Below are 105,652 nucleotides of genomic sequence, written 5' to 3'. Positions count from 1 at the left end.
TTACGTAACGCAATTTTTGGAGATTATTGACCCCCTCCCCCCTCCCTCCATTTATCTCGCCGTAACGTTTTTCAGTACCCTAGTACAGTACTGTACTCAAGTATAGTAAAACGTTTCGTGACCCACCTTGTGTCTCTTTAGTTACTATTATGTGGTGTAAGTCGAAAATAATATTAACAATAACGCGTCATTCAATCCCCGCCCCGCATCGTAACGTTTTACATAAGGACCCCCCTCCCTCCCAAAACGCGTTACGTAATACTTGAATACTCCCTAAGACACCCATGGTTTCTACGTTATTTTTTGAAATCTTTCAAAATCGTAAATGAATATTTGCGTCTTTTAAGTCTTTTAAATATGTCCAGCGCCAGTGAAGTTGGCCCTTTTTTTAATTTTAAAATAATATCACTGTTATAGTACACTGGACAGACACTGAAAAGACAATATACAACCAATCACAGCTAAGAAGAACCGCAAGAATTGTGCCAGCGGCTACTAACACTTACCATTTTATTTCGTATGAGTATACGATGTCGACGAAAATAAACAAAATTTTAATAAGAAAAATAATTTATTCAATAACTAAGTATAAAAATTATTACATCACATATTTTTTCATTTAGGGTTTTTGTGAATAGACGGTGATTTACTAGACTAGCTTAAACATTTGTAATAGTATACATATCTTAAAGATTTTTGTGAGAGAAGAAATCGGGAAAGAGAAGTTGAAAGATAGCGACTGTATTGTCTCGGCACGTAACTTGGCAAGATTTTGCGTAGTATACCTTTATGAAACTGATATTTAATAACTGTTTTAATAATAAAAAACTAGATAATTACGTATTTTATCGAAATCTAATCTTATTTTGGGAAGAAAATTAAAGTTTACTAACGTAATGTCAACTGTCAAACATGGCGGCCATAGATGAGTACAATATAACATAGTCTATAGAAATTGCGCCAAAGAATATTTTGAATTTTGACTTATGACCAAAGATTTGTAATAAAAATTTAAAAAATACTTATTAAATATAAAGATTAGTTATCGTAAATTAAATACAGAAGAGGCTAATGCGCTGAATCTTGCCAACTTATTTTCCGGGAAGCATATTGATGGAACTGAAAGTCTAACACATCAAGTCAAAATTTGTATTTGAACCTTATTAACTTGTTAAATAAGTTAGGACTTTAAATATATAACTATGTGACTACAGATAATATTTAATATCTAATCGAAAATCAAGTAAGCGCCATCTCGTTTTAGTTTACGTCATTTTCAGTTCCATTCTATGTTAAAAATCTATAGTTGATAATTGAATACAGACAAAATATTTAAAATGTTTCATTTCAAATTTTCTATAATTGATAGATTTATGTATCTATTAAGATTTTTTTTCTAGAACGAGAAATCTCTCTATAAATACTACATATAAACCAAATTGAAATATTATCAAATATTTTAGATAAATCGATATATATTTAAACATTTCTGTGCAACCCAGAAACAGAAAATTAATAGAATATATTTTATATAAATAATTTGTTTACGATAAATACAGCACCAAAATTTTGAGTATTGTTCACCAATATTGCACATACGTCATTTTTATACTATGACCAGTATTACCACAGATAAAAAATATCTCATTATGCAGAAGAAATCACAGATTACATAATCTTAATACTAAAGAGAAAATGCTTTCATTATATACAAATTGTGATTTTGTGCTACGACTTCTGAAGCCTCTAATGTGAAAAAATCATCTACCCAAAAACCAATGGGGCATGGGGCACACTTTACGAGTCCGTTTCATTAATAATTTTGAGCCTATATCCGAAATCTGAAATCTGCTGGTAATCGAACCCAGGACTAAATCCACTAAGTGAAGGCAACTCCACCTACGGCCTCATTCAAATCACAGTTCAATCATTTTAACCTTGAAGACTGTCAAAAGTGTCAAAAAATTGACAGCTCTAGAAACTACTTTCAAGTTAATTTTCTTAATTGTGATGTCATAAACACACAAAAAGTATTAACGCATAAGTTTACGTCTGTCAGGCAATATAGAACATATCTCATTCAATTTTAAGCCATAAGCCAACTACCTATACGTGATTCCATATCGCGTGGCCACTTGTGGTGTATGCGTACTCGCCACAGCCAACAATAATGGCACATCATTAACATCAATGTTGAGTGATCTGGTGAGCGTACTGATGTCACAAAAGTCGGTCGACATCAGCATATCTGCGAGGGTTTTGGACAAAACACAGAATTCCCGAAGTTTGCTCTCAAGGAATAGGAGACACTGGAAAAAAAATTAGACATAATTGTACGGAGAGAATAAAGATATTTCACACTATATTTTTTAATTTCATACGTTTAAAGTATATTTTGTATAATATATTATTGTATGTATAAAATTATACAAGAACATATTACATCACAAATTTTACACACATACATAATTATATTAGAACATAAGCAAGCTAGCAAGGGAAAAAAATAAATAATCAACCACAAAATAAAATAAAATAGGAACTTAAACCTCATTAAGAGCACAATAAACAAAGTTACTGTAAGTGTGAAGATTGTTGTATATCAATATTATAATTAAGTTGTAACAGCGATATTAATCTGTCACATGTAACAAAAGATTATATCAATATTAATTAATTAAATACTATTAATATTAAATAAAATACTATGCTATGCTTATGATACTGAAGAGGCCCAGACTATACTCGCAGGGCGTATCTACCACGATTTAGGTTGAATAATATATTTAGCCATTCAATTGAATTTGTTTCTTTTTTCAATCTTTACGATTCCGAAAATATTGTAAATTCTTAATTAAAATGTTAATATTATTTCTAATGACAAAAATATTTTTTTTCCTTTCAGAAAATACAGTATAATTGTGTGTATAGATAACATGTAAATAGTCATATACTAATACTACTAATTTTTGTAACTAAAATTTGTCTTTTTTTAATTACCTGATGTGCGGGTACCCTCGCCAAGCGCATTGCGGGTAACGCATCCAACATACCGCCCACCAGTGGTGATAAACCCCCGCAGCCACAATCCCTACCTAATATACGCACTTCCCTGAAAAAAAAATAATAATGAGAGGCTACCTCAAAGGTCAGATTGCCTAGTGCCTTCAGCTTGCGACATTCATCACTGAGGTCGTAAGTTTAAACCCCGGCTGTGCAGCAATGTACTTTCCATGTGCGCAATTAACATTCGCTCGTACGTGAAGAATAACATCGTGACGAAACCGGCATGCCTTTAAGACTCAAAAATTTACATAACCCGTTCATGAAGAAATTCTTATCTGTAGTATACCGAAGCACACTAGTGGGAGTCAGTCGACTACCTACCGCCGCAGCGTGCGGACGTTACTTGAGTTCGGGGATCGTACCGCTTATAAAGTGAACCTATTGGTGGTGTTTCTGAGTATTTTACAAGTGGCGACGACGGAAAATGTAAGTTTTGAAAGACATAAGGAAACATGGTATGTAAGGAAGGAACGCGTGTGAAAGAGAAATGTAAGTTTGTTTTTATATAATGTTGGACCGTGACTGTTTTATCAGTCTTTTATATTGTCAACAAACGAAAAGGTTTCATAAAATAAGTACCGGCCAACCTGCCAAACGAAATAATGCGCGTTAGTAACAATGAGTCACGAGTTTGCACCTGTGTGCTGCGCTTGTTGTTTTTATTATATTGTTCATAATTATATTGTTCACAATTTGATAATCGCTTTTATTATATTATAAAAGGAAATAAAACAAACAAGCGCTGCTACAAGAAGGTGTTGACTAAGTGTCATAAAATACCAAATATCTTAGGTACATATTTGGGCCTGATTTTGTATTTCTCATACACGTTCTAGTTACAGTTACAATGGTTGGTTGGTCAGTTTGAGAGACCAATGTTTTGCTATCACGGCCAATATGATAGGTCTTGACGATTAGTAGATAGCAATAGTTAGATCAATATGAAAGATCGATGTTTTGAGAGGTCAATTTGAGAGACCCATGTTTTGCTATCACGGCCAATATGATAGGTCTTGACGATTAGTAGATAGCAATGGTTGGATCAATATGAAAGATAGTGGTTTTGTAAGGTCAATATGATAGGCCAAAACGTTCTTAAAGTCAATAAGATAGACTAAGAGAATGGTGTTAAGGTCAATATGATAGGCCAAAACGTTCTTAAAGTCAATAAGATAGACTAAGAGAATGGTGTTAAGGTCAATATGATAGGCCAAAACGTTCTTAAAGTCAATAAGATAGACTAAGATAATGTTGTTAAGGTCAATATGACAGACCAAAATGTTCTTAAAGTCAATAAGATAGACTAAGATAATGTTGTTAAGGTCAATATGACAGGCCAAAACGTTCTTAAAGTCAATAAGATAGACTAAGATAATGTTGTTAAGGTCAATATGACAGACCAAAACGTTATTTAAGTCAATAAGATAGACTAATTCTGAGTACATGCTTTAAAGTCAATTTGATAGACTACTTTTATTAGTAAGGTTTATTAGATTAGACCGTATTTGGTTTAGTGACAATAATCATTGATATTGAGATCAGATTATTGTGCAAAGTATGCATGATGAATATTTCGTAAATAAATAAGATATATTTATACGGGTATAAACCTGTAGGTGATTAGTTAACGTGTCGTAATGATACAGTGATGTGTTCTGACAAGAACAGATCAGAATAGATACGGTCGTGTGTTCTGAAAAGAACAGTTCATCATTGTCGTAAGACACGGTAATATGTCCTGAAAAGGACAGTTGTTAAACGTTTTCGTAAGATACGATAATATTGTTCTGAAAAGAACAGTTTATTAGCGTTATCGTAAGACGATATCGAAGTGTTCTGAGAAGAACAAGTTCGTACGTTTCGATGGCTACGCGCAGAAAAGGGTAAACTTTTTGCCGCGCCGCGTTTTATCGCCTGCCCTGGTACCTGCGCAACCAATCAACCCTCCGCATTTTGACACCACATGTTACTACTAGTAATCACTCCGATATGGCTCAGATAACACCAGCGTTTCCAGGCCTTGATCATTTCGAGTGCGAAGGCAACCAAGTCTCAGTAGGAATCCGTTGGGAAAAATGGAGAAGAGCACTAGACATATAATTTTTGGTCGCTAATATTGATTCAAGCATTAAAAAGCGAGCTTCTTTATTATACGTTGGTGGGCTTGCATTGCAAGAGGTGTATTACAACTTGCCTGGAGCTCATGTCGATGAGATCGATGGCGCTGACGTTTATGAAATTGCTATACAAAAATCAAATGAATATTTTTCAACAAAACAAAGCAGATACTACGAACGATATTATTAGACTAATGAAACAAGAGAAAGGGGAGAGGTTTGAAGCTTTCCTTTTACAGTTGCGAACTCAAGCTGGTACCTAAATGCCAGTTTACAGCTAAAGATGAACAGTTAATAGACCAAATCGTAGAAAAGGCCCGAAGCTCAGAATTAAGGAAGAAAATCCTGACAGGTGGAGATTCGATAACACTTCAACAAGTAATTACAATTGCTATTACGCTTAAGACGGTTAACAAACAGTTTGATTCGTTTGATAAGCAAGGATCAAGTAAAACTTTTGATACGAAAATTCAGAAATTAACCGGGTAGATGCAAGGAAATTACGTGCGGTTCGAAACTCAGCGAAAACATGTTTTCGTTGCGGCAACAGCAAACATTTATCATTTGATAATAATTGGCCAGACAGAGATAAAAAAAAAATGTTTAAAATGTGGAGTCGTTGGTCATTTTAGGGATTATTGTAAGACCAAGGTACAAAAACGGAAAATACATACACGAAATGACGAATACAATGGAACAAAGACACTGAAAATAAATACAGGAACACACTAAGTTACCGATGAAGTGGATCTATGTATCCCATATAGATAATGACACAACTATCAATAATTGTAAAATGGGTGGAGAAATTGTTGTCCGGTTGTGAAGGGACAGCCAATTGTACTGACGACATTGTAGTACATGGATCTGATGAGTTGCAATACGATAAACGGCTTGAAAATGTGTTACAAATACTGAAAGATAATTAATGTTCTTCTTAACCACGACAAATGCAAGATGCGACAAACAAAATTGCGATACGACACACAAAATTGAATTTCTGGGACATCTACTAACTGAAAAAGGAATAAAGCCATTGGACAAATACATTAAAGTAATCCAGGCTTCAAAAAAGCCCTCCAACATTGAAGAGATACAGAGTTTTCTTGGACTCGTTAAATACGTCGGTAAATGGATACCCAATTCAGAAACACTTACATAACCCCTTCGGCAAATAATAAGACTTAGATTGAGCAGATCTACTAACAATAAAAATACTGGACAGACGTTCATTCGAAGACTCTTCATTTGAGACCCTCAAGATACGACTGTCAAACTTAAAAACACTTGGCTACTACAACCCGGTGGATAGAACGCAAATAATAGCAGATGCGTCTCCAGTTGGTCTTGGTGCGGTGCTCGTACAAATTGATCGTCACGGACCTCGGATAATTGGGTTCGGCAATAAAAGTATTACTGATTGCGAGAAGAGATACTGTCAAACGGAGAAAGAAGCCTGGCTCTGGTATGGGCAGTAGAACATTTTAAGATTTATCTACTGGGCAAAGAGGTTGAGCTCATAAGTGACCACAAGCCTTTGGAAACTATCTACGGTAACAGATCCAAGCCTGGTGCACGCATTGAACGATGGGTTCTGCGGCTGCAGGCTTACATGTATAAAGTAGTCTACCGGTCAGCGAAAGAGCACATCGCATACCCTATTTCACGCCTTTGCCACTCTGCCTACCCAGTTCCATTCGACAATGAAAACTACATAAATGCAATTGTAGAATACAGCAGACCGATAGCAGTTCCACTTGTTGAAATTTAAACAGCCAGTGCAACAGACAGGGAAATAATAGCATTAAGAAGTGGTGTTTTGAAGATAAGTGGAATGAGTGCTATAAGGTAATAGAGCCCTCAGAGGGAATAAACTTATTATTCTTAAACAACGTCGTGATCGAGTTCTCACCAAGGACATCCTGGCTTTGTTGCCATGAAAGGTCGTCTAAGAACAAAGGTTTGTTGGCCTAAAATTGATAGGGATGCTGAAAGTCGTGTTAAAACCTGTAAAGGTTGTACGCTGGTTTCATCACCTAAACCTCATCCAACTAAAAGACAAGACCTTCCAAGTGAGCCTTGTCTTGATGTGGCGGTATACTTTTTGGGACCATTACCATCAAACGATTACCTACTTATACTAGTAGACTACTACAGTAGGTATAAGGAGATTAAAATTATTAAGAACATTACTGCCACAGAAACCATTATAAATCTCAAGGAATTATTTTCTCGATTGGGATATCCTGCAACCCTAACTTCCGATAGTGGCAATCAATTTACAAGTCACAATTTCAAAGCGTTTTGTAAGGAGTGCGCGATTGTAATTTACAATACAATACCCTATTGGCCACAGGTTAATAAAAAAGGTAGGTGAAAAGGATTGGAAAGAGGACCTTCTAGAAAACCTTGTAATGTACAACAGCACCCCTCATACAGTAACAGGAAAAACCCCGGCTGAACTCTTCTTTTGTAGACAGTTTCGAGATAAAATTCAGACATGGAACATAAAAGCATATATTCAGATTTTATAGACAGAGATAGGGAGAATAAAGAAAAAGGAAAGGAATATGCTGATAGGAAGAGAAAAGCGGCGAATAGTCATTTGGGAATTGGGGAAAATCTAGACGTCAAAATATGATGAGAGGAAATAAATTGGCTCCTAATTGTGGTCCAGAGTCTCACACGGTAACAGATGTAACGGTGGAGACATTAGGGTAAGAAATGATTCAACGGGGAAAGAATACCGCAGAAATGTTGTCCACCTTAAGAGGGTTGAAAATGGTGAGTGGCAAATCATTAACCACCACGCAGACGACGGGGTAAATGGTAACGAAAATGAAGATTAATGACTTATCATCCTAAAATGTAAAAGAAACAAAATTAAAGTTAATCTTCGAATCATTTGATAAGTTTTTATTAATTTAAATAAGGAAGGGATGTAGTATACCGAAGCACACTAGTGGGAGTCAGTCGACTACCTACCGCCGCAGCGTGCGGACGTTACTTGAGTTCGGGGATCGTACCGCTTATAAAGTGAACCTATTGGTGGTGTTTCTGAGTATTTTACATTATCCAAGAAGGCGGATTACCTACTTGACTATTAAAAAAGTGAAACATACTCGTAAACACAAATCTAAGTCAAAGGGTTTTTCTTACATTTGTCAATTTTTTAAATGTAATAGGGCAACGGACAGAACGCTCATCTGATATTAGTAATACCGCCACCCATAGACACTCACATTGCCAGAAGGTTCGCAAGTGCGTTGCCGGCAAAAACAAAAACGATAAATGCGTCTCACATCACAAAGATGGTTTATTATTGGAATGAGCAGAAGGTACTTATCTATAGAAATGTTTAGGGCTGCTTAAACAATACAAAACACAAAAATATATATACTTTTAAACAACTACTCTTCAAGTTTCATCTTACAGGATTATGAAAGAGGCTTAGCAATGAGGCTCTCTATACTTAAACTAATAACATACCAATTGTTAGTATCACCGACGATGGCCACCGCTTGCATTGGTGAGTCTAAAGTCTTATTCAGGTACAAAGTCAGGTCTAGGTCCCTCCGCAATTCAGCTTCCCAGACTTTGGGATTCGCTAGAGTCCCTGCAAAATCAAAAGTAATAAATGCTTTACATTTGATTTTTACTTTATTGCTTGGGAACAAGAAGGCAGACATTCCTGTGTCTCCTTTGTTATTTTAACCTAGTTGACAGCTTTCATTCCACCAAACAAAGACAGGTAATTCTCTAAAATGATCGAGTCATAGACTATTTGGGTTAATGCAATAAGTGGGGGCGTGTCAAAATTGGAAAATCAAAGTACTTGACTTACAACCATTGGCAGGTCTTAAAACAAAAATAAATTTCATCACAATCAAAAATATGTCTATAATATCGTTACTAGATATCGACATTCGTTATGTATTACTATTAAGGAACGTGATTTACAGTACTTAAAATATCAATATTTCAAAGCTAAGGCTTTCAAAATATTACAGGAAAATTATTTAGACAAATAACCTTATCTAAATAAACTAAATAACATTATCTATAAATTATATAATTCTACAGACTACAATTGAAAAATGATTTAACTCTTACTAATTGCAAGTATTACATAAATTACAAATGCAAATAAGTACTGAAGGTTTGCGTATGCCTTGCCAAACAATATATGATTTTGACACGATAAATATGACAGGGAAGGAAAATTACTGAAGATGCGCAAATGTATGCCAACGCTGTTAACAGCTGTATTATAATTTAGAAATATTTCTTAATTCAAAAGTATCAATTACATTCATAATTAAAGTACGCGAACAGTTTTTAATTAATATATTCAAGGGATTCCATTTATATTTGATTTATCCTTAGCGATAGGCTTTTTCACCAATAGGCTCCATGGGCGTGCGTGGGAAAACGAGAGGAAACCGGCGTGTCTCAAGCCAAAAAGTTAAAAAATACCTACTTGCCTATTAAAAATAATCTTGAAACAAATATAATAATCTCAGATCAGACCAATAGACCAGTGCAGATAGCCTTTAAAATAAATAAAAAGTGAAAAAAATTACAGTAGGATGAAACCCATTAGAAAAGCAGGGGAATATGATCAAAATGAAAGGAAAAATAAATTACGGTCGATCTGAGGTCGGGAAGGGGTCGGGGGGGGAGTTTTAAGGGTAAAAAACGGTTTATCTCGATTTCCGGCAAAACTAAAAGTCCTATCGAAGAAAGTTAAATGGCAAAGTTGTAGGTAATAAAAAGACCTAAAACTTTTGTATTCACACATTTTTCACATAACCTCAAAATTTATGTGAAAAATTCAAAAAACCAAATTTTTGGTTTTTAATTTTTATCTTTAACAAAAATATTTTTTTTTTAACGAAATTTGGTCAAAACTTACCTTTCTATGTCCCAAATACACTGTAATTTATTTGATTAAAAATATTTATTTGTTCACCTTATTTTGAATTAATATCGAAAAAACACCCTAATTTTCAATCGAAAATTCTGACGTCAAAATTTCAGCTTTTTTCAAAAAGTTGGTGTGCTTTCAGTTTGTTGAAATCTCTACTTTCCTATGGTAAAAATATATATATATATTACCATAGTAAATCTTCTCAGAAAATGCAAAAAATCGTATGCAGTAACGCCCAGACCCGTCATCCCCTTCCCTACTTCTCTATGAATCTTCTTTAAATTATAATCAGATGCCTATTTATTACTATTTTAAGATAACTTATATATACCTGAGTGACCTAAAAAAAAAATTTAGCCTTTAGATGGGCTAAAATTTTCGTATTTCATAGAGAAGTAAGGAAGGAGATGACAGGTCTGGGCGTTACTGCATACGATTTTTTGCGTTTTCTGAGAAGATTTACTATGAAAATATATTTATATTTTTTTACCATAGGAAAGTAGAGATTTCAACGAACTGAAAGGACACCAACTTTTTGAAAAAAGCTGAAATTTTGACGTCAGAATTTTCGATTGAAAATTAGGGTGTTTTTTCGATATTAATTCAAAATAAGGTGAACAAATAAATATTTTTAATCAAATAAATTACAGTGTATTTGGGACATAGAAAGGTAAGTTTTGACCAAATTTCGTTAAAAAAAAAATATTTTTGTTAAAGATAAAAATTAAAAACCAAAAACTTGGTTTTTTGAATTTTTCACATAAATTTTGAGGTTATGTGAAAAATGTGTAAATACAAAAGTTTTAGATCTTTTTATTACCTACAACTTTGCCATTTAACTTTCTTCGATAGGACTTTTAGTTTTGCCGGAAATCGAGATAAACCGTTTTTTACCCTTAAAACTCCCCCCCCGACCCCTTCCCGACCTCAGATCGACCGTAATTTATTTTTCCTTTCATTTTGATCATATTCCCCTGCTTTTCTAATGGGTTTCATCCTACTGTAATTTTTTTAGGTTTCAAAAATTATCGGCACTGGTCTACAAAGGTAGGGCCACTAATCATTCAAATAATCAAAAACAGCATACAGAAATGAAATTTTGAAACACAACTCACCTTGTAAAACTAAATCAGGTACATAATGATCTGTGACTCCACCTAGAAGGGAGACATCGAAGCCAGTGTTCAGTTTATTCACTAAATTTATGGCAGGAAGTGGGAACTCTATCACTTGTCTCACATCCACTTTCTCTTTCTTTGCACGTGAAACCTTCGTTGCCGACATCACTCTGGGCTGCAGTTTGCTTTGCGAAGATTCCTTTGTGTTTGGCAATGTTGTTAAGGCCACGTTTTCAAGACTACTTGTTTCTATCTGTGCATCTTTGTTTTTCTTTACGTTTATAATGACAGTGTTTTCTTTTCTTTTCCGAACAAATGTTTTCGGGGAAATCTCTCGCTGACTCTCCTGTGTGACCGTTTCCTTCGCGTATTGGGGCTCCTGTCGGGGCATATCGTTCATGTACTCCATTTCAGAAGCGTTAGTGGGTGTCTGCAGTAGAGATTCCATCATCTGGCACTTGTAGCAAGTCTCACATCTCTCTTCCTGTATAGGCGGGATTATAGTGGGGTCGAACTGGAAATTGTCCAACTTCAAATTTCCCGGCTTGCCTATATAATGTCTATCTAAAATCTCCAAGTTCTTGCTCTTCATGTAGTTGGTCACTATTTGAGGATACTTATCGAATTCAAACTTAAAACCGGAATGTTTAATGGGTTTGGAATGTTCAAGTGTTAGGCTGCAGCACTTGGATGAACTGTCTTCTGGCTTCTTCTCGCAACTCTTATCACAATTCGGTTTTTCTGGAAGGTCTACGTCGACTGGTTCGTTGTGCACTTTGGACGATCTCTTCACACTCTTCCCGTCAACCGATTTATTCTTCAAGCCTACTAATTTTTCATCGTCTCCTAGAACAAAAACTACTTTCTTCTCGAGTTCACTTTCCTCTGTTAACGAAGACTTTTGACTGGAATCTGTCGACCCTCCCAAAGAGATCATGATAGATGGATTTCTTCGAATCTGACCCGCCTCACTCTTGGAACTGGTTTCTGGGTTAGAGAGCTTGTGACTTAAATTAGTGAGTGTTGTAGATTTTTTAAGACCATCTGCCACACCCAACCGATTATCGCTTGGCGTATTTACTGCTAAGTTTTCATCATTATCATTCACACAACGCACTTTACTAGAAACCTCGGTTTCAAAAGTCCGAGAGTCAACTAACGTAACTTTACAACTTTGCGCACAGTCTTGATATAGAAAATCGTTCCGTTTCACATCACCGCACCTCAAGAAATAGGTAAGAACACTTAAGAGTCTGTTGATAAATGGTGTATTTGTAGAACCAGCCACAATAGTCCTTGCAGTTCGAGGGGGAAAGCCAATGCTTCCACAGAGGTCTCCTAATTGTGCCCATAACGCATTATACGGTCTTTTGGGATCCCCTTTGGGAAGTTTTGTGGGATCGACAGCATCGTAAGGGCTCACTGTAGTCACCCAACCGAGATGATGTGTCAGCACGTGCGTTAGTAAGGTGCTAATGAAACTGAAAAAAAATCATCATTTTATTGCTCTCTCCGATTCTCATAGTTCATTTATTTATTAAGGCAATAGGTCTGGAACTAAATTTCCGTCGAAATAATAATAATCATATTATAAACGCGAAAGTTTGACAGAATTAGACACATTCGAAAATTCTGATATGTTTCATATTACCAATTATTCAAAACCTGATTAATGTATTTTAATCATGACATTATAAAAATAATTCCATGCATTATCGCGAAGCATCAGCTGATGGTCATAATATACCTGTTATATAAACCTTATCTTAACGTAATACAAATCATTCAATGGCTCTCGTCATGCTCATTGATGCGTCGATATCATTATCATTTTATTGGCACAATCCTCAAAACAGGAAGTACACTGTATTTACTTGATTTTAAAGTACGTACGTTATCATTTAAGACTTGGCCTTTTGGCCTTAAACAAGTCAGTATTAATTTAAAATTTTGGCAAATTTAACATGGTTTATTTTATAATAATTTTGTCTATTCAGATGCAAAATATTACTATCCTAGAAAATGTTAACTGTTACGTATATCTATATAAATAAATAAATCCTTTATTTGCCAAGATAGTGGTACAAAATAAAAAAAAATCGAACACCAAGAAAAGTCCGCACAATCAGCCATATATAAATAGGCATGCAAATGTCATAATAAGAAGTCAAGTCATTTATGAGTAATTGTTAAACTTATGTTCTAAATATTCGGTCACGCTATAAAAGCACCTTGACTTTAAAAACCTAATCACCTTCCCCTTGAAAACATTACATGGCAGCGATCTATAATTTCTAGGATGGTGATTAAATATTCTTACAGCCATGGCGTAACAATTTTTGGAATAAAGCGCGGTGCAACATGCAGGCACCCGCAGCCGTGTTGGATCCCTCGGTATATACAAGCAAGTTTCTTTATATGTTTTAAATAATTTTGGCTCTCGTCAATCTAAATATGTTATGTATTTATGTGGTTAAAAAACTTAAGATAATGATTTGGTCAAAGCACCAGGTCATTGTTTGACGTCTATGGCCTATAAGACAAAGGAACCACAAACTAAAGACTATGATTAGCCTCATTTAAAAAACACTCCTTATTACTGCCCAAGTAGGTACAATTTCATTAACACAGTATTCGTACATTGATTGCACAACAGAATCGTCAACGCAGCTCGATCACGTGAACGTACATGTACGCAAATATATCAACTAAAAATAAAAATAGCATAAATTCGTGTACTATAAGAATCAAATTAAGTTTATGTTAATATTTAATATATGTACACGACCTCCGACAGAGTGAAACTCGCCTCAGAATTCTTTCACTTGTCTCTCATCTTCGCTACTATTTTCTAATTTTTCCCCGCTATCTCTTTTATTACATCTTCCCAGGTTTCTGTTTCTGGTCAGCGTCCGTGTATTTTTACACGCTTTATATTAGCTTCACCTGTATGTATGTATGTAACCGACTCCTTCGGACTCGATTTTGACCCACTTTTAACGGACAGATATAATTCAAACTTTGCGCACCTGTCAAAGATCGATGACAATGCAATAATCCGAAAAAAAAATGAAAAAAATAAAAAGAATTTAACTAAAAAATAAAAAATATTTTTAAAAAACTAGAACACATGGCACGATAGACGAAAAATATGGTTACAGAGCGCCCCACGCTTTTTCACAATAATACCAGTTTTTTTGGTTCATTACCATTTTCAGCCTAAATTAGGAATTATTTTTCACTTTTTAGTTCTATGTGCTTTAAAAGCGTGTGTTCTAGTTTTTTTTAAACTGTTATTTATTTAAATATATATACTCGTGACTTGGGCTTCAGTGTGCGCCTTTCATTCCTGAGTTCGTAGGTTCGATCCCCGGCTGTGAACCAATGCACTTTCTGTCTATGTGACTATTTAAGATTCCCTCGAACGGTGAAGGAAAACATCGTGAGGAAACCGGCTTGCCTTAGGCTAAAAAGTCGACGGCGTGCGTCAGGAACAGGAGGAACATTTGTCGTTGTACGTTCACGTGATCGAAGTGCGTTGGCGATTCGGAAACTAAAAATACTGCACCAAATATAAATAATCATTCATTCACACGTCCCTGTAATTATCGAACCGGCCAAAGAGAAAAGTTTTTCTTTTTACTGATCGCTCATTAATCGTAAACGCGTATTGGCTGACGCCCAATGCTACTAAAACTAAGACTGTCAAAAATTAATGGCTCGAGATTAAAACTGCGTAAACACGGTGAAGCTTTACTTATTTTTTGACAGATGATATTACGAGTTGCTAAAAAAATCGTAAAATTGTTGAAATAGTATTAAATTATTGAAAAAAGTGTTTCACTATACACTGAAATCTATTTGTTCTTGGGTGACACGAATTGCCTGCCGATCTGTTTTTTTTTATTTGTTTGTATTGCCATTGTCAGGTCCATTTTCTGTGAATGAATCATAAAATATATATACCTATTTTTATTGTGCACTTCGGAAATTATAATTTGGTGAACTCTAATATATTATTTACTAGATGACCCGGAATTCGTATCACATATATATATTTGTGTCAAACGATAATTTTTTTTTAATAACAGACCAAATACAGCGGACCTCAACAGCTATGAAACTTTTAGCTAAGGAACAGTTTCTATTGGAAAATTAAATTGTTATTTATTACTATTAAAGGAGGTTTGTATTGTTCTTTTAACTGTTTTCCGTAACCCGATAGGACGGTAGAACAAACAAAGGAGTGATAATACATACAATACATAGTGTCAAAAAATATCTAAAGCATTAACATTTATTATATTGTATTTGGACAAGGCGTTAACACGAAGGCGATAAAAGTTGTAAACAAACTTGTATGACGATCAATATCAAATGTATTCACTTCTGTGTCAATTTTATGTATTTTATCTAAAGGTGATATCAGACGGTTCATTTTTTGTTCATTTTCACCTTTCATTCGGTACATTTCACTCGAAATGAAATGTCTGAACAAAAAATGAAACACGAGTGCCGAATGAATTCATTAGTGAACCGATCCAACAGTGTTGGATATTGGCATCCGGTATCTTTCATTCCCACTCCGAATGAACGAGGAATGAACGGTCTGAACACTGAGAGAACGTTCATTCGGATTCGGCCATTTTGTTTCGAGTCCTGTAGCCGACGGACATCACGTTGTCGACGAAGTTATAACTTTTTTTTAACTTTTCTTCAAATTTACTTTCATCCATTCGAAGATGATTACAATATGAATCAGGATCTTCAACGGCTAGTTCTCTCAACAATGTATTGAAAGCTCCTAATAAATTTCTTCTTTCAATCCATGGGTGCGACACCCACCACCGTCGACGTTTTCTTTGCTTTTTTTTTGTCAACTCTTTGATTAAATGATCACAAATTAAACTAATTCCAAGACGTACGACTTCATTCGATGACATATTTAAAAGAAAGAACAATGAATGTTCATTTCTGTATCATTTCGTCTAAGCCGTGTGAACATAGAATGAAAAAAAAAATGAAGCATTCGAGTGAATCACCTTAAGTGATTTTGAGTACAACAGTACAAGTAAAGGTAAGTGTTGACAATGAGGAAATGTTATTCTGGACTCCACATGTCGTAATGTCATATTTATCGTAATTAAAAAAAAATACGGTTATAAATTTCGTTATCGTTTTTTAACTTCCACAAACATTTATCTAACTAGGCCGGCAACGCATGGCGAGCCCTCTGGCATTGCGAGAGTCCATGGGCGGTGGTGTCACTTAACATCAAGTGAGCCTCCTGCCCGTTTTCCTCCTATTCTATAAAAAAAATCTCAAAGTACCAATTCTTAAAAGGCCGGCAACGTACTGGTGAGCCTATACAAAACCTAGCAATATTAACTATAGCTTTTTATTAATCAAAAGGATCTGTAAGATTAATTACTTTCAGTATATTATCTGGTTTTGATGAGAATAACATTAGGTAGGTTCCAGGTTAGGTATCCTGGTTATAGACTCTTCCATGAAACCCGAAAGAGTTTATATAAACACATGTTTTGTATGATTTTACACAAAACTTGACGTGTCAAACTATACATAATCTCAAACAATTCAAATCTATATATATTAAAGATTGAAAAGCAATAAAATATCGGATAAGTTATCGAATAACAATAAATTAATTAATTAATTTTACGAATGCAAAAACCATATGGTGCCATCTGTTGACAAAACTACGCATCATTTTACGTCGAATTCGTGTCAGTTCAAGAAATTCCGATCTTGAGGTGAATGAGGAGATGCATAACCATGCTTTGATCCTGATCAAAAGATGTTGGATATCAGAAAGTGCTTAACATGCAGTATCGCCATATTGACACCAGAGAGAAGATGCCTAATGTGTAAAACTGCCATTCTTCTTTCGCAATGGCAAGCAATAAAACATTTCTGTGTTTGCAAAAGAGTTGTATTAATGTAATACTTAACATTAATGAAATCCTAAAATAAGTTAAATTAAAGTAACAACGATATTATAAGGTTGTAGGGCGGAACGAAGTTAGCCAGGTTAGCTAGTCTGATATAAATTCGACAGGATTTTCCCTTATTTATCAATAGGATGTTATATTATTTTATTTACACCAATTCCAATAATAAATTTAATACTTTTTAGTTTTTTTTAAGTGCGTTTTTGAGACCTTTCGTACGGTGAAGGAAAATATCACGAGGAAACCGGCATTGCCTATTAGAAAAATGTCCACAAAATACATAAATCTGAGAACCAAGGGTAGTAGCACTACTGAGTCTTTTAATTTTATTAGGCAAGCATTTCTTTGCATTTACGATAAACAAAAGTTCAACTTTGACCGTTAGGTACTGGACCAATCATGTGATTCAAAGATTATAGAACGACGTCACCGTTTAACGACAACATGAGCTATTTTTATCACCTGCGCACGATACATTTTTAGAATATACAAAGTGATCTTTTCCTGGCATGAAGCAGTTAGTTGCATAACTTATTTGCTACTTTCTTTCAATTGGTCATACTTTTGGCAGGCGTTATATTTTTGGCTGTGAACACAATCTATTTTGTATGAACAATTTACTTCAAAATTACTTTACTTTTACTTATTAAAATAATTACCACACAATAAAACAATAAAGATATGCAAACAACAAATAACAAGGTATGAAAAAAAACACAACAAAAATACACTATGTATGTACATATGCCTTAAATACAAATTTAGATAAGATATTAAAATAAAAATGATTTGTCAATCCATAATCTTTACAACAACGACAAATTCAAACAAAGAAAAAAGTATTAATTATGCAGACAAAAATGTTTATACAGACACAAATATCCCCGATACCCATCATATCTATTGTCTTAATTCCCAAAAGTATTTAGGTCTAAGACTCTCGTAATATATTATTATCATTAGTGTTAGTTTAAATTCTTTAAAAATAAATGTTTAAGAAAATTTATAATCATTCTATTTAAAAGCTTTAAACTTTACGACTCGTTTTATGATATCATAAATCGTGTCACGTACAAGCAGACTTCTCACGTGAGTTTAGATAAAAAAGAACAGTTCTCTTATAGATACTAGACAATTTAATACGTAATTTGATAACGCCACATTTTTTTTGAGGTTGTTTATAGAATAATAATTATACCCAGACAATCTTCTTCGTGTAGTGAGTGTAAAAATGTATAAATGTAATCACGCGTTATATGTTTTAATTAAGAATGAATGATTGAAAGAATGGTGTTTAATTGAATTATTACTTGCCTTTTCTAGAGCGATCGAAATATATCAGATCTCCAACGAAAGGCGATAATTGAAGGCAATCATAGATTGTGATATCTATCTGTCTGTCGATTTATCAATTAAAAACATACAAAATGTTCATCAACAAAAATTATAATTCGTTACAGTCTGAGTCCGTACTAGGATAACCTGGCACCAATGAATCCTTATCAAAGACCAGCACAACATAGCTTGCTTAATCGAAATTGGATATATGAAAAATTTTGTTATCCGTTAAAAAAGTGTTCTTCTATGTCTAAAAGTTATATCAATACTATGTATAGACAAGTTTAATCCTATACTATTCCAAGGATTTAATGGTAGCATTACATAATACTTCATTAGCGTGTAGTTCCTACAGTAATTGCTATGCCTATTCTGTTTATTTTTATTATTATTAAATGTTATCTTAGGAAAGACGATGACGATAGGAGCCACCGACATTTTGAAAAAAAAACGATTCTAAAGTATTAAAAAAAATTATTTGCAGTTTTTCTCGTACATTCAAATGAATTGAAAGCAGTAAATGTAAGTTTCGAAGCATAGTTTTTTGTGACGCGCAGAAAGGTATAATATAAACGATATTTTCATAGATTCACTTAACAAATACTTACAAATTAGTGTTTTTCGTGTCTCCCAAGGCGATCACCGAACAGAGATCTGAAATTATGCTCTCAGCGATTTTATTCGACTGTCTCGGGTCACTTGTAACAAGATTTGACCATAGTGGCTGCAATCGTACACCATACATTAGATCCGACAACCTGAAAAGACATTGAAACCTATTAATGAAAAAGTCCATAAGTTTTGAAGTCTTCAATGTATTAAAACTAATAGATACATGGACTGATTTTTGAAACACCAATGTACAAAGTATCATTTGTAATTGGTCATCATTGGTTTCTGAAGTTCTTCTGTATATAAATCAATATCTCGTATCTAAATTAACCAAGGGATTAGTTTACTATACAGTTCGTTAATCCAAAACCGTCAGTTGCCGTCCATAATGATGGGTAAAATTACAGGTCAACGCAATGATAGGCGCAAAATGTCTTGGCTGGACATCCGTGAGTGGACGAGGATCAACTCAATGGAACAACAGATTGGCAATGACAGGAGAAATTTGGGAGATTGACTGTCGGCAGTAATTGGAGAGTCACCGGAAGAAGAGTCCCGTTAATACAAACAAATGTCTGTTTAACAGTTTTAACACTTATACTCTTAAAGAATTAAGTAATTCAATTTTCCACTCTTTCGCTCACAATCCAAATTGTCTAGACTAGAACTTGGAAATGTCTCCACCAAATGGTGTCAAAAGCCGTAAATTATTAAAGACAACGTCCTTTAAAGAATCGATGAATACTCAATCGTAATTAATCTGTTTAAAAAATCAATACATTTTTTCTTGTTAATCTTAGCTTATCACGGGTTGCTTGGACCGCTTTTAAGCCCGTTGCACACAGCTTATAGATTTTATCAATTGCTTTCCAGTGTGTAAATTGAAGTTGTATACAAATGAATGAATCTGTGTGATACCTTATATACTTCGTCATTTCACGTAACATGGCAAGTTGCCGGTTTCGTATCGCTTTATAATCATACGACAGGAAGTCATACGTGTGTAGGCTGATTCTGGATTGAATTGGATTTATTTCTTTGACTAGACTATTGCGCAATTGTTCTATGGAACATTAGATAACAGAATACTATTTTAAGCGTCGAGTTATATGTAATATATTCTGTTTTTTTTTAAATCAAAAGAATTATTGAATTGGCTAAGCAAGTAATTTTTAAATTAATTTTTTGGCCCTATATATTCCATCTCAATAATTGATAATAGCTGGCGTTATAGATTACGTAATGTATGTTATAATAATTAATAATCAAACATTTTTTAAGAATAAAATGGAATTGTTTTCTTTTGGGGAATTTAAAGATATAAATATATATGAATAGTATTTTTGGTAATATATAAAATATAATAAATTTAGGCCTGAATTAGAAAGATCTACCAGTGTTTGTAATAACTTCTCCGAAACGGCTTAACTTAACGTATTCCTTTTGTGTATGTTCGGTAGTTCTGAGGATAAGCAGAAACTATATTTAAACCAATAGATGAAATTTTTTTTTTTAATTTTATGATTTGGCACTAAATTCTACCCCTTTCCACCCCATCCCCTATTTTCATATAGCAATATTATAACTGTATATAGCAAAACAACGGTTGGGTAGTTTGTTAATATCTTACCATCTTGCTGCATCTTCAGTAGCCTTACACAATGTCGAAACGAATTTGTTCCCAGAGCCAGCTCTTAAAGTAGCCAGCCGCAGTCGGCACACCAAGGATTGAAGCTGGTTTGAATGCTCCACACACCGTCGGATTACGTCCCTTAAAGAAAAATGACATTTATTATACACACAGAACACCACCTGAATAGGTGTATAATAATTATTTTAAGGCCGGAAACCCACTGGCGAGCCCTCTGGCAATGTGAGTGTCTATGGGCGGCGGGCGGGTACTTAATATCGGGTGAGACTTTTTTCTGTCCGTTCGTCCCCTATTCATTATTTTAATACTTATTATATTAAAAATACAATGCTGCGTTTTTGTGTCGCACTGATCCAAAATATTGGGAGTTCTACAATTACATACAAATAGATCGGTATGGATTTTTGAAGTGCCATCTGAAGGTGGTATCTTGTTGTGCATTTTTTAAACACATGCAGTGTTGTAACATAAGTGTAGCGCAACAATAAATCTCTGTCCAAGACAGATTACTGCCTACAATTTTTATTTGTGGGCTAGAATAGACGTGCTGATGTCCGCACGAACATAATCCACACAATACGAAAAAAAGTAAAAACAAATCAAAGAAATTTAGGTTGAGAACCACTCGCATAGCTACGCTAAGTGTATTATAATAATACGTCAAACTTAAACTGTCCAAAAACAAAATATTCATACATAGCCATTTAAATTTATTGTCAACCCTCAAAGTACCCAAGAAGAACTGATAAGAAACTTTCCGTCTCTATTAATCGCAAACTACATATTATATTTTGCAGGATTAAGGTGGAATCACTATATCTTTTTTATATTGTTGGGTAATCAATTTACAGATCGTCACTTTTAAAGTTGTCCCGGCGTAGGAGGTGCTTGTAAACATTCAGTATATATGACAGTGTTCGATTATCTAGTTGATAAAAGGGCCTGGGACTAGTGCTAGACAGGCTACTTCCAATTAATTTGCGATATTTGTTTTAAATAAGTGTTGTTTGATGATTTGCTGTTTTAAAAGAGTACCGAGAGTTTTTTACGCCGGCTTTTTCTCTCGGCCTACACCCTCTGTCTTCTTTGCCGATGAGTAGGGATGCCTTCAAATTTAATGACGTGGAATAAGTGATACATGTATCTTATGTTCCATACTAAACATATTTTATTTTATTTTTATTTTATTTTTACGCTAAAGTCACTTGTGTTTTCATCACAAGAGATAATAATACGAGTAATATTACTTAATATAGGGTTTTTATCAGAAATAAAACTGTTCGTTACAATGAAATACGTATACGGAGTGAATTTAGTTTCCGCACGTACATGTGTTCCGTATACGTGATAAAAATATCAACATTTTTAAAATTGCATATGACACTTGTAACGCATCTCAACCTCGTGACAAATCACTTAGCAACGTCACAATCAGACGTACTATTAATAAATTCACAAATTCTTTTTTCACACGATTATTTATTGTAAACAGCGCTTGACTCACAGTCACATGTCTTGTGACGTCTTTAGTACATACCTACTCATTCATAAATATATTTCTCGACACGCTCGCGAGGAATTTTATTGTATGGCTGGAGATTATTTATATCAAAATCATTTATTCATATAGGTAACACAATGTAGTGTACATTGAATATGAGCGTCAAAAAAGAAATATATATTAAATGCTTCTAATTTTACATTTACTGCCAGTTGTCAAATCAAGGGCGTAGAACGGAAGAGAAGAACTCTCCGCCACTCTTTATAATCGCCAAGTTTTTTGTTTTACACAATGTTTGTACGGAGCTGCAACTATTACACCATGTTTCACATGACATCTTAAGCAATAAATAATAATAAAATAAATTAAAAACAAAGATTTGTCCTCTATCAGCAGGAGGCATTGTGAAATAGGAGCACTAGAAAGATTAGTTATATCGATTATATATTTTTCGAGAACGACTCATATTAAAAGAGTTTTAAAGCCTTTTGATGGCTTTAAAACGCTTTTAATTATTTAATAATTATACTTATGTATAATAAATAAATAAAATAATCAATTATTATATTATAAGGGCTAGGTCCGTATTACAAAAATGTATTGAATGTCCACATACGGGAGTCACGGTTCGCTAGGTCTCGACATTGAATAACCCTAAGACGTGCCAGACATGATATTTCTTTCGAGTACCGACAAAGAAAGAAAAATTGGTGCAAAGCCAGATTTCAACGCACAAATTCCGACTACACGCACGCATAACCACTGATACGGCTCTTAATTAATTTACTATTTCATATTTAAAATTATTAAGAAGCGGATGTTTTGTACCTAGAATTTTGTATTTTAAAGAAAAAATATTTTATTGTTTGATACTTGCGTATATACAGGGTGGCCAAAAAGTCGTGGATCAAACGCAAATAGGGGATAGATGAGGTCATTAGCGGCAAAAAATTGTTCTACGGGAGGTCTCTAAGGTCAACCCTTGCAGAGTTATGATTTATTTTGGTTTTTATATAAAGATTGACTTTTTTCACTAATTCTTATTGAAATTCGAAAAAATCTACATCCTGTATCTTTTTCATAATATCCACTAGATTGGTACTGATGAGTTCTTGCATTTGACATACTATTTATAGTTGTTTATTGAGTGTATTGAAGATAATATTAGGTTATACGATGTAACATTTTTTCAAATCATAACTTTTTGTTTAATTCGGACCCCACTGTGAAAAAAAATTACTCTACCGATAAGTGACCCTGTATTACAAGTTTTGGCGCATTTAATATGGATTCTGAAAAGGTAATACACATGGCCATGAGTCGCTCTAATATCTGTCTAGGACGAAAAAACAACAACTATTCGGACTTATGATAGATTATTTACCTACCTGTGACCAGTACTGTGTGAATCAGACTAGATTCAAAAAATTGGACAGATGGCTGGAGGGTTACGTAGGAATTTGATTAGACGGTGCAGATTAAGTATTATGGTCAGAGTCAGGAATTTTGAGCATATTTTATTGTAAAATATTTTGTTTCCTACAAACAAGCATTGAGAAATAATTGTTTTAATACAATTATTATTTCACAATCGTTGTTTGTAATTCTTCCTAGAAAGATATTAGAGCGACTCATGGCCACGTGTAATACATTTTCAGAATTCCTATTAAATGCGCCAAAACTTGTAATGTAGGGTCACTTTTCGGTGAAGTAATTTTTTTTCACAGTGGGGTCCGAATTAAACAAAAAGTTATGATTTGAAAAAATGTTACATCGTATAACCTAATATTATCTTCAATACACTCAATAAACAACTATAAATAGTATGTCAAATGCAAGAACTCATCAGTACCAATCTAGTGGATATTATGAGAAAGATACAGGATGTAGATATTTTCGAATTTTAAGAAGAATTAGTAAAAAAAAGTCAATTTTCATATAAATACCAAAATAAATCATAACTCTGCAGGGGTTGACCTTAGAGACCTCCCTTAGAACAATTTTTTGCCGCTGATGACCTTACCTATCCCCTATTTGCGTTTGATCTACGACTTTTTGGCCACCCTGTATATATTTTTATTAAATAATAATCCAGCAGCGCCAACCCTATATGGGTCATGGCCGCAGCCTGCATCCGTTTGGTCAACCAATTTAATTCATAGACGAGTATGTGATCATTCTTCTCTCCGTCGTCGAGTATTAGATGCGCACATATACAGAAAGTCCATTGGTGCACAGCCGGGGATCGAAGCTGTGTCCTCAAAGAAGAAAGCCACACGTTGAAGCCACTAGGCTATCATCTAAGTATATGATGAAGACAATACTTTCGTTTCTAGATATTTTTTTGTTTTATTAAATATGAAATATAAAATTCACTTCTATGGATGAACCATTCTACATACTATAGTTGTGTTGTGTCAAGCCAAAACTCTTTTATTAATTTAAACCATTGAGATAGCAGCCAACCCTGACCTACCCCAAAAACGACGTACAATAATCATTTAATGCAATTTAATTAAGCAATTAGCTACAAAACAAATAAATAATAATATATTTTATTATCATTGTATTAATGTTATAATCGTGTTGACGACTAGCCATGTTGTTTATACCAAATAATTTCTCAGAAAATTATAAATTAATTAAATTAAATTTTTATCGTAATAGTTATTTGCCAGTTCTTCTCTTCCGTTCTACACCCTTGATTTGAGAACTGGCAGTAAATGTAAAGTTAGAAGCATTTAATGTATATAATTTCTTTTTTGACGTTCATAAGTCTACATTGCGTTATCTATATAAATGATTTTTGACTTTTATCTAATTTTCAAGTTTGTAACTGGGAAACTACAGGCTCTTGAAATACAGTTTCCACTACAGGAGGCATATACTCTTTGGTTGCCAATAATTATTCAATTGCACTCACAGCAGATTATACACGACACAGGTGTTCAACGAGCCGGCTAAGCTCTATCAAAAGCTCTTAAAAGCTTTTTTAAAAAAAATTATGAATTATAAATTATATATACGAATATTGACGAGTTCTAGACAAATCTGTATGCAATATTTAAAACAAAATATTGTAATTTTTTATTGACTTAACAAAAATTAATATTATATTTATGTAAATTGTTGAAATAGATCTCGATATTGAAACACTTCTCAATACATCAGGAGTCTGAGTTTTTGGCAAAAAAAAATATTATTATTGAAAAAAAAAACAACTATTTAACAACCACTTCCGAGACAGACATTATGACCGTTACGTAATATACCGCACTTCAATATTAGCCCGTTCCATCTCTTCGGCAGATCTGTTCTTGACGCCCTTGGATAATAAGACATCTATTTATTTATATATATATATACTAGCTACCCCCGCGAACTTCGTTTCTCCTTAATGTGATTTTACTTAGCCTACCTTTTAGTACCTACCAATGGAACATTTTGTTAAGCTATCCCGGAGACATTTTTTTACATGTTGTATCATAAAGAAATAAAAAAATATTCAAAAATATATTAAAATTCGGGGTGGACACCCCTTATCACTTAGGGGTTTGAAAGATATATAGTAGCCGATTCTCAGACTTACTGAATATGCGTAAAAAATTCATAAGAATCGGTCGGCCGTTTCCGAGTAGTATAGGAACGAACATTGTGACACGAGCATTTCATACATATAGAGATTACTCACACATCAGCACTCTCAGATACTGTGATCAGCAACGCGAGGCCCAGTTTCCGTCTTCTTGATGGCGGACACGAAGCGAGGCTCTCATTCGTACCACTTGAACTATTACTGTATACCTGTAAAAATATTAAACTTGACTTGACTGGTCTGGAGAGGTATTGGTGTGCTACGTTAGAATAATATCATCATAATTATTTTTATTTTTTATAAGGTAGGTATGTAATAGTGACTATGTAGTAGTGAAGGCCTCATTTAGTAAGAATTATATATTTAAACTAACTGACTCAAACTACGTAAAACGTTTGTTTTGCCACGTATATTATATTATTTCTAGGACACATTTTTGTAGTTCAATAATAAAAAATAGGGGTTGTATGTATTTTTTATATATGATAAAAAAATAAAAACAAAAAAAAATGTCTAAAAAAAAAAAAAACATTTGGTGTGGACATCCTTTATCACTTAGGGGTTTGAAAGATACATAGTAGCCGATTATCAGAGTTACTGAATATGCATAAAAAATCATAAGAATCGAGCTGTTTCGGAGGAGTATGGGAACTAACATTGTGACACGAGAATTTTATATATATGACTTAATGTCCTATAACCCCTAGTTGGGGCAGAGGGCGTCCACAGTGAGTCTCCATCGCGTTCTGTCTTGAGCCTCGTATTTTACCTCACTCCAAGTCTTTCCGGCTCTCTTTGCCTCGTCTGCGACTGTACGGCGCCAGGTTTGCTTGGGACGGCCACGTTTCCGCTTTCCTTGCGGGTTCCAATCAAGCGCCTGCTTGGGAATATGATTGGGATCCCTTCGGAGTGTATGGCCTATCCAATTCCACTTGCGTCGTTTGATCTGCTGGCTGATCGGGGTTTCTCGGCAGCGCTCCCAAAGTTGCTCGTTAGAGATTTTTTCAGGCCAGTAGATGCCCAGAATACGGCGAAGACAGCGGTTGACGAAGACTTGGAGTCGGTGCGAGATGTCTTTGGTGACCTTCCACGTTTCACACCCATAGAGCAGCACAGACTTGACGTTGGATCCGAATATTTTAAACTTGATTCGACGCGTCAACATCCGTGACTGCCATACAGGCCGAAGTTGTGCAAAGGTTGCTCGGGCCTTGGCAATGCGTGAAGTGATGTCCTCTTCTGTACCTCCAGTTTCAGACACGACGCTTCCGAGGTAAACAAACTTTTGAACGCTTTCTACGTCCTCTACACCCATCCGCAATGGGGTGCGGTTCTCAACTCCAACACGAATTTTATATATATAGAGATTGTAAATTATACAATCCTATTCGTTTTTATTGAGAATAGAATATATTTGTATACAACTGCTATGCTCTATCTGCATCTTCAAGCATATATCATGGGGAAGAAGAACTCCTCGGCTAAATTACACCATCGGACGTCAAGACTGAATGCAAAATTCCACCCCTTCCACCTTGACGTCTAACGTTCCACGACAGAGTCCAAGATACGACTAGCCGCGCATCGCCACTTTATGGAACCAAGACTTAAGGACCTACCTTCAAGGGAAGAGTGTACCTAAAAGGCCGGCAATGCCCTTGCAAACCTCCTGGTTTTGCGGGTGTCCATGGGCAACTAGGCCCGCTATTCCATAAAAAAATGTTTATATGAGGCTAACTATTTCTTTATTACAATTTACGAGCATCAACAAAAAACGTATATGAAACCTCTTTTCATTTAAGTCCTGCATTAGGTGATTAATACTAAAATATTTTTAGATATATTATATTATTAGTTAACACAAAAGATTAGAACATGTAGGTACATTACACTTTTAAAATTTACTGAGGGTAGGTTAGTAACACGTCCGTTCCGCACGAAGTCTCGAAATAAGAGTGAGTCAACGCCGGTATTGCTTCGCGTTATATAGGTTTCTGCTACAAGATGGCGTTAGTCCGCTAACAATATGCTATAAGAGAGCAGTCTTGGACAAAAGACTTTCTGGCTATGTGTGCATTTAACACTCGCTCGTACGGTGAAAGAAAACATCGTGAGGAAACCGGCTTGCCTGTGTATAATTAACGTCAATATTTATCATTCATTCACGAAGAGATTTTGATTCCGACCGCGATAACTTATCTAATAGCTTATTATTTTCTTAGTCGGTTGTAATCAAAATAATGACTAGTGTATCAACTTTGATTTATACAAAATGTATTCATGTATAGTCGCAGCCAACTAACTTAATTAGCCGTTTAATTAACAGCCTAGCCTTTTAACTAAACGGCGCCGTTTAACTAGCGGTCTGAAAGATGTTCGCGGTAAAAAAAAAATGTATTATCAAATATAAAATTACATTAATCTAATGTTTTACATAACTAATTGTTATTACGGGCCGGCGTGCCTCAGTGCTCTAGCTCTCCACTGCGCACCGCAGTCCACCCCGAGACACAGCAATTCGTGCTGGGATAGGGCCTTAATGCTAATAAAGAAAAGTCAATTGGTGCACAGTTGGTGTTTGGACCTACGGCAATGACTGTAGCACACACAAGCCAGGCCACGGCTCATGTGTATTAAAAGTTACAATTTAAAAAATTTTATTAATAGAATTGACAGAGTTGTAAACATTGGAATTAACGCAATTACAGGAGTTAATATTTTATAGCGATAAGAATATCACATGACTGAGAATATACGGTCATTCATGTGACAAATCACGAGTGCATTGATAGTAGATAAATAAAAGCCTGTTAAGTAAATAAATCGTGTCTGCTTTTATAAATTCGGTAAGCGTCGAAGTAACGGAATATTTGTTACAAAGAAGAATTTTCTATAACAACCTTTCAATAGCGAAAATATTTCTACGTTTAATTTTAAATAATTTTAAATATGAACATCAGATAAAAAAAAATATCTTAGTAAAAATAAATCGCAAATCGCCGGTTAGACCTATACGAGTTTTTTTATTTATTCCTTGAATTCTGAGGAAGGGTTTTATAGAGAAAAATTGGAAAAATATAAAAAATGAACAGTTTTTTTTTTTTCAAAAAAAAATCAAAAATGTTTATTGTGTCTCAAATTTTACATTAAATACATGAGTTGAGACAGCCCCCCCGTAAGTAGTCAGAGACACTTGTGTTGGGGTTGACTCGCTACTTCCCTTATTTATACAACTAGCTGACCTGGCTAACTTCGTTCCGCCCTACAACCTTATAATATCGTTGTTACTTTAATTTAACTTATTTTAGGATTTCATTAATGTTAAGTATTACATTAATACAACTTTTTTGCAAATACAGAAATGTTTTATTGCTTGCCATTGCGAAAGAAGAATGGCAGCTTTACACATTATAGGCATCTTCTCTCTAGCGTCAATATGGCGATACTGCATGTTAAGCACTTTCTGATATCCAACATCTTTTGATCAGGATCAAAGCATGGTTATGCATCTCCTCATTCACCTCAAGATCGGAATTTCTTGAACTGACACGAATTCGACGTAAAATGATGCGTAGTTTTGTCAACAGATGGCACCATATGGTTTTTGCATTCGTAAAATTAATTAATTTATTTATTGTTATTCGATAACTTATCCGATATTTTATTGCTTATTCTGCTATTCGGGACGGAAATAAATCCAACAAATCAAAAACCATGGCAATCGGTCCAGCCGTTCTCGAGTTATAAGTGTTGTAACAAACACGACTTTCTTTTATATATATGTATATAGATATTGCGACAGTTGTTAGAAAAGAATACAAAACAAAACAAAACCCAGCTAAGAAGCAAAGCCAGTAAAATTTTCCGGTTATTTAGTACTTAGGTTTTGATTGTGGAAAAGCTCTGTAAAGAATAATCTCTTTGAAAGCATAACAAAATGTTTAATATGCTGGTATGTAGTTCCTAAAAAGGTAGGCTAAGTAAATAAACGTAGTTGCCGCAGACAGCTAGTTTTTAATACAATAACCATAACATAGTATAGAAATTGGAATATATCAGATGTTGATTATATAGGCTTGATACTGTTTCATTAAAGGAAGGGACATAAGGAAGGAAAATTATTGCGTAAAAAAAGGAATGTTACGTCCAGTGATAGTATCATCGTGATACATATATATATAATATAATACCAGGTAATTTATATTATTCAAATAATAAGTTATTTATTTTATATACATATAATGAATTGCCGAAATGTATGTAACTAGATAATTTTATTTTTTACGATCGATATTGTCAGGAATAGGTTTGTATGAATTAAAATAAAACAGAATTTTTAAATCTTATATGAAATGAGTCTGTAGATGAGAAAGAGACAGAGACAAAGAGAGAAAGAGATCTTCGGGGGTAAGAAAATAGCGGGTAAGAAAATGTAAAGTCATAGAAATCGCTTACCTGTGAATCAGTGGAAATCGTGGAAATAGTGGGCACCCGCAGTGACGTAGAGAGATCGAATCGCGTCGCTAGACTCTGTGACGTGCGCCTGCGCAAGCTGCTACTTGAGCTTATCATGCTGGACGCTGGGAAATCACACGACTATTTATACAATAAACTCAGTGTAGTGTTAAACTCAGATAATAAAGTTCAGTGCTATTTGGTAAACGGACGAAATTAACGTATTAAAAGATGCTGCTGACTAATCACAATCGGAAGGGTCGTTTTATATTCACCCCACAAGTGCAGGACGCGCTTTTAGTATATCATCATCAATGGCTATACAACTCCACGTGCGCTTTGGCCTCCTCGAGTATATTTCGCCATCGGAAACTATTTCGTGCTTCTTGCGTCCAACCTCGAGTACCTATTTCGAGGTCCTTGACAACTACACCCCACTAATGCAGCCACGGTCTACTGGGTTTTCTCTTGTCATCAGGTTGTGAGTTCAGTGAAAACTTTGGAGTCGTCTGCTCGTGTCCCAACTTTTTTTTTAGAACAGGAGGCAAACGGGCAGGAGGCTCACCTGATGTTAAGTGATACTGCCGCCCATAGACACTCAATGCCAGAGCGCTCGCGAGTGCGTTGCCGGCCTTTTTTCTTAAAGGACCCTAAGTTGAATTGGTTCGTAAATACTTCAGTGGAGAATTCTTCCTCTCCAAGGAGAGTAAGCTTTCAATATATAGGGAATATAAATAGAGAGATCATAACTAATACTCCTTTGTAATACAAGCTGCAATAGTAGTAGGAGAGACAGCTACGTGCTCTTTCGAGGTCTACGTGCTCTTTTAATACCTTCTGTTTAAGGTCAAACATTTTACAATGCATAATTTTAAATTATTTTTTATTGATAACACTTTTGTTGCTGTATAGCTGTCACTGATAGTATGAGCCCACCAAAAATCAGGGTTAGACATCAATTTAAAGCTGAGTGGGTATTTTGTTTACTTTTATTTAAGAGATTGTGCTTGCATTTCTTTTATTATGTATGCCCTAAACATTAAATGTTTTCTTACTTTCATTCTTATCTATCCAGACCGATGTGTAGAATTTACGACTAGTATTTTGGATATAAAAATCAGAGCCAGCCACAGTTCAATTCAATATATATATTAACGTAAAATTGTAAACACCGTTAGATTGTAATCTATCTCGCGAGATTATAAACTGTCGAAAGATTGTGAACCTCAGCGTACTGCTTACAATTTGACGTATTATTATTAGATATAGATTACAATCTACCGAATAATAATACGTTAAATTGTAAGCAGTTTCGTTGAGGTTCACAATCTTTCGACAGTTTACAATCTCGCGAGATAGATTACAATCTAACGGTGTTTACAATTTTACGGTGACATATACAAGGGGAAATGGCTTAGATAAATCGTAAAGATACTTACATGAAAACGAATATTCTTGGGTATTTCCATCCCAATTTTCCATTACCGGATAGAAATCTATGTTCGACCCCAATGTGCTGTATGAAGACTGATCTCCATAGAAACCTGTGAATATAGATTTCATTGTAAGGATGCTACAAAGCGAAAGGTCTAATCTGCAGAATTTTCCAAATTCCGTCTGCAAAAACCAACTTAGGAGTTCAGACACCTCTCTTTCGAATTCTTCGTGATTTTAACGGATTTAACAGTACTTATCCGGAGCTGGATATATTCGATAGTGGATTGATCAGTTTTAAAGAAAGCATTGTTTAGTGCCTATCTCGAACCTAATCCGCTGTTCTGCTGGTAATTTTTGTTTTTTTTCTGCTTGACAAAAATTTCTGGTATTTTTCTAGTATCTTATATTATAATTTATAACATTTATGTTTAACTAAATTGTCATACATTTCAGATAAAAGAGTTTGTAACATATACCGTAGATTTAGTAGTATGTATAATGTAATAATGTTTGATAAATTAATAAAGCTATATAATCTATACGTAGAGGAATGGTTAGATTTGTTTGTAGATAAACTCAACTGCTGCGTCGAGATTAAAAATTCTTTCACCAAAATTGATGTTGAGCTTCCGTTAGGTGTACGGAAAAAGCTACGCAAAAAATGTATGAAACCAAATTGGTTTTCTTTCCAGTTCAAGTCCAGGACAGCATTTATCCCTTAGGAGTACAGTTATATTAATGAAATTTGTTCAAAAAGCATAAAGATATATATATACTACTACCCTTGTAATCCTACAACTTAATTTATTAATCAAGCTACAATTATACTAAAAATTTAGCTAAAAATGGAATAAGTAACTGGTGCGTTTGCATCTCTCAATGTGTCAATCATGAATAGGTGTGGCTATGTGGCAGCATCATAGATATAATCTCTTTATGTTTAAGCGGTGTCTATGGTCGTATTTTAACTTATGGTCGTTTCATGGCCAGGGGCAAAGGAGCTTGCGACAAAAAGACATTTTAGATAGGCCTGACTAACGAATTTGTTTGGGAATTACATTAGCTCACACTTTATCACGTGACCACAAAAATTGCTCAGCAAGTAAGTGATCAGCCTCCTGTGCCTGACACACGCCTTTTTGTGTCTAAGGCAAGCCGGTTTGTGAGTTTTCCTTCACCGTTCGAGCGACTGTTAAATGCGCACTTAGAAATTCCATTGGTGGATGAGGCCAACACTCTTCATCAGTTTTTACATTACAGAAATATTTAATGTGTTACGCAATAAGTGTGGTCTGACCTTAATTGTCAAACCAGTAACCACAATGAAAACTGAATACCGCGACCTACATTTAAATAGTTGCCCAATGGGGTTTGGAGCAAAGGACTGTTTTAATTAACTATTACATAAATTATGAAGATGTGAAGATTTTCCACCTTACCAAAGAAAAAAAAAACTGAATTTATTTAACAGTAGTAACAATTCATTTTCTTTAAAATATTAAGCTGTAGTTTGTTTAATGTTTATTTCAGATTTTTTATCTATTCATATACTTAATTGTCTTTTTCTGTTTCGTTTATTTTGTTTAACACTGTAATCTTTTTTCTTTTATAATCTGGATATGTGTAGCTGTAAAATTACTTTAAAATAAATATATTATTTTAATTGAATTAGTTTTTAATGTTCCAAAATCTACATAGAACTTGTAGTGACTGGTCGTACGAATTCGTGTATGTTGTGACGTTAGTTATTTCGACTATGTATTTACGTGTTGTTCCCACGAGAATGTAAGTGCGTGCTTCTATTTCACCATGCCTCCTGCTGATAGAGGACAAATCTTTGTTTTTTAATTTATTTTATTTTTATTTATTACTTAAGATGTCATGTGGAACATGGTGTAATGGTTGCAGCTCCTTACAAACGTTGTATAAAACAAAAAACTTGGCGATTAAAAAGAGTGGCGGAGTTTATTGCCAGTTCTTCGCTTCTGTAGGCCCTTGATTTGAGAACTGGCAGTAAATGTAAAATTAGAAGCATTTAATGTACATTTTTTTGACGTTTATAAGTGTACATTGTGTTACCTATAATAAATGATTTTTGACTTTTGACTATTTAATCTTTCAGCGTCATTGCAGTTTTTTAGAGACAGTCCACTGTTCCGTCGAATATGTCATACACTAATTACGGAAACGGAAAAAGTATGAATAGGGAATGACTTTTTAATTGAAATCCCTTTTCTATTTTTGAATATCTTGCATTACAGTTAAAGCCTTCTGATTCGAATTCGTATTGTGACAACCGACTATTATACTATTGTAAACATTGGAATTCGGACTTAATGCGCCATCTTTTTTCATAATTTCCCATTTATGATAATTTAATATACAACAGAACATTACAACGTGCATAAAATTTAATTTATTTGTAATGGCAATAATTTTAAAAATACGTGACCGTTTTTTTTATTAATTTTCTAGTGTGTATTTCCTACCCGATTTCGGCTTGTCGTCAAAATATGAGGTACTGTATAGTTTATTTTTAGTAACTGACCTGAATCGCCACGATCAATTGAGAAGCTCAAGGACATTCCCTCCTTCGTTGGTACATTTAATGGCGAAGAAGAATTTATTTCACTTATATTCCCATTTATATCCGACTTGCCACGACTTGTTCTTCTTGTAGTCGGTACACAGAATATCTTTGTGCACATCAGCCTAAAAAAATACATTTTATATTTGACGAATATATTTAATATTAATTTATTTGCAGGAATGTGCTGTAGGTACAATGTGATTTTGTTCGCACATTCTGCCAATAGCGTGCCTATTTGTGGTTATTGATGGGCTTTGGGCAAAGTTATTTCAATACCTATTCTTATTATATATTCGTGCAAATATTAGATAATACATTGTTAAAATGATTCATAAAAGACTGATAGGAAGTATAGGGCTGTAGGGTCAGCAAGACTCATTTTAGATTGGGGTTAGATTACCAATTTACGTGAATATGTAAGCTTAAGTAAACTCTTAACGACTATGAGTTTAAGTCGTAAAATACACATAAATATGTGTTACTGTGCAATTTTCCCACTGAGCAACGCTACATAGATCTGATGGGCATAGTATTTCATACAACATTTGTACCACTTTCAAATACCATGTCTAATTAAACGGTGTTCCAAACATTCGATTAGGTTATTATGTCAAGTACTACGCGCATTCTGTCTCCATCGGAATTGTGAGTTGAGAAGTGAGAATATCAATTAAATGTCACAGGTTTTTTTTGACACATTTGTTTCGTGTTTATTTAAATTATATTATTGTTTTGCTTAATTAATTTTATTATTGCTATGCTATGTTTGCCTGTAAGTGCTTGACCCATTAAAAATATTATTTTCTTTTTCTATTATTAATGTATCAGTGTGCCAAGCGTTGGCAAGCTTTTATAAATAAATAATAAATAGATCACATCTTTTACAAATATTTATGTTAGTACAGTAAACGGCTTTTAATCTTTTTGAATCTACAGCGACTTTAACCCAAAAAAAATCATCAAAGCGTAAAATTATCAGAAAGAGAAAAAACTTTACTTAAAACTACTAAACCAAAAAAGTATTTACGAGTAAGGGATCTTTATATAGAATAATAAGAATGAACAGTCAGCCTAGCGACTATGCCAGCGGCTCTCTACCCTGAGGTCGAGCGACCAAAGCTTTGAATTGTCATTTTATAAATGCGCAATTAATCGGTTATAAAATGAAGAATTTGTGAGGTAGACACAGGTGTACAAATACGACACGACATGAAAAGCCAAAAGCTTATAGCGCTACTGTTTTTTTTAAATATATATATCTATACTGCAACGCAGTCTTTTTTCAATTCTGATGTATCATCCTCTAACGTAAACGTTAACAGAATAAATCTAATATATAAAATTCTCGTGTCAAGGTGTTTTTAATTAAACAACTCCGAAATGGCTCGCTTGATTTTCGTGAAATTTTGTGTGCATATCGGTTAGGTCTGCGGATCGGACAAATTTTTATGATACAGCATACAAACATACATATAACACTTAAGTTTCACCCCTCTACGATGAACCCCAATTTTATTTTTGTTAAAAACTTATGACTTGAACTCAGCGGTTTATATAGAGCAATTTTTTACAGAAAAACCTAAAAAGTTTTATTTCCAGAAAACCGATCAGTCTCTGGGGTAGCATAGCAAAATGATGGAAAATTTTGAGAACGTTGGTATGTACTAAAAAGGTAGGCCAATAAAAATCACATTTAAGGAGAAACGAATTTCGTGGGGGCAGCTAGCAAGGATATAAATAAAGGATAGCACAAGAAGTCGTAAACTAAGTACGAAGCCAAGTGAAAACGAAGGACAATTCTTAAACATATTTTGCAACGTCCATGAACAACACGTGCTTCTTGCACAATTCGCCTTTCACATTGTGTTGGTAAATAAAAATACTTAGTTAGCGAGGATTCTCGTAACTATAATTACTTGTAATTACAATACATAAATTATTATAACTATATCCCGGTTTAACACGTAAAATTCTGACATAGTATAATGTTAGATTATGCATTCCTCGACAATCAATCTTTGTGAACGATTTGAATCAAACAATTAATCAGTTTAATAAAGTTAAGATTATATTTTATTTTTGATACAGAACTGGAGAGACGTTTGGCCACAACCTGATGGTAAGTGAGATGCGGCCTATTTATTGGAGGGCCTGTTTAACTGCTGCTAAATTGAACCCATATTAAACTGGTTAGGGAAGATGGGGGGGGGGGGGCAAGGAGTTTGTTTTTACAAGAAACGAGGCACCTGGGGGGGTATATAGTCATAGTTCACACCAAGTCTCATTTCGGATCTTAACCGAAACTAGACTCCCCTTAAAACCCGTATTAAAGATATAAGCAACGTATATGTTGTTACGATGTTTTTACCATGAAATAAATATATACTACCTATACCCTACGTTATAAATAATAAGGCCTCATGTTAAAACTTGATTTAATCACTTTATTCAATCGTCGTAAAAACCAAGAAAAAAATATTGTTTCTGGCATGTTTAAATGGTATGTAGTATCCAGGGATTCATTGTATATACATATGTATATACAATGAATCTACTATAAGTAGCAAATGTTCGGAATTCTTTAGTTTAAATGGTATGTAGTATGTATCCGGAGATTCATTGTATACTAAAAGTACCAAATGTTCGGAATTCTTTAAACACTTTTATCAATACTTTTAAATTACATTACCTCAATAAGTTTTAAAATTATGGTATTTTATATAAAAAGACAAAAAACGCAAAGTAAGTGTATATCAAGTATATCATAGATCCCAGAACTCATTAGTGAAAATTGCTGTTAAAAGACACGCTATGAAACTAACGTAAGAATACGAAAATTAAACAGAAATCTGTTGATAATTATAATTATTATTAATCTACTAATCAATTAATAATAATTATTACAAGGTCAAACCACTGCAACACGATAAGCATTTGAAGGATAATATTATTACGTTAAGACAATCTATTAATGACTTTGGTTTCCTGCAAGTACCAATTGTGTATCTATAATTTAATAAGTACAGACATTACATTTGCGATAATTATTCACAAAAATACATACATTATCCTTACAGTACTGTAATACTTAGCTTCTTAGCTTATGCTAAGAATAATGTAAGCCAATACGATAATATCGAAAAAAAATATACAACTCACTCTGCGAACATATAAAGATGTAAATAGTGTCGGAGATATATGGAAAGTCTATAAAAAATTTGAAGAGCTCTATTAAGTATTAGGGTCTGCAATTAAATAATAAAACCGTAAAGTTATAATCAAAAAAGCCCTAACAGTCTCGAGAAAAGCATAGTACGGCCGTTACGCTTTTTCTAAATTTGGCAGGGGCACTCCCCCAGATACCAATGTTATTAATAATTAATACTTATATCGTTGTTATTCATTTTTGTTACGGACACAACAGTCTATATATCGGTTAGTTAAAAAACCTAAAAAAAAAAAATCATTGGCGCTACAACGCTCTGGTCTGGGCCTCAGATTTCTGTATTTGTGTCATGATCATTTGTGAATCTACTAGGCGAGTAGATGATCCTCCTGTGCCTGACGCACGCCGTCGTCTTTTTGGGTCTAAGGCAAGCCAGTTTCCTCACGATGTTTTCCTTCACCGTGTTAAAAGCGCATCTAGAAAGAAAGTCCATTGGTGCACAGCCGGGGATCGAACCTACGAGCTCAGGGAAGAGAGTCGAACGCTGTAGCCACTAGGCCAACACTGCTCTCCAAAAAACCTATAAAAGATAATTATTTCTCTAACGTAATAACTATTATGTCAGAATCGTAAGTAAGAACAGAATGTCTTTAACTTAATAGAGAGTGTAAGTCCTTATTAGTAAATTAGGTTACTTTTAAATTACTTATTAGTCTTAAGTTAAAGCTAGAGCGTAATGTCAAATTAATAAATCAAGTAATACAAACCTTTTAGGGTCATCCATGATGTGAATTTTCAATGAGACACTCTTGCAGTTCATGGCCACAGCTCCGAACATCATCTCACCGAGTAAGCCCGCATCAGTTGCCGGGCCTTTATACTAAAAGGGGAAAACTAAATTTTAATAAAAAAAATCTCAGACAAACGCGAATATATTAGAGACATCTTTATTTCGTTATATGGGGCCGTTCAAGTATTATTTATTTATTTACACTTCGTTGCAAATAAAAGAAACACAAGGGAACATTATAAGGGATGCAACGGGCGGCCTTATCGCTAACAAGCGATCTCTTCCAGGCAACCCTAGTTAAAGAGAAAAGAGAAAAACTAAAAAAAAAAAAGAAACATGATGCGTGCGAGAAGTGCAGAACCAAATGTTATATAAATATTAATAACAGACTAAAAACTTAAAAGCTAATCTTACAAATTCATGAACGACGAATAGTGATGTAAAAGAAAACATAAGAATTATACAAGTCACGATTGATGAGGATAGGATAAGGTTAAGAAATGATTATACAGAAGAGTTTTAAAAGATGACAGAGAAATTATTACGTAAGCAAAGCTCTCAAAAATCTAATATATAAAATTCTCGTGTCACAATGTTCGTTCCCATACTCCTCCGGAAAGGCTCGACCGATTCTCATAAATTTTTTTATGCATATTCAGTAAGTCTGAGAATTGGACAACGTCAATTTTTCATCTCCCTAAATGTTAAGGGTGGTCCCCTAAATTTTTATTTTTAATTTTTAGACAAAACTTTTTGTTTTTATTTTTTTATGATACAACATACAAAAATACATACAACCCTTAATTGTCACCCGTCTACGATCAACCCCTTTTTTATTATAGTAGATATACTTTTATTGAACTAAAACAATGTTTCCTAGAAATAATATACATGGCAAAACGTTTGCCGGGTCAGTACAAGATAAAATAAAAATACCAGAAACTTTCGTTAAGCAGCCAAACAGCGGATTAGGTACGAGATAGGCACCTGCCAATGCTTTCTTTAAAATACATGTTTTAGAATAAAAGTATTCTTTTGTGTTTTTTAAATAAACTAAGCACGATTAAGCTTTTTCTTTCACATACATTAAAGCTCATACTTAAACAATGAATATTACATCAACTAATAGTATTATATCGAATGATGTCATAGAAATCTCGAACTTTGATTTACAAGTTCCCTTGACCTTATAAGAGATCGTTAACACTGGTCGTTTAACTTTCAAACAATTTGCAAACGATGCAGTATTGTTTATATACGATTTTTCTTACGTTGTTAAGTTCCTACATACCGTATTTTTATCTATATATTGATTTTTACTTCGTTACATTACAAATAAAAATAAAAAAGGGTGCGTGTACTTATGTACGCGCGTAAGAAGTTATACTTCTTTGGCATTATTAAAAATGGTTTATGATTGCATGCAAATAAATAATTACAATTAAATAATCAAAGACTGGAAAAGGAGTCATTATAGTCAATAAAGTTCAGTTTACATTTGAAAAATTAAATAAATAAATATTTATTATTATTCTCTTACATTAAGTGTAACATAAATCCTATTATTATTCGAATGTTGTTTTTAAATTATGTCCAATGCCGTAGCATCTTCCGTGGGCAACTTCATTCTGTTAATTTTGTGTCACAGTGCCCGCGCATCGTAAAATTTCACTTTCATAAATTTTTCATAACGCGCCTAAAGAAGTATAACTTCAACAAGAAACATACATTTTTAGGGATGCAATGGGCGGCCCTAACGCTAACAAGCGATATTTTCCAGGTAACTTAATAGTTACTAAAAAAATAAATACTAAGGGTAAAGTGCATCATTAAATCAACAAAAATATTTACAAGTAACTGAAAGATATACAATTATCAATATTAATCTAAAATCATCTTACGCTTCATTAATAAGTAAATATAGGGTAATGCCGGGGGAGATGGCCGTACGGGAGAGATGGCCAATAGAAAAAAGTTCGAGTATTAATTCATAGATGTCAATACTTTTTATTTATTTCCATTCATGTCGGCACCGGCAACAAGTAACAGTGAATTGTTTTGCAAAAAAAATAGGAAAAGTAAGTAATTTGACTTTGTTGTGAGAGATAGCCATAAAATTGTATATCCAAATTTAAATTTATTTTTAATATTCAATAAAATAGATGAAAGAAGATGGGCTGCCTCCAGGTTCAGTGGTTTATATGTCACAAAAATCCGCCTATATAATCTCTGATATATTTCTAGAATGAAGATTTGAAGATTGGATACAATGCAATATTTGTCTGCTCTGGGTGCACGAAAATTGCACCGAGTTTGATGACATGTGTTCTCACTGCGGCAATAAGAAAAAAAAGGAGTTAAAAGATCTCAAGGGTAACGGGAAAGGTAAAAAATATGGCCATCTCCCCCGGGCACTCGGTGAGAGATGGCCAGTCCTAGTTTTTTTTAAAGTTTAAAATTAAATTGTTAGCGTTGTCTAAAGTGATGTATCGTTAATATTGGATAAGAATAATAAATAAAGTTTATGTTCTATACGAACTCACTGTTTTATTCATCATAATTCCTTTATAATACAGTTTTATAGTTACTATAGGGCCAACTCCCCCGGAATTACCCTACATAAAATAAAATGTAATTATTATTATTGTTAGTATTATTATTAAGTATATGGTTAGAAGACTTTTAAAAGAGGTAAGAGAGGAAGCCAATCGTACCTATGTAGTCTGGAACGTATTCCACAACTTCTATAGACCAGAGACAAGAGTGTAAATCCAATTCCGATTCTTCTTATAAAAACAAAATCAGTGTAATTGTACTTCGTCTCTTTCTATCAAATTAAAACGCTCTGATGAAAAGAGACAGATCAGTACTGTCAGTTTTAATGACGGGGTAAATGAGTTCCTATTTTTTTTTATAGTGCATTAATAAAATTAATTTAGGTTCTATTAACTTTGTAATACTGGAACAACTTTCACTTTCCATAACCCCAACTTGACACTCAAGACAGCTCATAGTAAAACAATCTTGTTCTAATATTGTTCTTCTCATAGTAATGATGTCGTTGTGTTAACCCGTATTTTAAAATGTCCTAGCATTTGCATTGCTAACCCTGAACTCGCCAAGGTCAGCCTGTGAAAGCCTAAACAATTTTTCCAAAAATCAAATTGTGCTTCTTTAATTTAAAAAATACTTCACCAATTGTTACACTGGACCGATTTCGATAGATCAATCAAAAAAATAATCTGTGAAAGAGACTAACATATTTATCACGAAAATGTATATATATTTTTATCTGTACGTACTAATATTATAAAGAGGAAAGATTTGATTTTTTGTTTGTTTGCAATGAATAGGCTCCGAAACTACTGGACCGATTTCAAAAATTATTTCACCGTTGACAAGCTACACTATTCCCGATTGACATAGGCTATGTTTCATTTTCAAAAAAATTAGGGTTGCTTACATAAACTTAAATAATCTAACCCAAGGTGTAAAAAATAAACAAAAAACTTCCTTCAATCGCGTGCGCTGCGAAAACTATTAATGATAGATGATTTGAATGATTTATTACAATTTTTCAGGACACATCACTATCTATAAAAAATGTCTCGACAGCATGTCTCTATCTTTTATAGTTACGTCACATTAAGCGTCCTTTTATTAATTTTTTTTTATTAAAATACCACCGCTAGAAAAGGCTCTTTATTCGTACCTAGGTATTGATCCTTATCAAAATAATTACCAACGTTTCACATAAGCTACAATTTAATGGCATAACCACCAAAAAAGCATGATGGATTGGTGTTCTCCTGCCGTTTCTCTTGAATAGTTTACTACTATGTAATATAACAAAAATCTTAGCCATAGCAACGCTTGGCCGAGTCTACTAGTAACTATATATACTAGCGGACCTGACAGACTGTCCTGCATGATATTTCAAGCGATTAGGATATTAAACAAAGTATGAAAGTACCGTCTGCAGCGCGATCTGCTTGGCTTATTTGTGAATCTAAAACCACCCAGACGCATACAAAAATTTTCATTCAAATCGGTCAGGCCGTTTAAGAGTTCAATATACACACGTACAATAGAATTATATATAAAAAAAATTATATTAGCGACGCTATTGTGGAACTTAGATTTTAAGTAGTAGAGTTTAGGACAGATTCTGCGTGTTCTTTTTTTAAATATGGGCAAACGTGCTTAGCCATTAAAGATACAGCCTATGTATACTATCAATGAGTTCGTTGCCGTTCTTAATAGAAATCCACAAACTTATGACAAGATTATTTATTTTGTTTAACAGACAAATAATCAAAGTTATAATTAGAAAGTCCGGCTAAGCCAATAATAAATGCGGACATTACGTTAACCTTAGCAGCCGCATAAAATATCACAGTTCATCGTTTCAAACACGCATCACGTGAGTCGAGATGAATTATCAAAACCGGTTTTGAATCGCAAAGCCCGCGTGTTTATTTACTAAGTTGTCTAGTGTTTTAGGCAAGTCTACGAATAGTCTAGCTCCTGAATTCGACACAACCTTTGATAAATGAAGTAGCCTTAATTAGATATGAAACTCAAAATAACTTTATTCACATAGGTAACCAAGTACACTTATAAACGTCAACAGAAAAGATGTTAAATTGATTCTAAATTTACATTTACTACAGGTTCGCAAGTCAAGAGCGTCGAGCGGACAAGAAGAACTGGCAATGAACTCTCCGCCACTCTTTTTAATCGCCAAGTTTTAGTTTTAGCAGCCATAAATTTCAAATATTTTATCATTAACCATTTAAATAATCGTCAAATTCGTTACAATTTCGACAATAATTTAAATTTAAGCTCAAGCAGATTCAGCTTGTCTTAAGAATATGAAGTCATCAATTAAAATTAATAAATGCCTATGCATTAGTATAGCGAGCTACATTCATTAATATGAATGAAGCTAAAATTACAGTCCCCAAGTGAGCACTATTTACGTTGTAATCAAAAAGACTAACATCTAAAGTGGTCTAAATATAGACACGAGTAGTGCGAATAAACTGTGAATTGAGTCTCGTGACGATCAATTGTATGTTATTTTTATGGCGTAACAGTTAATGCGATATCCACAGACTAAAATAGTAGCAATTTAAATTTAAATTATTTTCAATTAAAAAAATATATATTTTATAAATACATAGTTCGATTAGTTTGAATATTACCGATAATAATGGCTAGTTACACAATAGTAAATCTAATAGAACTGCTAGTGTTTGTAAAGAGATGAGATTCTTAAGACATGTCATGTTGATATGGTTGCATAGGAAATCTGAATTATATAAATATTTTCTTACTAAATTTATAGTTAATAAAAACTATGATTAAATTTTAAAAATTACGGAATTCGGAAAAAAAATTTGTTAGCTATTTATATATTATTTTTAAACTAAGTTACGATCCTAGAATTAAAATTGTATTTTTTTAAACAAATTAAATATCCCAAAATTATGACATTTAAGTATAATAATAATATATTTCTTAAAGTTAAATATAATTAGTTATTTCTCAGGGACATATTCTACACTAAAAGCAATCAGTTATTAAATATGTATATATTATATAATAATAATAATAAAATATTAAACTGACTCATTCATATTTGTTACAAAATTAAGCATTAAAACTTCATTTCTCAGAAATAATTATGGGTTGTCAACATGGAAAATCTGAAGTTTTAATTATTTTATACATATTATAAGGCAATAAAAAATTACTTACCAAATATGTGTAGCCCTCTGACACTTCCAAAATGCAGGGTATAGTGCCACTCTCAGGTTTGTCATTTTTATTTGCTGATAATTTCTCTATTGTTGATGAATCAAATAATACTTTTTTCCCTCTCTTATCACACTCTTTATATAGCAGTAAACGCACTTGCTCTATAGCTCCTTCACAAGATCTATTAAAAAAACACTCATTTTTACACCACCACTATAAAACTATTTCACTTTACACAAGTAGGCCTGGGAATAGAATAATTATTCAAAAGTATAAATATAGGAAGAAATAACAACTGATACAATAATGTGTAAATCATATTATGTCAAGCTTTAACATTTTTTTGTTGTATTAAGTATTAAGAAAGTATATTCAATGTATATAAGTATACAACAGTATACAACTTAACTTTCTCTTGCACAATACAAGTCATGTGCTTTAAACCTACATTTCAGTGTTGCAGTGTTTAATATTTACCACATAATTCAATTGTATATAAATATGTGCAATATCTATGTTCTACTTCTTGTAATATGTTCCAAATCTAAAATCTACTTGTCACCATACTTAAGTGAGCATAGAGAGAATAGCCGGACTATTGGTAAATTTTAAAATAGCAACATTTGTGTTTTAACTAGTTAAATTACCTCAATATCATCTTAATACATAGTCGTTTACAATAATCTCACAGCTGTTTCCTAGTGTTACATACAAGTACTGATAGATACACACATGCACTTATACAGGAAATGCAATAGGAGTTTCACTAAATGCACTCCGATGAAGAGGTGACAATAGGTAATCGGCCGAATTGTATGGAATGTGCTATCGTACTGGCTCGCGTGTAAATAATAAGTAAACATTGATTGAGAAGCGGCCGTACCCCTTCCGCTATGACGACTGACGTGATCACTGAACGAGCACTCGCCCACAGTCACACGTCCCCCCCGCACTAACCACACTTATCACATGTTTTCTGCCTCCCTTTCCGACCACTCGCTAACCGTGAAGTGTGAATCGCAGGCTATTGTAGAATCTGACACTGAATGGATTGGTTGTCATTACAAGAAAATATTTCCGAAGCCACAGACGAAGATTACGACGATGGGTTGTTATGTGCGCAATTACACAAACCCAAAAGAACATAATAAATTTAATGTAGGACTCTTACCTGCTTCTTAAGTTCCGATTGTCATTGTTTTGTTTTCGATATCTTGTAACAAAGATCTTTTCTAATAAAGCCATTACGTCACACGCTACATTTCACAACATCTTCTACTATAGGTTTATACTTCGTCATTATGAGAAATACGTTTTAAAAATCTTAAAATTAAAGTTATTTCCATCTACGAAAACCCTAACATTGTAAATAAAAATAAGAATTCATGACACTCGACAGCTGATATTACATGCCCGGTGTGACAGGTCACGTTGAAGTCATGTGATTTTCCACAGACCATGAAATGGGTGTAGCGGGCAGGATGAATTTAAATTTGCTAATTAATTGCTACCGAAAGACTAGGCGGTATGGTCGAATGATGTTGTTAATTCATAATGGCTAAACGATATTTAAGATTGTTGTGGTTTGCCCACTACCATTAGGCATTAATTGTCCTTTTATACATAACAGGCGTATCAGAAATTAAAAAAATGTATATTATGCCATATATGCCAGTGTAACATATAATTACGAGCGTTCGAATACTGTCTTATCATATATTAAATAAAACATATTATGTGTTCGATGTAAGCACGGCGATAACTGTATAAAGTCCTTTGCGTTTCCCATTAGGGATATATCATCATCATCAGAATGACGATGGCTTTAATTCTCTGACAGTTTGTCATTTATCATAATATGCCGAGAAACTTTTGACAGTTCTTAGTATCAAAAGGTAAACATTAAAGAAATTATTTTACATATTTTATTAATATTGATATTGGAAAAAATTAAATTATAACTTATAACTACAGTCATAGTATATTTCAATAAACATTTGTATCCTATTCCAGGTGACAAGTCGGACAATACAATTTATTTGTATTGGTTTCAGTTTATCATTATTTATTAACATTATTAACAATGTCTAAATCTTTAAAAATTCGAGAAATGATATTTGCTTTTATGCCAAAAGTAGTTGCTTCGCTCGATTGTGTCTCAGAATTGGATCAGGCTTCTTACTCTGTATTAGAAGGTTTTCTTCAAGGTAATAAATCATTAAAATCTAGAGATTCTATTGTTATAATACAAGGTGTGATTGATTATATGTATGAAAATATAAACATAGGCAACTGGAAAGATGTGAGATTATTTTTAAGGCAAACAATAACTATAGCAACATACCTTAAATTGATAGCACTTCTAGACAATTATTCTGAACTTACTGACTCAGTTATAAAGGATTTATTAGAAACTATTGACTTTGGAATAATGTTTGGAAGTTTAATTCATAATGAACCACAATTACTACAAAAGTGTGCCTCAATATTAAATCCATTTATTTTGCAAAATGATATTGCTATTGAAAATGGTAATTTAAAGTCAAAAGAAAGTGTAAGCTGTACTGTTATCCCTGAAGGTGTTATTAATATAGATTTAATAAAATGTCCTAGTATGGAAAGATTTTATACAGACTATATAATGCAAGAGAAGCCTGTAATTTTAGAAGAATGTATGACTCACTGGCCGGCTTTGTCCAAGTGGACTGACAGCAATTATTTTATAAAACTAGCTGGTTTACGAACAATTTCTATAGAAATTGGTAAGGAATATACTGACTCTGAGTGGACACAAAAACTAATAACTATGAAGGAATTTATTGAAACATATATTTACCAAAATAAGGGAGCAACAGGTTATCTAGCGCAGTATCCATTGTTTGCGCAAATTCCAGAGCTACATGAAGATATAATAGAGCCTGAATATTGTAGTTTTGCAGAAACAGACGATGGTGTCAATATTATGGCATGGTATGGACCAAAGGGTACCGTGTCACCTTTGCATCATGATCCAACCAAAAATTTGCTGGCTCAAGTTGTAGGTGAAAAAAGAGTTTACCTATTTTCTCCGAAGGACTCAGAAAATTTATATCCTTATGAAAGTGAACTTCTTGATAATACGGCAAGAGTAGATCCTAGGAGTCCTGATTTGAACAAGTATCCTAAATACCAAGATGCTAAAGCTTATTATTGTGTATTAAAACCTGGACAAATGTTGTTCATACCACCAAAATGGTGGCACTTTGTTGAGTCACTTTCTATTAGTTTTTCAGTCAGTTTTTGGTGGACATAGCACTTTAATTGGTTGTCACAGCCGCCCATGAAAATACAGTGTAAACTCTATATAGTGATGTTGAAGGAACTGCCCATATTCTTGAAGAGGCCCGTATTCTTCTACACTTTATAAATGAATCAAGGTCGAAGGTACATAATTAATTTATGACAGCTTAAATCTAAGAAATTGTGGCGTAGCCACGATACATTTAATAAAACTAACCACTATATAAATACAATAATATAATATATAAATACTTTACATACTAATTACACAAATATTGGACATGCATAATAACACATAACATAACATACATCCAACAAACATATTATTTCTATATGGCCGTATCGTCGAGTCCCCGAGCATTGTCGGATCGTCCTCGTGTCGTGTCGCACCGAGTGAGCGCGCACGAAGTCCCGCTACTTGCGAGAACAAAGGAAGCCTCGAATGATCGCCGGCGCAGTGACGCGCGCGCCCGCTGTCCTCAGTCCGTCTCGCACGCTCACGGCAGACACACGCTTGCTTTACTTCGCTAATCTTTCCGCTTACGCTTTTGTTAATTATCTTTTCTGTTATATTTATTTTTGCTTACGCTTGATGTAAATTATATTAGTTTAGTTTGATGAATAAACAGTGGTAGAAGTGTCAGGACAGTTTAATTGTGTTTCCTAAATACACACGAACACCTACATCTCCTACATTGGTGACCCCGACGTGGCAAGTCTTCTTGGAGTGCAATATACGATACGTATATTGCACTCCAAGAAGACTTGCCCCAGACAAACTGAAGATTGCAAAACAGGAATTCGAAGAAATGCTGAGAATAGGGACAGCACGACCGTCAGAGAGCCCATGGTCGTCGCCCCTTCACCTCGCCGCAAAAAAGGACAACGGATGGCGACCATGCGGCGATTACAGGATGTTAAACGCACGGACGATTCCCGATCGATATCCTATCCGGCACATCCAGGACTTCACCCAGAACATAGCTGGCTGCCGAATCTTCTCAAAAATCGATTTAATCAAGGCGTATAATCAAATTCCAGTAAGTCCCGAGGATATTCCGAAAACGGCCATAACCACGCCCTTCGGAATGTACGAGTTTCCTTATATGACGTTTGGCCTAAGAAACGCAGGTCAAACGTTTCAAAGATTTGTAGATGAAATGACTCAAAACCTGAACTTTTGCTACACATATTTAGACGATTTTCTGATATCCTCCCCTGACGAGGAGACACATTACCGTCACTTACGCCTCCTCTTCGAGCGATTGAAGGAGTACGGTATGGTCATAAACACATCCAAGTGTGTTTTTGGGGCACAAGAGGTAACGTTCCTCGGCTGTAGCGTATCTAGCAAAGGTATCAGACCACTAGATACCAAAGTCAAAGTGATAAAGGACTACCCCACCCCGAAAACTGTTCGAGAGTTAAGGAGATTTTTGGGGATGATTAATTTCTACCGTCGTTTTATCAAAAACGCTGCCTCGTTCCAGACGCCATTGCATAGCTTACTTACTGGATCCATAAAAGGCAATCACCCCATAAACGTCACCGGAGAAGCACTCCAGGCATACGAAGACTGCAAGAAGAGTCTATGCCAAGCAGCTCTCCTAGCGCACCCAGACATGGACGCCAAACTAGCGTTGGTCACAGATGCATCCGACGTCGCAATCGGTGGTGTTATACAGCAGCAGAAAGACGGGGAATGGCAACCCCTCGCCTTCTTTAGCCGTAAATTGAGTCCATCGCAAAAGAAATACTCGCCGTATGACAGAGAACTACTTGCGATTTACGAATCAATAAAACATTTCCGACACCTGGTGGAAGCAAGGCACTTCACAGTATTTACAGACCACAAGCCAATCTGCTTCGCATTTCAAAGTCACAAAGAAAAGTGTTCACCACGCCAGTTTCGGCATTTGGATTATATAGCTCAATTCACAACTGACATCCAACACATATCAGGAAAGGATAATGTAGTTGCCGATACTCTCTCAAGAATAGAGGAAATAGTACAACCTGTCGAAACAAAGAACTTGGCCATTTCACAGGGTAAAGACCCAGAACTAAGGCAACTCCTAGAAAGTGGAACCTCGCTTAAACTTGTCAAAGTAACTGTACCTGGAACAAAACTGGAACTTTACTGTGACGACAGCACGCCAAACCCACGACCTTACGTACCAAAAGAGTTCAGAAGACAAGTCTTCGACAGCCTGCACTCACTTAGCCATCCTGGCGCTAAAGCTTCTGCAAAACTAGTGGCTCAGCGTTACGTATGGCCAGGAGTAAACAAAGATTGTCGCGATTGGACCAAGCTCTGTCACCCATGTCAACGTTCAAAGGTCACTAGGCATGTAACTCCACAGATGGGCAACTTCAAGCTACCAAACGGTAGATTTACCTACGTACATATTGATCTCATCGGACCACTACCTCTCTCGGATGGCTACCGTTATTGTCTAACCGCCGTAGATAGATTCACTAGATGGCCCGAGGCAATCCCCTTGCAAGATATTACCGCTGAAACAGTCGCCAAAGCTCTCGTTTGCAACTGGATATCACGTTACGGTTGCCCTACTGAAGTAGTGACAGAGCGCGCACGAAGTCCCGCTACTTGCGAGAACAAAGGAAGCCTCGAATGATCGCCGGCGCAGTGACGCGCGCGCCCGCTGTCCTCAGTCCGTCTCGCACGCTCACGGCAGACACACGCTTGCTTTACTTCGCTAATCTTTCCGCTTACGCTTTTGTTAATTATCTTTTCTGTTATATTTATTTTTGCTTACGCTTGATGTAAATTATATTAGTTTAGTTTGATGAATAAACAGTGGTAGAAGTGTCAGGACAGTTTAATTGTGTTTCCTAAATACACACGAACACCTACATCTCCTACAAAATAACCTAGTCACTAAGTTTAAGTTGTACTGTCTAGAATGTTTTTATTTACATTGTAATTTGTAATCCATAAATAAGCAGAAAAAATATTTTAAAATACATTTATTCTTAAGAATACATTTTTTATTTATATTCGTTGTTCAATGCTCGTCCTATAAGCATTCTTCTAATTTCAGATGTACCAGCACCAATTTCATATAGCTTTGCATCTCTGAGTATTCTGCCAGTGGGGTAGTCATTAATATATCCGTTACCCCCTGAAACATAATTTTTTTTTTTAAGTAAAATCATGATTTTTACTATTTATAAATTCACTTTCCACAAGCCAGAGTCCGTAGAAATCTATTTAAATCCTGTAGCATCGCGGAATATGGTTTAAAGGAGTATTAGGAATATCCATGCCGCAAAATCACCTGCATAATGCGCACCCCACATACACACCTTTACGTACTTACCCTCACTTTTACACCATCACACAACAGCCAAATTAGGTATCACTTAGTTAAATGTATTGAATAATTTTCATTGTTTGTGCCCTTTTGGAAACTTTTGAACCTTTTTGTATGTAAATATTATTTATTGCATCTCTGGCTATATTTTTAGTGTAATTGTTTGTTATTACATATAATTTTTGTTAGCTGTTAGATTACGAAGTAAATAAATATGTATATCTCAACGGTTCCTATATGTTCAACGTATAGAACAGTTGTTGTTTGTTAGTATGTTCGTTCGGGTTTATTAGACGCAAGACGTCGATCGGAAGACTACATAGGCAACAATTGCTAAGGCGAGTCTATGACTTGCCGTCGGAACTATACACATATATATAATATACTAGTGGACCCCACAGACGTTGTCCTGCATGATATTTCAAGCTATTAGGATATTAAAGTATGAAAGTACCGACTACAGCGCCACCTGCCGGGCTGATTTGTGAATCTAAACCATTCCCAGATCCCCTTGAACACACACAAAAAATTTCATCAAAATCGGTCCAGTCGTTTGAGAGAAGTTCAGTGACATACACACTCACAGAAGAATTATATATAATAAATAATATATGGGTTAGATTCCCTGTGGAAAAGTCCTTACAAGGCTGGCACCTACTTATCTTAAAAATGTCTTAAGGGTGTATTCAATGTCCCTGATAGCGTATTGGAAAGTATCGGCTCAGTGACTTAAATTATGTAAACATGTAATACCTAATATCTGTATAGCGTCTAATGCTATTTGTGTCGACTTCTCAGCGCTGTATAAAATAACTCCGGCGCAGTCCTTGCTATTTACATGGCCTTCGTCGCAAGCTTTAGCCACATTGTAAAGATAACATCTAGTGGCACTTAACGTTGTGTACATATCGGCCATCTTTCCCTGAAAATTTATGAATTAGTTTATATCATTTGTAGATATTAAAGAAAAGGTCAACCACACATTATTTGATCATAGATATAAAAAAAAAAATACTTGAATTCTACTCAGTAATTTTAGAAGCTGAGAACTGAGTATGTCCCACGGAGGTTCAATCAACATATGAAATTTTTTTGGGTTTGGGAAACTGATTTTTTTTTATAAAATAGAAATAAAAGATACATGAATTGACTTGGTCATGGTCTTATGGCTTTGTATCTCTATAATGTTAAAGATAAATAAAAAAACAAGATGCAAAAATAAAAGATGTAACTTATACAAAAAGGCTAAAATGGAAATGGGCCGGTCACATTGGCCGCATTTGTGATGGCAGATGGGTCCATCGGCGGTCGAGTACAAGTGTAAAACTTAAAAGACATGGACTTACTGTAGTTATGGTGTACTCGAATAAAGGCTTATTTTATTTTTAATGTTAAAGATACGTAAGTACTTTTGTAAATTACTACAATAGTCTTCGTTCTACTTTGTAAAAATCCCTTCCTACTTGTATTAAAACAAATCGCAATTTTACATGGGTAACGCATGCTCGCGTTAGGGCTATGAAATTTAAATTCAAAATAAATTATTTTAAATTGTGATTCAACACGCTTTTATCCAGCACTTTCTTTTCAATGCGTGATTGTCACAAAGCTATTAAATATTGTGTCCGTATATTCACGCTGGACTTGGAATAAAATACAAGTTTTATGGAGTTAAAATAAACAAATCGGTTTCTTTTATTACTATACATTGAAAATTCAAAAGGCGATATACCTGTAGAAGCTGAAATTCTCCTATATTCTTTCCAAATTGTTTTCTAGTGTGCGCATAATGGAACGCAGTATCAATAGCAGCTTGCATAAGGCCGACCGGTCCACCGGCAAGAACTAACCGTTCTAAATCCAAACCAGACATTAGAACATAGACACCTTTATTCACTTCGCCTAGTATGTTTTCCGCTGGAACCTAAAACCCGAATGAAATGATTATCAAAAAAAATGTGTGCGTGTACTAGGTGTACCTACACACGTAAGAAGTGAAACTTCTTTATGACCTTATCATGAATCTCTTCGGATCAACCGTGGTAGGGACAAGAAAAAGATGGCGCGTAACCGAAAAACGTGACGATTTGCTCCAAAATTTCTCCCATACGTCGATAAAAAATTCATTCTAACGCCGATAAAGAAGTTTGACTTCAAAAAGCAACATGGCGCGTAACCGAAAAACGTGACGATTTGCTACAAAATTTCTCCCATACGTCGATAAAGAACTTTCATTCCAACGCCGATAAAGAAGTTTGACTTCAAAAAGCAACATGGCGCGTAACCGAAAAATGTGACGCGTAACGAAAAAATGTTACACTAAATTCTTTTCCAACCCCAAAATAAAGAAGTTTCACTTCAATAATATACAATATTTTCTTATGCTTTATATGTATAGGTATGTGTATTGGCCCTTAATAGTACCTACATATTATTGCCTAACACACGTGGATGTTTAGACATGTCAATCCCCTTATATGTTTTTCTTTAGCGTACAAGTGGTCACTGTACAAATATAAAGAAAACCACAACTCCATAATTGGGGTTCAAATTGTTACTACCTTCCCATCTAAGGGCTATTACTAAAAGGACCCAACGCAACTTCAGTCTTCTTTTGGTGCCCTACTGTACGTTGGCTTGTCAAGCGTGTCTTGTCCTGCGCCAGACGCAGAAACTCTTCCGCAGTCGCAATTCCCGTCCACTCCCTAACCTTACGCATGATTTTTTTATTTCACCGCTAGCGTCTGCATAGCGAGTGTTGCTGATCAACAATGTTGTTCAATGGCTGTATGGAGTTCTTTATATCTGCTTATGATCCGACCCCATTTGTTCTGGGTTTGGTGGGTTATATTATGACCAGCTATGCCTCAGAAGACTGGAGGTCTACAGGCGGAAGTCACAACCTTTGGATGTACCGCGCGCATACTCCAACTTGGTTATTGCGACTCCAGTCACGCGAACGGTACGATAATTAACAACGTTTATATAGGAGTGTAGGAGGAGGTAGACCTATTTGTTAGTACTCTGACTAAGTTTACAAGACCTAGTTATATTATTTGTCATAAGATCTAGGTATATATATATCTTAATATATATAAATTACGTGTCACGTTGTTTGTCCGCTATGGACTCCTAAACTACTGAACTGATTTCAATCAAATTTGCACACCGTGTGCGGTTTGATCTAACTTAAAAGATTGGATAGCTTACATCTCAATTTATACCCGCAATATTATTTTATTGCAAAATATTTGTTTATTATTTGATAGTTACAATTCTAACAGATGGCGCTGTGTTGAAAGGACCAACGTTTCACATAAGCTACAATTTAATGGCATAACCACCAATTAAGCATGGTGGTCCCCATGACTGGTGTTCTCCTACCGTTTCCCATGAATAGTTTACTACTATGTAAATTGTAATATAACCAAAACCTTAGCCACAGCAACACTTGGCCGGTCTGCTGGTATATATATATTTTTAATTACCATTAGGTATTACTAGGTAGGTCTATTGTAGTAGTAATAACTGTAAGGATTGAATAATAATGTGGTTAATAAATATTTCCGTTAACATTTACTCCAACCTGGGTTCTGATATAGTTGAATCAGTATACAGTGGCAATATACAGCCTTGACGACTTTAATGGGCTTCTATAAAAAGTCGTATTGGAACCCTATGTTTACCGCAGAACGATGAAGGAGCGTACGCAATATATATATATATAATAGATTAACCAATTTAGGTAGATATTATTTTATTATTTAAACCCAATATTTTTAAGTAGTAATTGGATTAAATAATTAAAAAGCTACAACAATGAAACACATACATACCTTACAATCTTCAAAAACTAATTCCCCTGTATTGGATCCTCTCATTCCTAATTTATCTAATTTCTGCGCTGTCGAGAATCCAGGGAAGCCTTTCTCGATTATAAACGCAGTGATTCCGTGTTGTGGCTTCGTGTTCAATTCTGTTCTGGCATAAACCTAGAACGTATGTTATTTTTAGTTAATTAATTTATGCACTTCTTCTACTTTACCCTATGTAGGTGTTTCTTTTTTACTGTCCCATACTAGGGTTGCCTGGAAGAAACGACTGTTAGCGATAAGGCCGCCAGTTGCCTAATAACTTGTGTCACCTGCTTTATATTAGCTTCACCTGTATGTATGTATGTATGTATGTAACCGACTCCTTCGGACACGATTTTGACCCACTTTTAACGGACAGATTTAATTCAAACTTTGCGCACATTCATTCAAAGATCGATGACGATGCAATAATCCGAAAAAAAATAAAAAAAAATAAACTAAAAAATAAATATAGTTTAAAAAAACTAACAAACACGCTTTTAAAGCACATCAAACTAAAAAGTGAAAAATAATTCCTAATTTAGGCTGAAAATGGTAATGAACAAAAAATACTGGTATTATTGTGAAAAATCGTGGGTTGCTCGATAGACGAAAAATATGGCACAGAGCGCCCCACGCTTTTTCACAATAATACCAGTATTTATTTATATGTATTTTGTATAACGTAACGAAGTGTAAATAAATAAATTCTTTACTATAAACAATGCAACAAGCAACAGTACACATTCCTTCGTAGCTCTTACCACTAAGACATCAGCATCAGGTCCATTCGTTATCCAAAATTTGTTCCCATTTAAAACATAATAATCTCCCTTTTTCTCCGCTCGCAACTTCATTGATACTACGTCACTACCGGCTCCTGGCTCAGACATAGCCAATGCACCCATATGTTCACCTGAACATAACTGTAAATGAATAATTTAGTGTTATTTATTAATTAGTCCCGTAGTAGTATTAGCTCTAAGTCTCGCATCTACCACGAAAGTTTCATAGTCTCCGTTTTTTTTTAAATTTCGAACGTATACATATTTTTTTTTTTTGAGTTTATGGCCTGGTATCTAGACCTTTAGGCCAAAATGTATACATATTTTAAGCTACCGGCTGTAGATAATAAACATTTTGAATTGCAGATTAGATAGTTAATAATTCATAGATTATTACACATATAAGGTGGGATATTTAATTTTCCAAACAAGTATGCATAATAACGCCGAATTGGATGCGGAATTCTTGGTTGTTGAATAATGTTTATTTAATACGGTCTAACAGACAAAACTCAATTTATTCGTGTTTTAAAATTACATTGATTAGACAAAATAGATTATGTATTAAAATTAATTGTACTGGCTAAACCAAGTATTGAAGCAACAGGGATTTTGACATACGCCAGAATACGACTGCAGACATATATATAGACTGCGCTAACTTTTGACTTTTAACTCACGTCCGTCCAGTCTTCAGTATGCCAAATTCTACACGGTTTTCATACATATAAATTAGCATTTAATAGTCTACTGAATCGTACTAGATAAGTATATAATTTACACTAATTTTAATAAAAAATATATAATGGGTAAACCTTGGGTAAATATTTGCTCTTCTGTTCATGCGTTCCATTTCTGTTTATTTGATTGACGCACAGATTGGAGTGTGCTCCGTATGATAACGCGATCCCTCCGCTCGCTCTGAAAATTTAGATAAAATAAATATAATTGTAATTACAAATAATTTAATTACCTGCCTCTTAGTACACAACCACTTCAATTGGAATATGATTAGGCATGTTTAATACTGGCCTAATGATCGATGAATCGTTAACTGATAGTTAAATTTTGTAGTGATGTACCGCTACTTATTTATATATACTTATAATAGTCCTTTATTTACCAAAATATGGTGTAGTTATTAATGTAGATATAAACATAAAATTACATTTAAATTAATTGACGACTCCTAAGTAAATCGTCGTAGAAGTAGTACGTTAGTTTAACCGTTATCATATTTCCAAACAAATATTACATAAATACTGATATTAAACAAACCTCGATAACTCTTCCATTATTAGACAATGATCAGAATATTTTCCTCCCGTACCTCCATAATCAGGGTTTGCAGTTATACCTATAAATTTTAAACCATTCATAAACTTTTATTCTCCTGAAAAAGTATACTGCAACTCTTGTCTCATGATATAATTATAACTACAAAGATTTTTAATATTTAAAATAGATTAAAATTCATTTAAAAAATAGGAAATGTTATATCGATGCTTGAGATCTGTCCATCACGGGATAATCTTATCCCGTTTATCTATCGAAATGTTTTAGTGAAACGTAACTCGAGTGAAAGGATTCCGAAAGTTTCTTTGGTTTCTATACATGAGAATGCAATATTCACAGTAGAGAGGTGCAACTGAAAATCGATTGAAAAAGAAAGGGAGGGCACTCGGGGCTACGGCCCCGGGGCCTCAAAAGAGGGGCCTCCACAATAGAACATTATACAATTCAGTTTCAAATTTCGACTAGTAAACAACTTTTCTTTTGATATATTTTTATATGTTAAATACTAAAATATTCTACTTATTGGTTTCACTAAAATTATTGATTTAAAAACTCGACAGAATTTTTTTTTGAAAAAATTTGGGACCAGGGAGCTTCCACTTCTTTGCTGCCCCGATCCCTCCAGACCTCTAAATCTGGCGCTGTATATGTCGCTATCTTACTTATTTAATTATTAAAAGGTTGATGTATTTACTCTGCGTTTGAAATCACACATATACCTAACTCCGGCAATACGTAGTACTATTCGAAACCTCTGTACGTAAATTCAGAGGACATCTTTTAAGTCGCAGGAAGTAAACAATTATTTCGTTTCAATGCCACGAGGTGATGGGGGATAGATGGGCTAAGTTGTATTTCATGCAGACACTTGATCTTGATAGTACTAACTGACCCATTTCTAGCATGATATAGAAAACAAGAAAACATTTTTGAACGATTCTAAATTTAATCTAATGTAATCTAGATATAAGACAGAGTCATCTAGCAGAGTTGCTGAATTGTCTGTGTTAGAGTAGACGAAATTCTATGTCAATCACTTGCTGTGTTACTCCTGTCAAATGTGGAATAAAATCAATATTGCTCTAGTTTTGTCTTTATCATGTACCATTGTAGTAGAAGATCATATATATTTAAAGGCCGGCAATTCGCGAGCCATCTGGCATTGAGAGTGTCCATGGGCGGAGTCCATCACTTAACATCAGATGAGCCTGATACCCAGTTCAGCCCACTGTTCTTTAAAAAAATAGACAGAAAACCAGCCTATTTTAGACAGATGTAGTCTAGATTGATATAATATTAAGTATCACAACGATTGAATACTTACCAAGTAAACCAAGGCTGCCAAGTTTTTTCCAGAACTCTCTTAGCTCTTTGAAATTATTTTCCTTATCAATCTCAGCCGCTTTAGGTGCTAATTCCTTTTGTGCAAAGTCAAATACAACTTGCCTTAGCTGTAAACGAACAGACAATTATAATTATGATTATTTAAAAAAAATAGAACAAAATATATTCAAGTTGTCAAAAGCTGCATAAAATCGCAATGAGCAAAGTGAAAACAACAACACAGACATATTATGTTTATATATTCGTCTACAAAATAATTATATGTATGTGTGTCTCATTCATAATATGAAATGTGTAAATTCTTCTTGGATGATTTTTTTTTGTGTAACAGGGGGGCAAACGCTCGCCTGATGTTAAGTGATAACGTCGCCCGTGGACACTTACATTGCCAGAAGGCTCACAAGTGCGTTGCCAGCCTTTTAAGATCAGAGCTCTTTTCTTGAAAGACTCTAAGTCGACTTGGTTCGGAAATACTTCACTGGGCAGCTGATAAAACTCAGCTGCAGGTATTAATACAACCCCACTCCTCTGAACACTCCATGGGAAATACGATGGAAGATGCAGAGAGACCTCACACCTCTACGCAACGCCAAGAGATCAAGCAGACCAGAAACTAACTGGTCATGGAAGATTCGAACCGCTCTTCGTTGAATACGGTCAAATGGAAAATATTACGTTCCAAGTTCAATTATAAATAAATATAATAATAAACCACGTTACCTGTTTTTGTTCATCGCTCAGTCCAAATATATGTTCATCTATTGGGTAATGTGACATGCATCGTTTGTTATTTGTATTTAAAATCCGTTTCACACACAGTCGGAGAGCCATAACACGACTTTTCCTATAAACGACTTCTAATGAACTGATATCGCTGACATTAAATTAACAATTAAACTCTTATTACGTAAGAGTTAAGCGTATTATCGCATGTCAACGAAAACAATGATAAATTTAAATGCTAAAATGATAAAGGTCAGTTTCGTATCTGTATTTAATTGGATAAATAATTCTGGTTTTCGTTAGAGTTTTAATATTTCGAGAAAAATGGATATAAAAGATCGCTAAGTAAGGTTGTTGCACCCAGCCTTTGGATTTTTTACTGAAATTTATATTTCTTGTTAAGCAAATAAGTATGAATAATGAATATGTAAAAAACAACGTAGATGAAATACGTAAAAACATTTGAAATTAACGAAACTAAAAACAATGATAACTTTGAACTAGGGGTCAAACTTTTGAATGCGTTTATCGGGCATGACTATAACTATGAGATAACTTAAACCTTATAACAAATTAGTTTTTCAATGTCCAAGATATTATGTGAAACGTTTTCTTTAGTAACTAAATCAGTATTATTACATTGTTTTGACTTAAAGGGCAGTGTGTTTTAATGCGACACTGAAACGAGAAATAAAACAGAATTCGTTTTTATAAACAACAAGTCGCTATAGGCTCCCAGATTTCTGTATATTTCGTGTTTTTACTACACCCATATCTAGTTTATGATAAAACAGTAGAACTACAACTGTGTGTTTAATTCTTCTGTCCTAATACCTGCAACTGTTTCATCACAATAACCTAGTCAGACAGTAACTTTTTGGATCTAATTCACGTGAACTATTGCCTCGCAAACTATTAGGTACAAATAAGTGCTGATCGTCGGCCATGCTGCTTCCAAGACATGCTGGTTCGCACATATGTGAATACACTTAGTCAATCTTTCGACTAAGTGTATTCACATTAAAACTGATTTTAGGGTAAGATTCAGAAACAATACTTGCGAACTACGCCTCCCGGCTCCCGTATAAAATCTAATGTACTTTTGACGAATGTTGAGTCAAACTTATTTGAAAAAATTCAGTTTAATGATTTGTCTTAATATTAAAGAACAATACGTCATGATCGTAGAACGATGTCGGATTTGAAAAAAAACCAAAATCCACTTTTTATCATATTTGTATACTATATTGATTAAATATTACGGCTACATTAAAAAAAATCCATGTGTTTTAAATATAAAATTAATCAGTTGGTAAAGTGACGGATTCGATAGAAACATGTGATTTTTCTAGAAAACTGTGTAATTTAATGTTATTATTTGTTTACTTGTATGCCAATTTTCATAATAACAGAATATGAATTAAAATAGTTGAGTTACTAACATGATTATATTATTTTGAAATGGCTGCCCTGTAAAGTTTACTATTTGTCAGATCCGTCGTTATTCTACGACTATGACGAATTATAATCATGTATATACAAGATACCGTATGTAACTGTAAAAACGCGAAAGAATTGAAAACAAAAATTATTTACTTGTCAGAATTTGAAAGTCTTTCTGCCCCTCTTTTGGAAGAGCAGACGCTGTAGTCCCAGTTGCCCTCCCCCAAATTCAGCATGACTCCAGTATTTCAGTAAAATTTTGACGCAGGGATTAAAATAAAACCACATTTTACTGTATTTATATATTAAATAAATCTTTAGATTTTAAGCACCATAATTATGTTTACAATAAAATTCTCTTACAACGTAACATTTAAATAACCTTTATAAATTTGAATATATTCAATAAAACGGAATGTGTTTCTACACAAATAAATAAAGGAATGTCATAAATAAAAACTTTGCAAATAAATAAACGCTTTGTGACAAATTCGTAAAATCAGTTTGTGTCCATTTTCGCTTTTAGTGACTGGTAATAGTCAGAGAGAATCTTCCAGGCTGATGGCGCCATGAAGCCTTTGGGTGGTTCCTTACCGCTTCTGGCTAGACCTGGAATAATATAAATTCATGAAGTATTTTATAACACAGTTGTAACATGAATCTTCTGGGTTCGATTCCCGGCGACATTAACTTTTCAGTTACAGAAGCCTGGAGAGAAATTTAGAGACGTGATTTAGGGCTAAATGTCCCCCATTTGTCAAAGGAGAATTTTGTACTGACTCATATGTCAAAGTCGAATTTTGACATTTGACTCTTATACGTCAAAGCCGAATTTTGACATATGACTCCCATTCATTTGATCTATTAAATCTAACACCAGAGCATTGACTAATGATTTTGAAGGATTTCAAAATACCTCTCATCCTAGTCCCAGAAATGAAGTCGAAGTCCTCTTTCCTTGTGGGATCAAAGAACGCCATTTTACCGGCAGATGCGTCGTACGCCGCCACACGGAATGGAATAATCTAAAAAATACAGTAACATTAAATATAGCTAAAAAAGTCAGTATGTGACTCAAAAAATAGATATATAGATATACAATTATTTTACATAATTTTAATTTTTTTCAGAAATTTCACGTGCTTTACAGCGTGCGTGGTCACGGTGACTAACTTTGTAAATTTATAATTTATTTATACATAACTTCAATCCGGTAAAACAGTGTTTTCTTTAAATGTGTAATAGTTATGTCAATAAAAGACAATACTATATAGATATATATTTGTTAATAAAAATGATAAACAAATCATTGGTACAACTTTATACCTTATTTTGAATGCAATACAGATTAAATTACTAAAATCAACGCCATCTCAATAGATGTGACAATTCATAACATAGTTCTAACGTTTCAAACTGGTGCTCACCTCGAGATGGTTAAGTCCAGGTGCCATCTTAAGCACCATGCCCCCATGCCTGGCGTCGTAGAGATCGCCACCGCCATCAGGGTGGGGCAGACCGGCTGGGTCACGCCCCACTATGTAGTGGTTCGCTCCCGCGTTCATTCTGCACTTGGCGTGCCATTGTACCTAATAAAAAATATACAGCTATTATTAATATTAATTAATTGATTTTTATTGTTGCTTTGGTCTCATATTACTTTTAGAATCATAATTTAATTTGTTTTGTAATTATTTAATTGTTTTATATTTTGGAATCATTATTCAACGAATAAAAGTACGAATATTGTTACGACCAATCAGAGCAGAGCAAAAGGCTCGAGCGCGGTCGAGGCGCCATCTTGACTTTTTACAGTGCGTTGAGGGAAAATGAGACACTGTTGATGGAGTATTCACTGGAGTATCATAGTTTTGAGGTGGTAGGTTCGCTGTGCACCAAGAATTTCTTGTGCGCATTTAACATTCGCTCCAACGGTGAAGGAAAACATCGTGAGGAAACCGGCTTGCCTTAGACCCAAAAAGTCGACGGCGTGTGTCAGGTAGAGGCTGATTACCTACTTGCCTATTAGATTGACAAATGATCTTAAAACAGATACAGAAATCTGAGGCCTAAACCTAAAGAAGTTGTATCGTCACTGATTTATTTATTTATTATACGGTGTTGAGAGGTTAGACCAAGACTAGACTGTGATTAAAAGTGAGATGAATTTAAGATTAAAGTGTTATTTGTAGTGTTAAAAGGAATCGAGCTAAATTAAATACTGTACGAAAATTATTTGTGTCTTTTGCCCGCACTTCACACACGTAACACCCACTAAACCCCCTAATGACCATATCCATATCGAAAGAGTAACGATATTTCTCCGACATATTAAGAAAAACATCGCGAGGAAATTGGGGGATTAGATCCAAAAATGGTCAGGCATTGAAGGCTGATCTACTTGCATATTAAGCAAAAAAATATATCAAATGTGAAATATACCTCAGTCGGTCCAGCATACATCATTGGTGATGGGAAAATCGCCAAAACGGTGGAGTTGGGGTCCAGCACACCCTCATTCAATACAGCCTTATGCTGGTTGATGCGCACTTCTAGTGGGACATCATCGTCTTTAGTCCAACCACCTATAAACAATATTTAAAAATATATATATAGCTTTAAAAACTTTACTTAACTTTACTTTAAAAGTATACATATATATTTAAAACTACACTTTACTATTTAAAAGAAATATATATATCATTAAATCTACACTTTAGTATTTAAAAAAAATTTATATCTTTAAAAACTACACTTCAATATTTAAAAAAAATATATATCCCTAAAAACTTCATTTCAGTATTTAAAAAAAATAAATTTATATATTTCAAAACTTTACTTGAATAATTAAAAAAAATAAAATTAATATTTCGTTCTTAGATTTAATTTCATTCAATAAAACACTTGGAATCCATTTTTACTGGATTAAATCTTGTTTAACGAAATATTAAGCTAAATTTAAAATATAAAACTATTTTTATAAATTTAAAATATAAAACTTATTTTTATGAATTTATGAAAATCTTACCCAACGGATGCAGTAACAGAACTGGCTTCTTGAATCCTCTCTCGATGAGCTGACGCTGAGTGTCTTGCATCAAAAGGGCGTGGCCATTGTGGATTGGATTGCGGAGCTGAAAAATCATATTATAATTACATTTTTTTTATAATAAAGATTATACATATTTCATTCCATGTCCATAAATTATTAGCATTTCTATGAATTAAATAATGTTTTGATTTGAGTTATTTTGTCGCTTTTAATACGAAATATAGTTTTCAAACAAAAAATTAAGTTAGGTATAGTAAGTAATTAAAAAACATTTTTTTTTTTAATTTTTTCGATTTTTTTCCTACTTTACACACAAAGTAAGTTACGAGCTACTTATACGATACGAATTAATATTAAATAATAATAAAACAAAAAAATCCGTATAGATATGTATTATCAAAGTCATAAAAAAATTCGCCTTCAATCGAACTCCGAGCAATAAAGGAATGTTGCTCTGTTACGAAATTTTTAACCGACTTTAAAAAACAAGGATAATGTTTACAATTTATACAGCTTTTGTCAAATTATTCCTGCCTCTATCTGCGAATTAAAATTCGTTACCTGGAACGCGAATACAGCATCAGCACCGAGTTCCTTGAACTTCTCTCTCAGCTCGTTAGGTGTTAGACGGAATGCGTCCAGTCCGTCATTCCAACGGACACGCCCAAACACCTCCAAATTACCACCAACAAGCCAATCTCCAGATTCAGCGATCATCTAATCAAAATTAAAGCATCATTTATTTATTATTGTTTCACATTTAAAAAAAAAATTGTGGCACTACATCCTTTTTTTAGGTCTAGGCCTCATATTTCTGTATCTGTTTCATGATCAATTGTCTAATAAGCAAGTAGGTGATCAGCCTTATCCGCCTGACACACGTCATCGACTTTTTGAGCAAATGTTAAATGCGCAAATAGGAAGTCCATTGATGCACAGCCGGGGATCGAACCTAGGACCTCAGGGATGAGAGTCACACACTGAAGCCACTACGCCAACAACTGCTCATTGTTTTGAGGAATGTTTTTTATATATTTTTTTTACATTATTTACCCAAATGGGTCAAAAAAACTAGGGTACTTAATTAAAACATATTTACCTGAATATACGGGTGACCAGTGTGATATATTCCAAATTGCCGAGAGCATCTCTCCTTTTGCCTGTGCGGGTAGAATTCGGGCTCCCGAATAATGGCAACAGTCTTGCCATCGTATACTAGGGAAATTGCCGAAGAGCCGGTCAGACGCTCTTTGTCTTCTGTTGTAATTGGCAACACCACTGGCACCGATTGATTTACGATTGTACCGTCAGATAGGGTGAGGCAATTTGAGTGGAGGGCCTGAAAAAAGAATTGTTTCGGATGATACATAGGATTTTCTCACACTTTTCTTAATTGGCAATCCCGACAAAGGCATAAAAAATATAATTATTGACGTATAATTTATGCATTGATATTATGAAGTTATTGAAGTTATACTTCTTTTGGCACGTTAGGGAAAAATGATGAGAGTAAATTTTTACGATGCGCGCGCACACCGTCACAAAAAACCGACACCCTGAATATATGATCAAACATCAGTAAAACTGTCTGCGCTTGCTCTATTTTAGCGACAAGGTTCATTGTCTGTCATGGCGTAGAGTTTTTCAGAGTCGTGTGTGTTTAAACGAGATTATTTCTCTACGAGAAAACCCGTTCCAATGTGAATAAAAAACATAGTGTTTATTATAAAATATCATCATTAGTACATATTATATCAATGCGATTGGAAGTGACCATTAAAATGGACAAGAAAAATGCAATTCTAAGAGCGAAACGTGTGTTCTAAAGTGCTCGAAGAAAATGATTACGCCAAAGAAGTATAACTTCTAACGTATTATTACAATATACATACACGTATTTTTTTATTTTTATATGTCGTAATTATTCAGATTACAGACATCATATTTATATGTAACAAAAAATATATATAGTTTTTGCCTATTAGGTAAGTAGATGAACAACCAGAACAGATTTTGTGTCTGTCCATCGATTTTTGAATCTAATCCCAATTTTGGCGAATTGTTTTCCTTGTAATTTGAATTTGAATTTTCACGTGTAAATTGAAAAATATTAAAATAATGTCTGAATTAGCCTAGTAATTTTTTAGTGGGGTGTCGATTCCAAAACCTTCAGATTATCCAATGTATGAACTTAAAACTATTCATAAAATGTTTTGAATAATAAAAAATACGTCATTATCAACTATTTTGTATAAGTATATTGTTATATATAATCGTTTGGAAAGTATAGAAATCACATTCAATGAGCCTAACATTTTTCAACTTACTTGTAAATATTCTGTCTCCCTCATGAATCCTTTTAATGGATATGCCCAGCCTTCAGATAAAACCTGGAAAGAAAATAGATGAACAATAAATGAAATTTCCCAAAAAATATTGACTGGCTTCATACATGGTTCGAGAATGCTTTAGATTAGATGATTTTTTGGTATATTTTATGATTTCATTTAAAAGCGAAAATTGATAAATCTTTTAAAGAAAATACTTTTTTTACCGGAATGAATTTATAAATTTACAATTATTTTACATAATTTTCCACTACTACATACTTATTAGTATATAGCAAAACGTATCTTAAGTGCGTATAAGTAATTTTATTTACCTGTACCCACTGCAGGTCCAACATAGAGATGTTTATTTGGGGAAGTCTCGCAGCCTCTTCGATGGCACTGCTTAGCCGGTTCCCATAAATGAACAATTCGTTTGCCCCGGACACACTTTCGTAGTGTGGTATTATACCCTGAAATATATATATATGTATATAATTCTTCTGTGAGTGTATGTCACCGAACTTCTCTCAAACGACTGGACCGATTTTGATGAAATTTTTTGTGTGTGTTCAAGGGGATCTGGGAATGGTTTAGATTCACAAATCAGCCCGCCAGATGGCGCTGCAGTCGGTACTTTCATACTTTGCTTTACTAATTGCTTGAAATATCATGCAGGACAACGTCTGTCGGGTCCACTAGTATATATATATATATATATATATGTATGTTTTCACATAGAAGTACTAAATATAGAAGTTTTTGCCGCGTACCACCATTATGTGGAACCAGCTGCCCACTGAAGTATTTCCGAACCAATTCGACTTAGGGTCCATCAAGAAAAGAGCGTAACAATTATTGAAAGGCCGCAACGCACTTGCGAGCCTTCTGGCAATGTGAGTGTCAATTGGCGGCGGTATCACTTAACAACAGATGTGCCTTCTGCCCGTTTGCAGTTATAAAATACCTACAAGTATTTTTTTTAACATAGCCATAACCTGTTATATCTTAGATTATTGTAGAGTAAATATTAATAATTAAAGCCTGCCCGATACATAATATGACCCTATTTGCTAGTAAAATTCTCAACCCTGCTTGTACCTTAGAACCCACAATGCCATGCATTAGTGGCTTCAGCGTGCGACTCTCATCCCTCATCGTAGGTTCGATTCCCGGCTAGTCCACCAATGGACATTCTTTCTATGTGCGCATTTAACATTCGTTCTAACAGTGAAGGAAAACATCGTGAGCAATTGCTTAGACCCAAAGATCTAGACAAGCACAGGATGCTGATCACCTACTTGCCTATCAGATTGACAAATCATCATGGAACGGATACAGTAATCTGAGGTCTAGACCTAAATAGGTTGTAGCGCCTTTAATTAATTTATGTTTAATTTAAAAATTGTATAATGTATGTGGTTAAATTAAAGGCTTATTATTATTTTGCATAGTTGATATATAAAAATCACAAATTAATAAAATAAACTACGCTATCATTTACTTAACTTAGTTTCCAAATACATTTGTAATACAAACAAATAAACAAATATATATTACGAACCTGTGATTCCAAAAGCTTTATAACTTCCATAGTGGACTCTTCAATGGAGCGACCCACCGTCTCAATAACTAGTTCGGGCTGGTCGGGTCTTTCATACTCTTGTGTTATTCCTGTAAATCCCTGAAAGCATTTGTGATATTATTTATTTAACTTTTGTTTTTAAATAAAACAATAATTATACTAAAAATATAGCCAAAGATGGAATACATAAATATTACAATATTTATGAAAGCTAAAAAGAAAAACTATATTTATATACTTTATAAATCTGGTTATTTTGTAGAATATTCTCCTTTTAATATTTTTTATAATAACAATTAAAGTTATTTAATTGTATTCTATATTTGTGTTACATTATTTAACTGAAGGAATACAAACAAAATAAAAATCACACATGCGTGCGTTGAAGAACAGTACATTAGTAGTATTTAATATTAAATACTTAATATAATAAAAATAAAATAAATATAATACTATTTCAATATTTTGAAGTATAACAGAACATGGTAATATTTTACCTAAGTAACCACATTTATTTGTGTTTGTGTATTTTCTGTTTATATGTATCTTGTATTATTATTGAACTATATAGGAAAATTAATAATTAAATATAATGAACACACATCATCTTTGGACTGAGAAGGCAACAACAGTAGCTGGGAAATCTTCTTTATAAATCTATATATATATAATGAAAATGGTCTTCGTTTGAGGCTCAATCACGCCTAAACCACTGATCGTATCGACATGAAACTACCACCATTCGATGCGAAATTTTCCTAGATGGTTTATGGCTATTTATTTATTAATAATCAACGTTCCTTCATTTTTTTATTGCTGTTTTACTTTTATGAAAATTTATCCATACGGACTTCACCGCGGAAACATTCGGGGAGGCTTCCTAGAACCTCTAAACGTCAACATCTGTTAAAAACTCGATTTTCGAAATATTTCAATTTTCTTAGCGGGAAGTTAAAAAGAAGAATAATAAAAATATGAAAAAAAAATAAAATAATGAAACATAAAATTTATTTTAATTCGTCCAGCAAAGCGGGCGCGAAACGGCTAGTACTTACAAAACCTGAATAAAATCTTTAATTTTATTATTTAGGTAGGTACCTTAATCTGTCCATCTCGGGCCTTTTTGTACAGGCCCTTAACATCACGTTGCTCACATACTTCCAACGGTGTGTCTATGAACACTTCGAAGAATGGCAGACCGGAATCCGTGTGGACACGACGAGCTATTTCTCTGTCCTGTGAATTGAATATTTAATGTCGTCAGGTCACCGGATGTTCTTCGTTATAGGGAGAGAAGAAATAAACACCATATTTAACCAATAATTACAATAATTTATATACATATAATCTTTATATATATAATTCTTCTGTGAGTGTGTATGTCACTGAACTTCTCTCAAACGACTGGACCGATTTTGATGAAATTTTTTGTGTGTGTTCAAGGGGATCTGGGAATGGTTTAGATTCACAAATCAGCCCGGCAGGTGGCGCTGCAGTCGGTACTTTCATACTTTAATATCCTAATAGCTTGAAATATCATGCAGGACAACGTCTGTGGGGTCCACCAGTATAATATATAATAGATAGGTGACAATGGTGCGTTTAGTAACTGAGACCAAAATTTCCTATGTAATTTAAGAATAATTGCACACGTGTTAATGCAACCTCAGGCACCTCAATAATCAGTTTTGTAATCTGATTATAAAAACAATTACACTTAAGTATGTTGTCTATGCCCAAACATGAAAATATTTTTTCGTAATAGAGAATGGCTGTTGCGTTATAAAGAGTGAATTAATGTATGGGTTTTGTGTTAAATCAACCAAATTACTTTTGGTTATAGGTTTTTGTTATAGCGAATTACGTTATAAAGCTTTTACACTGAACTTATAATAACAGTAACACGATGACGGCCCTTCCTTGGTAGTGATTTAGAAAACTTTGTTACGGTAGGTCTGATAATGAAAAAATATTATAACAACTAAACGTAAAAAGGAGAGCAGTGTTGGCCTAGTGACTTCAGCGTGCGACTCGGTTCGAACCCCGGCTGTGGATCAACGGATTTTTCTTTTTATGTTCACATGTAATGTTAGTTATTTCGACTATGTATTTGAGTTTTGTTCCCACGAGAATGTAAGTGCGTGCTCCTATTTCATGCCTCCTGCTGATAGAGGACAAATCTTTGTTTTTCATTCATTATTATTGATTACTTAAGATGCCATGTGGAACGTGGTGTAATGGTTGCAGCTCCTTACAAACGTTTTGTAAAATAAAAAACATGGCGATTAAAAAGTGGCGGAGAGTTTATTGCCAGTTCTTCTCTTCCGTTCTACGACCTTGATTGAGAACTGGCAATAAATGTAAAGTTAGAAGCATTTAATGTATATTTCATTTTTGACGTTCATAAGTGTACATTGTGTTACCTATATGAATAAATGATTTTGACTTTGACTAACTTGTACATACGTTGAAAAAAATAAGGGAGTCCAAGTGATACATAACGAAACAATTTGTACTTAACTTCCGTCTAATATATCATAACGAGCACCCTTAAATGTGTTTACGGTTCATTGACTTATGATATTAGCAATTATAAGTACATATAAGATAACCTTATACGAACAATGCCCTACATTTTTAATTATATTAAACATGTTTTTATGCAATTCATCGGAAATGCGTTATTATATATCTTATATAAAGAACAAAAAGTGTAACCAATGAGCACAAAAACGACTGGAGCGATGTATAAACATTCTCAACATTGCTACACTATCCGCTATAGTACGCTAATACAAAACAATTCCAGTCCAGCCGTACCTCTCCGGGATATAATTAAAACCTAGAATAGCTTCTTAATGTTATAATTAATCATTTGATGATAAGATTTTTTTTTAATGGCTCTGGCACGGTTTGTGCAATAGCCAGCGTCAAGTATGAGATTTTTATCATTCGTGCTTTTTGCCTTAGAAATTCGACCATGTCCTCCATGTACGGTTTAAGCACTCGCCCGGTACCGCACAACCCTCCCAAAGGCCGAGAACAAATTTAAATTAAATTAAAACTTGCCCTCGAACCGAGAATCGAACCCGGTACCCCTCACTAATGATAAGTTAGGATTGTTAGTTAAGTTAAATTTTGCCTAAAGAATTATGCCATCATAATGACAATACATTCTTCTTGGAAAGAAAAAAATACTGGAAGGCATAGCCCATATAAGAATTAATAATAACAAAAAAGCAATCGAGGCCCTTTTGTTTTTTTTTAAATAGAATTCATTTGTTTTGGCCTTGTTGGAACATGTTTTTAAAAATGTGTATTCAATTAAAGTTTCTGTTATATAATATCCCTGATGTTTTTTATTACGGAGCTAGTAAAACAAAACTTTAGACCAACTTCAGGTGTTCATGCTACTCCATATTGGTGTGCTGCGTTTAAACAAAGAACTTGGAAGCACGAAACGTTCTACATCGGTAGTGATTGAACAAATGATTATAAAAGATGAAAACATTGTTTTGGCGGACTTGAGTTACTCTTTGTTTTATAAAAGACTAAATATATAGGGAGTGTCCATATAATATACAATAGGATAAGAGTTGTATTTAACAAAACATATATCATATCTGTGCGTCAAACATATACAATAAATGATGAATTATTTTCGGTTACCTCAGCGAATGGTGATACGAAACTGCACAGGCAAACGACTCCACTGTCCGCAAATAACTTGGCGACTTCGGAGACACGTCTAATATTCTCTTCTCTGTCTTCCTTGCTGAAACCCAAGTTCTTGTTGAGGCCTGTACGCACATTGTCACCATCAAGACCGTAAGCTGGGATTCCTGTAATCATTGTTACACTGTGACACATCCATGCGTCCATGGCGTCCATGCGTTGGGTTGTCTCTCTTCCTACAATATGCCTAGAGGGGATTTAAACGTTTGGTTCTTTTTTTATTTAATTACATTTTTAACTGTTTTATCAAGTTTTGTAAAAAATGGCGATTTGAAAGAGTGAAGAAGAGTTTATTGGCAGATCTTCTCGGCCATTTGGGAAATGGCAGTAAATGTAAATTTAGAAGCATTATTTTTTTGTGACCTTTATATGAATACTTTACAGTGATAGTGGCGTAACCATAGGTCGTTTAAAACCTGCCCAAGAGATATTATGTTCTATGGATGAATGTGAATTCTCCAATACGCATTGGGCTAGCGTGGGGACTGCAGACCATTCCGTCTCGCCTAATAGAGGAGGCCTATGGCCATTAGTGGGACATATACAACGTGTAATTGAGAAGGGACGATTTTTACTGATAGGGCCCCATCAAAAGAATAGCCACGAAAGAACATTTGCCACGGGCCCCAGGTGGTGTAGTTACGCCACTGTAAATGGATAAATATTTTCATTTTATATGCTTTAAATTTAAGTAAAGGAACGTAATTGTAAATATCACAAATACATTTTTTTAATTCAGATTCTACCTGGTATAAAAATATCACTAAAAAGAGTTATTCTTTTTGTGATACTTCTCGCAAGCTAAGCGCAAAAATGCATTCAAAACTTTGTTGATTTCGTGCTGACACACGCGTATAAGACAGGTTTTTCCGTTAGCCCTTTGAAACAGGACACATTAAAATTTAAATAACACAAAAAAGGTTCAATAACGTCGACGCAAAATCTAAACTTCGCAATATAACGATGAAGAATTTCGATGAATGCGCTAATATGAGAAAAGAAAAGTATCTTTTAGTCCATTAATTAAGTATATAGAACATGCTATGCACCTTTGGCTCGCTAGTGTGTGATATGTAGGTATTCCGAATTATTATCAAACCTACCTACTGATTTCTTTTCTAAACTTTCTATTAGCAACTCCTGTTATCAAAATTTAATACAATTTTTCTTCTTTCTCTCTTCTAGTTCTTTTTTGACATACGGTAATCAGACTCTTTCGTTTCTGTTCGCTATTAGGACCAGAAGTTATACGTGCGTTTGTTACGAACTATCCAATCTGTCAAATGGTCAGGAATTATAATCATGTCGGGCTTAGTAAATTAGAAAGTCGAATGGCGGATGACAGAACCCCACGGTCCTTACTAATTACTGAACTCACAACGAGTGGCAAGTGGTGGCAAGAGAGAACCCGGTAGACGTAGGCCGGGTTGGTGAGTGATGGAGTTGTTAAGGACGTCGAAAAATTGGGTTACCGAAGTTGGACGCAAGAGGCACGAAATAGATTGCGATGGCGATGGCGATGCTAAGGCGCATAAGGGGCTGTAAGGCATTGATAAAATTGGTAAGTCTACTAATTTGTCTGTCGAATTGTATAAAAATCGAGTACTTTCATTACAAAAAAATAACCCTTTATAACGATACTCAAATGGTCTTCGTTTGAGGCTCCTTCACGCCTAAACCACTGATCGTATCGACATGAAACTGCCATTCGATGCGAAACATTTCCTAGATGGTTTATGGCTATTTATTTTTTAAATTCCAACGTTCCTTCATTTTTTTATTGCTGTTTTACTTTTATGAAAATTTATACATACGGACTTCACCGCGGAAACATTCGGGGAGGCTTCCTAGAACCTCAGAACGTCAACATCTCTTAAAAACTCGATTTTCGAAAATTTTCAATTTTCTTAGCGGGAAGTTAAAATATGAAGAAAAAATAATAATGATTTTATGTTTCATTATTATTTTTTCTTCATATTTTTTTATTTATGTAATTCCTATTTTAATTCGGCCAGCGAAGCGGGCGGGAAATGGCAAGTGTATTGTATAGCTTTTAAACACGTAAATAAAAAGACAAATCAAATGCGTCGATGTTTAAATTTGACAAATTGTTCTACGGACGGAGCATATATGGGGGCATACCAAAAATCCACCGAAATGCAACCTTTTCGGTCAGGGTTTCAAGTCGTAAAGGGAATAGATGAGAACAAAATTACCTTTAGAAACAAGGTACGCCTCCAATGCGAAGGCAATACTGGTCTTTCCGGCTCCACTGAGTCCAGTGAACCAAACTGTGCTGCCTCTAAATGCTTTGCTGCCCAGCGCTTTACTCCTCTTTATCCTTGACACTTGGTGTTTTTGTTCCACTACATTAGTCGCTACTTGGGCGCACTGAAAAAAACAATTACCATGACAATTAGGGGCTAGAGATTCACATGAACAATTCGCTCCAACCGGGAAGGAAAACATCGTGAGGATTGGCTTGCCTTAGACCCAAAAAGTCGACGGCGTGTGTCAGGCACAGGCTGATCTCCTACTTGCCTATTAGATTGAAAAATGATCATGAGACAGATTCAGCAATCTGAGACTCAGATTTTTTTTTAATTTCAGGATAATACAGGTTTCAATAAATTATTTCAATCTTCTATAACATATTAAGGTATGTGTTAGCTAGTCTGTAGTACCTAATTATAAGTATAGATTATCTAGATTAATATAGAATATAAATAAAGTACGTCATCTATTATAATTTTCGTATTTATATTGTTTTTGAAACTCAACACGAAGTATTATAGAGTTTTCAATGCGTAAACAGGTACTTGAGATAACGATACATTAATATATTCTTGTTGTATCTAAATCGGCTAGATAAAGAACAGTAAGCAACATTACAATCAGATAAAATGCATTCACAATCGAGATGTATCGATACCTACAAAATAAGTCCCTACTAAACTCATCCATCTCTTTCATTATAACGTAAGCACAATTGAAAAGAAAGAGATAAAAACGTATTTTAGACATGTAACATTCGGTCCTATTTTATCAATTCTTCGTTATCAACTTGTTCTGCAGATCGAAATTTCCAGAACGAAAACGTTGGAACCAAAAAGGCACTAGTGTTTTCTTTTGCAACACCGCCGCCTCACACATCATTCCGAGCCGTCTCTGCAGCACTGGTGCCACGGTGTAACTCGTACTAGTAAATAACGAATAACGCGATATTTCATGTTTTCCATTTTATAGTGACGCAAAGAAAAAAAAACGTGAAAATAAAATAAATCACGGTTTTTTAAATATGCACGAATACACCTACACAGTTGGAATTTTTTTAATTTGGAATTCTTAACCAAAGAGGAGATATTTTAGGTCTACATTTTCCAATTTCAATATTAAGGTTGAACTTAATATAACATAGATATCATTAATAATTGCTTCCTATTGTTAATGACTTGTTATCATGATAATTATGGTTAGAATCTTATTACTCGTGGCTAAATAAATAAACACACATTCAGGTTTTACGATATTTGTTTCTAGATTTTTTCAACTTTTATGCAAGTGGTTATTCACTTAGAAATATGTCGAGTGCTAGACAGGCTACTTCTTATTAATTTGCGATATTTGTTTTAAAATAAGTGTTGTTTGATGATTTGCTATTTTAAAAGAGTACCGAGGGTTTTTTTACGCCGTCTTTTTCTCTACACCCTCTGTCTTCTTTGCCGATGAGTAGGGATGTCTACCAATTCAAATAGAATGACGTGGAATAAGTGACTGTATCTTATGTTCCATAATAAAAAAATTTTTTTATTTAAACATTAAAATTACCAATTCAACATAATAATTGTTTCGTAGTGATTCTAAACTAGGAACTTTTAACTTTATAATCGGCGTATCTAATTGTGTTGCAATAACCGAAATGCAATTTTTCATCTGACTGAACAACAATCATATCTGTCCTTGCACAAAGGTTATACCTGGCTTCCCCTTCCGTAACAATGTTCTATCAATAAAAAAGTCAATTGATTTTCCGATAACAAATCGTTTAAATAATTTGTTTGAATTTCATACATATTATTTACACACGTACAAACAAATCATTATATTTGTTTCTTTAAACAGTTAACTATAATTAGAAAAGTATAAAGCCATATAAATTAAATAAATAAATCACTGGCGCTACGACATTGAAAGGTCCAGATAACTGTATCTGTTTCATAATCAATATAAAAGGCAAGTAGGTGATCAGCCTCCTGTGCCTGACACACGCCGTCGACTTTTTGGGTCTAAAGCAAGCGTCCTCACGATGTTTTCCTTCGCCGTTCGAGCGAATGTTAAATGCGTACATAGAAAGTACGTTCACAGCCGGCGATCGAACCTACGACCTCAGGGATGAGAGTCACACGCTGAAGCCACTAGGCCAACACTGCTCTGTTAACAAATTAGTTATTATAATAAATCTGTTAAAGGCGTGAATAACATTTTGATTAATTACTCGCACTTCAATATTTCTATTTTCCTTTATTTGATTCGGAGAGATTGCTTTGTAATTAAATTAATTATTTAAATTTATTCATATTATAACACTTATTACGAGAGCGAAAGTTGCTATAATTGGGAATTAAATTGAAAACACAAAAAAATCCATTCATTTACAAAACATTTTAATCGTTTAATTTGATATGTTAATTAATTATTTATCATTTTACATGAAGCTAAACACTTGATACAGTGCATTCAATTAAAAAGGAATTTATGTAATCTTACTATGACGGAAATATAGTTACAATTAAATTTAAAAACGCGCTCAAAACTACGGCTTATATTGGTTTGTTCTAGTTATTTTCCATTTCTATGTTTTTTAATATCACGGTATTTTTTTCATGATTTATTACAATAAATATTTCTTACAAATATATGAAAGATATTCTTTATAACGTTGCCAAATGATAAAGGCAATTTTTACGCATATGTACAAAATCAAGAAAAACATGATGGACGATTACTCATAGTATTTGTTTAATTAAAATAAATGTTTATTTATATATACATACTTACATTTAAAAAAGAGATCTTTTGCGATAAAAGCAAAAAGCTTTTTCCCCTAAAATTGACCCCTTCCCTTCCCTCCTACAGCCTCCCCAAATATTTGTAAGACATTTATATGTCTCGATTAAATCACATTTATAGTTTGTAAGAAATAATTGTTACTAAGTAAGCATGCTGTGTTTGCCTATTAAAGGCTGTACATAAAATTTTGTTGTTTGTTTGTATCAAAATTTAAGATTTTATTGTCTCTTTTAAATGAATATATCGACCATTAATAGCGAGTTCCTAAATAATGGCCTCTCTGTTGTGGGGTGGTAATTATAAAAGGTTAAATTTGTTGTAACAACTAGGTTAAGTACAAAAGACTGATACATTGCATGCACTAAAATTACAGCTATTACGTTGGCATAATGCCCTTGGTAAATTTATTATCAAATAAGGCAGAACATTCGCTCTGATACGATTAGATTGAGATACATGTTATCGACAATTTCTTCCGTAGTTGAAAGATATTTGATGTATATTTGGGTAGCGTAAATGTTTATGTTACAACGACATATAACGCATACAACTCCAGATATAAGAATGTGTATAAGATTTTTTTAAGAAGGAGTGCTATGAAACCTAGTAATATATTACATTTTTTTATTTGAAATAGAAATAGCATTCGCATTGCAAACATTACGAACGTAATTAACATACATTGCATCTTTGGTCATAGATAATCGTTATTTTACCTCGGTACCAAAATATGTATAATATGTATATCAATTTTACTATTAACCTGGTATTAGAATTATTACATGAATTGTCAAAAACAAAGATACCACAATATTGTTTTAATAAAATTCTCGAGAATAAGCGAAACACAAATCTCATAACAAAGACATTGTTCAGTTCGGCGTGTATTAAAGTATCTGAAATGAATAGGTATAGACAAATACAGTTTTTATATCGTTACGAAATTAATTTAAATCTATATAAATAAAAATTAATCGCAAAATATCTTGCTATGCTCAAAATATTTTCAGGTTTTTATTACGGAAAAGCGAACAGTTTCTATGGGGTAGCATAGTAAAATGTTCCATTTTTTGGGATGTAGCTACTAAAAAGGTAGGCTAAAAACATATTAAGGCGAAACTAAGTTCGGGGCGGGCAGCTAATTTAAAAATAATAATGTTTTAAAAAGAATAATATTCACTCCAGCCATCATGAGAATAGACTGTATCACAATAGTTGTTTCATTGAACAAGACTGTAATCCTTTGGGACTTTATTATCTTACAAAGACTTTATAATTAAGCAAATATAATAAATAAATAATTTATCTACTTATAAGATTAAAAATGAATAAGAATTGAATTAAATGTAATAAAGCACAACATTGCTGTGTCTAAGGTCCTTATTATAACACAATTATAACATGTCACCTGTAAGGTATGAGCATAAGGAAAGCAATAAAGATTTGACTTTGATGTTAGAATGGTACTTAGGTAAGAATTAAAAACTTGGTTATTAAAGTCTAATAAAGTTCTACATATATATTATGATAGTACTAAAGTGATCCTGTAATTTGTATATAAGTGCAACAATATAATCTATTGTTATTAAGTTAAGTATATGTTAAAGATGTTTTTATTAGTTTTCAACTTTGAGTAAAGAAAAATAATGTTAATCATAATCATTTATTTGCAAGAATATGGTATAAAAATCTTATGGTTGTACAATCTTAACTCCGCATATTCTGCCACATATAATTATTTTATATATAATTGTTATTCCAATAAATGTTGTTCAAAAATCATTACGATATATTGAATATTAATTCAAGTATGAAAATTACACGTTTGAGTTCCAAGAATAGCCCTTAGGCACTCTCTAACCAGCACAGGGACATGCTAGCACACTGCCAAAAAGTCATGGAAAGAAACATGCTTTAAAAAAGAAAATTAGACACGCAAAGAAATAGTTATAATAAGAGGTAGAACAGGTGTGACAGACATTCTCGCTAAAATAGACCAAATTAAACGGAGATGGACGGGTCATATGAAGAGAAGAGTCAGAAAGGATAGAGAACAGTGGAAAGGGTTTAAGGAGGTCTTTGTAAAGAGACCAAACTCCGAGATATACTGTAGTGAAAATATATTAATGATCACAAATCACAGAGTTACAGAATATGATGCCTATATTATTATAAATTTAAATTAATTAAAAATATATATAAATATGGGGACTAATTAATTCACAACGCTAATTGCGTTAAGGAATATGCATAAAATTCGAACGCGAGATGTTTTCCAAATTTATTAATAAAAAAATTAGAAAACGATTAGCTTACTTTATTTATTATTTCCTATCCATAAAAGAAAGTAAATAATATCCAGTTTGCTACAATCTTGAGGAAATAAACAAAGTGAAAGTGGAGTCGCTCATTCTAGTAGTTGTATCGTAAACATCATTCACATAACGAAACTTCAACACTTTCGTTTCACAATATAAAATAATGAAAATATATATAAAAAAAATACACACCGATCTTAATGTTGCGCTTCCCCATTCTGCGATGTTATATTTTTCAAAATGCTCAGCCACCTTCTGGTTTCTTTGTTCTAGACTCATTTTTATAATATTTTAAAATTTAAATAATTCCCGCCAAAATTCAACTTTTTTAAAATGCGGCAGCGCCCGCGCCGTTTCAAATAATACTAACTTGATTGATACTCGATTGTGACTCTCCCCCACTTGCGATGGTGGTAATTTAAATAGTATTTTTCAGACATCGATAATATTTATTGATAAGGTACATGAAATAATTTTGCACGCGTCGAAATCTATTTTTCTTTTATTATTAGTTTTTTTTTAAATCAAGTCATGTTGTAGAATAATACCTAAACTTGACTTATATAAATATTTGTCTGTAAGTAACTTTACAATACATCTAAAAAATTATATGAAACAAGGTTTGTTAAAAATAATGATTCATAAAAACTATTAATTCTAAAAAATTAAATGACATTATTTCAACAAAGACAAGAATTGGTGTTATGAATATAACAACTACTACATAGTGGTCATGCCTTAAGGTAGTGAAAATAAACGATGAAATTGTTTCCTATTTCAATTTCAAGTAATTTTTACATGACTGTTGCTTTATTATTATTAACATACAATAATATTCAAAATAGCAAGTTGTTTATTGCATTAATAATTCAAATTACTGAGTATTATGCTTTTTGTGCAGTTAATAATAAGTTATGTAGCAATTTATGTGATACTATGAAAATTTACCACAAATATTTATATAATGCATACCAAGCAAAAAATATAATATTATTCATAGGGTGATGTAAAATGTTTATAGTATATTATCACCATAAAAATGAATTTTATTACGGTTTAATTATGTTAAAAACATATTAAAATTTTATTGAAAACTACCATATACTTGTATATGAACTAGAGAATTCTTACTATAGAGCCTTAATTATCTACTTAAGTTATTAGAAATTAAAGACAATCAAGCCAATAAAGAGGCACAGAATTACATTTAATGATTAAACTAAAAAATATGGGTTTTTTCGATTTTAATAACTTTATCTTAAGGCAATTGCATAATAAAAACTATATGAATAATTTATATTGGAACATTAATAAAAAACCTTTGATAAATCTAATCACTGGTAATTTATCACACTACTATAATCAGTGACTTCAGAAATGATAAAATGTGTAGAAAAATATGATATGACTTTGATAAAATAAAAAAATAGCCCATTCATTCAGTAATAAAATATATAAAGGTAAAGCTATACCTGTATTGATACCTTGCCCTTAAGCTTTACTTGTCTAGTTTTTACAGTATGTTAGATATATTGTAATAAGTGCAAGTGAAATTTGAGTAAATTATTAGACGTAATACATTCATGATTTAAAACGTAAAAATGAACCGTAAGCAACTTAATACCAATGACCTGATTTTACATGATAATCAAACAAAAAAGATTAGAAAAATATAAGCATTGATGTTAAAAGAACTAAAAACTTACCACTTTCAGCTTCTTTCTTGGTCTTGAAGGTCCATCCATGATTTACTTTAAAAGTATTGCAAAGAAAAATATTTAAAACAGATAAAATTATTAATAAAGTTACTAATCGTGTTGGATATGATTTGCTTTCATAGGTATTTAATAACAAGGCACTCAGTACTTGGTTGCAGTTAACAGAGATTGTGCAGTTGGACACCTTGACTTAGATTCCATTAATGTGATCTTAACATTATTGTACTAGTAAATGTACGAATAACTAAGTTCAAAAAATTCAAAATATAATCTAGGTAGGCTCTCTATAGGAGTTGTTCGACTTCTTGAATTTTGACAGCTTGTTGTTAATGGTTGTATATAGTCCAATCGATGTGCCATAGTCTAATGTTATGATGTCAGTTGTATGTATTTTATCAATTAATCAGAAGTTTTATATTAAACTATTCTGATAATATGCATGCACAATTTTAAACAGTGGTCTTTATTGTTAATTAATATATTATAATTATAAATTAGCTAGATTCTCTTTTCTTTGAAGATTCATTATCAGTTAATTATATGGTTTAAATGATATATTTTTATAGCCGACGAGGTTTCACTATATTAATGTAACGAACTCGAAGTGTTGATAAATAAAATATAATTGATATATTGAAGTCTGTGGCACTTGCATTGTTTTCCTACAGACTAATGTACATTCATTATATATTTAGTAATCTGTGGTAGTCACTCTATAGTCTATGGTAGTTTTAAGTTTACACTTTACGATTGGCGATTTCTATTTTGTAGATTCGCAATATGAATAATGTAAATTGTTAATAAACTTATCAATAAAAATAAAAATACTGCTGGCTTGTTGTAATCCTCCAATTTGAGAGAAAATATCTGCACTTACTTTTAGTGTTGTTTTATTAAATAAGATTTTTACATACTAAATCAAAATAACACCAGTCCTGGAGACTACGTCCTTGAAAATGCCAGCAGTTACTTCAACAACTGCTGAAGAACAAAATGAGGGCGATCAGAAGATGTGGAATGCTCTCAAACGCTACATTATACGAGAGAGACAAAGAAAAAAAGAAGGTTCTTATTTTAAGCTTATGATGCCTAGTTTATTTCACTGATATGAAATAAAACTTATTATTTAATATGAGTCTGTAAACTTCTTTAATTTTGAGAAATTAATACTTATCATAATTTTGTTCCGAAGATGCAGATGGTGGCTAGTATTATACATTTATTTCTTTACTTTTATTAGAATATGAAGCAGAGGTGGAGGAGGAGAGACTAAGAAAAGAGCGGGAAGCTAGAGAACGACAAGATGTTATGACACTTGGTAAGTAATAGTCAGACAGGCTGCTTCTTATGAACTTAAATGTTGGGCTGTAATTGCCATCTCTGAATTTATAAAAATGCTAAAAACATACTTCTAATTTTTAATATTCCTTTATTCAACTATTAAACTAGTACTAGGTTTGCACCTGAGCTTTTTAAATTGTATTTTATTTATATATACATAATTTTTTCACTACATACAGGCATGTAGTATGTAACTGATATCCTTCTGAATTTAATAAAAATTATGCATAATTTTCAGTCAGCATTTTAATAGTTGAGATTTTCAATTGTGATTATTTAATGACACTATTCAGCTTATATTTGATTTGGCTTATGAAATGGATTCCTGGGTATGATTTTTAAAAAAATTGCTTAAAAAAAAGTGAAGCCAAATCAATGCGTTTTTGATTTTCAGAGGAAACAAAGGAGCAAATCGAACAACTTGAACAAAAGTTAAAACAATTAGAAAAAGAGAAACAACAACTGTTTATGCAGTTGAAGCGAGTACTGAATGAGGATGAGGTTAGAAAGAGACAACAACAAAAGGAAGCAAAGTGAGTAAAGGAGATGTAAAGTTATTTCTTTTCTATAACATTAATATTAATTATAACAGATTTTTCCATGTTTTATTATATTTTTTGTAGGTAATGTCTCGTATGGATATTTTATGTTTATGATAGTTTTAATCTCACTTCACTTTTACAGACTTTGTTAGTAGATAATCTTTAGATCAAAAACAATTATTAATTCATGATAGAAATGTAAAATAAGATATTACATATATAGACAAGCTTAAATATACTCTTATTATAAAAGAAATGTTATATTAGAAAATCTATTTATGTACTTTTCCAGTGAAATGCAACCAATGAAAATGCCAATGGGTAATATACAAATGCCAATGTTTCCGATGCCATCCCAGGGTCAAGGGGAGCCACCACCTCAAGGCCGACCACCTCATCTTAATTCTCACATGCTTAATAAGGTATTTTACGTTTCGATATAAAATGTAAAGGTTTAGGATAACATTCAGTAACTAAAAAATTAACTTTTGTCGATTCTTGTTCTATTCTTCGATTCTTCTTATTCGAGATCTTGTCATAATGCCATAAGCAATTGCAGGAATTCGTTTCTATGGGCCCAGTTAATATACAATATTGAATTTTTTTTAAAATAGAACATTTTCTGTAGTTCATTTGAATGATCATATTTAAACATTTACTAGTTTAAGCGAACAAATGAATTCCAAATTTGAAATTAATTATATAAAAATCTATATATTGTTTAATAAGTTTACAGTTCAACATTTTTGTGTCTGACGGAGTTAAAGGTATAAAATTTATATTGTCTTGATGTTCAACTGCTTTTATTGTTTTTATTTTACTATGAACCTTATATTTGTTTGTCTATGTTAAGAATGCAACAACGGAATTGGTATGAATGGTCACTAATTTTTTTTAAATTACTCCATGAATGAAAAAGAAATAAAGAGATCAATGCTATGCTAAATCTAGCTATTTTCAATCGTTACAAGCCGTCATTGAGCTATGAAATAGTATAGAAACCGTAATAAACAAAATTAAGGTAAAAAAACAAAACCTAAATTACACAGATATTGCAGGTAACACACCGAAGTCGCTTTATTATGTCCCACAAATTTAGAATTTTTTTTTTGCTTGCGATTCTCGACGCTACTAATCGTTATTTTAATTGGTGGGTGTGTCTGCGCATTCGTGATTAATTTGTTTTCAATTTATGTAATATAATGTAAGTTGATAAAACCAAGGACTTAATAAGTACCTACACACGTACTTATAATCACAGTATAGATTCGTGTTAGATAATTATTTTTTTATTTTTGTAAGATCCGATCACGTTATTTAATAAATTCGATAAAATATTGTCGACTAAGGATTAGGAAGCTTTTGGTGCACACATCGCGTTATCCACTACTTAACTATGGTAAAACTGTACGGCTAAGTGATCCGGATTTATTTATTTATTCAAGTATATAACATCATGCATAAGACTATATGTACGGTATATGTTACAACAAATTTAAAAAAAAAGTGCAATAAAAATATATATCTACAAAAAACACCAGCTAGTTTTGTTAAGCAGAAAAAAAACAGCAAAAGTTTTTTAAAATTGATCAGGCCACTACTGAATATATCCAGCTTCGGATAAAAAATAAAATAAAATATGTTTATTATGGAACATAAGATACATGTATCACTTATTCCACGTCATTAAATTTGAATTTGTAGGCATCCCTACTCATCGGCAAAGAAGACAGAGGGTGTAGGCCGAGAGAAAAAGCCGGCGTAAAAAACTCTCGGTACTCTTTTAAAATAGCAAATCATCAAACAACACTTATTTTAAAACAAATATCGCAAATTAATTAGAAGTAGCCTGTCTAGCACTAGTCCCAGGCCCTTTTATCAACTAGATAATCGTTACTTTATAGTAAACCTTTTTGCACAGCTTTTCTTTAATACATTTCTTAAATTTATTAAAAGGTGGAGATAAAAGAGCCTCTGGGATTTTATTAAAGAAGAGTATCCCTTTTCCCAAAAAAGAATTACGAACTTTAGATAAGTACTGTTTAAGCCGTTATAATCGCGAAGAATTCGAAAGAGAGGTGTCTGAACTTCTAGATTGGATTTGCAGATTTGGAATTTGGAAGGAAGGAATTTGGAAAATTCTGCTGATTTTATACCTTGGGAATGAATACAGCGTTGTTAGGTTCTAAGTTTACACCCTCTCAAATATTTACTCATCTAGCGCAGCAAACAAACACTTCGCTTACTACACAGATACTCTTAACACTCTGACACACGTATATATTTAAATATACATTTTTATACTTCACTGGCTAGCAAGCTGTACATTGGTCCTTCGAGCCGGACGATGCTTTTAGCACGCGACTTCTGCGATATTTATAATTTTAAATGCGAAATATATTATTGTGTCAATTGATCATGTATTTCTAGAGATTTTTTTAACTGAAAACCAGTCATACCATTTCTGAAAGCTCGTTTCCCTTTCTCGGTGTTGTGGTAGTTACAAACACGGAGTTCAAAGGTTGTTTCTCTTTGTTCAAGAAATCGTACTCAAAGTACAAATTGTTTCCACAACAGCAAACTATTGTACGTGGTCCCATACAGTCTGGTGTCAAGCGGCAGAGGTCCCCCTCACCAACATACGCCTTATATGCCCATCGGTTACACCAGCCCGCTATGAAACAGCACAATGTATACTCGGATCATAGTAAGTAAATTAAGTGTAAAATTAAACTGCGAATTTGTTTTGCTCAGCATTTAAATCGATTTTAATAAGCTTGTTTTCAACAGACTGGAAGTCTGTTATCAAGTTGATTAGATTGTATAGTGTTTAGTCTATAGTATCTCGGTATACTATGTAATATTCTTAGTTCCTGAGTTCGGTCACATTTAGGATATCAATGATGAAATGATGTTTATAGCTAGCTTGTGTTGAAATCTTTGCATCATAATTAAATTATTATAGAATGGCTGCGATTTCAGCAGATATTCACGCCAGAACTGTGTTTTTTTATACACCGTTTGCTTTGCAAAATCTCTCTTAACAAGAAATATAATTTAAAGTAAATTAATATTCATTTTATTTTGCTGCGTGATCATAGCCCAGTGAATATGAAATATTTCGGTATAAAAGAAGAAAAAGAACGTATTTGTATATATAAAATTTACCGATAACGGCTGGACCGATTTGGCTAATTTTGATAAAAGTGTTATAAAAGTTAAGCGATAGTTTGAACGTTTGAGAAACAAATAATAATAAGCAAAGAAAAATTATGAAAACGACGATATAAATTAAATGCAAACTGTTCGTAGCTGTGAAACATTTGATGTGTTTTTAGAAATAAAAAAGTCACTTGGTTGTCTAGAATTTGGTGTCCAGAAATTTGACTGTTTCATAGCTGTAGTAGTCTGTTTTTGTGTAAAATTTTGTATTAAGTATCAAACATATTTAAGTATATACAACTGAGCGTTTTTCAAGGCAGTTTTTGCCACGCACCACCACTTTGTGGAACCAGCTGCCCACTGAAGTATTTCAGAACCAATTCGACTTAGGTTCCTTCAAGAAAAGAGCGTACCAGTTCTTAAAAGGCCAGCAACGCACTCGCGAGCCCTCAGGCATTGAGAGTGTCTATGGGCGGCGGTATCACTTAACATCAGGTGAGCCTCCTGCCCGTTTGCCCCCTGTTATATAAAAAAAACGGAGGTGATACGAAGTTCACCGGATGATCTATTGATAGGTATAAATGTTTAAAAAATCTTTTGCAGAAGTTGAAGATGGTCGAATGGGCCGCCAAATGGCTCGAGCGGTTTTGTGGAACAGTGAGTTGTCACTAGGTGTCATATTACGCTTGTGCACGAGTTTTCATTATCATTTTCGTTATTTTTTACTTACTTTTCTTGTAGTACCTGTAGTAGCCTTTCATCTTGTAACCCTTCGTTTGTAGTACTTCAATCTAATATGCCTGGAGGTTTACTTGACTTGAATCCTATACAATATCGACCTTCGCTAGTTTTTAATTGGTGTGTTTTATTTTTGTGTTTAACTTCCTGTAGGATTTTAGACCTAATATTGAAACATTGCATTGCCATGGAAAAACTTCTTTAAAGAAAGAGTTGGTTTAAAGATTTGTGTCAAATATTACATTCACTTAGTGGTAGGTTAGTTATGTACAACGTGTATAGCAAATAACATAAGAATTTTAGTTGCTGACAATTGTACAATATTATTTACAAAAGTGCGAGTAGGTTGCATCGATATTACAACAGCTGTATGGCTAATGAATAGTAATAATTTCTTAGACGAGGAAAGAGTCAAACATATTACTTAATCGTAGATAACATTTCGTTCATTATTTTCTATACTCTGATTATTCATTCCGTAGAATTCTGACATTAGTGTTGCTACTAAAAAAAGGTCTCCACCGAAAACGGGACAAATTTGACTTAGTTGAGGGCAATAAAAATAATGCTACGTATTTTTTATGTTTTACCTACAAAAAGGTAAATCTAAATATTTACTTACTCAAGTGACCCACTACAAAAATAACAAATATTTCAATATCACGAACAATATATCGAATTAACTTTAATTACTTTATTTTATTCTTTAGCTGGCATCACTACCTACTAATTCCAGATTTAGTAAACCTTTTAAAAAAAATAAAATGCTATCTTTACTTATGCGTTTTTTACTGTTTGTGGAACGTAATAACCACTTTTAATGTGGGGCACCGCACTTAATAAAATGGATACATTAACTAACAATAAAATGTATGTATAGACTCGTATTGAAATTGAAAAATGTGCCCGGTCAAAAAGGTTTGCCATCTCTGATATGTCAAAAAATGATAGCTGTCAGAATTCTACGGAATTAAAAATCAGAGTATAGCCAATTTTTAATTTTCCCTCTCACAACCCAAACTACGTTGTCTTGTCCTAAAAAATATTTAAATGGTGGGTTTAAGTCGTTAAATTAAAGTTGTTTTATACTAATTTGGTAATTGGTAACTTCATCTTTATTTGGTTTCAATAATCATTTAACTATACTAACAGTAAATCATTGTGATGTGCCTTCATTTAACCAAACTAAAATGAAATTTTAACTTACTATCCTATCAAGTTACACAGTGCTTGATAAAACATTGTATAAATCAGTACTATAACTGTTTTAACTTAAAAACTCTTAGTTAATCAAGATCAGTGCTCCAGTTGTGAAAAGGCCGGTAAAAGGCTGATGAAAAGAGACAGTACAATTAAATTTAATTAAAAAAAAATATGTGTTTTTACTTGTTTATTTTTAACGCTATTTACACGTAATTCTAGATATGATATTGCTCTGATATGTTGTCTTATTCGATTTAAGATAACTGTCGTTTTGTAGATATTGATAATTTTTTTTTAATGCAAATCATGGTGACATGTACATAACGAATTTGTTGGTCACGATGAGTGGCTGATGACTCATAACATATAGAACTTAGTGTATTGGCTGATTTTATGATGTGTGTGTGTATTAATTGGGTGTCCTGCTCTTCAAGCTAATTAAAAACCAGTTGTCATAATGATATATTTCGTAAATCTATTAATTTCCCCTAAAAGAGGTTGTTCCAATTTCAAAATAGTCAATAAGTGTCTTTACTACCCAAATATCATCTACGTGTATTTAATAACACTTGGTTTATAGAAACATCTCAATATGCGTCAAACGTCAGTGGTTCCGGTGTTTCCTCTGGGGGGTACTACGCGATGCCGACAAGCGTAGTGGGCGTGGTCACTGAGCGTCCACCGCCCCTGCTCTATGCTCATCATGCGCATACTCCCCACACTCCACACACCCCCCATACCCCACATCATTCGAACTTGATGTATGCGCCGGCGCCCCAGTCGCAGCTATATATGGATATGCTGAAGAATAGGGAGGGGCAGCAACATCCGGAACCCAAGAAGGATCAGCAGGTAGGCTTTTCCTACGTGGTGATTAGAAAATTAAGGTTGTAGAGGCGACTGAAGAACAGAGCATGTGCCTATCAACAGAACCCGTTAGAAACGTGGGCAATAACAATCACTCAAGGATGGAAAAGACTTGGGCAAACTTCTGACCTAGACATCGACAGCGTGTGTCAGGCACAGAAGGCTGATCATCTGCTGTTTTGTGTGATCTGTAAAATTGTGTTTAACTTGCCTATTAATATAGAAAATATCACGAAATATCAGATACCGAAATCTTTAAAATGTGAGCATTATGGCTAGCGCTATGGTCTTTGAATTTTTACCTAAGAGAAGCGGCTGTTAAGAAAAGTTACAAAAAATACTGTTTTTGATATGTTCACAATGAAAATTGGTTAACCAAGTCTTTTTTGTATGAAATCGTTTGCGGGGAAAAATTTAATACAGCTGGCCTCGCCCATGTGATTACAACTATTACCAATGTATAAATAGGTACATAAAAAATTATATCTTTTAAATTAAAGTCAGTTACATTACAAACACAGCTTCTCTTTTGTTTCGTGATAAGTTTTTTCTTAATATGCAAGTAGGTGAATTGTCGTCCGATGCATTTCCGAACTAATTCGACTTAGGGTCCTTCAAGAAAAGAGCGTACCAATTATTAAAGCCGGCAACGCAATTGCGAGCCCTCAGCCAATGTGACTGTCTATGGGCGGCAGTATAAGTTTACACCCTTTTATATAAAAAAGGTGATCAGCCTTCTATGCCTGACACACGATTTTTAGGTCAAAGTTCAATTTCCTTCTACCCTCTTTTCCATCCTTGAGTGTGTGTCAATTGTCAATTGTCACATTTTGAAGGCACTGTTGTCATGCTGAAGCCAACCCTGTTCTTCAGCAGTAAGGATAGCTTCAATTTTATCCTACCAGCGTGACATCAATTTTCGCCTTATTTGTATAAGGGAGCGTTCAAGAATTACGTAAAGAATTTTAATTTTGGTTGGGGTGTCTTTTGTAAAACATTACGATACGGGGCGGGGATTGAATTACGCGTTATTATTAATATTATTTTCAACTCTTCAGTACTTTACACCACTAGGTGGTCACGAAACGTTTTACTATACTTGGGTACAGAAAAACGTTACGGCGCTTTACAAGGGGGGGGCTCCCCCCTTGTTTGTTTCAATTATCTTCAAAAATGGCGTAATACTTAAACGCTCCCTAATATGAGGTATGGTTCTTATAAATTGCATTGAAATATCTATGACTTTAGTGCAAAGTTAGATTGTAAAATTAAAATGATTTACGAGATAAAAGTCTTACTTATTGCGTATAGATAATAGGCAGCTGGTATTCAATTATTTTCGTTCTAAGTAAAAGTGCACTTCCACTACGCTAATAATATCAAATCAATAGTCAAACTCAAAATAACTTGGGTCATATAGGTAACCAAGTACACTTATGAACGTCAACAGAAAAGATGTTAAATTGATTCTAAATTAACATTTAATACCAGTTCGCATGTCAAGAGCGTAGAGCGGGCAAGAACTGGCACGAAACTATCCGCCACTCTTTTTAATCACCAGTCAATACTTACTTTATATAAAGAAGTGCTGTCTCAGGAATAACGATACCATTTGTATTTTTAGGCTCCACAAGTATTAATAGGGTTAAGTGAAGCTCACCACCCGGCAGTTAGTAGCGGAGTGGTTTATGCGCAACCGCCCGTGTCCCGTCATCTGGCCATACATCAACCGCAACACAACACAATACAGGTGATTTAATTTTTTAACAATCCTCGATCTTTCATACAAAAGACATCAACTTCCCTTTACTGAACATAGTTTTAAAGTATATATACTGCGTAAATTGTATTTGTTAAATTTAAAACTGGTGCTACTGAATATTTACTAGTTTTATTGTTATACGTTACATCTTTTGAGGTCTAGGCCTCAGATTTCTGTATCTGTTTCATAATCATTTGTTAATATAATAGGCTAGTAGGTGATCAGCCTGATGTGCCTGACACACGCCGTCGACTTTATGGGTGTGGCAAGCTGGTTTCCTCAAGATGTTTTCCTTCACCGTTCGAGCGGTGTTAAATGCGCACATAGAAAGAAAGTCCATTGGTGCACAGCTGGGGATCGAACCTACGACCTCAGGGATGAGTCGCACGCTGAAGCCACTAGGCCAACTTTTAAACTGCCAGTTTTATTATTGTATAGGTACCATAAAATCGGTTCAGTGCTTAATATTTACACAATTTTATCTTAAAATAATATATATAATTAGAGAGGTACTGATAGTTCACAATACGCACAAACACTCAACGATTATATTATATAGGCTAATATATAAAATCACTCTACGTAAAAAATACGTGTGGCACTCGGGGACTGCCGCGGTAAAGCTATTGCATAGCATTTTTTATAAACTTATGCAATATAATTATTTATTTATGTTTTGCAGTATTTTTTTCTTTGATAATAATTCAATCTACCACTCTACCAGACTCACGGCCAAAACCAATATGCAATATCAATCCAATTTTAGCTGTCATAGACTGACAATTCAATCCATTTCTAAAGAAAAGCATGCCAATATTCAATACATGGACTGAGATACCAATCTAATTATTCAACCAATCGTTCAGAGGGCGGATAAGAGATTGAAGATTGCCCTCTGTATGAAAATGAATGTTTACTCATGCCAACAACCTATCTGTCCATTTTGACAGTTTCTTCGATTGGCCAAATCAATCTCGGATTGCTATCGGTGAAACTCGTATGATTTGGGTTTGGGATTGCGACCTAACTTAATATTCATTGGGAAAATTTATTCATCTTCGTCATCTTCCAGTTCTAGTGATAGTGATTTGGAAGTTTAAATGCAATTATCCGATTGGGATAGTAATTCTGAAGCTGGAAGAAGACAACGTACTTCTGTGCGAAGACATAATAAGAAGACAAGAATTAATTATATCCAGAGCCTGAATGACGCCGAATTCACATTTAGATTTAGGTTAACAAAAGAAGCTTTGGAGACACTTTTACACAAAGTGATGTCTATATGTGACTTCTTGCAGGTTTCATCTTTTCATCAACTTTTGTAAAAAAAAATTAAATATTAGCTACAACCAAAAATATTTGTTACTATAGATACTACCTACTAACTCCACTTCAAAACCTCAAGACTCCAGCAGAACATCTTTATAACGAATCTCAAATACGAAGCAGAAATGTGGTGAAAAGGACATAATATGGTGTTTGGAAAAAATCGGTTCCCCAAAATCGGTTTGTCAAAAAAGGTTTTGCTTCAAGTATCTCGTGTACAAGCCGTGATAGTGGCTTGTGCAGTGTTGCACAATATTGCTATTGATATGCGAGATGAACATTTTGAACTACTGCAACAAGTAGATGAACAAGCTGATGATATTGATCAAAGCGCAATTGACAACGTGGGAAATGCAAGTGTGCGAAGTAATCTTATAAGTGATTATTTTGCTTTATTACTATAATATTTTATAAATTACAACATTTTTGAGATAAATTAAATAAAAATTCAATGCTTTTATTTAAATAAAAATACAAATTTTTAATACAATACATCCTCGCTCCAGGCACAAAATCTATTATTTTTCTAATTTATTTAACAATATATTTTTTTCTATGGCCCATAATTCTCTTTTATGCTCTCTTTCTTCCTCTTCAAATGCCCATTGCTTTCTCTTATTTAGAAGCTCTTCCTTTCAATTGACTTTCATTTCCTTCGACAGACAACAATATCATGTCTTTGACTTTTTCCTCGATCGGGGGTAAGAGGAGTAGCAGCACTAGGGCCACCTCCTGTACGATATGTTTCAGCATGTATCAAGGCAGACTTTTTTCTTGTAGCCCTCTTTAAGCTTTAGCACTGCGAAAGTTTACCCCACTTGTGCTATTAAACAGCGCCTCCAGCGTCTTCCAGCACCGCTCTTTCTCCTGCCAGGTGACTGAGTCACTCTTTTTATTTTCTAATATATTTTTATGGTCAGCAACAAGCGAAGTTAGAAGGTCAACTTCTTCCCGGCTGAAATTGACGCTTCTTTCACGTTTTTGCGTAGACATTTTTTTTAAGTTAAAGAACCAACCTCCAATCACAAAAACAACATACACAAACTACTCAGAGAAAATTTATATTTGTAATAATATGTACTAAAATACTCAATAACCTAACAAACAAAAATACCATATGACAATGACAGCCCGTTTCATTACAAGTAATATTAAATGACCAACAAAGAGGTAAAGGTTCTATGTTTTTCTATAGAATTTTGTAACTTTATTTGTTCGTAACAAAAAAACAAACAAAACGTTGCATAGCTATTTGCTACTTTATCCATACATTGTGAAACAGACCCTAAGTCTTACTTATTTTAGTTCGTTCCAAAAACAGCAAACTTTTGGTATGCTTGAACACAACATATTGCATTGAACGAAACGCGGTCGAGAGGCAAGGATCACGCAAAAGATTGCTGTCAATCTTTTGTCAAATAAACAATCGGATAGCAGAAATGTTTATTGGCATGCAGATTGGAGATCGGTCTTTAGATATGAATCAGTCCAAGATTGGTTATAATCATAGATTGATGATACATTATTAATTTTGGCCGTCAGACTAACACACCTATCCGATCACGCTAAACCGATGTGAGACGCAGTATGCGTTCTGTCCCTCCCTAACGCGTATTGGCCACACCTATATTACGTCATCGTGTGTTAGGTTTATTTCGATACGGTATTTCCTGATTCGGTCGCCGCGCCCGCGATAAAATCTATGCAATAGCTTATTTGTGAATTATGGATATTTATGAGTTTATATTTATAACGTTATTTTGCAGGCAAAACCTGGCAGCATTACTCAAGGCTATCCCGTTCAGCAGTCAAATCCAAACGTACAAAACCCAAATATATATCCCAGCAGACATCGTTATTAGCTGGTTATCAAACAGACCACGAAATCCCGAAAGATTTAGACGGTTTTGTAGTGATTCGTAAATGTTGTATTAAAATATATATATAAAAATGCGTACTTTTATTATTTAATGATAGATGTGTAAAGGAAATATATTTTTAACAAAAAAGAGGGTATTCTTTGGGTCATCATCCTCGTAAAGGTCGTGAACTCACATTTGACCTATCAGCTGTTAATCAGCGAAGAATTTTTTTTACAGTGACAGCGTTCGTAATGGTTTTATTATGTTTTAATGTAGTTAGGGTGGATATTAATGGTATAGATAAGTAAATTATTGTGTTTTGTCAACTTAGAACCAATAATATTAATTATTAATATACATATCAACAAATAACCATTCGTTTTAAAAACGGGTAATGCAATTTCGATACTATATTTTTCGACCTTTGTATTTTTTGAAGTTGGTTAAAACGTCTTGACATGTATCCGGTTCCTGGGAGTATATACAAAATATAATAATCAAAAAATCATGGTTCAGAAACAATCATAATAACTAGAGAAAAATAACGTTTTCTTTAAACCCTAAGTGATGAAAGGAAGGAATAGTGAAGAAATTCATCATTTGGACAAACTATAGCGTATACTATAGGTATATGTGCGATTGTACGCTGTAGTATGGTGCGGGTGACAATTTCAGTAACGTTTCGTTTCATTCTTGAAAGTTGCCGCGATTTACAAAGTATTTCAGCTGTACCACATTCGTAATATATTAAATACATAACTGTAGTAACTTAAATTTTACCCAGCCAGAATGTTCTAGTCTACAAATAAAATCCAATTGAAAGAAAAATTAAACAACAGTCACCCGCACCATGGTACGCACATAGGATAATGACACTTAATTTATTTATGTAGATTCAATGTTATATATAAGTTACTTAACAGTATAAATCTATAAAAGGAAATTATGTAATTTCTTATCAAAACTGTTTCTAATCTTTTTGACTCATACAGATATGATAAACTGTTCCAAGTGCCAAGTCATTTATTGATCTTATAAGATGATAATATCTCTTTTATGACGATTATCATAATTAATTATATCAATTCTCGATTACGCTGTGTGTTTTCCAGATATAACCGAACACCAGGTTGATAAGTTGGAGCACAAAATATATTTATCAGATTCATATTTGGACTTCCTAAATTTGACTTTTCGGAGTTCCGAAGAATTCGCAATTCGATTGCGGCGCAAGATGCACATTTTACAACTTTCTCTACTTCTGTTCCTTTTAATCCTAAAATTCCTAGTTGCTTAAAGCAACATTTTATGTTCTCTGGCGGTAGTTTTAATTTGCGTTCCTTTGACAATCTTATTCCGGAAGAAATCGCCCGTTGCCTAATAACTTATGTAATCTCCTTTTTAACGTTAAGGTACCTAACGAAGTGTAAATAAATAATATACTATAAATAACATTGCATTGCGGTTGATTTTAATTGATATTTCCCAAATGCAGCTGTTAATTGTTGAATCTATTTCAAAAAAAGTTGTCATAATAACAAAAAATTTAAAATGGCCGGTAAACTTTCATGATGTTGAGATGGCCGCTATAACGTCGAAAGGCGCCAAAATAAATTATTATATTCTGTTCTTCGCCAGTAACTTATACGACTATTTATTGTACATGATTACTGTTGTAGGTATTACTAAACGATATATTGTAGAATAATTATAAAATAATATATTTTTGCGTGATACCTAACTTATCAATAAGGTATCGATGTAAGAAAAATTCTTAGTTATCAAACAATATAAGAATACGGCAAGAGTCGCGTACTCATTTGTAAGTAGCTCTTATAATTATTTATTAAGTAATATATTATGTACGGGAAGATAAGCTATTTGGTGGAAGAAATAAAAACATATTAACAATCTGTTTTTTAATTACCTGTAATTATAAACTCGCGTTTTATCTAATATTATTAAACTTTCGTAAACGTTTCTCTTTCAATTATGTTTACTAGTGTCACTCTACAAGGGTCTAGTGACTAGTCTATGGATAGTGGCCTTGGTTTTCTGTATTTATTTTCAAAGACAATAAAGTGATCAAACTTCTATTTATATAGTTTTTAAGTTCAGAAAACATGGCAGTTTCTCCCGATGTTTTTCTTCGCCACATGGGCATATTATGGTCTATATAATCTACTGGTACACAGCGTTTTGATTAAATATTAAATAATGTTTTAATTCCTACTTATAAACTATTCCAATCTTATAAATTTGAATTAAATAAACTATCTAGCTTTGTATAATAATTAGTAAGTATTATTATTAAGTCGTTAGTATAAATTACAATAATATGTATTTTTATATAGAAGTGTATAGTATTGCACCTATTTTTTCTATAGAACAAAACAGGCAGGAGGCTCACCTGATGTTAAGTGATACCGCCGCCCATGGACACTCAATGCCAGAGGGTATATTACGTAGTACATGTCGCGCCTATATACAGTAGGTACGTACGTATAAATATCACTAGGATGTTTCACTGTCCACGTCTTGAAGAGAATTTACTTAAACAACAAATAACAGAAAACAATCATCTAATATATAAAATTCTCGTGTCACAATGTTAGTTACCATACTCCTCCGAAACTGCTCGACCGATTCTTATGAAATTTTTATGCATAATCAGTGAGTCTGAGAATCGGCTACTATCTATCTTTCAAACGCCTAAGTGATAAGGGGTGTCCTAACCAAAAGAAATATTTTTTATACAAACTTTTTTGTTTTTATTTTTTTTTGATACAGCATACGTTTAGTCAGCTAGTTTTATATAAAATTTAAACAGGCATTCTAATATTCCAAACTAAAACTTTTTCTTCACATGTGACAAGTGTTGCCTGCCATTATTAACATATTCAAACTCCAACATAAAATACGCCAATGAAGTTCAATTATAGGCATAGGACCAGAGTCGCATATTATTGGTGTACTATATACTTTAATATAGTTTTATTAATGCAGCCATAACCTACCTCACCTGTAGAACAGGATGAAAGGTCCGGGTGAAGACGCGCGGGGTTTGACCGGGAACTAGGTCACTGCATTGATCGCCATTGCATCTTATTGCGCCGTTCATATGCGAATTGGTAAGTGATCTTTTATATAAATTAGGTTATATCTAGATTCTTATATAAACCAGTATTCGTCAATCGTAATTTTTAACATTAAATCTAATATATAAAATTCTCGTGTCGCGGTGTTTGTGGTTCAACTCCTCCGAAACGGCTCGACCGATTCTCATGAAATTTTGTGTGCATATTGGGTATGTCTGAGAATCGGACAACATCTATTTTTCATCCCCCAAAAAGTTAAGGGTAGACCACCCATCAATATATTTTTTTATTTTTAGATATTTTTTTCTGTTTTTATGATACAGCATTAAAAAATACATACAACCTCTAAGTTTCACTCCTCTACGATCAACCCCTATTTTTTTATTATAAATCTAATCTATATGTAATATGTATGTATTTTTGATTAAGTGGTAAAGGTTTCTTTTAATTAACGTTTTTTAAGATATTCACGAATAATATTAATGGCCCAATCGGCAATCTGTAATCTAAAATTAAATATCGCGTACCCTCTATCTAGAGACGAATGTGTGGAGTTCACTTTTTTGCCAAATGTTTTTTTTTTATTTCTCCTACAGAATATCTACTTGCTATACAGAAATCTAATGTCAAGACCTAGAGATTATAGCGCCACTTTTTTTATAGAATAGGCATTTTACCGTTCAGTATTAACAACTATTTGTGTCTACGAGTGGGTGAATCCAATTAATACAGCCTAAGTATTGTGTATAAGTAGGTTTAATTATTGTTATATGAACAAACGTATTACATTTAGTAGGTTTCATTATAACAAGTAATAAAAGTACATTGTTGTGATTAATTTTGTAATTCTTCAATTTGCTTGAGTTATATAAACGCGCACGTTTATATACGAGCTTAAGCGATTGAGCCTTTTTTATTTGTTATCTTTATTTTCTGTTTAAGCTTTTTTCATAGACAAACCTAGAGAATACCACACTTGTATGCAAAGTAGCGTCGTACTTTGTAGCTACAATTATTGTCTTTGATTTGCGCCAGTTGGTCCGTTTCTTCGTTCGTCAGTCCAGATTCAGAGTTTAATAGATACTAAATAAGTTATAAGACTCCAGTTCAGTATCATAGATATACTAACTCTCATCTCCTGCTTGCAAGCAAGTAACTACTCAAACAGGGTCAGAACTGTACAATATAAAACATGATACATAAACTAATAAAATATATTAATTAATAATAATAAAGTTTACGATTCCCAATGGGGAAGGATTGGCGACTGGCCCGACCTGTCCCCACCCCTGGCGACGTCCTTGAGCTACTTGAGCTTCGACCTCCGCTAGAATGCGTAAGCGAACCCGGGAGTCTCTCAGTTCGGAGTTGTGGTTGGCTCACGAAGTGGTTTTAGTGATGGCTATATACGCCCGACTGGTTTATTCAATTCTAATTAGAGAATATGCTATCGACAACCTAAAACATTCATGGTTTTTATGATATCTTTCAAAATCTATTTATACTGGCGAGTTGACGACCTTCATGTTCCAGCCAGCCTTGCGATTCTGTAACTCACTTTTCGAACTCTCACAGCGGATTTCGCAGCGGCGGTCGCGCTCAAATCAGTCGTGAAGCAGTCATTTTACGATTTGGCATTCTGATAAACAATAAACTACAAGCTCCCTCCGCTTGTAAAGACGTAATGTGAAATTGCTTAACAGAATACCATGAGATTCCAAAAATGACGTGAGTGACGAAGGGAGCGTTGTTAGTGGGAGGTGAACTCACGGATTAACAGAATCGCACTGCAGGTCTCATGCAATTGATTTAATGCGCCAACAGCTAGGACTAACCTTCTGAAAAGTAGTGAAAGTAATACATAGGTTAACGGACCTTTTTTATTGTCCGTTGAGTGAACTGACAAAAGTTCTATTATTTGTAGTTAGTTTCTTTTCTTCTTTTAATTTCTTATGTGTGTATTTAATTTCGTGTGTAATTTTTTGTTATTGGTTATGCATGTAGATTTAGGGTCACCTGTTAGGACATGATTGTGTTTTTTATAAATAAACAAATTTAGCTACCGTACTAACATGGGGTTCGTGCCTCCAAATATAATGTATTTCCTATAACTGGATAGGTTTTTGTACTGCTTTTAAATCATTGTTATAATTGTTAATTTATGTACTCTAATTTGCCGTTTACCTTTGCCTATTGTATTTATTTTAATTTTAGTTGTGTTACATTTATTGATCTTACCTGAGAAATGATTCAAGGACATTTATACAATTATAACTTGTATTTGTGATGTCTATCATGTTCCCTTATTAAATAAATAAATATATAGTCATAGGATGTCTGGCTGAGTTCCAATCGACGTTCGTCAAACGATTCCTAATCGAATTCGTTCGTTGGAGATTGGTATACCGGAGTATATTTGGATATTGTCGTTTGCGATTAACATTTACAATGTTATAGGCAGGGCCGCGCCGCCCATGTGTGCGAAGTGTGCGGTGCACACAGGCGCTAAGACAATGAAGGCGCCGCCACCGAAATTATTTATGTTACTCTACAATATTCTTACGTACGTTTGAAGTGTCATTTTACGCTTTGGGTTTTAGTTTACGTTAATTACTCAAGAGCTTAGCGAATCAAAAGAAAGGCCGCTGCGCCGGAGTTTCTTGAGTGTGTTTGTCTTATGATTTCAATTATATGCCGACATACCTTAGTAAAATCCAAAATGAACTAATTTTTATACTCGGTAACCAAATTCAACATTTATGTCGAATTAATAAATATTTTTCAATAACACTGGATTGTACTCCTGACGTTTCACATGAAGAGCAAATTAGTATGATACAAAGGTTTGTCAATTTTAACATGGAAACTATAAAGTTGGAAATAAGAGAGCATTCACTTGCTTTCTGTCCAATTATAGATATATGGCGCTGGAGTAACGTCATTTATAATAGAAAAATTAAACGAAATTAATTTGGACATAAACAATTTAAGGGGACAAGGCTATGATAATGGCTCAAATATGTGCAAGCAAGCGGACGGACCTACTTAAGAAAATATTATTTAAGTAATTATGTATATTAAACTAAAGAACATTTTTCTTTCGGTCAAAATTGACAAATAATAAAAAATACATTGAAACTTGAAGATTCGTAAAAATAGGTCGAACACCTCAAATGAGGCTCAAAGGCCGGCAACACACCCAATAAAAATGTCTATGGACTGCGATGACTGCCCTTTTTGGTCGTCCCGCAGGCTCGTTTGCCCTCTATAAAAAAATAGGAGGCGCTTCATGGGTTTCGCACACAGGCGCTGCCGGGGGTCGGCGCGGCCCTGGTTATAGGTTTGCGTGTAATCAACGTTGATGTAGCTAAATGCTTAAACCGTTTTTAGTAATGAGTTGAATCGGAATCTTTGTTTTGTAATTATTTTAATATATTACTAAATGTTGTGTTCTTTTTTTTCTATGTGTATGTATTGTTGGTAAATCTGTCAAATCACGGCTCCACCTTAAAACAGCTCCAATTTTTTTCTATCGTTCTTTACTAGGTACTTGTATGTAATATAAAGAAGGCGCACGGCTTTTGGATCCCTTAAAAAAATTAAAAAAAACTGATAATATTACATGCATGATATAAATGATATCGTCGCAGTTCCCAAAGGATTACATTTTTTTCATACAAATTACACGTATGTAACATGATCAAATTACGTTAGGTTTATTTTATTTTTTTTAGGTTTGTGATCAGGTCAGTTTAGGTTAAGCCAAAAATATAAAACTTATTTCATTAATTACACTAATCCATGATGTTTTAATTAATTTCTATGGGGTTGCCGGGTACCGTGTACCGTGCTCCATGCGCCACCATGGAACACGGTACACCATTGCCGAGTGATGAAAATATGTCGAACTGTGATTCGACAAATTTAACGTTATGTTTTGCCACATTGGAATTATCTAAAATAATAGCTTATTTTGTTGAAAATAAATAAGATTATTACAGGAGTCAAATCGCTATAAAAAGGTGGGGGTAAAGCAGATTGATAAAGATGTTGCGTAAAACTTGAGGCGGGTTAGCCTTAGGGATATACAAATACTTTATATTCTATTTTTAGACCAACCTACACAAAACGTTTCATAAAAATCGGCTGTATCGATTTTTATGTTCGGAGGAGTTTGGTTATAAATACGTCACACGTAAAGTTTGCAGGTTAGTTTTTGTTTTTATTTTATTCATGATATGTTATAGAAGGAATATACATAACAAAAAACATGAGAACTTAAGAAGGTACCGCTAACCAGATCCATGCAACTTCCTCACAATTGAGTAGCCCGCAATATCACAGCACACAACTCCACAAGTCCGCCAAGCATGCGCGAATCTACACTGTAAATACATAATTATGTAGGAATAAACAAACTAATAACAGCAAATAAATAACACAACAAGGTTTCTAAAACGACTCGGTGAAAGGATAAAAAATTTTGAAATAATCCGGCTGAGGCGAACATCGATGTGATGAGCATTTGGTGTTGTTCTTAGGTCTTGGGTGTTTAAATATGTATTTATATCTATCTATAATATGTATGTATATCCGTTGCCTAGTACCCATAACACAAGCTTCACCAGCTTAGCATGGGACTAGGTCAATTGGTGTGAATTGTCTTTAAAAAAAAAAAAAAAAAAGGAGTTGCTGATAGGTTTATAATATTTAAACAGAAAAATACCTAACAAAAATATTAATATTTATTTCCTATTTATACAGTAACTTTATACTAATACAATACTAATTATATAAAAATTAAACTAAAACAAAATATAAACAAAACAAGTTAAAACTTAAAACCTAGACCTTTTTATAACCAATTATAAATAATGCAATTCTTGTGAATTTACCAGTGTGTAACTAAATATATCCGTCTCACAAGCAAAAATATTTAGGGTGCGCAAGACACGCGTAAATGGTGCTTCTTTGAGTTAATTTGTACGCGCCCAAAGTACTGCAAGCAATTGCGACCGCGACACTACACTGCCACAGGGACCAAACTTTTTAATTTGTTTTGATCTTTTTAACTATTTTTTTGTAATAGTAAGGTTCTTCCTTACCTCTAACTTTTTGTGTACCATAACCAAGACAAACAAAGTTGGATACAAAACTGGGTAAAATGGGTACACTCCATACAACCTCATATAAATATAACTTACCTACTAACTTAAACTACTAATTATATTAAGAAACCTCTTAGATTCCTCTTAGTCTTCCGCCGGTCGCAAAATATTAATATAGCTTAGAATTTAATAACTGTACTTCAGTTCTTGAGTCTCTCATCTACGGAGGCGGTTATAAAATTAACTTCAACAAGCGCATAAATTGTACAACGCAATTGCCCTGGTAATATACGGCTTCCAAGTTGTGTCATACAATAATCCTCTATTCATTATTCTATTATTGTTATCATTTCTTATCCCATTACCGTATACTTACTTACGTTGTTTGAAGATTTACAAAGTCGTTATACAATCCAGTTTAAGCACCTTTGGTTAGATTTAGTGGTCTTTTTTGTTGAATAAACATAGCATTTCTTGGTGTGATCCTTGTAACTGACTCAATCAATTGTACAGGATTTTTAAAAACGTTTGCAAGTTGGAAAGCTATTTTATTTCTTTACTAAAGAAATAAAACAGACTCTACTGTGTTAAGTAAGGTTTATATATAAGCTAAAGTTTTCGATTCAGTTCACTGAAGTATTTCCGATACAATTCGACTTAAAGAAAAGAGCGTACCAATTTTTAAAGGTTCGGCAACGCACTCGCCATTCGGCATGGCTCATCGATTATTACGTTCTCCGAAAAATTAAAAAACATTTTTATTTGCAACTTTATAATTTTTCATTCTAACTAAATTTGTCTCATTTCATTATTTTAACTAACTCTTTCTGTCAAATAACGTTTTCGGTGTAATAAAAAGAGACAGTTTAATAGCTAGAACGATGCAATGACTGATTTGTGTATAAGGAGAGGATTCACTTTAAAAATATTTTTTTTTACTTTCGTGTGACCCTAATAACGATTGTTATTTACTTTTACGAAAACTGTAGTAGAAATCTCTTGTACGAAATATTGGTTTATAGTTTATGTATTTTTACTCCGGAATTCCTCCAATCTAAAGACATCCCGCTTAAAGTATTATATAGACATTTTGTATATGTACTGACCTATCAAACATTAGTACTATTCCTGCATTTTGCTTTGCAGTGAATTGAAAAATATATCAAGGATAACCTTGCTTTATCAGTATTTATCAATGTACTAATAGTGAATATTGGTACTAATAAAAGATAAACGTAATAATTGCAATTAATCCGTAGTTAAGATATGATGTAATTCAACATATACACCTTTTTTATTGAATAGAGAAAGAGAGCAAAATAGCTTATGGGGCGCCCAAAAAGTCATCGCAGCCCATCGACACCCATGTTTAGTGGGTGCGTTGCCGGCCTTTGATGTAGGATTAAACTCTTACTTTGAATTATTGGAGGTCGTATCTCTCAGGGAAGACCACCGGCAGTCGATTCCACATTTCGCCAGTTAACTTAAAACTTCAATTCACACTGCGTTAAAATCCGCATAATAACATTAGCTATTAGCGTGTATACGGACAGACTAAAACCTTTTTTGTGTTATTCCTATATTATTCTTGTCTAATTATAGATTAAATATGTATATAACATGATATATATCTATATACGTTAACTAAAAATATATTAGCCTTGAATCATGACGTGGCCTATCATCAGTAGTTCTTTGTCTCAATTCTCATTTACAAGTAGGTTCTGCGCATGCGTTGTGCTATCGACGCATCGTCGTAAACCTGAATCTCACATAATGCCTATAGGTTTAGATGACTAACAAAATGGTTTTTGTCTAGGTTAAATTTGTCTTTCTTGAATTCATATGAATATTTTATAAATTTACAGTAGACAGAGTTACGAAGTTTAGTATTTAATTTCTGGTATTTTTTATGGTCCAGTGAATAGGCTATCTCGCTCTTACAACTTGATTACTAACATTGATAAAAATATCGATATATTCTATCTTCCAACTTACCATATCTTTGTTTATCATTGCTCTTATTAAGGTTTAAGTTTCCATTTATTTAGGGTTATTATTACTTTTGTTAGTTTTTTTTGTTGCTTGTTTAATTTTTCCCTTGCTAGCTTGCTTATGTTCTATTAATTGATGTGTATGTGTGTAAAACTGATGTTACACTTTCTTGTATAATTTTATGCATACACGTTGTTTTAGAACTTATAAATAAATAGCGATCATATTTTACAGCAAGCCTTTTTTGTTAGCCAATTTTGAATTACATAATACTTTATGTGGCAGTCCCTCGAGATTGTTATGTAAATAAATTCTCGTTTATATTCGCTAAAAACGTATTTGAATGGAAATGCATTTACGATTCCCCCGCACCCAAGGACAGGGGTATGAGAGACTCGATTCACGTCACACGGTGTACCCACTGAGGTTTTACGGTACTTTCAAGACTGTATCAATGACGTGTTTGAGTTTGCTTCTGGGACCCCATAGCACTATTTAATGTATAAGAAAGAAAAGCATTCTTAAATGCCTATATATGATACCTAATCCGTTACTTTTCTAGTCATTTTTTCCTTAACAATAAATTAGTAGTAAAAGCGAGAAATTTGACGTATATTTTTATTGTAATTTTAATAAAATGTTTTCTAACATGATGATGCACACATGATGTTGTGTGTTCCACGCTGAAGCCACTTTTTTTTTTATTTTATTTTTATACGAGGTGAAAATGCGCTTACGCAGGCCCGCATCAAGGATGTCGAGCTTGACGCGGGGACTGTGGGGCTGGGTCTACACTCAAAACCCTCTGCTATTCAGAGGGGTAGCGAGACCCCACCCACTAAAAACACCTCAGCCCTTCACATGCCCTTAATATGGGCCCTCGGGGTTCGACGCTGAAGCCACTAGGCCAACACTGCTAGTTAACAGTTAAGCTTGAAATATTATATTCAATACCTTTATTCGTTTTATTTTTATATAAAATTTATTATTAAAACCTAACTAAAATAGTTATGTAGAATATACAGTTGAAAGTATTCCTAACAATGTGTGTTACATAAATTTCTTGTAAACAAAGATTTAGTTCACTTAAACTTGGCCTCTAGGAAAAACTATGAACCAACTTGAACTCTCAAGGCAATTGACAGCGTCAGTTTCATAGATAATTTTAAAATCAATCACATTAAACTTTGGTATTTTTTGTTTTGCTTCTATTATTATTTTTAAATACCATACCGTCCTTAATTTGATTTTGTAGAAAAGGCAATTTTTTTTAGAACAACACAACATTTGTATGGTATTGATGGACACTTTCAATGCCAGAGGGCTCGCGAGTGCGTTGCCGGCTTTTTAAGAATTGGCTCGCTGTTTTCTAAGTATATATCTATACAGTTTTTAGACTTAGATAGGTACTTACGTACTTGGAACGTAGGTACTTGTAGCCCCTGAATTTAGTCTGTATATATAACTAACTCAAAGCTGCACAAAACGATGCTATTCATAACTATATGACATAAGATTATATTACATCCAGTGGGGTAAATTCCGCACTGCCAAGGTCACATCGATCGATGAGCGAGTAAGGGATAGGAATCTCCTTTTCTAAGGACGAAGGGGAAGAGTATATATCTAGTAAGTAATGCAGCGAGTAACTTCATACAATGTCACGTAGATGTACTTAGGACATACAAATTGCTTAGTTTTAGACACACCTATAATCTTTAAGCTGACGTCATACTATGAAATCCTAACAAAGTTATTCTGACCGTTAAGGATACTTCTCGATAGGTTTGACTAGTTGAGGATAACTAAGGTCGGAGTAGAAGCAGCACATATGCTAATATATTCTTTATATTACTGGAAAGAGCAGAGCGTGACAGAAGTCACAGAACACAACGCCAATCGAAAAACAAATTGAATGTCAGATTAATATAGTTCAGTATTAATGGGCTATCGTCAATCTGTAGAAGGCAAACTATTGTCAATTGTTTGTATTGAGATCCTTAGTTTTAATATCTCAGCTTGCAACCGTACAAATAATTGTTTAAATTGAGCATTTACATGTGATTAACAAAAACATCGTCTTTTTGAAATTAACTAAAATATAATTAAAACACTTAAGCTTCAAAAACTTAATTTCTAGTCTTGACGACTGTCAAACGAGTTAAACCTAACAGAGAAAAATAATTTGACACCTTGATTCAATCTTCACGTTTTAGACTAAAATTGTTTTATTTAAAGTAATTTTATACTTCAGCTATAATTTATATATAATCTATACTAATAATGTCAAAGAGTTTGTTGAGCTTAACGTACGAATATTAGAGATACAGGTTGCTTTTTTTTTCATTGTTGTAAATTTATCGAAGAAGGCTTTAACATCACGCTACAAGCAATAAAAAGCATCTAAAACCACAACATGTTTAGTATCAATAAATATACATTATGATGTAAATAATTATGACTGGCGTATACTGACAGCATTTCAATTTGTAGAGTTTGATTGGAATGTTTTGTATTCGAAATGATGAAAATACATCCGGAAAATTATCAGTTCTGTTTATTTTCACAGTGCAGCTGTTCTCTTTAATTAAACAACGTAGGGAATCGTTATTTATACTCAACTCGATACCCAATAATCCAAAGTATGTATTAAGTGTAAATATTAATATATATCTATTTA

At 33.7% G+C, this 105,652-nt stretch overlaps 5 protein-coding genes across 9 annotated transcripts; 2 read left to right on the top strand and 3 right to left on the bottom strand.

The window, feature by feature from the left end:
• Positions 1–552: 552 nt before the first annotated feature.
• LOC125050920 (folliculin-interacting protein 2) lies at positions 553–45,519 on the bottom strand. 3 transcript variants are annotated; one of them, XM_047651004.1, is made up of 13 exons: positions 45,273–45,519; positions 44,102–44,282; positions 38,316–38,428; positions 34,341–34,504; positions 31,795–31,899; positions 30,356–30,480; positions 25,997–26,109; positions 20,784–20,924; positions 19,150–19,299; positions 11,229–12,712; positions 8,673–8,799; positions 3,001–3,112; positions 553–2,309 (listed from the first exon to the last, which is right to left on the bottom strand). In XM_047651004.1, the coding sequence occupies exons 1-13, from the start codon at positions 45,344–45,346 to the stop codon at positions 2,103–2,105; spliced, it is 3,096 nt and encodes a 1,031-aa protein (XP_047506960.1). In that variant the 5' UTR covers positions 45,347–45,519; the 3' UTR covers positions 553–2,102. The 3 variants fall into 3 exon arrangements, with proteins under 3 accessions (XP_047506960.1, XP_047506961.1, XP_047506962.1); XM_047651005.1 differs by lacking the exon at positions 45,273–45,519 and adding an exon at positions 44,749–45,029; XM_047651006.1 differs by lacking the exon at positions 45,273–45,519 and having other exon boundaries at positions 38,316–38,442; positions 44,102–44,209.
• Positions 45,520–45,982: 463 nt separating this feature from the next.
• LOC125050959 (lysine-specific demethylase 8) lies at positions 45,983–47,556 on the top strand. Its single transcript, XM_047651057.1, has one exon. It carries the CDS (start codon positions 46,185–46,187, stop codon positions 47,391–47,393), a length of 1,209 nt encoding a protein of 402 aa, XP_047507013.1. The 5' UTR covers positions 45,983–46,184; the 3' UTR covers positions 47,394–47,556.
• A 2,798-nt stretch (positions 47,557–50,354) lies between these two features.
• LOC125050958 (isovaleryl-CoA dehydrogenase, mitochondrial) lies at positions 50,355–58,893 on the bottom strand. The gene is made up of 9 exons (XM_047651055.1): positions 58,718–58,893; positions 57,978–58,104; positions 56,636–56,714; positions 56,173–56,278; positions 55,337–55,498; positions 54,555–54,710; positions 52,451–52,642; positions 51,472–51,640; positions 50,355–50,526 (listed from the first exon to the last, which is right to left on the bottom strand). Exons 1-9 carry the CDS (start codon positions 58,826–58,828, stop codon positions 50,393–50,395), a joined length of 1,236 nt encoding a protein of 411 aa, XP_047507011.1. The 5' UTR covers positions 58,829–58,893; the 3' UTR covers positions 50,355–50,392.
• A 1,646-nt stretch (positions 58,894–60,539) lies between these two features.
• Positions 60,540–80,278, bottom strand: LOC125051093 (bifunctional 3'-phosphoadenosine 5'-phosphosulfate synthase). Of its 2 annotated transcripts, none has more exons than XM_047651243.1 (14): positions 78,443–78,632; positions 73,079–73,253; positions 70,797–70,969; positions 68,226–68,363; positions 67,107–67,226; positions 65,878–66,015; positions 65,543–65,605; positions 64,315–64,554; positions 63,777–63,932; positions 63,192–63,297; positions 62,606–62,748; positions 61,591–61,752; positions 61,080–61,188; positions 60,540–60,772 (listed from the first exon to the last, which is right to left on the bottom strand). In XM_047651243.1, exons 1-14 carry the CDS (start codon positions 78,527–78,529, stop codon positions 60,663–60,665), a joined length of 1,920 nt encoding a protein of 639 aa, XP_047507199.1. In that variant the 5' UTR covers positions 78,530–78,632; the 3' UTR covers positions 60,540–60,662. The 2 variants fall into 2 exon arrangements, with proteins under 2 accessions (XP_047507199.1, XP_047507201.1); XM_047651245.1 differs by lacking the exon at positions 78,443–78,632 and adding an exon at positions 79,957–80,278 and having other exon boundaries at positions 60,541–60,772.
• Positions 80,279–80,696: 418 nt separating this feature from the next.
• LOC125051092 (MADS-box MEF2 type transcription factor MIG1) lies at positions 80,697–94,682 on the top strand. 2 transcript variants are annotated; one of them, XM_047651241.1, is made up of 9 exons: positions 80,697–81,033; positions 81,209–81,286; positions 81,704–81,842; positions 82,144–82,273; positions 84,393–84,558; positions 85,617–85,670; positions 87,535–87,806; positions 89,446–89,571; positions 92,676–94,682. In XM_047651241.1, the coding sequence occupies exons 1-9, from the start codon at positions 80,925–80,927 to the stop codon at positions 92,769–92,771; spliced, it is 1,170 nt and encodes a 389-aa protein (XP_047507197.1). In that variant the 5' UTR covers positions 80,697–80,924; the 3' UTR covers positions 92,772–94,682. The 2 variants fall into 2 exon arrangements, with proteins under 2 accessions (XP_047507197.1, XP_047507198.1); XM_047651242.1 differs by having other exon boundaries at positions 80,698–81,033; positions 84,429–84,558.
• The last annotated feature ends 10,970 nt before the right edge of the window (positions 94,683–105,652 follow it).

The sequence above is a fragment of the Pieris napi genome, chromosome 7 (assembly GCF_905475465.1).
Source record: "Pieris napi chromosome 7, ilPieNapi1.2, whole genome shotgun sequence".
Lineage (NCBI taxonomy): Eukaryota > Metazoa > Arthropoda > Insecta > Lepidoptera > Pieridae > Pieris > Pieris napi.
This window is presented reverse-complemented; position numbering and strand designations above follow the sequence as displayed.

Excerpts from the sequence above, each read along its gene's own strand:
- LOC125050920 (XM_047651004.1), bottom strand. The coding sequence starts at position 45,346 with ATGGCTTTATTAGAAAAGATCTTTGTTACAAGATATCGAAAACAAAAC. Across the intron at positions 31,900-34,340 it reads AATTGATCGTGGCGATTCAG|GTTTCTATGGAGATCAGTCT; the intron begins GTCAGTTACTAA and ends CTATATTCACAG. Across the intron at positions 30,481-31,794 it reads CCAAGAATATTCGTTTTCAT|CGTCCAGCATGATAAGCTCA; the intron begins GTAAGTATCTTT and ends GTGATTTCCCAG.
- LOC125050959 (XM_047651057.1), top strand. The coding sequence starts at position 46,185 with ATGTCTAAATCTTTAAAAATTCGAGAAATGATATTTGCTTTTATGCCA.
- LOC125050958 (XM_047651055.1), bottom strand. The coding sequence starts at position 58,828 with ATGGCTCTCCGACTGTGTGTGAAACGGATTTTAAATACAAATAACAAA. Across the intron at positions 54,711-55,336 it reads CTGATGCTGATGTCTTAGTG|GTTTATGCCAGAACAGAATT; the intron begins GTAAGAGCTACG and ends CATACGTTCTAG. Across the intron at positions 52,643-54,554 it reads TAGTTTTTGAAGATTGTAAG|GTTCCAGCGGAAAACATACT; the intron begins GTATGTATGTGT and ends TTCGGGTTTTAG.
- LOC125051093 (XM_047651243.1), bottom strand. The coding sequence starts at position 78,529 with ATGAGTCTAGAACAAAGAAACCAGAAGGTGGCTGAGCATTTTGAAAAA. Across the intron at positions 66,016-67,106 it reads TAAAGCTTTTGGAATCACAG|GGTATAATACCACACTACGA; the intron begins GTTCGTAATATA and ends TATATATTTCAG. Across the intron at positions 64,555-65,542 it reads GGGAGACAGAATATTTACAA|GCCCTCCACTCAAATTGCCT; the intron begins GTAAGTTGAAAA and ends TTCTTTTTTCAG.
- LOC125051092 (XM_047651241.1), top strand. The coding sequence starts at position 80,925 with ATGCCAGCAGTTACTTCAACAACTGCTGAAGAACAAAATGAGGGCGAT. Across the intron at positions 81,287-81,703 it reads ACAAGATGTTATGACACTTG|AGGAAACAAAGGAGCAAATC; the intron begins GTAAGTAATAGT and ends TTTGATTTTCAG. Across the intron at positions 82,274-84,392 it reads ATTCTCACATGCTTAATAAG|AAATCGTACTCAAAGTACAA; the intron begins GTATTTTACGTT and ends TCTTTGTTCAAG.